This window comes from Citrus clementina, unplaced genomic scaffold (assembly GCF_000493195.1).
Source record: "Citrus clementina cultivar Clemenules unplaced genomic scaffold, Citrus_clementina_v1.0 scaffold_5, whole genome shotgun sequence".
In the NCBI taxonomy this organism is placed as follows: Eukaryota; Viridiplantae; Streptophyta; class Magnoliopsida; order Sapindales; family Rutaceae; genus Citrus; species Citrus x clementina.
Window position 1 is genome coordinate 37,579,070 of NW_006262201.1, and position 101,913 is coordinate 37,680,982.

Here is a 101,913-nt window from a genome sequence, read left to right on the forward strand (position 1 = left end):
AATGATTTTTTCCAAAATGTATATAGATTGCTTTTCTTTATTTTTAAGTCACATGCTTTTTACATTTTGACAGTTAAATAACTTACAATTGAATGTTATGGAAGGAATTTGGTTATTTTAAAAGAAGTTACTGAGTTGGATACCTATTTGATATAAATAGAAAACTTTATCTTTATTTGTGAAAACATAAAACGCTGCGGACCTCTATGCTATCGCCTCTTTTTGTAAATGATTTTCTTACGTGGAAATCTACTATTGGCTGCTGTCAATTCGGCGTGAGAGTGGAAGAAATTGACGCCAGAGTCGGCTGCTTATTATTCGTAAAAAAAAATCCGCCCTTTACTGCTTCGGGATTTTGTTCATTTTTAAAAAAATAAATAACATCAGGTTTTTATTTATTTGTGGATAATGAGATTTTTTTATTTTTTTTATTTTGTCCATCTTAACTGTCAGAGCACTGAGGCACGGATGAGAAATAGTGACAGATTAACTGTCATGTGACTTATAAAAAGATTTTTTATTTCACTTCTTTATAACATATTAGAAGACAAAAACTGCCATATGAGTTGTTGAAAATTAAAGTAAAATTGTAAAATCGAGCAAAGGTAAAAGCTATACATTAACTTTATTTCCTAATTTATTTTATAATGAAACATTATTCCTATTTTTTCCCCTAAATTGAGCCCATCCAAAGGATAACATTTTTTCAATTTTTTTAATTTTTTCATAATTTGATCATAATCAGCAATTCCACCGAGCTAGATTTTAAGGGTGTTTATGAAGTAACTGAAATTGTTTTTAATCTGATGTGCTTCCAAGTGAAATTGACAAAAGATTCATCAAAAAAAGAAAAAAATATCTGTAATTATATGCTTTTAGATCTAATTATCAACTAATAAAAGTTAACTTTTGGCTGGATGTCATTATTTTATAATTTACAGCCTAATACATAATTGTTGGCAAAAAATAATATTGTTTTATAGTGTTTCAGTGTGGTTTGTTGAGGATCATATACAAATTTTGCATTTAAAATTAATAATAAAAAGACGTTCGCATTACTAGAAAAACTTAAAATTATTTTACACTTGTGTATTCAATAAATAAAAAATATATAATTCTTGATTCAGATGGTCGTGTTTTGTTGAAAATAATAGCCTGTGTGAGATTCGGGAACAACTACCTTTTAATATGTATATTATAATTGACACCATCTTTCTTTCTAATATTGGGAAAAAAAATATTGATCATACATTTTTTTCATTTATGTACAATAAAAATAGTACAAATTTTGAAAAATTTTAATGAAATGCTTATATTCAAACTTCGGTTACAACTGTGAATTGTGATGGTTGTAGCACACATCCGTTTGTAAAGTATAGAAACCGAAATAGTATTTTAAAAAACAAAAATAAACAAACAAATTAAGGGTCATTTTGTTAATATTGTAGTTTTTAAAATAATTATTTTTAGCTGCGCTGTATAAATAATTAGTTGTGAAGAGAATCAATTAAATATTTAGTAAAATTTGTTATAAAAAGTGTTGTGAGTTTTAAAATCAATCGTATATGTTTGATAATCTTATTATTAAAATACTATAAGAGTGCAAATAACTGAAATGGACATGATATTTAATAAAACTTATTAACATGTTTTTATAAACATATATAAAAAAATTTTATTGTGTATACATAATAATTGATAACGAAATAAATATTTTATTCTATTAACTTTATTTTTTATTTTGTTATCTCAATATTATTGATAATTATAATAATTTGTGTAAATTTCTTGATATTATTTCCATAATTTTATATTTTTATAATATATGTGAAGATACATACATACATACATACATACATACATACATACATATATACATATGTGTGTGTGTGGAAATGTAACAAGTATGAAGCTAATTATTAAAGTCAGATTTTAAAAATTTAATCCTTCATTACTATTTAAAATTGACTATAGAATGAAGTGATTTTGTTAAAAGTGATTTTTTTAAAAAATTAATAAATACCTTTAATATTTTTAAATCTGTCAAAAATAATTCCAAATGAATCTTATCCCAAATTACGTGCATAGACCATATAAATTAAAGATTGTTATCATTTAACTCGTAGGTTTCATCTTTGGTACTAAATTGTTTTAAAACACTTATCAAAAAAAGAAAAAATTTGTTTTAAAACACAAAAATGGCAATGCGGTTTTTTAAAAAAAATAATATTTTAGAAATTTGTGAAATAAAGAGGAGTTTTGCTACTCTCGTGTCTATCTATATAATTAATTTAAGACCATCTGATCTGAATTTCTAAATGCATGGTTGTCAAACTCCTGAATTTATGAAATGGGTCTGGTGACGACGGTGTTTAATTATTTGCAAGATTGTATATATTTGATCATTGGCATTAAAAAATATGTGTGTCTGGATCTAGACCACGGCCGCATATTGCACATTTGGTCAATTTATTATCAATAAACATGTATTATGATTAGCAATTAATTATCTTATTACCAGAGGGCGGGCGATTTAAAATCTAAGCCAATTTGCAACTTATAAATTTAAATTGTTTCACTTTTCTTCTTGCATAGAATATTTTCGGTATGAGCTGATGTGGGTCTTAGAGATTATAGTAATTTAGGTAGACGACAGAGATGGATTTAATTTAAATTGATAGAAGTGAAGATTTTTTGTTAACATTGTAAAAATCTTTGTACTGAAATGAAGAATTTTGTAACATACTAAATAAATTGATTTTGGAAGTTTATTATATACACATTAATTTATGATTATGATGGGAAAGAAAGAGAGAATGAAATCGGGTGGTTCCTCCTCCCTTCTGCTTCTGACACTTTCTGTTTGTTTGCCTAGAAGAAAACGTTTCTTGGATCTCTCTTAATATCTCTATTGCATAGCACGTGCATGGCTGCATGCAAACAAGCATCTTCGGTGAAAACAAATCGCATGTAAAATCTGCCAACTTGATTCTATTTGATCTCCTTTTACTTAGCATTATTCAGCTGCCAGACAATTTATAGTACAGTCTATTGGAATCTGTACAGTTAAATTCCGATTGAGTCTCATCCAAGAGATGAAGAACAAAATAAGGGGAAATAAAAGGGTTAAAAAGTCTCTTATGAAAATATCTCAGTGGGTAAATAAATTATCAAGCCAAAAAAAAAAAAAAAAAAAAACTTGTGGTTGAGAAAATGATGATCACTAATTGACTTCGGTTTTTGTTCTAGACTTTAATAATTTCTTAGGGTTTAGGGTTGATAAGTGATAATGATAGATTTCCAATAGATTTTAAACACATTGGCTAATGGCTATAGAGAAAAGATAAAGATAAAGATAAAGACGAAGAAGAAATGAAAGTATGTGCGCACAATGCACACATAAATGTAAAATAATGTATATATGTTTTGAACAGCCAAAAACCAAACGCACCTTCAACAACTCGGCAGTATTATTTGTCCAAATTGAAAAAGCCACAAAAGGCAAGTAGAAACTGTAGATAACTTTTTAAGTGAAAGTGATAAGTTAATGATGTTACTCAAGTAGAAGAAGATGATCAAGAACAAGACATGCATCCTTTTCAGGCATCACAATCGAAATTAAACATCAAGTGGGATTCTCGATTATCTTTTGCTCCGTTTTGTGATTAGTAAAAATAACAGTTCTATAACCCTTTTTTTTTTCTTTATGATTAAAATAATACACGATAATCTCATGGAATCATTCTGACTTTAGGTTCAAGCATGTGTATAGTTTGAACCACTTCTAAAGTGTTCTCAAAGAAACAGAACTTTGTTACGAACTTTTTTAAGGGTTGGGTTATGCTTTAATTTGTATTTTTGTAAATTAATGATAATCAAAACAGCTTAAAATTTGAAACGTCTCTAAGAGACATTAATAATAGCTATGTAAAAATAATAATAATAATAATTAGTAGCAATTTATGAGTAGCAACCAAATAATTAGTAAGTACTTACCATTAAAAGTTTTAGCTGTAAAAGCGGAATGTACATTAAAGCAATTGAGAACTCATCATTAACTTCACAGTTCACACACTAGACGCTATAGGTTTAATTAATAATAAATCCATGATGGTTAGGGTTAAGTGCTTTTGGCTTAATGAAGGTAGAGATCAAGATGAATGACTTTGAACTGTGACACAAGCTAAGTATAATAATAATAATAATAATAATGAAGTTCAATACCAGTGAATGTAGACCAACAAAACGTGCATGTAGAATGACTAAAATTTAGAATCTATTATTAGAATATTGTCGTAGCTCAGCAAATTAATATGATTAATTAATCCTATCAAAATTTTCAACAATTCCTTCAAATTTTTATTATCATGAGTACTTGAAGTTCAGCAAAAAATAATAATAAATGATAATAAGTATCAATAATTTGTCAAATGCTGACTGCTTTTCTTTCTTTCGGGCACTATTATTATTTATTCATCGACCGGTAGTGTATAGTCAATGCCTAGCTAGCTACAGATAATATAAATGAGGAAGATATTTGGATGATAGGCCGGCTACTTTTGAGGGCAATTGTCGATTGAATTTTGTCAGTTGGCTGTAGATGGTCGACGGGTACGTGTGCAGTCATTAGTCAGAGCAATTATGTCTACGAGCCACACGAATTGTGTCGGTCGTTGAGTTGACGACATCTCTGTAATGCTGCCCCGCCACAGGAATTGCTGTCTTGTTAGTTGCCACTTGGCAGCATCAGCCATTTATCATCTAGGTTTCAAATGGGCTCAAATCCTTTGAAACCAGTGCCTTTTGGGTCTGAAGCCCAAAAATATTAGCCCAACAATTGCAACGGTCCAACCCTCCAACCGTAGAATTTTGGGCTATAAACAACTCATTAATCTTATCAAACCCATACTCTACGGAAATTACATTGAAAGATAAATACACTCTTACTGGCGCACCACAACCATAAGTGGCACACTGTAATATGCTATCAAGCTTATTAGCCAACAACCTATTGGGACAAATTTTATTGTTAAAAGCAATCCAAAAAATGGATCTCAAAAGATTGTCAACGTTATAGAAGAAAAAGAGTATATTTAAAAAACACACACACACATTTTTACCATTCCCATAGTGCCATGACCTTACCATTCGATTCTTTGATTGTGTTTGTAGAAGGCCATTAAAATGTAAACTGAACCAAATTTGATTTTCTCGTTTAAGGATTTGAAATTCTTCCATAATACTCTAAAAATATAGTATTCATTAATTGCAATAAGAAGTAAGGTGATAAATTACAATACATTATGATATAAGAATTTCATAATGCAATAAACGGGCCACACAATTCTTCTGCCACGCGAGTTACTCAATTGATAATGGAGCAAGCTCTTAAGTCCTAAGATTGACAGCACGAGCGCCGTCCATGTAAGATTAATATTCCTGCAAAAGTACTTCAAGATGAGACAGTTACTGAACATTGAAAGACATACAAAAGGAAAAAGGCGTTCATTTTTTTATATTAATTGAAATATAATTGAAAATGGAGTTTCTTGGACGGACGGGTGCCAATAGTTCAATTCAAAATTATAAGACCCATTTTCCCATTTCAAATAATGAATGTTTAATCTTTCACCACATTTTCTTCTATCAACCCTTCGTAATGTTGGAAATTATGAGTCTATATTGCTTCCTTGAAAGTTGAGTTTACATTATTTTCTTGACAGTCCAAAACATGAATAATAGCTGCCGGCATTATTTATGTCATTATTTACAAATACAGTGACTACTATTGTGATAGATAAAAATAAAAAAAAAATAAAGGAAAAAATATTTTTTTAAAAAAAGCCTCCCTACACATGAGTTAATTAGGCACGAGCAATTAATAGATTCCAAGAATAACCCGCTCTCTTAAACTTAGTTTCTTGTACGTGAGCCTTCTCTTATCAGACTTGTTATCACATTATAATTTTTTTATATAAATAAATCAAATTGTGCTCTCTCATTTAAGTAATATTGAATATTGATATTTTAAAATACCACCTCAAATCTCGAACACATAAGAATTCTCATCATTATTAGGAAAAGAATTAGCGCATCAGCGAGTTCGATTCGAACGGGTTTAAGTGTTGCGCCACTGACGGTGCTTTGAAATTGAAGTTGTCCCATTCGGTAACCCTATGAGCGCTGTGCTGCAAGTGCTACAACTTATAGGGTACCATAAATTAATAATTTTATTTTTTTGCGGAGTTTATACTGAATTCGGTGGTGACAAAGATGTATAGATAGTGGGGTGATGATGACAGCGATGCTCGAAAGAGAGAGGAGATGAGAGAGAGCAAAAATATTAATTGATCTTTTGCTAGGGTCGTTTTTGATTTAGTTAAATAAATCAAGAAGGTCAATCATCGTCACTCATTGCACGAGTTTAAAAATAAATTCAATGATAATATGAAACACTGTATTATGCAAATATTTTTATACAAACTCAATTGTATACAAACCAAGTAACTATTTGACACAAAGCAAATTATGATGATAGTAATGTCCGGCTCCGGCTCACAAAAAGAATTGTAATAGTAGCCCGGTTATTTAAATATAAATGTTAGGGGAGGTTTTTTTTTTTGCAATTTAATTACTTAAAATTTATATAAAAATCCACTCAATCCAATACTCAAATTCTATAATTTTTCAACATTGTTAACTGTTGAAATGATGATCCAAAGGACGCTGACAACAGTAGTAATCATACATCAGTTTCTAAAACGGTCACCACCGGCTACGTGGTTTCACTGACAAGCGAGAATGTGAACCAAATAAGACACACTGCTGATTAACAGTAACTTAAAGAACCCCACGTAATAATTTGATAAAACAAATAAGACACACTACTGATTTGATATAACATTTTTGGAACACTAAATTTAATAACTTCCTAAAAAAAAAGAAAAATTAAAACAAATTAACATCATCACATGCCGCGTGCTGTACACATGCTAATGATTAATGATTATATGCTTGCAAATCCAGCGTTAACCGTCCGATCAATCAGATCAATCGTCCGAAAGAACGTAGGGCTTACTATATCGTCAACTGGGCCCCGCACCGCACAGGCACACTCATTGACTTTCGTCTCGTGTTACCTCTTTCAAGGCCAGTCCAGCCCAGCCCAGCCCAGCCCATCCCATCTATGGTCCATCCACTCGACCCAAATTTAAAAGGGTTTCGTAAAGTACATGAACATATCCTGCAACGGCGACAGCTGATTGTTTCCCTGCAACTGAGAATTGAAGCTTATGTCCATGGCGGAATCCAAGTAATTATATGGAAAACCAAGGGTGTTTTCCCAGGGTTGCATTTTAGGCTCGCTCTGCACCTCGCACGTGAACTCCGGTGACACCACGTGCTCCGAGCAACTCGAGTCCGTGTTCAGCTTCGGCACCGAATCCGACGTGTCAAAATACATGTAATCATTCACTGTTCCCGTTCCCGTTCCCGTTACGGTCGACGCCGGATTCGGAAGCAGTGCTCCTCCTGACGTTGACGTGTCCATGCCACTTGGCATAACCACCGGTTTCTTCTCCTCCGTCTCCGTCTCCGTAAAATTCGGCCTCCGATTAGTGACCTGCTGTTGTTTCTCAATAGATCCCTTCTTGTTGTATATGCGACACAGCACCCAATCGTCCAGCTGGCAAAAATCAATAAGAACCATTAGATCACCCATTCACATGATGCATGATTTTTTGAATTCAAAATCAGGACCATTCAGTGTAGTCCGTCTTTCTTCATGTGAGAGTGACGTCACATGAAGCGATAACAAGGAATATTCGTTAAACGACAAAGACATTTGTTAATCAATTAGATAAAGATTAAATAATTTCACAAATCATAAATTTACCGACATAGACACATCTAATAATATACAACACACGGATGTTAAAACTCAAATTGAATCTCAAAATTCCATCTAATTATTGTTTCCTTAGGATTTAGGAATGTAATAATTGTGAGTTGGCCAGTCACTTTTCTGTCATCGTCACTGCCTGAAAGGTTATAATAAATGTGTATGATATGTGCTGTTCAATTAGACTCACAGCATCATCGCCATACGATTTTCTGTGTGGGGCCCATTCGATTAGTGAGAACCAGTTGATCTTTTGATTTTCCCTATCTGATTTAACAGTTTGACCTTCATGATTAGATAAAACATTAGCGTCACGATATTCCGGCCGCCAATTATGAAAATTGACAGGCAGGGTCAAAACTGTCATTTCTGACCGCACGTCCGGAGCAGTGCACCATGCAATGAAATGTCTATTTTATCCCTGACATAAAGGAGGATGAAGATGGTGTAAAATACCCTTAAGCTGTTCTTCTTACGAGCCGAGCGATCCACGTCAGCTAACCGATACTCGTGCATAATCCAGTTGGTTTTCTCTCCTTTAGGCGCTTTTCCGGCGTAAAAAACAAGAGCCTTCTTAATTCCAACGGGCTTCGGCTGGCCAATCGGCTTATCGGCTCCTGTTGCCTTCCAGTACCCGCTCCCCGCCGCCCGGTTCGGCCTTGAACCGTTTGGATACTTCCGATCCCTAGGCGTAAAAAAGTACCACTCCTTTTCCCCGTACAGGGCCAAATCTGAAATTTCCCGAATAAATATCATATTAAAAAATATAATTTAATTAAAGTTTGTACAAAAAAAAAAATTCAATCGTTGGGCGAAAAAAAATATTTTTGAATATACAAAATTTTCTGTAATTACCTGGGAGGTCCCAGGGATCAAATTTGTAAAGATCGATTTCGGCGATAATCGGAACGGCGATTGGCTGCGAAAGGCATTTACGGCACAAATAGTGCATAACGAGCTCCTCATCGGTCGGGTGGAACCTGAAACCTGGTGGTAACTGTAACTCAGCCGTCATTTTGACTTTTTTGCCCTTCTATTTCTTCTTCTTGTTGCTGATTGTACCCTCTCCGCTTAGTTCTTATCTCCAAACCTTCCTACCCTCTGAGAACTATGACGGCGCTTGAAACTTAGAACGCAAGTGTGAGCGGTGAATTTATAGGGAAAAACAGTGGACACGTGGCAAGAACGGCTGGTGGGGATTTCTAGAATACACGTGGGAGATAATGCTGATTTGGGCTGTATTGGGGAAGGTTGATGATAGCAGCCGGACACGTGTCGAACATGGAAGTGAAGTTGGTGCGTGTAGATAGCCACATGGGGTGATTTTGTCACTGCTTACGACATAAGTTTTGGACTGGTTTGTTTCGACACTGTCGGTTCCTAGAAAAAACTGCTCTCGGGATTCGCGTGGGGTCGGCGGGGTTTGTTTCAGCCTTTTCAGAAATTTGTTTTTTTTTTTTATTTCTTCCGTCAGTATTCTGGCCTGTAGTTTAACGGTTGATGAGGTGGACACGTCAGCCTACTCGTGCGGTGGTGAGTCTCAGTTCTGTGTATTGTGGCAGCTGGAGGGAAATGGGTGTGAGGGAAATCCTGTGTTTCTCGGTATTTTGTACCTACGGCTGAGGAAGGGAAAGTAATTTCCATTTCCCCAATAAGAATTTAATTTTTTAATAATTATATATTTGTTAGGTAAATACACTGATACTTACGTAGTACAATTTTTTTTAATATCACATTTAATTACCATTAATACCCAACATATAATACTAATATTCAATATCCTCAAACAAATAATTTATTTGCCTCTTACTTCTTTAAATTTTTTATATAAAATAAATTATTAAATATTATAAAAATAATAAGAATAAGTAATATATATTAATTGCAATAAAAAATTGTCAATCTTCTTTCATGTATAATTTTAGAGATTGAGGGATAGGTAAGTTTCAAATTAATTCTTTGGGTTCTTGCCTTTGCTACGATTCTAACAATGAGCGGATGAGCCAACTAAAACAGTGTGGTCTCAAACTATGACTTTTATGATTTAGCTGACGTATGCTTGGCTTCATCATTATCATTGGAGAGAAAGATTACAATACACTGTTTTTTAGCACTGCTCTCTCACACCACGCTTTACTAAAATCTTTTTTCTTTTAAATAATTTTCACCCCTGCTACAATATTTCTTGTGATATGTGTTATTGTAAAATAAATAAATTTTGAATTGCCCATCTCATGAATTGATTATTTTTAAATCATCTTTTTATTTTTTAAAAAATCTTGAATTATCCTTAGTTCTGTTCAAAGGATAAGAAAAAAAAAATGAGGGTGTAATCGATGGATTTTTTTTTTCTGTTCTCTTAATAAAAATGAAATAAATTGAGATTTTAAAAAATAAGGGAGTAATTTAAAAAAATTAATTTATAAGGTAATATGAAATTAACACATATAAATAGATCAATGCCTTTTTAGTCCTTTTTTTAACTTAAGTTCATATATTTTAAATAATATCTTAAAACACTTTTATAGTTGAATATATTACTTTTTGTCCTTATTTTTCTTTACTTTTACTATAATACCATAGTAATAATATTATTGACATTAATTAATTTATCTATAAAAATTAAATTAGCAAATTAACTAATAAATATCAATATGAAGGAACTAGTATTTTTTGTACTCGTGCAGTAATCTTGATAATAATTGCAAATTAATATAAGCCAATTTAAAACAATGTTTAATATCCTTGCAACATTTTATAAAATTATCAAATTATTCTTAAAAGAAAAATAATAACACAAAAATTTGTAAAAATTTTTATATTACTTTAAAAATTAGTTTGAAAAATTAACATTTTTTAAAAGAAGGCATGAATATTGTTGTAAAGGGATTATTATAAAAAAAATAAATAAAAAATAAGAATAGAGTGTAAAATATTTAATAACATAAACGTATTTTTTAAAACTCATGCACTACACAAATATTTAAGTCAAAATATAAATATTAAATAAGCATACTAAATTGTGTTCTTGGATTCATTAAAATCACCTAACTATTCTATGCGTGACCTTCAAAACTTTTTTTTTTTTTTTAAAAAAGAAAACAAAAACAAATAAAGAAACGTGCAGGAGAGTGACCGTCATTCAAAACTTTTTGGTTCGAACATTGAACGCTTTGTGTAAAATTTCAACAGCCTACGTGGAATAAGATAAGCATGAAGAAGAGACGCGGCAAGTGCCAAAACCGCCAAGTATTCGTTTCCCACTACTTCCACTTCCGACTTTCTCTAATTCCACGTCAATTAACGGCATGGATTTGTTAACATCCTCAAGTGGAACCATCGCAGCTTTTACTTTCGGTGGCCGTGCATGACACACGTCTGTTGCATGTCCCTATTAGTCAAAACAAACATTTAGCTCACCCAATCAGAGCCCGCCACGCATGGTTAGAATAGGCGCTACGTCACTGTGACCGTAGTGGAATTTCCCTCATTATGTTTGTGTCTACAAACGTGGGTAAAATTTAAGGGCAGGGGTGACCTAGACCTACAATCAATTGCGGGCGGGGGAGTGGACCCCGTTCCGGAGTCGTTACTATAATATTAAATGTATTATAAGTGTGTGACGTGGCGAGTCCTGATTTGTTGGACGAGTAAAGCTACGTGGGGATATCCCACTCATATATGATATGCGTGTGCCTTTCTACTATTATGATGCGGTTCTACTTCTTTCTTCCTCTTAGGTTGACAAATTTCAAATTTTTTTTTTCATTTGTATAGAAAAGTTGAAGCATGACATATAACAATTCTAAACAGCCTTTAACTAAGTGCTGTGTGATATTGGCATTTTTTTTAAATCCACTGTATTAAATATTTAGAGGTATGATTTATAAATTTGTGATGACAGGTACATGTACTAATCATTTATTAGTTCGTTGTTGATTAAATATAAGATCAATCCAAAATGAAATTATTTTGGTCGTGTGAGGTGGGATATGGGGCGTGTGAGGAAAGTTTCAAAAGAATGCAGAGTAAATAATTTAATTAACAATCGTTACTTCATTTGTTAAAACATAAGTGCTAAGGTTTTTCAATTGATTTTTAGTATTAATGTCCTAACTAATAATTTAATTAAGATATTGACTTAAATGACGTGACCGTTGCTACCAATACTAGTGGCTATTTGGTCAAACTAATATTCATTTATTACGGGCGGTTCAGAATAGTCCACGTATGACGATTGTGCCAAACAAAGTGTTTCATCTTTGCCAAATACATCCCAATTCTCTAATCAAAACATTTCATGTTTTAGCTAAACTTGCTTACGGTTTACTGGTTTTTAAGGTTTGGTTGAATGTTTTTTTTATGGAAATATGCTATTCTTTACACTCTTTCTTTACTCTGTTGAATGAATTATTCCTTTTTTAATAAATAAATTATTTAATATTTTTGGCAAAATCTTTAGTATCTTTAATTTGCATTATTCCAACAATTACATTAATTTCCAACTGCCTTTATTCCAAATCGTATTAATTATATTTGCTCTGATTAAATGCATTGTGACTGTCATTTAGGTCGACTAGGAAAAGAAAATGTGGCTAAAAGGCTGTAATCGAAAGGAAAAGTCAATGATTGAGAGGTGGCTTCTATGATGGCGGTGATATGATAGGTTCCACATTAGGTGAAAGTCTGGCAATGACTAATGACAATTCATTCGTGAAGAAAAGAAAACATGTGCCATTTTTGCAAATAAATCGGGTCCATGCATGGAAATCTTGAACATCTGCATTCCGTGTGAAAGCAATAAATTCTTTGTCACCCTTGATTTTTTTTTTAAAATGAAATAAGATTGCAAATAACATGAACATTATTTGGGTAAGACTTAGCGACGATTCTTTTTTTTTCTTCTTTCATTTTTCCTTTTTTTTTGGGTTAGTTTCCGTTATACTTTTCAAAATTTATATATATATATTTTTTGTGTCCGGCTATGTTGCCAGTGTTATACGGTACCATTTGTGACTTTTTACTATAAAATTCCATTGAGCCCTTATGTACTCTTTTTTATTTAGAATTTATACATAAGTATTAAAAAGATAAATTTACCCTTAAATTTGATTAAAATAATAAAATAATAAGCTTTCATTTATCCCCTGATGGCATACTTCAATTTAACATTAAAAGCATAAAACTATCAATTTACTCCCTAAAATTGTTAAATTTAACCATTAATAACATTGACTCAATAAAATATGATAGTAGCATTGTTAATTATAGAATAGATTACCTTAGTACCTTACTATTACGCCTATTATTGAAGAGATTTATTTTTTACATCCCTATTGTTTCTAAAATAAAGCTGATTCAAATTTTATGTGCATCACCAATAAAAATCACTCTTTAATCTCTTTTTTTAAAAAATAAAAAATAAATCAAAATCTCAATATAATAGAATAAATGTAAAATTCTCCCTTTTTATTTTTATTTCTCTCTCTCTCCCTCCCCCCGCTCCTTTCTCTATTCATCTTCTTTTTTAATTCACTTTTTTTCCCTTATCCTCTTTCACACATTTAACAACTCCACTATCACTTTTACATCCAATTTCGTCAACACCATTTTGAATCTACTGTTTATAAATGAAACTTAATTTCTACAAATCAAAGTCTTGGTCTTCATCAAAATACTCCAATTGAAACCCTAATAAGTAAAACCCACTCAAATTTACAACACATATCATCAAACCATGCCCATTGTCCAACACAACCCATGGCCGCATGCGGTCATGCTAAACAAACCCATGGCAGTACGTGGCCATTCCAGGCAAGCCCATGGCTGCACGCAGCCATACCAAGTATACGATGATCTAAGCAAATGAGTATTGATGATTTCAATGACTAGTTTGGTTTTAGGGTTTATTAGTGAATTCGGGAGGAATTTTGTTGATGATGATCAACAGAAGATGAACTATTGTGATTCCTCAAGAGAGGGAATGGTTTTTTTTAAGTACTAATTTAAGGGTATTTTTTGTCTTTTTATTAATATTAGTGTGTTATTATGATTAAAGTTGTTGTGGTTGTAAACAAAAGCTCCTTTAATACTTACAAAAAATAATAAATAAAAAAGAGTGTAGGGTGATAAATTGAATGTTGATAGTGTAGGCAAGTAGAAAGTATCATAATACTTTTAAGATCCATGTAACTTACATCAACCCAACACTTACTACCACTAACATAAAAACATAAACAATAAAAATCAAATGTGTATTTGTGATAGCAAGTATTGGGTTGATGTAAGTTACATGATTACATAACTTAACAACTAACTACTTTTAAATGGTTTACAAATAAGGGAGAGGGCATTGGAGCTCAATGAAATTTTACAGTAACAAAGTCACAAAATAAAAAAATTGTGGTATCGTTCAATGGTGGCAACATAGCCGGCTAGTTTTTTGGATATTTAATATGATGAAAAATTGTTTATTCATTAAATACAATAGAGTACAAACGTTTATATAAGCTGATAAAAAAATCGACTTTGAATTAAACTAACATTTTTAGATGTGATCTATTGGCCAAAATTATTTTTAGGATCAATTACATGATACGATGTTGAATTAGATTAATTTGTGATTAAAAAAATCATCAAAGATTATCCGCAATTAGGATTACTTTGAATAAAATCCGATGGCGTAAGGTTCACTGAACATGGACTATTAAAATTCTTAAGCATTAAATTAAAATCAAACGTAGACCACATAAAACATTCAAGATGGACAAGACTTTTAACCACTGTCTTGCTTCTAATGTCTGCAACATGTTTCTTCAACTTTACAGTTAGTGGGTTATCTCTAATAATTAACATTTTACTTCAAAGAGTTTAGCATAACATGATTTAATTAAAAAAAATGTGAAAAAGAAATAAAATATATATTCGCTAATACTTGCTTAACAAGGCTAGTGGGTTAGCATGACTTTGTTTCACAGTTTAATTAACATGACATTTTACTTTGTCCATGTTAAATGAACATTATAAAGAAATTTTCTCTTTCAACTATACCCACTTCACAATAGCTTTTAAGCCGCCATTTATTTTTGGGGGGTTATTACATTTTAATATTTGAAAAGTATTTTCCTTCTATTTTCTTCTTGTATGTGAAACAAAGAAAATGGCATTCAACACAGTGTGAGACCCAAAGGCGAATCATTGAGCTAAACAATAATTAAATGTTTAAATTAAAGGTTAAGATCCAAAGTCAAGAAAATAACGAGTTTTCAACGGGCTTTCAACTGATGGGATTGGGCTTAACACCATTATGCCACTATATAAAAGTGCTCTTCGCAAAAATACTTTCTTTCCAAGGTTTTATCTTAAAGAATCACCAAGCATTTACCAATTATTTTATCAAAAGCGCACGTTTGATTACGGGACAAGCTGTAGGATTTGTCAAAAGCACTTTCCAGTAGTCCAATACTATCAACTTCATATTCATTTGTATAAAGCTAGAACAAATATAGTGTGAAACATTCTAAATAATATTTATTTATTTATTTTCATCCCAAGTGTTTAGGTGACATTCATGAACTGAAAAATAGAATGATCTGATTTCTTTTCATCCCAAATATCCAAGCCATGTCCCAAACTCCCAATAGAGCTGCGGAGGCATAACAAAATCTTGAATATAATATTTTAATGTGTTGTGTTATAATATACTTTTTTGCACTGCTATGACTTTTCGATCACCCTAAATCACTGCCCTAATTACGGCCGTTCACTTGGGAGTTGAAACCAAACAACAAAATCCTGAAAGCTGCATACAAGTTCAATGGATCTTGAGATTGATCTTTTGAAAGCCACTCCGCGGACTGTCCTACTTGTCGTCTGAAATCCTACGCATGAACCGTCAGTCCGAAAAATGTGATTTCTTTTGGCCGGTTTAAAAATTTATTCATTTTTGTCGTTGCACGACAAATTCTTAGCCCCGCGTGCTCTTAACTGATTGTCAGTGCACGTTCCTCATTACAACTTGCATGTCGTTTTTCACTTTTTTACATTTTAAATTATTTAATCTTTGTCGGTTTGTGGGAGAGTAATCGAAGGTCCTCAACATTTACAAAGATGTGGTTATTAACTTCCGGTGCTAATTGATATAATATTAATATCTGATGCTGAAGTTCAATTGATTTTTGTCTGTGGTGAAGACAAAAATCGGACCTATTGCAGAAACTTGCGGCTGTTGCCCTAAAGGCGGCGCTGATTTTTAATTTTAATTAATTAATTTTAAGTTCACATTCTAGAGGAGGCACAAAACAAGAGCAAGTGGATGCTCTGTGGGCTGTTTTTTTGTATAGGGAAGTGTGGTTCCTTCTTGTGGAAGCTAACTTTAAAGATCAAATAATTTTCTTTGTTTAATGTGTTAAAGGTCTTAAGATGCATCATAAGAAAAGGTGGCTTGACTTGATTTTTCATGTCGTTTCTTAATTTCACTGGAAAAGTATGAATGGTCCAGCAGAGCCGCTGGCTCCAATTTGGTGGGCGACTAGACTCTTGTTTATGAATTGTCACGTAGCAAATTGTTTATTAAAGTTTTTAAGTATTTTTGTTAAGCTCAGGCAAAAGTTGGTCGAGAGTAATCAAGTTTGTAGTTCGATGGTTTCGTTGAGGGCAAGGAGACGGCCTTTACCTTTAGGACATACATTCATCTAATCTAAAAGATTTGATTTCATTTAATTTAATTAAATTCGCACGAAACCCCAATTAATGATATAGTAGATGACTCTAGTTGCATTATCACATTTTGGCTGGCTACCGGGTAGGGTTTGACTAACTATCACACAATTTATTGAAAGTGAGTCCAAGACATCGAGATTTATATGAAAAATAACATTTGAACACTAAGAAGTCATCACGAGAATAAAAATAAAAATATTATTTATAACAATTCGTCGTTCAGTAGCGCTACCAGCATGAATAATAATACATTTTTTATACTAGTCAAATTTCATTGCTCAATAAATTATGCAGTAGACTTTTAAATAACGCATCCTAAATACATAAGCGTACGTATTCCCCTGAAAACTAAACTCTGTGAGTTCTTTTCAAGGATGCTACCACACTGCAAAGTGCATACAGTAGTATAGAAAAACTTTTTACGAACCATCTGGTATTTGAAGACTACATTGGAACTCGATTAGTCCAGATTCGAGTCGAATAGGAACACTAGGGCAGCACCACATTGGGGTTCGACTAATTCATATTCAAGTCGGGTAGGACCACTAGGGTGGGAAAGCTCTCCCAACAAGCATTTAACGCAGCTGCATTCCCAAACCTCAAACTGAAGACTTTGGTTAAACTAGAACAACCCTTTACCAGCTGATTGCTTGCTGGTAAAAAAAAAAAAAATTCATTTTATAGAATCAACCCTTTTCTCAAATCCTTCACTTTTAGGAGGATTTAAATTATCAATTAAAGAATCAACAATCCTAATTAAAGCTTCAATACTATTACTGTTTATTTCCAGTATCAGCATATACAATTAGATTTTGAAATATCTAAACAATAAATCCACAAAGCCAAATAATTAATAAAATTAAAAATAACTAAAGCTTGCTAGTAATAGCATTATTATGATTCTTGGCTGGTGAAGCTTCAGTGCTGCAAATAGGGCAAATCTTCTTAATCTGAAGCCAATTGCTTATGCATTCAGAGTGATAAAGATGCTCACATGGAAGCAGCGCTACGATTGATTCTCCTTCTTCATACTCAACTTGACAAATCACACAGCGATCAATTCCCGATTTGGTCCCATCAGCAGGCGGGGACTTGCATGCATGCAAGCACGTCGATATTTGGTTCAACGACAATCCTCGTTTCTCTTGACCGATGAATTCCCCGAGCGCAATCAATTCCTCGTACGTTAATTCATCAACATCAAGTTCAAGTTCATCATCGTCGTCCATGATCTCATCGTCGTCGTCAGAGTAATTGCTATCTTGTCCCTCAAGGAACTGTAACCCTGCAGCCTCCAACGTATCAAAGCCATCGCATTCGAAATAATCGTAACTATTGGCACCGTTAACTTCACTCCCATCGTCGTCTTCGTTGCTGCTCTCACTTTCGATTGTTGCAAGCCTTTCTTGTTCTTGCAACGCCATTGCCATTGCAAAATCTGAGCTGACTTGATAGAGCTGAGTGAGAGGCGACGCCGGCGTCGGCCCCCTTGATGATCTTGATGCTTGACGTTTTCTTTGATCCTCGTTCTCCATTGAAATTAAGATGAAAGATGATGAGTAGAGTATTGATCGATGCGTCTCTTTTAAGCACCGTACAATTCTTGCCTGTTACTTGATCATATATGAGAAGAAATATGAAGGGATTAGGTTGAAGGTTTCTTTAAAGGAAAGTAACTTTTAGGGCAAGCAACAAAAACCCCAGATTCCTGCTGCAAAGTTTTTAAAACTCTTAAGGGCTTGTATAAACTTTTACGCATACAATGGAAGAACGTTCTTTGTAAGTTAAAGTATACCTTATCCAGGAATTTGAACTACAAAGATTTCTGCCTAGTGCCTAATCTTTGCCTCATCTGTAGGCAATACCCTCTCTTTATATAAGCAACTATGTATATGATAGTAAAAATGTTAAAAATTTCTCCCGATTAATTAAGTGCAATCAAAGGTAAAGAAATTACATATAGTTCTCTAATTGCGTAAAAATGAAACAATAATCAGGAAAATATTTATGACTTTTTTGGCTGGTGTTGCTCTCTAGAGTTTCTTTCTGGCGAGAGTCTAAAATTAAGCATGCTTAATTCCTACCAAACACGTTGTCGACAGAAGGCAACGTCAATGCCAAGCAATTGTGATAACCAGATTCCAACACTTAAAATTCCAAAAGCAATGAAGAAATATTGTTTCTGTCAAGTTAATAATTCACCATCTTCGACTCCGATAAGCGGCCCCTCTCTTGTTGCTCCTATCTTTCTTCACAAATTTTGAACTGTGAGCCACTTTGATCCCATGAATTGTGCCATTGTGAGTATGTTGCTTGATGGTATTTCTTCTATGACTATGTCCGTGTCTGTGCATTGAATCTCTGCTGATCCCTAGTCGAACATTGTGGCTTCTCGGCCGTAAAGACTTCCTTAAGTGAGTTCCTCTGTAATCAATCTCTCTGCTGCGAGAAGACAAGGACCTGTTTCTTGGTGAATCGTCAAATGAATAGCTTTCGACATCGTAATCATAATATGCATCTGCTTCACTTGTATCGAACTCGTGTTCAATGTTCCTTCTGTGTACTTGGTTTCTTCTTTTAAGTTTTATAAGCTTAACCCAGAAGAATGTGCAACAATACTCCCAAATGGAGAACCAGGAAACCAAGCATGCCCATAAGATTTTGCAGAGGCTGTGACCAATGCACCAACAAATTCCCAGCTTGTATAACAGATAGAAGAACAAGAGAACTGTCGCGTCATCAAAAGCAAACACAAACCGTATATGGCGATGCGAATTGTCAATTAAAAATGCCAAGTAGAAGCAACGAAAGATAGAACTGCACACTAATGTAACTCACCAATGTAAGATAGACCTAACACCATGGCCATCTTCAGCAGATTGGCAACACAAAAGTTTTCGATGTAGCAAATAAAATCCCATGTTGAGACGCAAACTGTGCTGAACAAAAATTCAAAGTAAAATGAAAATGGAGACAGATATAAACCCCAAAAAAATGAAAAAATAAAAATAACAAAGCAACCAAGTTCAATTAGCGAAATGTAAATTTACCTGCAGGACTTTCCGGAGAGAAAATCAAGTGGGGATCCAAAAAGGTCACTGATGACTTTAATGAATCCCGAAAAAAAAGAACTAATTATGTTACCCATTTGAATTCGCTTGACAGATACAGATTCAAGCAATTAATGCCGGAAAAGTTAAGGAGACTATATGCGGAATGCTGGAGATTCTGATCACTATTTTACGCTCCTGCAGTGGAAAAGAAGCACAAAATGAAATGCTCTGCCACTGATCAAGTTGTTGGATGATGTAAACAACATTTGATTTTCACATTCAAATTAACAACAGAGATTCAATTGTCACACACACACAGATTTGCCATCACAAACAATCCATTATTCATTGAATCATTGAGATGTTACTTGATTTATATCTAATATGAAACTGAAGTGAACCGAACCAAAGGGTATTCAGTTATCCAACAAAAACTAGTTTGGTTGATTAAAGTCCGTATAAACAATGTATGACTTTTAATTTACCAGATTAAAAGCGTGCTCGGACATTCCTCTTTACTCTGAGATAGGGAGAGAGAATTCGTAGCACTGATTCTACGTACCAGTCTCTCAATTAGATTTGGAGAAGAAACTCAATTAGATTTGGTGTCACTTCATTCGTTAACCGTCAATGATAACGTACAAGTCTCTCGCTTAACTGCCTCTCAAAGCTTTTACACTGCTAGATCAACGGCTATGATTTTATGTTTTTGGAATGCAGTAGCCAAGACTACTACGTTCATATTCATATAGAAAACAGACACTTTGATAGGGCAAGCACAGCTCGCTGGGAAAAATTGAAGCGATTTCTGTACATTAGTGTGGTTTAAGTTATATTTGGTAAAATGTTTTGCCGATGAGGATAGTTTTGGTATTATACATTACAATATTAGATAAAAAAAAAAATCTGATTTTCAAATGCTATTGCAAAAAGTTTTATTAGAGAATCCAATTTTCAAATACAGTAATCTTCTCTAAAATGCTTTACCCAATTTAGTTTCAGTTGTTTGACAACCCCAAACAAGCACTAGATATGTATATAGCAAGCACAAAAGATCAAAACCTCAATTGATAGAAACGCTTTCATCCATCCAGATAACCGCAAGCCCACGAACTTGGTCAATTCAGTTTGAAACTATTTCAGAGTACAATAATTTGAGAGCTATTAAACAACATTCTTCATAAACAAATAAAAGTCAAGTTCAAGTCTACGGTCTTCTAATTGAAAAATACTGGAGAGCGAACACAAGAGAAGGGGTGGCTTTCAGCACTGCAGTTATAGATCAATCCATCCTTCCCTTCAAGATTCTTTCCTTTATTTCAGTTGGTGTTCTGCAATATCAGTACACAACAATTAGTATATTCCAAAAGAAGACAAATTCAAACTTAGCCAGTGGCAGCAAACATTTCTCAGAGATCTCTAATATTTGAATGACACTATGTAGAATGCTTTGATCTCCTTTTGTGGATAGGTCTACAGCACTACGTAGTACATAAGAGTTTAATTTTCACGGCCAACTTCAGATGGGCAACATTCTAATATTTGAATGAGGCCCAACAATTCTCACAGATCTAAGTCGTATAGTCACCTCTACTAACTATACATGACCCATCAATGGAAACTAAGTTACACCATTTTGGGTCATTGCCTAGTATTTCCATCATTATCACTATCAACAAAGATAATTTTGCTTCCAGCAATGGAAATGTGTGGTATGAAGGATAACATAAAGCAATTTAATGAGCCTTACACAATGTAGACATGTCCTCCCCAACCACTCAAACAGTCACGGTCAACAGATGATAACAAAGCTTGAGATACAGTTTCAAACAACTCATCGGGTTCCTGGACAAAAATTAAATCAAAGAGTTATCAAGGCCTTACAGAATGAGAACACAATGTCCAATAATCAAGAAGGCGATTCAGGAATGCATAAAATCCCATGAAACAGCATCCTGATGTCCAATAACAGAGAAAAAAATCTTATGTTACAAACCATATCAGGCTTGAACATTGCCTCACAGGCACCATAAAGAGACTCTCCAGCAGTTCCAGCAACAACAAAATCTTTTGCAAGCTCCCTGCATCAGAACACATTATATAGAGAGATGATCTCAGTACCACATCAAAAAGTTTACACTGATTTTTTAAAAAATTAAGTCATTGTTGAAACTGAACTGCATTTTGGTTTAGGTTGCTCCAATTGCTTATAAAAACCACAGTTTTGAAAGTTAAAAAGAAACAAGAGTAAATACATCAGTAAGACAATTTCAATTCAATGATTGTGTCCTGAAAGTGATCGCGGACTAAAAACAAATGTAACTGATACTTGCATAAGGGGATAACTAAAAGATGACAACTAATGACATATGAAACTACTAAATTCATAAGTAAAACATATTATGATAATTTTTATTTGCTAATCTCGGGTGATTTGAAGATTTTTATCTTCCCCTCTTTGCCCACAACAGAAAAAGATTTGAGTTTATGCTGTCAAATCTATATAATGACAAGCAAATAACAGAGAAAACTTCTTTAAACAAAAGATAAAGAAAAGGGATCAATCAAGGGTAATAGGAACACTACTACGAACTGGCAATTCATTTGAGTCCAAAAATTCATAAACAAGTCAAAATCAAAGCTCTAGAGATGATATGTTGAACTCAACCAAAAGAATGAACACTAGTGCAACAAAGGTCCAAGAACCAGGATTGCAGAAAATAAAGTTCTTTGAAGCATAAAGTTCAGAATTTGATTCAATAGTGGCTATTTATGTAAGTACTATGGAGTAAATTCTAAAAACCATCAATGTCATGATGCAAGTCTTAGTCTTTCTACTGCTTCCATGCCACAGCGAGCAGAGTGGTCCACTTGCTATTTCAGTTAATAGGTTTGGCATTTAATTATTTCCTAGCAGGTTTCATCTTTTTCTAACATCTGTTTAGCAGAGTAGGGCAACAAGGGTATAAGTATGCACACAATTTCAGAGTCTCTAAGCAACAAATCCAACCAACAAGGATACAGTGTACAAATCCTAACTCATTTTAGCTAAGCTCAAAATTCCCATAAAACCTTGGGAGAGGCATTTTCATCGTCAACATACCATTATTCATCTTTCTTTTCCCTTAGGAAGATCTTTAAAAAAGGAAAACAAATTCCCAAAGCAGTCAAGAAAACAGTATTTCTTTGATGGAAAGTAAACAAGAAGAGATGTATAACCAACATACTTGGCTCCAATTGAGTCCATTGTGCAGATAAAGGGCTTGTCTTCATCACTCAATCCAGCAATAACAGGTTGACAGAAGTAAGGGCCAAACCTGAAAACATGAACAATCATTTTAAATAACTTCAAGATCAACTTCAGAGACCATTTACTCACACCAAACAATAATACAGGGTACATTTCATTATGTCTTTTTATAGAAAATATATGTGCAATTTGCAGCTGGAATTTCGGTAACTGATTAATCAGCAACACATAATCCGTGATATCATAAGTTTGGAGAGTGATACAAGAGTTCTAACAAAATAACTTACATTAATGCAAAGTTTCAGTATCTTTAATCTGTAAATAGTCTTTGGTCAGCATGTTTACAAGCTTAGTTACAGAAATTTCCAGAACTAATGGGAAACAAATATTACGCTAGAGTACTGTGGCCGAATCATGTTTTTGCACACTCAAGCAATAATAGCAGGGACGTCAATAGATAAGAGCTGTCAATTAGAAACCCATTAGTGTTTATATTTTCAAATAAGATGTGCAGGACAATGTAAAACGACAATATCCAAGATAACGATTTCTTTAAACAAGAAGTCGGTACTGCTGAACAAATCATTAATAAAATTGCATCTAAAAACATGTAAACCCCAAATGAACCCAGGTAATAAATTACTCATATGTAGTAACAAGTAACCAGGCGTCTTGTATAAAAGAAACCTTTTCTCATAAAGCAAAGCAGAGACTAAGCTAGCAAAAGTTTCAGGCTTCATGTCCCTTTCCTCTCGCAGCTGATACAATTTGTGACGAAACACCAGCCTTTGATACCTTCACATATAAAAACAGTAATAACATTTTGTTTAGTTAGAAAAGTTTAAAAAACAACAGTACATACTAGTTAGTTAAACATACAAGGTCTGGGAATCAGTGGCGAGTCCAGAGAGGCCGATAAAAAGGCGATCGTGAATTTTGGAAATTCGCTGAAAATCAGTGGCTATTGTCTGAAGCTGAACGCCGAGGCGCCGATCGCTGGCAATGGCAAAGCAGTTCTTTCCGACCATCGCAACGAGTGCGCTCCCATTGTACTCAGTGATCTGCAGCAGCAAATCAAAGGTAAAAACCCAAAAAAAAAAAACACAAATAAAATAAAATTAGGGTTTGGTCCCTTTGAGAACGGGAGAGAAATTGAATGATCGAAGACACCTACAGACATAATTATAGTTGTAGAGTGACTTGATGCGAGTTCAGTTCAGTTGGGAACAAAACGATTTAACAAAATTTTGAGACTGCCAACTTCTTTTATGACAAATGTTGATGGCTTGGAGTAGGGGTTAGCTCTTCCGTTTTGTTTTGTTTTTAAAATTTAAAAAAAAAAAAAAAATTGGCCGCAACAAGTGTTCATTTAGGCTTTTCGGGTTTTAGGTTTGGATTTGGGCTTGGGCTGGATCAATCTGTTATGGTTTCAATAAGAGTTCAAGCTATGAGCACCCTGTAAAAACCTCTTAAAACCGATTTTCTTCATTTATTCTATTAAAAATATTTAAAAGCAGGGATTAAACAGTTTTTTTATTTTTATTTTTTTAATGTTTGTTTTAAAGTGTGGCTTTAATTAGAAATTGGCTCTTTATATAATTTTAATAAAACTTAAAATTGAAAAACAAATACCTAAGAATGTATCTAGTAGCTTACATTACATTGGATTAAAATGATATTCTTAACGTAATCTATGTCTAGATGCAATTTCCGATTGCATTGCACTTCATTAAAAAGGTGGTTAATACAATCAAATGTTTATAAAATAAAACCATAAGTGTAGGACTTAGACTGTATTGTATTAAAATATTGTTCATATTTTAAATATAATCATTTGAATTTTTTATTAAATAAATTATAAGAAATTTATATTTATATTTATATTTATGTTTAAATAAAATTTAATTTAAATAATAATATAAAATAATAATGAACCTAAATATTCAATAAATAAATGATAATACATTATTTTACTTTCATTTCATAAAAGCATTTTAGTTATTTTTCTTTAAGTACATAAAAAATATTTAAATTTTATTTAATCAGTTATTATTTACTAAAATAGTAATTTGAAAATAAATTTAAATTAAACAATTATATTTGAAATTAATAAATAAAAATTAATAAATTATTTAATAATATATTATTTATAATATAATATAATTATATAATCTTATATTGTAATTATATTTTTACATAATAATATTAAATTATAATATATGATAATATGATTATACTATATTATAAATTTATAATTTTTATATTACAATATAATATTATTAATAATATTACATAATTTTGCAATCTAATAATAGTAGATTATTAAATCATTTTATATTATACAAATTAATATATAAAAATAAATATTTTATACTTAATTTTAAAAATTAATAATAAAACCTAAATATTAACAAACTTAAATAATTCAAGTTTAACAATAATATAAGATAATATTATTTTATATAATACAATCCATATTATATTAAATATAATATTACATTACAACTTACTGCAATACACCCTAATACAATATACCATAATATAATGCAACTAATATAGTATAATACAATGTAGTATGCTATATAGGCTTGGTAATGGGTCGGGTCAGGTTAGTACTGGGGCATGTCAAGCCCTAGCCTAACTCTATGACTAAAGCGAAGGGCCCTATCCCTTAAAAAGCCCGACTGTTATTAGGTTAGGATTGATCTAAGCTTGGCCCTTTTTTTATAGTTTCTTTAGAATATGACTCCTATTCTTCATTCTTCATTAATGATATTGTATTATTATTGTTCCATTTTTATGTTGATTTTGATTGTAAGATATTTAATAAAATATTTTTTACTCAACTTTAACAATAATACGACGTGTAACAATCCAACCAAATTAACAGATTAATCAAACTAACAATAACTAAATAAATTAAATATAAAAAACTAAACTAATACAAAATATGGACAAATATATTAACGTGCAGGGATGGCTGCAACACTCGTGAGCCCCCACTTAATTTGGGGCGAGTGTGAGCCCTTGAAACACTTTAAAATCCATTTTGGGGGATGAGCACAAGATCCAATTTTTTTTTGGGTTTGGGGATTTGGTCGAACCCCCAAACTTGACCCGAAAATAAATATAAAAAAATTAAATAAAGGAGAAATTTTTTACCTTGATAGACCATTTTCTTCATATATGTATTTATTATTTCATGTGTGGTGATTGCATATTACTTATTCTATATCTTAAAAATATATAATCCTTTCTTTAATTAATTGCCGATGCCAGGCTATGTAAATCGAGATAAGTATTATATATATTTGTGGAACTTAAAGGACTCGACATTTGCTTCAATGATCACTAGGTCGGAAAGCTCTGGTTTAACTTGCAAGAGCCCAACAGCACAACTGTTATTGTTATTGGTTTATGCATGTGAAAAAAAAAAAAAAAGAGATATCGTGAATGTTTTGACTTTCAAAAAACTAGTGGAGAAATTGTGTAATTTTTTAAAACAATTAAGTTTTAGGTACTCTCAAGTAGGGATGGCAAAAATCTCCACGGGGACGGGTAACCTCAGGGATTTTTCCCATTCGGGGAGGGTATGGGGATAATTTCATACCCAATTTCTTATTCGGGGAAGGGACGAGGAAATTTTTTTACCCAATTTCTTATTCGGGGAGGGGACGAGGATGAGGTGGAATCCCCATCCCCTACCCATTTCCCCATTTTAATTTTAATTTTTTAAAATTACTAGTAAATAAATTATAAATTTTGAATTATAAAATTATAAAAATTGGTAAAAATAACAAATATCAAAATATTTATATTATTAAACTTTTAGGCCCAATTAACTAATTAAAGTCCTAAATTTTTATTTAGGACATTAAAAAGACCGGATAGATTCTATTAGCCCAAAAAATTTATTTTTATTTTAATATTCATTAAATATTTTAAACTTAAATATATTTTTTTATTTATTTTTAGATGTTATAATTGCCCACAGCGAATCACAATTTTAATATCTAATCTAATTTATAAAGAAGTTTGTATGTAAAGGGAATAGTCCACATTTATAAAGTGCCCACGCCACCATTGAAAAAGTTAATTTTGAATCTAAATTCGATTTTATTTGTAACAATTTTGTATTATACTATTAATTTATTTATGATAGTTTGTAAAAGAAGTTTGTATCCCTTGCATGTTGCGTTACTTACTAATTAATGTATGTGACTTTTGTAATGGATATTAATGTAAGATATTTTTTGAACTTTACTTTTATTTGAATTTTTTATTTTAATATAATTAACTCAAATAAAAAAAATTATTAGTTATTCAGGGATTGGGGACCCTCGAGGATCCCCTATTATTATTCAGGGAGGGGATGAGGATTCTCTTAAGTAATTCTGAAAGGGATGAGGACATACGCAAAACATCGGGAATTGGTACGGGGAGATTGGTCCCCTCCCCTCCCCTCCCCATTGCCATCCATACTCTCAGGTGTACCCGTGTAACCGATATTTTAGTATGAAGTCTTTTCAAGTTTTAACAGTTTTCAGCCACACATTGCACTGTTAGAACCAAAAGTTGCAAACAAAAGTTAATTGAGATAATGAGTCTGCTATGTTATGGTGTGGCATTGAATTCTTGTATGTATACTTCTCAACATCATCTGAATACTCGTACGAAGAATCCTATAACATGCGTCAATGATGATGGTTCCTGAGAAGCTACTATAAGTTGTGTTGAAGGCTTAGTATAAGTTTGATCTGACTTATAAATTTGGAATAAGCATGTTTGATATTTAATTCTTTTGGTTATTTTGAGGTTGTTAAAATTGGAACATTTGTAATTTTATTTCAAATATGTATATTCAATTTTTTTTAAAGGAGCCAAATATTCATTATTATTATTATTATTATTTAAAATAAATAGGGTTCCAATCCCTGCCTAATATGGGCATTTTGGAGGACATTCTCGAGTAACCCCAATTAAATTTTTTTGGGTATGGGGCGGGGTCGGGGATTGCTTCCAGTTCGGATTCAAGTTCGTGTATCATGATCCCTGCTCGAAACCCGCCCTATTGCCATCATTACTAAGGCGTAGTTGTGATCAAGTATGTGCATTTTAGTAATTTTCAAAAGTTATATTTTTTATTTTTAAAATTTAATTTAAAAGTTAAGAGCCGGTTAGAACTTTTTAATAAGTCCTTAATCTTGTCTTGAATACAATCAAACTATCAAGCTCGACCCTTAACCCTTAAAATTCGAGTCAGGTCAATCAGATTATGGGTCAGGTCGGGTATGTTTGCCATGCCTAGTATCAAACCCACCCTAAAAAGAATTCAAGAGGATTGTAAAGAGGGTGTGAAACTGTCATTACTCCAATTCCATAAACAATTGACTCAGAAATATTTGGACTAGGATAAATCCAAACTCTGTGACCAGCTCTGAACAACACTGTAAAGACTAACATGTTTAGACTTGATGTTTCAATTGGAATTGTCCTCTCGACAATGTATGGCTCGAGAATTCTTGGAAGCTTGAGGAGATGCTAGTAAACATTTGTGAACATACTCTCACTTGTAGCACATTGGTAAGTAAATAAAGAGTGGTGTAAAATAAAAGAAAAACATGGGATTTTAATACATTATAATAATAAAAAATAAGATTTTAATTTTTTGTCTTTTAGTGTGTGTGTGTATTATCTAGGTAATTTTAAAAATTCCAACGTTAGCATTTGGGGATGATTTTATAAATAAAATCGTTTTAGGGTGAAAATGGAATTAAAGAAACATATTGATAATGACAAATGGATACAGCCATAATTAGAGATACGTATGCAGTCCAGTAGCGAAATAAATTTGGACTCTTCCTTGAAGTTGACGATCTTCTTTCTCTACTATTTTCTGTAAATCGGATTTTTCGTTTCCTTTTATTTATTTATTAACATGCATATTCAAGTCCACCTCCAAACACCTCTCTGACTATTCTCCTTCTCCAAAGAAATTAAGCCAATGCCATACCAAAATCAAAAGCAGTAATCAATACCGATCCCGATAATCTCAGATTCTTTTCCTTTTTCACGTATTTATAATCTATTACGTGCACTGCCTTTGATAAAATGCTATAATTAGTTATCAATATCATCACAACCCAGTTTCGTTTTCACACTTCGAAAATAAATCACTGTAGCTGCATATATACAAATATATATAGAAGAATAGAACCGAGTTGAGGTTTTCATTTTTCTCTTTAGTAAGAGAATATACATATGGGTCAGTACCAGTTGTTGTGCTTGTTTGGTTTGTTATTGACAACAATCGGCGGCTCTGATGGCGGCGGCGGCGGCAACAACGTAACATATGACGGCAGATCTTTAATCATCAACGGCCATCGTAAAATTCTCTTCTCCGGCTCTATTCATTATCCTCGCAGCACTCCTCAGGTATTTATTTTCCAACAAATATTTTCACGTTCAAATTAAAGTCAAGAAAATTAATCAGTTGGTGCACCGCTTTGTTCGACTTTGATGACTAGCTACCAATTATAATATTAATTGCCCCCATTTTTTTAATTTCTTTTCTTGTTTCTTACTCCACACGTAAACCAAGATTTGCCTAACAACCTTTTGGTCATAAGTCATGTTTGTTTTGCTATGCTACATGCATTTTGGCTTTTCTCAATAAAGTTATATGTACGTATAAAGCAGTTTTACCAGAGAAAGAATAAAAAAAAGAACTCAATGTATATTGAAAAACGTTTAAAATCATCATTTGATGACTTTGTGGCTGTAACTTAAACGCACTAGAACGTTTTTGACTTTCGTCTGTCAATATTTATTGAGACAAAAATGCAAGACAGACTCAACTTTTACCAATTTCGTTTCCGTTGGCATTTAGCGAACATGTACATTATCATTCTGCACAAAAATGAAAACGACTATGTTTTCATACTCTTTTTCAGATGTGGCCACGGTTAATAGCCAAAGCTAAAGAAGGAGGATTAGACGTGGTACAAACCTTAGTTTTCTGGAACCTCCATGAGCCACAACCAGGACAGGTTAAATATCAATCAACCCATAACTCCTTATTTTTCTCCGTAATGTAAATGCAATTAATTAAAAGTAATTTGCTAGTCCATGTTATTGGATTGCAGTTTGATTTTAGCGGAAGACGCGATTTGGTAAGGTTCATCAAGGAAGTTCAAGCTCAGGGCTTGTATGTTTGCCTCAGAATTGGACCCTTCATCGAGGGTGAATGGGGTTACGGGTATATGTCTGAACTTTTCGTAGCCCGTCGTGAATAGTGTTGAAACTGTAGACTAATCCAACAGTGCTACATATGGGCTACTTTGACTACTGAATCATTATTCATATGTAGTATCACAAATTTGAACTTAATGGAGTATAATAATGGTGCAGGGGTCTTCCGTTTTGGTTGCACGATGTTCCAGGAATTGTCTTTAGATCCGATAACGAACCATTTAAGGTAATGTCAACGTTCGTTTCTCCCGTCTTCTTTAGTTGCAATGAATGAACCTGCTACCTGAATACTTTTTCTGGCTCATTTGTTATTATTTGATGGCAGTTTCATATGAAAAGATACGCAACAATGATAGTAAACATGATGAAAGCAGCGCGCTTATATGCTTCACAAGGAGGGCCAATTATACTATCTCAGGTTCAATTTCATAAACATTTACGTATGAGCTTGTGAATTGTTCTATGAATTCATGCACATATCGATCTTTCAAATTGTAATTAAGAGTTGTTAAACATGTAGATTGAGAATGAATATGGAATGGTAGAACATTCATTTCTTGAGAAAGGACCCCCATATGTTCGTTGGGCAGCAAAATTGGCTGTGGATCTTCAAACGGGTGTGCCATGGGTGATGTGTAAGCAAGACGATGCTCCTGATCCTGTGGTTAGTCAATCTCTTCCTTTAGACTGCATATCGGCCGACAGATAAATTTTTAGACAATTCTTGTATTTGATTCTACAATTCAATTGATGCTTTGGCAGATCAATGCATGTAACGGCAGGCAGTGTGGAGAAACATTTGCAGGACCTAATTCACCAGATAAGCCAGCTATTTGGACTGAGAACTGGACAAGTTTGTATGTATTAATTGCTGGACAATTTTATTGGTCCCTACTGTACCTAATTGACGCCTCTGTTACTTTGTGAAGCTATCAAGTATATGGTGATGAAGCAAGAATAAGATCAGCTGAAGATATAGCATATCATGTTGCACTTTTCATCGCGAAAATGAAAGGAAGCTATGTGAATTACTACATGGTATGATAATTAATCTCCTCTTCATCCATTTTTAATTATCACCGTATTTGTATGTCCTGACAATTCTTTTATATAGTATCATGGAGGAACAAATTTTGGAAGAACAGCATCTGCATATGTTCTCACAGGTTATTATGATCAAGCTCCTCTCGATGAGTATGGTATGTGTCACTCCTTTTTTTTTATTAATAACATAATTGCGGAACTAATTTCCAAAATAAAAATCTTAATTATTCAGTTGGATTTATTCAGGTCTCCTTAGGCAACCAAAATGGGGTCATCTTAAGGAGCTACATTCTGCAGTAAAACTATGCTTAAAGCCTATGCTCTCTGGAGTACTTGTCTCCATGAACTTCAGTACACTACAAGAAGTAATGAAGCACCCGAAAAGGAACTCATAAATATGTTATTTTCTTAATTTCCTGGTGACGAATTCATTATTTTGATTTGCTCATAGGCGTTTATCTTCCAAGGAAGCTCAGAATGTGCTGCTTTTCTTGTGAACAAAGACAAGAGAAACAATGCAACAGTTTATTTTTCAAATTTGATGTATGAATTGCCTCCATTGTCAATCAGCATCCTACCGGATTGCAAAACTGTAGCCTTCAACACTGCAAAGGTATCATATATTCATATTATTGGAAAGTTAATGAAACTTATGTCTGAGTTGACCTGCTAAGTTTCGACAGGTGAGCACACAATATGGTACAAGATCGATGGAACAAAGACAAAAGTTAGATTCAGTTGAACAATGGGAGGAATATAAAGAAGCAATCCCCACTTATGATGAAACTTCATTAAGAGCAAACTTCTTGTTAGAGCAAATGAATACAACAAAGGATGCTTCCGATTACCTTTGGTACAATTTCAGGTAAACCAAAAGTAAAATATTTATGTAATTTACAAAAAAAAATAACTCTACTCGTTGCATTCGTTAAATTGCAGATTTAAGCATGATCCCTCTGACTCTGAATCAGTACTAAAGGTTTCTTCCCTTGGACATGTTTTGCATGCATTCATCAATGGAGAATTTGTCGGTAAGTTCTTTTTTTCAATCTTAAATTTATAGATGGAAAATTTGAATTGGTTTTGGTGTTCCTTAGGATCCGCACATGGAAAACACTCTGATAAAAGCTTTACTCTGGAGAAAATGGTTCATTTAATTAATGGGACAAATAATGTTTCGTTACTCAGCGTAATGGTTGGACTGCCGGTACGTACTTCTCAGTACTAACTTGTTCAGTTTGTTTAGCAAACGATTGACGAATTTCATTGGTTTATTAGTATGAATTATGTGATCATTGTGATTTTAAGTTAATTTACTTTCGACTAAATAAGGATTCAGGAGCTTATCTTGAGAGAAGGGTTGCCGGATTACGAAATGTGAGCATTCAAGGTGCAAAGGAGCTCAAAGATTTCAGCAGTTTTTCTTGGGGATATCAGGTTATTGTTTTGACATTTTGATAATCAAATGTGATCAAAATTTTATAAATTGCACAATAAGCTGCTTCTGTCTTTTTTCTCAAGAGCATTTCCAGCAGAAGAGTAGCACTTACTGAGAATCCATCTCCAAGTGTTTTTTTTTTTTTTTTCATAAATTCCTTTCTTCATTCTATTTACCATTGACGATATTCTTATATTTTACTGAACAATGAATTCATTTCCCAAAAGGTTGGATTATTAGGTGAGAAATTACAAATTTTCACAGATTACGGATCAAGAATAGTTCCATGGAGTAGGTATGGAAGCTCTACTCATCAACCTTTAACTTGGTACAAGGTATAGAAATTCAATTACACTGATTAATTTCGCTGATTTAGGTTTAGATCAAATGCTAATACGGTTAATAAACACTAACCTGCTGGTTTATGCAAATTTGCAGACCGTATTTGATGCACCCACAGGAAGTGATCCCGTTGCAATAAATCTTATTCCTATGGGAAAAGGTGAAGCTTGGGTTAACGGTCAGAGCATTGGCCGATACTGGGTATCATTTCTTACCCCACAAGGCACTCCTTCTCAATCATGGTAACTAATCTATGAGAAATATGTACATGAGCAATATTGTCATGTGGCTTTGTCTGATTCATTAACGGCGTTAACATACCTTACATTTTGTGATTTTCAATTATCGTTTTAGGTATCATATACCCCGATCATTCCTTAAACCTACTGGGAACCTCCTAGTTCTGCTAGAAGAAGAAAATGGATACCCTCCAGGGATATCAATAGACACTGTATCAGTCACAAAAATATGTGGTCATGTCTCCGATTCGCATCTGCCGCCGGTGATTTCATGGAGGAGTCAAAACCAGCGGACCCTGAAGACCCATAAGAAGATCCCTGGAAGAAGGCCTAAAGTTCAGATTCGTTGCCCTTCAGGAAGGAAGATTTCCACGATTTTATTTGCAAGCTATGGAAACCCTAATGGTAATTGTGATAATTATGCCATCGGAAGTTGCCACTCATCTAATTCTAGAGCCGTTGTAGAGAAGGTGAGATTCCTTCCTTTCCATTTTTATTTTTTAATTTTTTTTATGCTTATTGCCTGCAAGTTCTAAAATATGACTTGAGGCTAGACCAAGCTGTTTAAAATATAGCGAAATACTGCAATTTACTGTCAAATTTGTAATTTAAAATATGCATATGGTTGTGTTACTTTTAAATTTTTATACTGATATTTTCAGATTTAATATAATTTTTCAGGCTTGTTTAGGGAAGAGATCATGTACGGTCCCAGTTTGGACCGAGAAATTTTATGGCGATCCATGTCCAGGAATCCCTAAAGCTTTGTTGGTCGATGCACAATGCACATGAGAAGTAATTCCGTATATACCCCAGTTGCTTTCAGAATTCAACAAGTTAATTTAAATTTAATCAAATATATACAAAATCTTACTATTTTGTATGGATTTTGATATATATATATATATATATATATATATATAGGATCTTCGATTTCTATTAATGAATAATTTATTCAAGTCCCTTCATTGCGACAAGTTAAGCAAATCAGCGTCACCCATGAGTTGATATTTTAAAGCAGAAGCAAATGTTCGATTTCTCTGCTTAACATTCTTGCTGCTAAAACAAGCAGGTTTTATGGCGTGTTTCAAGATCTTGTCAGACAAAGCAATACAAAATTAGGGGAAAAAAATTACAGGATAATAAGAAGTCACACTCTCAAACAAAGATATTCAATACTTTGTGTCTCATATATATGATAAAATTGAAATCAAATTCAAACTTAGGGTCGAAATCTTTAAGTTAATTTACAGCTCGCTCATATTTATTAATAATGTAATCGAGCTGCTTATGATAAATAGCTCATTTTTCTGTTAAAAATGGAAAGTCAAAACCTCCCTAATTTGGTGCCTCAGTTAATAGGAATGGTGATTTTCAACTTTATAAGTTTTTCATAATACCTTCCCACTCCATGATGTCAAAGAATTAGAAAAGAAAAAAAATGATAGGTTTATGATCCGAATGAATCTTTTACTAAAAGTTTTAGCATTAGAAGATAATACGATATAGGGAAAAAAAAAAAAGAAGAAAAAGCCATTGATCTCCCTTTCAGAAAATAAAGAATTGCACGATTTTTTTAATTTTTATTTTGTAACAGAAGCAAGCACATCAACAAATTAAGGTGGTTTGTCTTCAACATGTTTTTGGTGGGTTAGCAACAAAGCAATAACGCGTCATGCTAGCTTTGCATTAAAGCAACCTATATATTCTATTTATTGGTAGGTTTTTGAGCAACATATAAATTTATATGTAGCTTTGGTATGTTTGCATAATTTTGTTTTATATAACTCAGTACTCTTTGTCTGTTGACATTTTTTTTTTTTTCATGTAACCACTATTAATATGATAGATTTTCCCTCCTTCACTTTCAGTGAATTAATTAGTATGATAGATAATTATTAACATAAATAAATAAATATACGTGAGAATTTGTTATTGATCATTGTGTAAAAGACGTGGTACTGGCTAGTACAAAGGAGGTACTAGTCTAGCTAACTATGACTTTCTCAATCAATCTAATGTGCTGATTAATGCATCAATTTATACTAACGTATACAAAATGGATTAGGATTTTCTCACGATCTGATCTCTTTTTGAGCAAAAATACATGTGAGTGATTGGTAGTTAATAAATAAAGAAAATGAAGAAGTTAAATCATACTCATACACTATCACTTAAAGACACGTGTCACAAGATCATTAAAAGTTCATGAGAATTCAGATTCGGAGAGAATCTTTATCCATACAAATTTCTATGCGAAACTTGAATTGGTAACATACTTTTGAAATCATTTAAAGAAAGATAATTAATATGCATGCAATAAAGGTAAAAAATCTTCATTTTATGGATAATAGCATTTAACACATATAAAGTGGTTTAAACTTACTCTCCCTGACTCTTTCTACATAAAGCCATGCATTATGTGTTTGACATCTATCATCAGCATCTGCTCATCTCAATTAGTCAATAGAGGCGAGAAGTAAAAAAAAAAAAAAAATACAGTCTATATCCTTGGTGTAGATGTTTGTAATTTGAAAATATACATATTTTCACTCTAATGTAGATGTTCTTATCCATTAATGGTAACTTGCTTAAAGCTGAAAACTGTATTTTACAAAATGCGGGTATAACCGAGTGGGAAAAATTTTATATAGATTCCCTAGAATATTACCAAACTGCCCATGTTTCTGAAAGCTTTTGACTGCCGTTACAGAAACTTAACTTAGAGAATCCAAAAGAGATACAAATGGAGAGTGAATCAGCGGTGTAGTATATATTTAAATACTAGTTGTTTATTTGCGTCTCTGCATTAGGATATATATATATATATATATATATATACATATAGATATTAATTATACTTCCATTTGTGGAAATTTTCCAGAGAGCGTGAGAGGGTGCAAGTAGTTAACTATATATAAAGATTCTCGTTGAAAAGGAAAACTATAGTAGTTGAAGTCTACGTGTTGAAGAACTATTAAGCTCGGAGATGTTGCGGTTGTTAAGTTGCTACTGGTGCTTCATATTATTTCTGGCAGTAATTGGCAGCGGCCGTGGACACCGGCATGAACATCATGATGATCGTGATCATCGGAATGTTACTTACGATGGAAGATCTTTAATCATCAATGGTCACCGCAAAATTCTCTTCTCCGGCTCCATTCATTATCCTCGTAGCACCCCCCAGGTATTAATTCTATCGCTGCATGCCGTTTCGTTATGAATGCAAAATAAGCTTTGATACATGGAAATGAGAGTGATGGCCATCTAAGTTGAAAAAGCTGAAAATGAACATAATACTAGCCAGATGATACATAATCATCCAAATCCCGTTGTTTTGGGTAGGTGAAATATCATATTGTTGTTGAGAGAATGATGATTTTGATGCTGTTCAAATATCTCATTTCTGGTATATGAATTTATTTTTCTATTTACAGCAGCCAAATTCATTCTAAATGAGCTGATGCTGCTCATCTTCTGCGCATTGAAACGCAATACAAATATGTTATGTAGTTTAATTGTTTCTTCAAATATTTATCTAGACTCTCTAGCAAGCAGTTGGTATTCTTAGAATTTTGAGTCCTGTTTATGATATATTTTAAAAAGTAATGTTTCATTTACATGATAAAGAACTCAACATCCATTGTAGAAGCACCCATTCCCCCCCCCCCCCCCCCCCACCCCAAAAAAAAAGACACAAAATAATATCATACTCACATGTGACATCTCAACAAACTCAAGCTGCCATGAAGATGAAGTAGTTCACAAGTTGTACACAAATCAGCAAAATTTGTTTACGCTGTTGAACATTTAAAACACACCACCCTAACAAACCTAATCCGTTTGTTATAATTTTGTTTTTTGTTTTTTCAGATGTGGCCGTCTTTGATAGCCAAAGCAAAAGAAGGAGGCTTAGACGTAATCCAGACGTACGTTTTTTGGAACCTCCATGAACCCCAAAAAGGACAGGTGATTTTTTTTTAATTAATTCAATATTATTTGTCTGTTGCAATTGACGATAAAATCATGCTTAATTTTTTTTTTTGAATTGCAGTATGACTTCAGTGGAAGAAACGACATCATTCGGTTCATTAAAGAAATACAATCCCAAGGCCTTTACGTTTGCCTCAGGATTGGTCCTTTCATTGAGAGCGAATGGACTTATGGGTAATTTCACCCTTTTTTAAATATCTTTTTTGTGTTCAAAATTTTATTTACTCAAAACTTACTTCACCGTATTCACTGGCGAAGCGACCGGGGGGGGGGGGGGGGGACCATAATGAAAACAAACGAAACATATTGAGGCCAAGACTTGAAAAATAAATCTAAAACTGGGGTCATAATGGAATAAATCTAACTTGTGGGAGGCCAAAGCATTAAAAAAAAATCATATTTTCATAGCTAACAAAATTTGTAACGGTGGACATAGTGCAGGGGTCTGCCAATTTGGTTGCATGATGTTGCAGGCATTGTCTTTCGATCTGATAATAAACCCTACAAGGTAATAATTATATAATTAACAGTAATACCTGCAAAGATTTGTGACAAAGATAGTAAACATGATGAAATCAGAAAAGCTCTATGCTTCACAAGGAGGTCCAATTATACTATCACAGGTACTAATTACTGATTAAGTTCCCAGTTAGGAAAAAAAAAATTGTGAAATATTATCTGCCAGTAATTATCATCAAAGTTGTAATTAAAAATCAAAATTGCATGCAGATAGAGAACGAGTACCAAACAATAGAACCAGCTTTCCATGAGAAAGGGCCTCCATATGTTCTTTGGGCTGCAAAAATGGCTGTGGATCTTCACACTGGTGTGCCCTGGGTTATGTGCAAGCAAGATGATGCTCCTGGTCCTGTGGTTCGTTTATTATTTGGTCTCCTTGACAATTTCTTCAAAATTGATTTTCTGTGATTTTGGAAGTGCTTTTTCAGATATCAGAAGCACTTTTTTCCAAGACAACATCTGCTTTTCTTTCACATCTTTTTTCTTATGATAAATTATGTATTGGAGGAGCTCACAACAGATAAATGCATGCAATGGGATGAGATGTGGAGAAACATTCAAAGGACCGAATTCACCTAATAAACCATCAATTTGGACAGAGGATTGGACAAGTTTGTATGTTTCTCATATTGCAATTAATTTATTTACTGTTTAATATTTAAGACTCTAGATTCTCTATTTCCATTGTAATTAACCCAACTAATTTCCCTTTTGATTTTTCTCTTTGAAGCTATCAAGTATGGGGAGGAAAGCCATACATAAGATCAGCACAAGATATCGCATTTCATGTTGCATTGTTCATTGCTAAAAATGGAAGCTACGTAAATTATTATATGGTATGATATCCTTCAACTCAATTCATTCTCATCAACCGATCATCATAGCATATTGTTTTTCTTTTTCCCCCTAATAATTTGATTTCATGCACAGTATCATGGAGGAACTAACTTCGGTAGAACGGCAGCGGCATTTATGATAACAGGTTACTATGATCAAGCTCCTCTTGATGAGTATGGTATGCATATTTTTCTCAAAATCAATCTTAGAATCACATGATTGTATTAGATGGGTTTTAACCTGCAATTAAAAGTTTTATTTGATAAGTTCAGGATTAGTTAGGGAACCAAAATGGGGCCACCTTAAAGAATTACATGCTGCAATAAAGTTATGCTCAAGGCCTTTGCTTACTGGAACACAAAATGTTATCCCTCTGGGTCAACTACAAGAAGTAAGAATCCTTCAATATGAACTCTCCAAGAATTTTCTTTCATAAATTTTGTATCTTTTAGTAAAATTAAGTTTTTGGTTTGTTCTTTTCAGGCCTACGTGTTTGAAGAAACTTCAGGAGTATGTGCTGCATTTCTAGTAAATAATGATGAGAGAAAAGCTGTAACAGTTCTCTTTCGGAACATCTCATATGAACTGCCTCGAAAATCAATTAGCATTTTACCAGATTGCAAGACTGTAGCTTTCAACACAGAAAGGGTTAGGCTCCAAGCCACATTAATTTCAACAGTAATAGAAGAACAAGATTGATACTCCTTTTAACTTGTACATTTTCAACTATAATGAAAACGGATATCCGACGATGTACTATTTGTTCACTTGCTTCTTGACCAGGTAAGCACGCAATACAATAAAAGATCAAAGACCTCAAACCTGAAGTTTGATTCAGATGAAAAATGGGAAGAATACAGAGAAGCTATCCCCAATTTCGACAATACTTTATTGAGAGCAGAAGGATTGTTAGATCAAATTAGTGCAGCAAAGGATGCATCTGATTATCTTTGGTATACTTTTAGGTATTCACAATTGAAGACTTGAAGTAGTTTATGCTAACTAAAAAACTGGCTGGAACTTACTTAGCAATATGATCAACTGACATAACATGCTTGCAATGTTTTGTGTAAAATCAGGTTTCATTATAACTCCTCTAATGCTCAAGCTCCACTAGATGTGCAATCCCATGGTCATATTTTGCACGCATTTGTCAATGGAGAATACACAGGTAAACTCCTATCTCTCAGAGAACTTTCAATATAACTTCTCGGCAAGGCTTTCCGGAAGAAAACCAGTTCACGATATCAAATATTTGTTTTGGTTTGGCCATTAAGAGTAGTACTTTTTATCCCTTGCATCGTCAAAATTTGAAATGCTTTAATGTTGACTTCACTTTTCTGGTCTCTAGGATCTGCTCATGGAAGTCATGACAATGTAAGTTTTACCCTGAGGAATACAGTTCATTTGAGACAAGGGACAAGTGATGGTGCCTTACTTAGTGTAACAGTTGGATTGCCCGTAGGTCCTACACCAATTCTCTTTTCTTCTCCTATAGTTTCATCCATCTAAATGAAGCTAACAAATTCACCAAGAATTTTCTGAGTGATTTTATTCTAATTTTAAGGATTCAGGAGCGTTTCTTGAGCGAAAGGTTGCCGGTGTGCATAGAGTGAGAGTTCAAGACAAATCTTTCACTAACTGTAGCTGGGGATATCAGGTCAGTACCCCTTAGCCACCAAATGTTAATTTCGTAAGCTAAGTGTTCTGCATTCACAATTTGTAATGTGTTCAGTTTGTTTGTTGTTTCACCCACATTTTTTGTTCTTTATATATGTGGTACAATTCACGATTCTTGTTCCAATCTACCAAATAGCCGGCATTCATAAAACTCACAACCCTTTTCTTCTATCAAATAAGAATTCTTGGTACTTATATTACTTTATATTTCGATGAAGGTTGGGTTAATAGGAGAGAAGTTACAAATATATTCCAATTTGGGATTGAATAAAGTACTATGGAGTAGCATTAGAAGCCCTACTCGTCAACTCACATGGTATAAGGTATCAAAACTAATTACTCTAATGCATGATTGAGTGAAAATCTCGTGGTTTCTGTGAAATAAACAGGAATTCAAATCTGAGTAGACATAAATGGAGTTCGAACGAACTTTTTGTTTTGATGCTGACTTGCAGACTACATTCAGAGCCCCAGCAGGAAATGATCCTATTGCATTGAATCTTCAATCTATGGGAAAGGGTGAGGCTTGGGTTAATGGCCAAAGCATAGGTCGCTATTGGGTCTCCTTCAAAACCTCTAAAGGGAATCCTTCACAGACACAGTATGCAGTAAACACAGTGACTTCGATCCACTTCTGTGCAGTAACTTAATTTCTAATGTGTTACAAATTCTTCACGCAGTAATTTTTTGTAATGTGTTGACTTATATATCATCGACTTTGCTTCAGTTTTGGTCGAAAATCTGGTAAACTGTTTAGTTTCATAATCCCTGAGCTATTGCGATTTTAAAAATTATTAGAAACATCCTCGGAAATTTATTGAAACCCCCTGTGCAAGAGGGCTTTTAGTGAATTTTAAACCACTAAGCTCTGCTTAATTAACCTTGACAATTGTTCACAAAAGATTATTAAAGCAACTAATACGTGCCTCTCATATTTCTCACATCACAGGAATCAAATCTGAACCATATATTACTTGTTGGCATGCCCCTGCTTTCAGGTACCACGTCCCTCGAGCTTTCTTGAAGCCCACTGGCAACCTATTAGTTCTGCTAGAAGAAGAAAACGGTAACCCTCTTGGCATTACTGTGGACACTATTGCAATTACAAAAGTATGTGGCCATGTCACCAATTCACATCTACCTCCGTTGAGTTCCTGGTTAAGACACCGACAAAGAGGAGATACAGATATAAAGAAGTTTGGCAAAAAGCCTACGGTTCAGCTCAGTTGTCCTTTGGGAAAGAAAATTTCCAAGATCGTATTCGCAAGCTTTGGAAACCCTGATGGTGATTGTGAAAGATACGCCGGCGGGAGCTGTCATTCATCTCATTCTCAAGGAGTTGTAGAAAGGGTAAGGATCTTTCTATGTCTCTCACTAATAAGTTGAAATCAGAACCATTACATCTCATTCTCCTTAACTGGATAAATGATAGCATGATGATTTTGTCTGTGTGACTAGTTCCAGTAAAATCTTTCCTAGAAGAAAATGAAACCACAATTCGCGGAGGTATTCTACAATGAATTGCTGAATACACATCTTTAGCCACAGGATTTAATAAATAGAGACTTAATGCAGGACTTAAAAGCTATGTTTCATGCATTTCAAATTAATACTTTACGCACGTATTGTATATTCACTTTAATATTGAATTGCATATTTTTATTGTGATAATATGCAGGCCTGTATAGGGAAGAGCAGGTGTTCTATTCCCCTTTTAAGTCGATATTTTGGGGGTGACCCGTGTCCAGGCATCCATAAAGCTCTGTTAGTTGATGCACAATGCAGATGATATTGAGCTATTATCTTACACCACTTCTAGTGCAGCATGAACGAACATTATCTCAACTTTTGATCTAAACTAGTATGCATTGTATTCATTTTTTGGTGCATCATCAATGAATAGTTATGATAATGGAAATCCCAGAACTTGTTCGATTGCTATTAGTGCGCAATTGTTGTCAGTTATTAGCAGAGAAATGCTGCTAGGCAGGAGAACCACCTCATAATGAATAATAAAGCACAATAAGGATTCAGTACTGAACTGAGTTTTTGCCGAATCAAGCATTGTTAGGTAAGAGAAATAAAAAAATAAAAATTCAAAATAAATCTTGATTATTAATTTAGTACCCAGAAAAAAAAAAGCTCAATCCACAAAGAACACTCATGATCAAATTGAGAATGTCAAATTTTGCAAAATAACAAAATTAAAAAAAATAAGGAATATAATAAAAGAATGAAAGAAAGTCAATAAATAGTCCAGACACCATTGTATCGATAACAACGGTAAAAAGTAAACCACTGATTGTGCACGCCCAGCTCTAAGAACAACATAATGTAATGCTTCTATTACAACAATGAGAAAGGGAAAAAAATAAAAAAGAAAACAAAATAAAAGAAAACACTTATAGTTGAAAAAAGAACATGCAATTAATTTGTTAAGGTAAAAAGAAGAAAGAAAAAGAGTATTCTTGATAATTTCAGCTCTATATCAATGAATCAAGCTTATTTAGGTGGCAAGACAGAAGGAAATGAGAAAGGAGATATTTTATCACAACAATTTGAAATTAAAGAAGGATACCCAAAAGGGCTGAGCATATATGCTGAAAAGCAACATAAGGAGCCATTTGGTTTGGGCATCACCCTGCAACCATTGCTTCAAACTCCGTGATCTTGAGAGACAGCATGGATAGAGGGCTAAAACTGATATATCCTGTCTTGGAAAAGGTTCAGTAACTCTAATTATGCTTTAGCTACCATTGCATGCTTATCTTTCCTTTGTCTTAGCAGATTTATTCTCTTCCATAGCACAAAAATCTGATGGTAGGATAGCTTTCTGTGAAGGTAATTCAGCAATGAAAAGCAGAGTTTGTGCCCAGCCAGCATATTTTCCATATTTACTCACAAAAGCCTCTGCAACACGGCTACAGAGCTTAGGTGTCAAACGGGCACCTGCAAGCTCGGGGAGGAGGTACCTTGTAGCAATCTTGCACAACCCCAAAATGAAGAATATTTCCACATCAGAATGACATGATTAGCCCCCCCCAAAAAAAAAAAGATGCAGACAGATAGTTCACTCAATGCTAATGCAAGCACAATATGTTACCATCTCATGGGAACCCAATCCAACAATACTAATTTAACAAAAATTAGGCAAACAAATCACTAAGATGTTAATACCTTCCAGACATGCGTATCAACAGGAATGGCATGATGCTGATCAAGAGAGAATAGAGCTATGCATGCTGCTACTTTAGGACCGACTCCAGGTAAAGTACAGAGAGCATCAATCGCCTCCTGGAGATCCAATTTACGAAGAGAAAGAAGCCATTCTGCTCCTCCGCCATGTTTTGATTGCAAAACATCTACAGTGCCAGTTATGTATTTAGCCCTGCTCACCCGCAGCATAGACAAAAATCATTTATCAAGTTTCTGCTTACTAGGTTAGATGTCACCTAAAAACAGGTGTGATATGGAATGTCAAAATTCCAAGAAAAATTAAGTTTTTCCAAACATTATTTACGCAGCAACCAAAAAAAAAAAAAAAGATCAGCACATTCATCACTCTGTCATCTTGCTATAGAAACATAAATATTCATCAGTTATACAGATTCTATACGCTAGCTTAACTGCTTAAAGGAGCGTCTAACACTGAATAGAAGTGAGGACTGAGGAGCAGACCTGTAACCAAAACCAGCATTTCTAAGCTCGACCTCTGAGACTAATGATAATCTTTCCAAAGACGGGAACTCATGAAACTCAAAACCCTCGACTTTACCCAAATGACTCCCCAAACTCGCCAAAAAGTCAACCATTTTAGTGATCCTCGCAATATTATTGTTCGAAGAACAGAGAAACTGAAGCAAGCACTCAACCGGGTCCTGCCTCAAAACCCGGGCACCCGCCAAATATTTGGCCAGCTCAGCAAAACGGCAATCAGAAGCCGAAAATCCCTCCCAGAGCTCACCCAGGGAAATACCCATGTTAAGAAAATCCAGGAGAGCCGATTTGGCGGCGGGTTCTGAGGGGGAAGTGTGGATGTGGTAGCAAACGTCGCCGTTTTGGAGGTGCTTGAGGGAGATGAGATGGGGCCCAACGGGGCCGGTGTATTGGAGAGGACCCGTTTGTTTCCAGCGGAAGGTTTGGCCGGTCGGGAAGGTGAGGGGTAGTGAGAGCTCTGATTGGGTGAGGTTGAGTGGGGTCCATTTTGAGGGTTTATTGGTGGTGAGAGTCTGCGGGTTTGGTGGAGTTGGCGGCGGCTGCGGCGTGAGTCTTGGCCTTTTCAGTGGGGAGGGGGAGTTCTTCAGTGACTGCATGATCAATTATTGGGTCCCTGATTCTTCTCTTTTTCAGTCCTCCCCCCTCCCGCATGGACATGGAGAGTGGGGGACGGGAGAGATGGCCGATTTTGTGTTTTTTGTTTTTGTTTTTGGTTTACTGATATTTATTGTTTAGTAATTTTAAATGTTGAAAAACTAATCTCATGCATAATAAATACTTGAAAGAAAATCATTAGTAGGAGAGACCTTTTTTTTTTTTTTCAAAGGCAGTAGAAAAATTCTTCGGTATTTTTCAGTTGTACTGAATTTTGATACATGAGATTTTGATAGACTTTAGTTATATTGCTGACATTATAATTTTTTTTTAATCAGTTTGAAAGATAAGCATAGTAATTTGCATATTATGTTATAATTCTTTGTCAAAAATCTATCACATAATTATCGAGTAAACTCACTTTATCTTGTAAATAGAATTTTAAAGATTAAGGTTGTGATTTAGAAACTATAATTGCTAAAGAGTAGACTACAGTAAAGCTAAATTATTAAGATGTTAATTTTTTTAATAGAGTTAAACGATAAACTTTGAAAATAAAAATGTTAAGAAAAGCATTACCATTCGTTTTTGCAATTAAAAACTATATATTTCACCAATCTTTTAAAATGTTTGAACTAAATTAAGAATAAGGTATATTGATTTTCTTTTTGGCAATGGATTGTTATTAATCCAGTGAATTAAGAATAAAATAGCAGTTTGATTTTCATGAGGGGTAAGAACATCCGTACCTCTCTGTTTTATCATGATTCCTCAAGAAAGCGTATAGTTTGTCCATTCGTGTCAACAGGTCCCTAATCCGGTAAATTCTATCAAATTGAGTGAAATAATAAGCAGAATTTTCATTAAGACATATTTATGAGATACTTATATTAATATCTCACCTGTGTGGCTGTGCATAACGAATTCTCCAAGAAGAAGAGCAAGGGGTAAAAGCACGAAATAGGGCAAATTTGAAAGAAAAAAAAAAAAAAAAAGGAAATGGGTCAGTTCAATACGCATTTGGAGTCGTGGACTCATTTGATACAAACGGAAAAGGTACCCACATTATTTGAAAAAATGTAAGAAATCAGGGGAAGTCATTTCCCCGACTGGCATATGTCGGTTATGTCCTATGGACCCTCATTCACGCCAAAACTGACATTTATCTTACACGCGCCAAGGAAACACAGAGACTGAGACGCACGCACCAACCGCGATCCATCTTGCGCGTGCAATATCGTATTTCCTCGCCCAAGATATATATATAATTAAATAAAAAAAGAGAAATTCAAAAAAAAAAAATCGCAAATTTCTAATTTCTCTGACTAAAAAGCGAAACGCCTACAACACGAACAAGGCCAAAGCAGCAGAGAGAGGGATAGCGATTAGCGAGCGAGTGCGAGCCCTATTCTCTCTCTTGAATTGCCCTCCATTTGATCCAATTTTCCCACCAATCAGAGACCCCACATTTCACTCTTTGCTTTTCCATTTCTTTCAATGCCAGCCTCCCCTTCCTTCCATTCAGGTAATTTCCCCCAATAATTCAAAATCCTCCTCCACTCCCTCTTCACAGTCTCTCACTCTCTCCAATTATTAATTCTTCTTTGTGATTGAGTTTTAATTTAGTTATTTCATTCTTTCAGATACTCGAAAATGGAAGAGGCGGAAGCGGGAGCCACGAAAGCAACTCAACAAGCTCGACGAAGACGACGTCGTAGAGGACGAAGACGAGGAACAAGACAACAACGAAACGGATAACCACAATAACAATTCTAACGCGGACCACCGCGACAACGGAGACGATTTCCAGCACGCAACGGCTCCGGATCCGGCCTCAAACGAGACCGAGGTCTTGATCGACGGTGGGACCCGCATATGCGAGTTTCCTACCGCGGTTCAGCGCGTGGTGAACCGGCCGCACGTCTCGGTGATGGATATTGTGGCCATTGAGGCGGCATATTTGGCCGGGGACGCCAGTGGGAGGAGTTCGGCGGTGGCGTTGGAGAATATTTCGTATGGGCAGCTGCAGGCGTTGTCCGCTGTGCCGGCCGATAGTGCGGTGTTGGATCCTGAGAGGAGCGATACATCGTGTGTGATTACTCCGCCACAAATTATGGAAGGAAAAGGTGTTGTTAAGCGGTTTGGAAGTAGAGTTCATGTACTTCCTATGCATTCAGGTTCTAATTCTATCCCAATTGTCTCTTTTTGAATTCAATTTTGTAGGGAGTGACTGATACTTGCTGCTTTATATGTTCAGTGACAGTGTAAGAATCAATACCTTTCAGCTTTACATTTGAAGGATACGAAAACTTGGCTAGCTTAAGGAATTTGGTTACTTTTGTTTTCATAATGAATTTGGTTGTGGGTGTTTCTCATTACTGTATGCTGGAATGGTCCAAGTCTCGTTGGCTACAGGGAGTGTTGACTGGTTATGGAAATCCAATCTTGCCGTTGTATGATACTTCTGCAGTGTTGTCACTATAACCAAGAGGATGCTAAATTTTTATGTTCCAGAAAATTTCTGGAACTACTTTTAGGATTATATGAGTATGGAAAGCCATTGTCCAGCTGTGACTACAAATGACCTCCAATCTCCTAATTTTGAGGTCAACATAACCAATATCTGAACAGGGTTAAGCATTTAAAGTTTGGATGGTTTTTGGATTACTTGGTATAAATTCATATGTAATGTTATGATTAAGTTTTGTCACCATTTGAATACCCCCAAAAAGATCTTGGTTGGCATTTTCTTGTGTAGATTTTTTTCAACACATATATGTATTAATATAAAATCATAATGATTTTTTCTTTTATTTTTAATTTTATTTGGTTTGTGTTATTCTTGCATGAGCAGATTGGTTTTCCCCAGACACAGTGCATCGACTTGAAAGACAAGTGGTACCACATTTCTTCTCTGGGAAATCTCCAGATCATACACCAGAGAAGTACATGGAATGTAGAAACCATATTGTGGCCAAATATATGGATAATCCAGAGAAAAGGCTTATCGTTTCTGATTGTCAGGGTTTGGTGGATGGTGTTAGCCCTGAAGATCTAACTCGAATTTTTCGATTCCTGAACCACTGGGGGATTATCAATTATTGTGCTGCTGTACAAAGTCCTGAGCCTTGGAATCGTGGGTCCTACTTGAGAGAGGATTCAAATGGTGAGGTTAGTGTTCCATCGGATGCCTTAAAGTCCATTGACAGTTTGATTAAATTTGACAAGCCTAAATGTAGCCTCAAGGTGGCTGATGTGTATTCATCATCTTGTGGTGGTGCTGATTTCTTTGACTTGGACAACACCATCCGAGAGCGTTTATCTGAAAACCATTGCAATTATTGTTCTCAGCCGATTCCTGCTGTGTACTATCAGTCACAAAAGGAGGTAGATGGCAGATTCTCTCCTCTTACTTTTGTTTATTTGTTTATTTGTTTATTCTTATCATCAGTTTATCTACCAGCATGAACATTGTATCTGCATAGAATTCTGAAACTGAAGAAATTTTTTCTGACTTGCAGTAGGTTTTTGATTCAAAATTGTGTAATCTTAAATGAAATTGTTCAAATTAAGTTTTTATCTGTAACGCCATAAAATTTATTATATGTTTACTTAAATGGTTTGAAAGTCACTCTCTTGGTTGCATTTTATTGAGGGGCCAAAGCCACTGCCTAACTTAAAGCTCGCAGGCTGCTTACAGTAACTTAGACCCAAATTGACTTTTATGAACTGTCTTTGTAAACCTTGGTTTTACAAAAATGTTGCTAGTCTTAATTACTATTCTGGTTTTACTCTAGCTGATAAGTATCTCATTTAACAGGTTGATGTACTTCTATGTCCTGAATGCTTCCATGAAGGAAGATTTGTTACTGGTCATTCAAGCCTAGATTATATTAGGGTTGATCCAGCAAGAGAATATGGTGATATTGATGGAGAGACTTGGAGTGATCAAGAAACATTTTTGCTGCTTGAGGGTATAGAAATGTATAATGATAATTGGAATGAAATTGCAGAGCATGTTGGTACCAAGTCAAAAGCACAATGTATCCTCCATTTCGTCCGTCTACCCATGGAGGATGGCATACTGGAAAATGTCGAAGTTCCCAACACTTCCAGGACATCTAATTCATCAAGTAGAGATGATCGTGGAGGATTGCATTCAACTGTAAATGGCGATCTGCCAGGTTTTCTTAAATGCTTGTATTTACACTTTTTCCAATCATTATGATGATGGTATAGATGTAACACATGTCTACATTCTGCTGCACTATCTCAGGAGCAGGCCTTCAAGAAGCTGATATGGAAAACCGCCTCCCATTTTCAAATTCTGGGAATCCAGTTATGGCCTTGGTGGGTGACTGTAGTGATTTCAATTATTGATGTTTGAGCTATATGATGCTTTATTGGTTTACTATCGAATTTGAGATCCTCTGTTGCATTTTATCTTGGTCTATGGGGTCTGCAGTGGTTTATGATTAGGATTCTGAAATTCTTTCTATTGACTTTACAATTCTCGAGTTGAATTTCCAAATATTATAGTTTTCTATTTCTGAATAAATTATTAGTTAAGAGCAAATGCCAAAGATTCATGTATGAGAAACTCACTGTTCTTTGTAATTGAGGTTTTAACTCACTGTTCTCACCTGATAGCTATTTTCACTTTAAACCTCGTGAATCAACTGTATGCCACCAGTTAACTGACTTAGGCAGTATATGTCCATTGGCTCAGATATTAAGTACATGTTCACCATTTTTCTGAATTATAATTGATTTGTATGCAAGTTCATTGAACAGTTGAAATCATAAGAGGATTTTTCTTGTGTGGTTTTTCTGAAATTAATCAGTGTTATATTTCTAGGTTGCCTTTTTAGCTTCTGCTGTCGGACCAAGAGTCGCTGCAGCTTGTGCCCATGCATCCTTGGCAGCATTGTCTAAACAAATGGAAGGTGCTGGACATGGTAATAGGTTAGTCTATTTCCTTCTCATTTTTGTCGTTAATGACAAAAATGGATATCTCCATTTGTGCTACATCCAGTGTGTCAGAATGATTTCTTAGGGATCTTTTCATTTCGGACTCATATGAGACAAAGCATATACAAATTTTCTCTAGTTGTCTTAATGACCGAGCTTGTCATTAAAAGGGATCATTTGTATTGTTCGCTCTTAGGTGCACAACATGACTTCTTCCAATTGTTAAGAAGTACTTGAATTGTTAAGAAGCACATGAAGAACAGAGGAAATTTTCAATTATTTTAGCTGGCAGGGAAGAATCTAGGCTTCTTGCATGTATTTATCTTTTAATTCTATGCACATTATTAACCACTCATTTCACCTCTGCAGGATGAACTCAGAGAATGTACATAATAGAGAAGGTATGTTGTAAGCCTGTAATCTTTAATTTTTCCATATTCCCTAAATTTTTTTCCTCTTTCCTGCATTTTGATTAATTTACTTTAATGCTTCTGTGATTAAACTTCAGAAGAGAACTCCGGAGTTCATGGTCCTTGGGGTCAAAATGGAGCTGAGGCTGCTCTATTATCTGCCGAAAAAGTTAAAGCTGCTGCTAAAGCTGGTCTTGCTGCTGCAGCAACAAAAGCAAAACTGTTTGCTGATCATGAAGAACGAGAAATTCAGAGGCTATCTGCTAATATCATAAATCATCAGGTAATATTTTTTTTTCCCTAGTTCAAGTCTTCAATTCTATTCAAATGAAAGTCAATTTTATTCTCCTAATTTTTATACTATTCTACCTTAGGGATTGTATGGGCTCTTTTACATGTATACATACATGTGTGCTGTGTGCATTACTTGTCTGTTAGTTATAGGTGATCATGTGTTAAACCTGATTTCTGTTGATCACTTGTGTTGATTTCTGATAGTGTAAATAGAACATATTCAGTCATGTCTCCTAAATTTGGAAAAAAATTTATTTATCTTTTTGAAATTCTGAACACATGGTTTTGAATAACATGTTTTAGCTGATTTTGTTCCATTAGACTGGCTTGGAGTCATAGACACAGCTAGGCAGCAAAATTTGTATGGAGCTTCTGCTGAAGTTTAGTTGCACCGAATATTTGAATTGTGCCCAAAAAAGTCATTTATCAAACCCAGTAACAGTCCTGTACAGAAAATTAGCTCACTGGGTTCCTTGTTTATTGCTTCAATATATTTCTGCAACAACATTGGATTTGCTGTCTCATAATTCTATTCAAGTAACTAGATTAACTGAACCAGTAAAGCAGGGTAAAATTTGTTCTACATTCTGTATATCTGGAAAACCCATGATGGCTTCGATGGAACACCCAAAAGATTAAGATCAAGTTTCTGACTTTCTGTCAAGTCAAGTTGTCTCTGTTGGCTTTTAGATGCAGCCATTTGACTTGTAATTGTTAAGGAAACTGGAGTTTTTAATAGAGTACTAAGACTAGATGCTGTTGCACTCCAGACCCTTGTTTTGATTGTCCCATAGGTCGACTGATATAGTTGCTCCGGATTTATTCGGACATATTTGAGTGATGACATGCCAGTTGGGTGGAATATGTGACAAATGTTCATTCATCTCGAACTAAGATTCTTTTTAATTGCTTCCTTTATTTGGAATATGATAAACTGCCGGTAATTGTTTCTCTTGATTCAATGGCATCTGTCCTGCGTGAATTCTTGCATAAGTGTTGAATTTTTCACTTGATGCATCAACTCTTGAGAAAAATTTCTGTTTCTAATGAAGTTTTAAGATCATCATTGAGAAAAAATTGAACTCTCTCTTACCATTTCACTGCTGCAACATTTATTTATCGACACAGTTGAAAAGATTGGAGCTGAAGCTGAAGCAGTTTGCAGAAGTGGAAACCTTGCTAATGAGAGAATGTGAACAAGTAGAGAAGGCAAGGCAGAGGTTTGCCACCGAGCGGACCCGCATAGTATCAACTCGGTTGGGACCTGGTGGAGTCCCTTCACAAATGAATCTACCTGTTGTTGCGCCTTCCATGGTTAACAATAACATTGGCAACAATCGGCCACAAGTGATGTCAGCCTCATCTTCGCAACCAAGCATTCCAGGTACAGCGCCAACCAACCAGCCCATCCCCACATGCAGTTTAGGCCCCAACAGATGTTTCCGTTGGGGCAGAGGATGCCTCTAACATCTTTACAAGCATCATCTTCAGCACCTTCGAATGTCATGTTTAACGCTCGAGGGGGTCCCCAACCTACTTTGAATCATCCGATGATCAGGTCTGCGTCGGGAACTAGTTCGGGTCTTGGTTAAAGCAGGTACTCAGACTCCTTTAATACAATTCAATAGGATCATTGCTTACTTTCTGGAATGAGCCAGGGAAGTGTTTTACTTTAGATCGGTATAGAAGTTTCTCTGGGTAGTTTGTAGGTCTTGTAACAGCACACGACTGAGGTGGTGTTTGGATCTGATAATGAATTCTTGCACCGGAAAATGAAATGTTAATTTTGTAAAATGGATTATTTTAGCGTAGAATGTCCAATAAATATGTCATTCTAACTTCTTATTACACTTCCTTTGCATGAGATGCATAAGATTAGTTATTGGGCCAAACAATGTCTTGAAACTAGGTAGTCACCCCCCCCCCCCCCCCCCCCCACAACAAAAAAAAAAGAAAAGAAAAGAAAAGAGAGAGACCTTCTAAACCCTAATTGAAATACCTGTAGTTTGTCCCATGATTTCAGTTGGTTGGCATGGCTGCGTGCGACCAAGGTTTAGTTTCGATGGCTTCGTGGCCGCCATGGGTTTGGATGCTTTTGAGTTCTTGAAATTTTCTTAATAATGCTATGCAACTGTAGTTGATAGTTGTTCAGAGTATTTAAATTTAGAATTCTGACTTCAAAATTGATTGGGTTATTGTAAAGAGAGAGTTAATTTTTTCATACTGAAATTAATATATACAAGTTATTTCCTATTATTTTCATGACAGCCAATAACCCTACTAACATAAAAAGTTTAAAGGAAAAGAAGTATAGATGATCATTTGCTTGATATTTTATTTTGAGAATATAAAATATATATTTATTATAATGAAAGATGTTTAAAAACATAAAAAGTATATGAATTATATCTTATTATTAATTTTTTCATTCATACTGAAACTTATATATATTTTTTAATTTAAATACTTAAATTTTTTTCTTTAATTTCATTTATATAATTTATTTAATTATAAAAAATATGAATAAAATTATATTTAAAAATAAAGATAATACTATGAGACTATAGTGTTGGGGTATTATTAGCTATTATGAAAATAAGATGAGATAAGTGATATATGTTGATTTGAGAAACGGAAAACTATAGTGCAATTGTGTTGTACTTGTTTGCAAAAGGAAATGAGGTACACTAAATGAAGGTGAATGAATGAATGGTAAGAAAGTGATTTATTAGATGAAAATGAATGAATAGTATGTAGTGAACCTTGATAATTTTAATTTTTTAAAAGTTAATTTAATTTATGTTAAAAGTACAGTTTTGTCCTCCAAAATACAAGTAAGCAGTGATGGTTTATGTAAGAATAAATATATTAAAAAAAAGAAGAAGAAAGATTTGACTTCTTTCAGTTAATTAACTGTTTGGAATTATACAAATACTATTTTACCCTTTTAATTATTAAAATAAATGGAAAGATAATAGGTTTTGGGGGTATCTTTGAGGTTTTAAAAATTAAAGAGATAATTTAAAAATAATCAATTCGCGAGATCTAAAACTTACCCTTTAATCAATAATAAATGTCATAACAGTGTCTCATGCTAGCGGTTAGTTAGATGACAATTTGGAGAAAGACATTGATCGGAATGAACACTTTTTCAACAATTAGCTGTTGTACGATTGTGTTAAGGTAAACCTTAGACATTGATCCGATGTTTTGAAAGGTAATACTCAACAAAGATATTCATATCTCTCTGTCTTAACTTACTATGTGAAGTGACAAATTGAAGGGCCTGCAAATGTAACGCCATCTAAAATGGCAATCGTTGTAAGATCTGCTCTATTATTCCTCACAATTAAATTGCCAATACCACTTTTGCTGTCACGAAATTTTGAGAATATGATATCCCTAAACGCAAAGTGATAAACATCACCGATTAAGTCTTCGAAATTTTGTACTCTCTATCAAAGTCGAATACACACAATACACCCATTGTTTATGGTACATAACATAAAGCAATAAATACCAAGATAAGATTTGCAACAAGGAACTGGTTGAGGCGGCTGAACATGAAAGGTTTCAACATTACTACAAAACGTTGATGCCTCACAAACATTGCTACAAACAGATATCACTAATTTTGATCTTCAAATTAATTGCGTCACCTTTGCTGCTAACTAAAACATTTTGGCATTATAAAAAAAAAAAGATTAAGTATTGATTTCATAATCCGATTGAGTATGACCCCACCTTCTCCATTTTTCAACTAGAAAACAGTATCATTATTACTCAACAGGTTTTTGGTTTTCTGCAAACACATAAGAGAAGAAGGTTGATTCCTAATTAGTGACAGAAATATATTAAGGGAAGTTGAAAAACATGAAGGGGAGATTTGTGTAGTGGATACTATGAATTGCTTGGCATAGTATATTTTATTATTTATGCAAATAAACAAACACATCAAGAGTGACGACAATAAAATTACGAGAAATTTTTAGTTGGGCAATGGAAGTGGCGTGGATAGATTAGTTTAAGGTTAAGTTGCAGGTTCAAAAATGATGATTGAGCTAAATTATTCGCCTTAAATCTCTCTCTCTTTCCCCTTCTAATCTTAATATTAGCCACGGGTGAGTTGCAATAGCTAGAAACTGCTGGCGGGTGAGATAACATTTAATATTAGTTCATTTACTTAGAAGGTATAAGACTTTTTCACCCATTTGTCATTTGCTTTTGCACCAAAAAAAAAAAAAATAATAAGAGGGATAATTTTAACTCCATTTGTATGTAAGTGGTAAAACTTTATTAGATTTGGACGAACATAAAGATGAATAAACGAAACATACATGCTCTGGTCAGCTTAAAGTTGTATCTTATATTTAGATGTAGAATGTATGCGGATCCTTATATTGTAAGATCCTTATATTGTAATCTTACCTATTAACGTACTCTTTACTTTGGCACACACTTCAATACGAGAATTTTAATTATTTTCACTATTATAATTAATTGTAACATAAGCTCAACTGAATAAATAAACTTACAAGTGAGAGCACCAATCTTTCTCTAATATGACTTTTTTTTTAATGCACACACGCTATTAAATCATATAGTTTGATAAAGTCAGTGTAGAGATATTATTAAACCACACGATTTTATAATGTATAGAATACTAACTTTATTATAATACACAGTTTAAAAACATGTCCGCACTAAAAAAAATAAAAAGTGGGCGCAATGCACAATAACATTACCCTCCTTTGCCTTGTGGTAATTAAGTTAATCCTGCTCATATTTATATATTACCAACCCCGAACTGGCCTAAATTCAAAACACTGAAGACCCTTCTTTGAAACTTAATTTTAACTCTGAAAAGTTTTTCGATACAAGATACAAGATTTAAATTAAAATTTTAATTATTTATTCTGGTAATGGAATATCAGCCAGATCCTCTCTGTAATGTACCCTGTCCAATTCTGTCGCATTGGGGTTACCAAGCCCGGTTTCCATGCGGGTTTGGGCAGCGGGATCGTCTTTTGTAGGATCAATAAATGTTACAACAGTGTCTTTTCTGAAAGTAAGATAGATGACCGCAATCATATAGACGGCCATCAAGGGAAACACTATGATTCCAATGAACACATTTCCGACTTTAGGAAGGCTGTTGTGAATTAGCCAATCGACGAAGCCTGTGCTGAGGTAATAGATGTTGATGCCGATGATTCCCAGCCCCAAAATCCATGATATCACAATGATCTGCAGTCAAATATGACATTAAATATCAATTATACAATGTTGTTTCATTATAATCTGACACGGTTTATATATATAGACGTAGCCCTGAATTTTCATGTGTAAAAATTAAACTGATGTCGGGTGAAATAATTTCTATCAAGGCCCAGCATGGCACGAGCCTTGCATCGAACCTGTGGCCATGATAGAGTTTGATAGGCGTCTGGTGGTTGACTCTAAGTAAACAATTCGAAAACAATAACCAATCTTACATAAATTGAGTTCTTATGGGGTCCCATCTTTGTGGCACTGCTACTGAATTTAAGAAGTGGGATCAGGGCAAATGGCAGCTCAAATGACAGTATCATCTGCAAACAAAATCCATACTACATCATGTGTTATATATACTACAATAATTTAACTAAGTAAGCTAATGTAGTAAATAATAAGATAATAATAATATTTCTAACCGATGCAATGATGATTAGTCTGCCTGCTCCTTGTGATCCACCAATAATGGAGACAACAAGACTTGGTGTAATGGCAATGCACCTTGTCATTAGGTTTCTCAGCCATTTTCTCATCTTCAGCTCCAAGAAACCCTAAAATTCACAAAACGCACGAGTAATTTAATCAAAGAACTCTCTCTCTCTCTCTCTCTCTCTCTCTCTCTCTCTCTCTCTCTCTCTCTCTCTCTCTCTCTATACACACACACACACAAAAAAAATGTTTGTTGTTATTTATCTAAAATACCTGCATGATATATTGGCCTGCATAAGTGCCTGTGATGGTGGAGCTCTGCCCTGAGGCCAGTAGAGCGATGGCGTAAACGATTTTGCTTGATTTACCCAACACATTCTGCAGAAGAAAATCATATGTTTTTCGTGAGGATTAACGCTTTCATCAACTGTTAGTTATATTCAAACTGATGTAACTTTGGACCTGCAGGAGGAAAGAAGCCGAGTTAAGTGTGATATCGCTGCATTGATGCTTGTTATCGTACGACAAATTTGCGGCTGAGCAAACAGTGCCTGAAACTGAGATAACTGCTACATTGATCAAAAATGCTACCAACAAGGCCAACCCGCTCTCTATAAGAAAAAATCGACATGCATCCTGTAAAAATTAAGAACAAAAAATAGCTAATTAATTAAGCACACCAAACAGATCATACATATCCTGCAGGCTGCTGAAACTTTATGTATACTTATTCTGTGTTGTTAATGTTACAACTAGCTTACATTTATGCCTCGGACAGAATTGGGCACTTTTCGAGAAAGCACAAGAGCTGAATGGAGAAAAAGATTATGCCTGCATGTTAAAAAACAGTTTTTAACTTATTGATAAAAGTGTTACGTTATATATATAGATATATAATGAGGTATATATTTGTGATGGATCATACGGCATGACGAGGGCACCCAAAAGGGCAATGGCATCGCCGGTAGCTCCTTGGCCGCTGAGCTTGGGGACAAACATCCCCTTGAGCACATCAGCTGCAGGGGGCTTTACATAACTCATTTCTCCAAAGAAACAAGCAGCCATTATGAATACAAGCACTGTTATCAGCATTTCCAGCTTCCTCACCTGCCCAATTCCTTCCATAATTAAAACAGATGTTCAACGTGTGCATGTATGGTGACGCACGAGATACGCACCTCTATATAATAAAATCATATAATATAGTAATATAATATAATATAGTGAGCTTCCGATAAGGAATTTATCATAATGTATTACATGATAAAATACACTATACTGAAACCTTGGTATTTTTTTATCTTCTAATTCATCATTGACTTTAATATGACCATAGATTCCTAATTAGAAAATTCTTCATCATCATCATCATCATTATCAAAGTTATAAACTTATTTAATTACATAATTGGGAGTCATGAGGCTAGTTTAATTTAATTTTTTTTACTTAAATTTTAACACAAATTATCATCCATTAATGATGAATCTCACGCTGTCAACACATTTACAATTGATTTGCATGATATCAATGGATGAGAATCTATGTCAAAGTTTAAAGTTAAAAATTTAAGTTAATATAATCCCCCTTTTATGCCACTTAATTAATGTTATGAGTATTCAATCTTTAAACGAATATCTATAAACCTTTTCATTTAATTTCAAACAAAATTGTGATTAACGAGCATGGTGGATACAACAAACATTTGAACTGAACTATTGATTTTAGTAAACAACAGAGAATTTCTCAAGTCGTCAAAAAAATATTTTTTATTAAACGCCTTGCCAAGAACAAAAAAAAATTCAATTGCACGAAAAAGATAAAATTTCCTCTAAATATTTTGAAACGTGTACAGATTTTAAGGCGCTGCATGTGGCGTAACGATTTTAAGAGGATGTGTCATGTGTGTAAAGAAAATTCCCAGAAAATAAAATAAAATAAGAGTCAAAGGAGAAGTGACGCATTTTGTGTAAATTGCAAATCGAAAATGTTGACATTTATTATTCTATTTTTACGAAAAGTTAACAAATTGAGTAAGTTTTGCATACAGACAATTCAATCTTCCAATTATTGTAGATATTAAAATAATGTCAATTGGAAAAATAATAACAAATAATAATACACAATATTTATTTTTATGAAATTAAATACATAATATTAAAAAAAAAAAACAAAAGAACCTGTCGAAAGGTGAGTAAGACCAAACTAAACATGCAAATGGAGACAAAAGCAATTGACGAATAACTCAACATCTGTGCTGAGAGTTCGAAAAACGTATATATAGATGATGACGAGTACTGGCTTTACACGGATCAGCTACATATATAATTATCTAAATAAAATATCCTTTTCACATAATTAAACTTTGATTATAGTTCTGTCATGAACTGAAACATATATTAAATTTGATACAAGATAACGTTACCCCATATTTCTGCAGGCCAAGAAGCAAGAGAGTGCTGCCACCCGTCAGAAGAACTCCAATCCATACTGGGATATTGAACAGTATATTCAGTGCAAAGGCTGTCCCAATTACTGAACCAATAAAACATCAAACATGAAAATTTTTGTTAAATTGTTGAAGGGGCATGCATGTACCGAAGCAAGATGTTCAAAAAGATGATTGAGAAAATGCCTTCTGGTATATCAGCAGCTATGACAGCAATTTCTGCAAGCAACCACAAGCAATACTTGACAATTATTGGGTACTCGGCTTTGCATAATTCAGATAGATGTTTCCCTGAGAGATTAAAGCAATCAGAAAAATATATGTATGTTAGTTAAAATAATAATAATTTTTATTTACCATTCTCAGATAGTATGTTAGTTTGGACTCACCCGTGCTAACACCAAGATTTGCTGCAAGGGACTGAATGATGAGAGCAAAGATCAGTCCGATGAGAACCACCCACAGCAGCTGAAAAGATTAAGCAACAAAATTACATTACAAAGTCACAGCTTAGAGTTAAGTTTTAATTTCTTTCTTGCATTCTTTTTTTTTTTTAATCTAAATTTTATTTTTGGTTGTAATTAAATACTAATTATACCTCATATCGGTGATTAGCACCAGCTTGCAAGTCAGTTTCCACTGTTACATTACACAAATAGCAATTCAAAGTCACCACACAAAGTACAGAAACAAAAACGCGAACAAACGAAAGAAAGAATTTGGCTTACGGTTGCCAGGATCAAGATAAGCCAATGAAACAAGAAAACCAGGGCCAACAAATGAGAGAAACCTCCTCCATCCAGGTTTCTGTTCACAAAAAAAAAAAGAAAAAATAGAAAAGAAGAATAAAATATTGAACTAAATTACAGAAACAAAACAAATATTTTCCAGCGGGGTAGAGAAATTAAAATTAAACCTTATGATTTGGGTCGTCTGGATGATGACCAAAGTCTTTGCTGGTATTGATATTGGGTGATGGGGTTCTTCCTTGCACATTCATAGCTGCTATGCGGTTGCTGCCGCTGCCCCACGACTGTGGAAGAGCGACGGCGTCAGTTGTCATCACCTGCTGCTGCTTGCTTCCCATGTCGTTGATAGTTTCAGATTGACACTTAGCTTGTGAGTTATAAGAGACTCAAGTGACTCTAGCTATTTATAGTGCTTTGGCCCGAAGCTGCCATTTGTTTGGCTCCATGACAGCTTACCAGTCCATCTCTTTCTCGTTTCGGAATCAGTGTCATTGCCACAGGTCGCAGTCTTTTGTCTTTTAAAAAAATAAAATAAATCAATAGTTTAATTAAAAAAAAAAAAGTAATGCTACATATCTTAAATTTTTTATCCTAAAAAGTTATCTCAAATGATGTGTCATTAATTGAGTGGTTGATGAGATAATACAATTAATTTACTTGGATTTTGTAAAAGATTATCAACCACTCAATTAATGACACATCATTTAGGATAACTTTTTGGGATAAAAAAATTGGGATGTGTAGCCCTACTCTTAAAAAAATATTGTAATATAAAATTACCAAAAACAAAGTTAGCAATTCCTGATGGGGTAATTTTTAAAAACCTCCCCTGAGGTTTGGGCTTGTTGCAAGTAGATGGCGAGAATTGATTTATTTGTAAAAAACCCCCTACCGTCAGTTAAGTTTAACATTGACCGTTAGTTGACCGTGCAAAGACAATATTACCCTTAACAATAGTTTGTAAACGAAAATAACTAAAAAAAAACCAAAATTATTGGTGCAAAAAGCACAAATCCTATTTTTTGACAATTTTATCCTTGTCAATTCTAAAAGTTTACAATATCATAGGTAAAGATTATGACTATTTCATTTTTAAATTTTTAATTTTATCTTTCTTGTAGAAATTTTAAGGAAATATCAATAATTTAAAGAGGATTTTTTAATTTTTTTAATTTTAATTTTTTATAAGAACTTTAAGAAAATATCAATAATTTAAAAAGTGTAAAATAGCTAATAATTTTGGTTTTTTTTTTAGTTATTTTCGTTTATAAACTATTGTTAAGGGTAATATTGTCTTTGCACGGTCAACTAACGGTCAATGTTAAACTTAACTGACGATAGGGGATTTTTTACAAATAAATCAATTCTCGCCATCTACTTGCAACAAGCCCAAACCTCAGGGGAGGTTTTTAAAAATTACCCTTCCTGATGTTTTATTCCACATTAAGTGGTTATCATCCACGTAATCAAACCACTTCATTCATGCAGCTTGTCTTTGTTAGGTAGAAATTAAAGATAGTGTCCTATTGGTGCATAGTTGCCTAAGTGGCTACAGATACTGTATGTGTAAAAGCTTTTCTGTTATATTAAAAAGTTAACTTATGATTCGCAAGATTGTCTAAATTTATATGTAATACGTAGAGTTTGTTCGTTAAAAATTTGAAGTTTCAAATTTTATTAATTTTATACATATTTTAAATTTATTTGTTTGTTTTCTTATAATTTATGTTTGATTTTTAAACATTTAAATCTAAATAGAAAAAATAAACTTTTATGTGAATTGAAAAATATTTGAATGAAATGTAAATATTATATCTCAAAAATGTATCTATTAAATACATTTATTCCATAAATTATAAAACCTAATCCTTTAATTCATTTTGACTTATAAAGACATAAATGCCAAATAAATATATTTAAAATATTTTTTATTTAGAGCCAGTTTAGTAATATTGTATCTTTTAAAATAATTATTGTTAGTTATATTGTGGAAATAACCAGTTATGAAGAGAATAGTTAAATATTTGATAAAATTTATTAAACATTTGGATATAATAATTGATAAATAGGAGCGGTTGTAATTGCTTTTGGGAGGCTCAAAAGTGGTTTTTAAAAGTTAAAAGCTAATTTTGATATTTGGTTGAATTTTTTACAAATCACTTTTGGCAAAATCATCCCATGTTGCAATTAATTTTGAAAAGCAAAGGAGTAGTTTTTCAAATTTTGATTTTGAAAATTAGTTTTATACATAATATAATTTCATATATATCCTCATATACATTATAGGGAAATTATCCACCGTCTATCTGTTTTTTCACCGTTTTTCAAAAATATACAAATCTTTTTCTTTCTTTCTTTTTTTTTTGCAGCGCTCCACCTAAAGTTAACATTTTTTTCATTGGTCCACTTTCGTTATAACACCGTTAGAACTTTGCTGACATCATAAAGGTAAAATTATCATTTCATAACGATACAGTGGTGGACAAGTGTAAAACAATATAACTTTAAGTGGAGTTCATTAAAAAAAAAAAGAATTGTGTATTTTTTACACAATACAAAAAAACAGGTGGTTGGTGGATAATTTATCTTTTACATTTGAAGGTAAAAAAGTCATTTACACAATATTCTGTTAGTTTTCTTAACGGTCTCCAAACAGAAGTGGACAAGTAAAAAAAATATAACTTCAGGTGGATTCAAGCAAAAAAAAAAAAATTGTGTATTTTTGAAAAAGTTGAAAAAAACGGGTGGACAGTGGATATTTTCCCTACATTATAAAAATCCAAACCATCTTTATTAATTACGAAATCAAATCATTCACTTTAAAGAGATAAACATTATTAAACATTGTATTCAATTTAGTTATTTACATTTTTATAACAGTTTTATAGTAAAATTTACCAAACACATACAATTGCTTTTAAAATTTACAACACCTTTAAAACTAAATTTTACGTACAATTGATTATTTTTATAGAACAGCTAATAATAATTATTTTAAAAGTTACAACATTACCAAACTGATCCTAAATAAATATTTTTATATTATCAATTTTATTTTTGATATTGGTATCTCAATATAATTGGCCGTAATAATAATACATTTAAATTTAAAGATTTTATTTCCTAATTAACAAGGATAATTTTAGATTTTGTAATTTATGTGAGGATATATTGGAATAATATTAAATATAAAACTGGTTCTTAAAATTAAATTTTGAAAAGCTACTCGTTCTTTATTTTTTAAAATCTATTGTAAGATGGGATGATTTTACTAAATATGATTTGTAAAAAATTCAACCAAGCACGAATATTAGCTTTTAACTTTTAAAATTCACTTTTGAGTCTCTCAAATGGGCCCTTATTAAAACAAACAAGATATCACTTATATTTAAATATTAAAAAAAATTGTCATTTGGACCTTTATATTCAAACCATTCAGATTTCAGAAAAAAAAAATTACTTTAATTTATTAAGGGTGAGGCTATTTGCACTGAAAAAGATTACTAAAAATACTCATTTTCTCAAAACACCCATTATTCAAATTTTTTTTAAAAATTAATTTTTACTCTAAACACTCTAATATTTCCAATATTACCCTAATTTTAATCACGCATGTCTTTTAATTTAATTAATTATTTACGGGTAAATAAAATGTTTTCAACACCAACTTCAATCAATATTCTTCCTAAGACATGCTTGTTGATGCACTTTAGATTGATCTTTTAATATGTGTAATAGATATAAAATAATGAGTATTCATAACTGCCATTGATGGAAAAACTAAATAAAAAAGTAGTTTTATATTATTGAAAATTAGATTCTTAATTTTTATTATCATCATCTTCATTGTCTGGCAAACCGCACATAAGAAGAAAAATCAAATCTTCTTCATTTTGTATAATATAGCTTTTAATTAGCAAAAGAAGAGCAATTATATAAAACGCTCTTGCAGTTTACGCAGGAGGTTGATAGAACTTTCACCAAACATTTATTTGGGAGATGTCATTGCTAGCCACATCCCAAGACAACAAGATTAAACGTATGATCTTAAATGTCATAACACATTCAAAAAAAGAAAAGAAAAGGAAATTGTTCCTTTTTTTTTTTTTAATTATGTCCATTTAAATAATTTCATTATATGTCCAAAGTAAAGTTTATAGTGCAAATAACCACACCCATTTATTAATTATCTTCACTCTTCAACCTAACTTTTTATTATATATTAATCATTATTACTCTTCTCTGTATAATTATAAATAAAGTCCTACTTCAAATAGAGAGAAACATAAATAGAAAAAGAAACAGAAAAGATAATAATAACAATAATTGTTTAATTGAGCTAAGATGCGAAATCTTAATTTGACCTCCAAAACCATTATTAGTTGGTGAAGCCAAAAGCCACTGATTTGGAAAGGATGTGATGTGGTGACAATTTTCGAGCACCAATTGATATATTTTACATTTTCATGGATTAAGAAACATGAAAAGTTACGTCAATCGAGTCACGGTGTTCTCCAATGTCCATGCCATGAAAATACTCTAATTATAATAAAAACACCCACTAAAATTTTATTTTATATTAAAAGAAACGTGACAAGATCCATGCCTCTGAGCCTCTCTTAGTATTACCATATATTTTACAGTTGGATGATCCACGCCTTGGCTCTGTCGCATTCTATCATTTGTCACCTTTTTTTCCCCCCTCTCTAATCTTTTAAAATCAAGCATCTCAACACTAATCAGCCGTCAAAAACTGTGGACAAATCGTGGGATAACCATCAATCAGTGCATATTATATAGTTCTATATTCCCCCCCCCCCCCCCCCCCCCCCCCCATGTCGTTAGTCCATTTGCTATCAAAATTAATTGCGCAGGGAGTGAAAAATTATAAGAAGCCCCTGAAATTTTTAACGTTTCAAATTTACTCATGGGGAAGAAAGAAAGAAGGGAGGAGCGAAAGGGGAAAAAAAATAAAATATATTATTTCATAATTAATTTGAGAACTATCAACATTTTTCTTATATGTTTTTTTAGGTTATTTTCATATTTTTGTTCACTGTGACATTTGACATATCAGAGCAAAAGTGAACTTTTAATGATCGACAACAGTCGACATGCCGTTTGAATTGGAGAACTAATCAACGGTCTGGGGGTGTAGTGTAGACTTACAATAAACTTGAATGCACGTCGAAATTTGTCAATAAATGAAGGGAATCCAATGATATTAACTTTTTCCCCCCCCCTCAATCATACCTAATTAACCATAAGTCCTTAATCAACAAATTTGACACAAATGCCCTGCATGAATTGGGAGTTTGGCACTTGTCATCATATTGCATTTTTTCTAAACGTTTTCCCTTTACATTATTATAAAAGAAATACCAGAAAATAGATAAAGAAAGAACATTCGAAGTGATTAAATAATAATAAAGGATGATAATGGACCATTAGAGTCAACTTGTCAATTTGAATCCACTGCTTGATTTCATGGAATGCTTGAATCATATTATAATTCATCTTTATTAAACTGAAATGGCAATTTATTGCCTGTCATTGGGCGGCTGTGTTAGCTAATACCCCAGGGAGGTTCTAACTTAGCTGCTACTTTCTATATATAACTGTCATGGAATTACGTATAATAATAAAAATCTTAGTTCAGACATAATTAATTATTCTTATTATTAATTTAGTTTTTTTAGTGTCCTTCAATTTTTGGAATAATTGCATGAATTTTGGCTGTAATGACTGTAAGTATGTAATAAAATATTCAGTGGAATCTCTCAGTTCACATTGTAAAGGCAGTATACAATAATAATATTTTGGGAGGGGTTTCGCATCAAAACTTCAATTTTTTTTTTTTTTTGAATACTGATCACGTATTAAATTACTATTTTACACATATATTTATAACTTTTATTACAGCAGATATTACACTCGCGACATATGACCCTCAGACGATTATTGTATTACACAAATATTTACAACTTCTATTAGTGATATTTACAATCAGATATATAATTAGCACTTAAATTATTACATTAATTTTATGAAGTACATACTCAAACATATGACCCTCACAGACGAGAGATGTCTCTACTCCACTCACATTTCGTAAGAGAGAAAAATTTACAAATTAATTCCACATAATTTTTTGCTTAATTGAGGAAGGTTGAATCTATGTATGGAGATTCGAACCACTATTCTCATAATCCTGCTTAACTTTGAAAGTAGTGGTTCACCGCTGGACCAAAGCCCGAGTGGCTATCAAAACTTAAATTAATCTCCACAAAGTTGTTGTTTTGATATGTGAAGTCCTTGATCTATCAAAGATTCTCACATTCCTCGGTGCTAATTTAAGAGAAAACCAAGATGCCGATGTATTTTAGTTTCATCGAATGATTCCAATATCTCTGGAGTTTTACCTTGCCAAGGGCATGCGCTGGGCGGGCTGCAATCATGTTGTCAGATTCTGCACAAAAAGTCCACGTTCACTAACTTTCATTTTATAGACAAATGACGTTTCTGAAATCTAAAATATCCAGTGAATCATCGACTGATCATTTCATCACACCACCATAATTTGGATAAGGAATACCAAATAATGATGATAATGATTAATATTTTGTATAAGCTCATAAGTCATGGTTTGACATAAAGAGTGTGAGAGTGACTATAAATTTGAACTGAAATTTAGAAATGATTTTGTTAACAACTATTATGTAACCTGACAATGCCTGCTGAGATTTCGCAATCGCCAAGTCGCTCATTCATTGCATTCCAATCTTTTTGGTCACAATCTTTTGTTCCATGGGCAATTCACACATTCCATAGAGAGTCATAGACGTATCAAAATGCGCAGAAAACAAATGGTGATGATTTGAGATATTCCATCAGCCACTTGGAAATTTGGTTGCCATATGCAGGAAAAGAGTTGACCTCATAGTTATCGGCTATCAGGCCATCCATTAATAATGAATAGTTTAGTCTGGTAACGGAAAATCAGTCAAATCCTCCCTATGATGTACAAGGTCCGATGCCCGATTTGGGTCAAGAGAAACACTAGGACTACGATGAACATATTTCCGACCTTGGGAAGATTGTTGTGAATTAGCCATCCAACAAAGCCTGAGCAGAGATAATATGGTTCCCAGACTCAGAAGCCATCACATAACAGTTATCTGCAGTATTTAATTACCAACATTCAAGTTATTTTCTATCAGCTGTTAACAATAGTCAAAACTCAAATATGGCTTTTGGAGAGACTTGAGTTATATGACTTACATAAATTGAGTTCTCAGGGGATCACATCTTTGTGCTACTGCTGCTGAATTTGAGAAGTGGGATTAAGGCAAATGGGTAGTTCAAATGACAGTATCATCTGCAAGCAATAACTATAAAATATAGCAATTATTGATTAACAGAATCATCTTTTAATCAAAGATCTAGAGATGCATAATGGTATCTATAGATGTTTCGACACACAATTATTAGCTGCAATGACCTTTCTTTCCTAACTCTTCACTTCAGTTCATCCTCACACTTTCTCCATGCAAATACTGTCCCTAGTTTACAAGTAAGCAAGTGACCAGCTCCCAACTCAAAGCACATTGCACAACTTATTACACTGTAACTGCATTGAATTATTTTCCTGCCCTTGAAAGGCCAGAGAAATTCAAATGACAATAAAACTGTTCGTACTATTACACACAAATTTGCTAAAACGGAGCAGGCTCATAGATTTGAAAGGTTGGGCCCTGGTTTCCTTCTAATTGACAAATATATAGAAAATAATTTGTTTCGGGTTGAATTTAAAAAGACTCGGCACTCTTTTACAGCAAACACAACAAGAACTATGTTGTTAGAACTTTGAACCATTGCAAAACTATGACCAGCTTTTACAGCATACAATTAACTTATGTGGTTATCTTATAGCAACCAAAATTGATACCTGAATAGTGGCGAGATGCACTGAACAAAAATGGCCGGTGCATGTCAACAAGCTAGTGTCAGGCAGTAAGCCAGTAACAACAAGATGAGTCTGGAAGTTGGAGTTGGCTAAACTGGGCAAGTTCAAATTAAAAACCATTCTGTAACAGCTACCCAGAAAGAACCTGTCACCAGGAATATCATCCAAGTAAAATTTCATTGAACTGTTTCTTAACTCCTAATTATTATTATTTTTTGGTTGAATCAGGTAAAATGGACCACAATCATTCTAAAGGCACTAAATGATTTTAAATACCACTGGGGCTTCTGACCACAAAGAAAGTAAAAATCTACTTGGGCTGGCATAAATAATTCCTCATCTTTAATAAAACACTTCATAGATAAAAGGCTTCTTTCTTTCTTTTTAACTCTATCGGTTTCATTAACCCCTTTTGCAGATTCATAGTATGTAAATTGATAAAAAAATTCTCCTAAAATGAACATGCAGCCTTGATATCAACAACCCATTAAATTTTTTTACTGTGACCAAAGGATTCGATCAGAATTACATAATCTTAAGCAACTAAAAACCATTGACTCTAATTAATAATTAGAAATTGAGAATCATTTTTCTTTTTTTTTTTTCTCTCTTAACGAGCAAGTATTAGGCCCTTCTGTTTAAAATAAGTGAAAAAAGTAAAATGGAAGCCCAATCCACAAGAACAGGAAAGTAAAAATAATCATCGCAGTAATAGTTACAATCACCGGCAGAGTGCCCAAATTTCCATCCTTGCAATTCCAGTGGCCTTCGGTTTTCATATGGAAGAACATCACCAGTTTCTCTAGATGTCAATTTCTCCACACTTTAGTAACTCTTTATGCTTCATAATTGGTTTTACCTTCATAACTTGCCTAAACCTATTCTCTATACCATCCCTTATTCTTTTACGCAGTCCATCATCCGGCAAACTAGGTTCCTCTGCCGCATTTAGGGCATCACAAACTAACTTGTATGTGTACTCTCTAGGTACTGAACCCCCATCAACCAACTCCGCCAGAAAATCCCTGGCCTCCAAAACCCTTCCAGCTTCACACAATGCATGTATAATTGGAGTATATGAACTCGAAGTGGGTACACTATGATTCAAATTTTGCATCTTCCTCATCATTTCAATAGCCTTATCAATCTCATTCACAACACTATAATACCTAATAAACGAGTTATAAGTAACCCGATTTGGAACACAACCCTTTTTATTCATATCATCAAAAAGTTCCAAGGCCCTCTCAATCCGATAGGTCTTGCAACAACCATCTATCAAACAGTTATACGCAACAACATCTGGAACAAAACCCTTAAACAACATTAACCGAAACAAGTGATTAGCTTCCCATATCCTCCTTCTAATGGCCTTTCTACACCCGGTTTGCATACCATACTTACAATAAGAACTAATCAATATAGTATAAGTATATACATCCGGGGGACACCTAAACCCCGGTAACTCCATCTGTTCCAACAAAAATCTTGCCTTGTTAAAGTTCCCAACTCGACAAAGAGCATTAATAACAACATTGTAAGCGTAAACATCAGGTCTGCAACGAAACTGCTTCATCCGATAAAATGTAGCCAATGCCTCGTTAACCAGCCCTTCTTCACCTAGGACTTTTATCAAACAGGTAACAGTAGAGGTAGTAACAAGCTCGCCATTTCCTCTCCTTGACATTTCCTTGAGAAAATCCCAAAGACCCTTTACGTTATTTCCTCTGGCGAATACAATACCCATTTCTTTACAAGTCACCTCATTATGAAAAAAGTGGAAAAACCTTTCGACCCAGTGATAAAACTCTGTGGCTTTGTTGATTCCTAGAGTGACCTTTTGAGGGTTTCTATAGGCGGCAGGGCCAAGAACAAGCACATTATTGGCGATATTGTCAGCTTCTTTTTTGAGGATTCGTTGTTTCAAAGGAGTGCGGTGGCGAAAACCGGTTTGGCGGCCGATGGAGCGAGGGGACTGAAAGAAGAATCTTGGGATTGATTTGAGTACGTCAGCGACTGATTCAATGGTGAATGGGTTTTGGGTTTTGGTTGTTGAAGCGGCGAGTTTGGCATCAAATGGGACGTTTTTGAGGATAAGCGGAAGTACTTGCTGCACTAGGCAAGTGTGGTTGGAGTTTAGAGGTTTCGAGACGATCATGTTCGTTGCGGTTGATAATTAATTATCCTCGCAAATGCTTCAGAAATGCCACTGCAAAACTGATTTATACTCGAAGCTAGTTCCGATTTCTCCTCACTGATATTTGCATGAATTTCTGGGCGGCTGTTATTTGTTACGTGAAGTAAAGGCCACTTTACATGTGATGAAGTTCTGCGCGCTTTTTGCCGTCTTTGAACTTTGAAGCGAGAAGAAAAGGCGTGGGCATTTGATGGACCGAGTTTTGGGCTTTCTGGCATTGGACCTACCTAATTCAATCTCCAGCATTCAACATTTTATGGGCCACATTTTCTACTCTTTTAGCTTGAAATTTTCAGCCGAATACAAGCAACGCCTCCCTCCATACTTGCATCTACTGGACTCAAATCTATGCTATAATAATGAGGGAAAAGTCCACTACACTTATCGCCTAGGCTTACTATGTTCTTATACGAAATGGAAGATCAGTGAATAATAAAATTTTAGGAATAGAGTGACAATATAATTGTCATATCAATTATGATACAAACATTAATTATTGTTTTCAATTGAACTCTTAAGGAAATAGTTTTTTTGGTTTGCCTCTTTTCATACAAGTAAGAGGAATCAATGTTCTCTCACATTAAATTTTAATTTAAGTTTGTGCATGGGAATATGGAGAAGTTGGGGTGTGTGAAATCCAAACTAAAAAAAAAATGCGGATTGAATATATTTTGTAAGTTACCTAAATTTTATTAAATGTAAGATCAAAACTTTGCGAAAAAAAATAAATGGGAGTTTCATATGAAATTGAGCCAGCATAGACATTGAAATCCTTTTTCAATATCATCTCAAACTTCTAAAATTACAATAATATACTTAATATAGATTGGGAAAAAGAAAAATCCTCCCTTACAATAATTATAAGACATCACATCATGAGCTTTGAAGATTTTAGACGAGAAGAGCTAATCACGGGCCACCGTCTTGGGCTCGTGATCCAATTCTAAAGAGAACTCTCCTAGAAATTGTCCATTAACAAACCAAATATATATATATATATATATATTACATTTAAAAAACATTTCGGAGGGCGCAAATAAATTTCCCTCCAGAACGAGCAGCAGCGCTTATACTATACAGTGAGATCCGTTTAAAAGAGTCCGAACCCGGCCCACTCCGCATCAACAACCGGTCGGGGCGAAGACTTATACGACGAAAAAGACGACGAAGCAGGTGAGGCAGTGAAGGGCGAAAGGGTCTTTCGGCTAGACACCGACCACCTGGCTAATGTTTCAAGGTCAGAAGAGTATCCGGGTTCGGATTCTGGTCTGGGTAGGAGTACCCTTTTTTTGCTTGCCTTTTGTCTCAGCAGAGGAGCAGGAAAACATCCGGGCGAGACACAATCGGGTCGGAGAGGTTTCTCAAACCGCCAACGCTCGGACCGGGTTCGCGGGGTGGACCGGAACGACTGGCTTCGAGGCTCCACTGGTGGAAAGAAATGAAGCGCGGCTGGTGGGGGTCTAAGCTTTTGCAGTGGAGCAGGTGAGGAACGGGTGTGATTATCAAATTCAACAGCTGGTGACAGCGGTGGCTCCGGCGTAAGTTTCTTCAGAGGTTGCTGTTGTTGGATCTTGGGCACGCCGGGTCGAATCTCCCACTTGAATGGGACGGCACCGGGTTTTCTACAAGAGTCATCGATAGTCATGTTTGTTTATAACTGAAAATAACTAATAAAAGCAGACCCCAAGTGATAGGGGTAAACGTAAAACCAAAACGGGGTTCGCTTGTGTTGCGTTGCTTTGCTTTGCTCTTATATAGTAAGAAATGGGGCGTTCCTGGCGAGATTAAAGGCATGAAGTGGGGCCAATATGGAAAATGAGATAATCTGCATGTTCCTTCTTTGACTTTTGTACTGAGAAAGAAAGAACTTTTTTTCAATCATGCTTTATGCAGTATCAAGAAAGTGGAAAGCAAAACGTTCTTGTGAAAAATTCAAACGTTAATTAGGGAAATAAGGGACTTTGTTTTTCGAATTTTAAATTGTTTGTATCAGAAAATCTAGATGCAGACAGAATTGAACTAACTATCTACGAGCGGATAATGCTACTGACTCAGCCTTTTTTCTAATTAAGCTCATTTTCCGCAAGGCCTTTGGGTCACATTCCTAATTTCTTCTGAAATAAAACTTCGGCAAAGTAAATGATAATCGGGAAACTTCATTTCAAGTTTGTTTCCGAGGAGAAGTTAAAAGTGATTACTAAATTTAACTATTTTGTTTTTTGCCACAGCCACACGGTTGCTCTAGACAATAGTACCGTAGAGAGCCTAAATTTAATAAGCCATAACTCGTATTTTATCCTATGAGTTTGAGTGAGTGTTAGGCAGTAAATTAATAATGATGCCTTTTACTGTGTTACAGCCATGATTATATGTCCTATGATGCTTTGAGTTTGACCAGGCCTGCTACAACGGTAGGATGACCGCTTATAATGGGTAACACTAATAATGTAAAACGTGAAAGAAATTTTAAATTTTCAAATAGATTGTAATCATCATTTTTGGCTATTATTATGGTGACAAAACGAGAACCAGAAACAGTCATTTGTCTGGAACTCCTATTTCAATTCCACCACTATACTATTCGCATCAGCAAGTCAATAAGACAGCAAAGTTCCTATACCTTCTAGTGGTAGCTTTTCTACAGATGAGACCAGAAAATATGAAGACAATTTTCTGAGCCTCATCATGTTCACATGCCTCCTATATCCGGCAGTCAAGAACAATATAAAATCAGAAACCATTAAGAAAAAAGAAGTGAAGACAAATCTGGGAAACAAAAAAAAAAAAAAAAAGGAAGGAAATGGACTCTGAGTCGGCTACTCACCGGTAAATCCCAAATAACAGATTAAGATGTGTTTCAGAAGATACAATTACGAGCTCACATTCATCATACCAAGCAAATGGAATCTGCTTTTTGCTAAGATGAGAGATCTCTGTTACTGGTTAAATTTAAAACTGGAACAATTCTTTTCTACAAGATTCTGCAGTCTGCAATCCCTATCTAGATGCCTAACAATCATATTGAAACTCTTCTGGCATGTTACATACAGCTCGTATCACATTGCTGGCCACATCCAATAGCTGCAAGTACTCATCTGCACCATCAACAAGACACTGCAACCACCAAGCAAAAATATAAGAATTGTGCATAATAGAGCAGAAGATATTACCAGAGAGGAGAGAGAAAGTTGAACATGAAATCATCAATTGTCGCATGCTGGAAAAACAAAAACTTTCCAAGTAAGAAAGACGAATTTCTAAGATTATTCGACGCGTAATTGTTTTTCAGAATTGCTCGAAATAAAACATGCTCTGGAGTCTAGATTGCTCCACAAGAAAATCATCTATCATCATAAACAGCATTTCAATTTCTGTTACTAGTGCTAATCTCAGAAAATAACTTGAAGCAGTATAAAAGCAGTTAGTAACCTTATCTACTTTAGCCAAGCATTTGCATATTCGAGCCTGCTGCTCATCAGATATATCTTCTGTTTCAACAACCACATCAAATAACTGGAACAAATTTTATATCAGTAGTGAATATATTATATATAAACATTGACGAGAGTGCTGAACCATCAATACAAATAGCAAAAGAGTAACCTGAGAAAGAAGCAGAGAGGCTGGATATCCCTCTGCAATGATGTTGTTAACTTCCTTATTTGCTAAATCAAAGTCACCACTTCTGCACACCGCGAAAAGCCCCTCCACTACCTCCGGTGGGATAACCTGGTAATAAGAATATTGAAATTCAGGACGAGTCTGGATATTCCCAGACAAGATAAAACGTCACCAGAAAAAAGGAAGGGAAAACAAAAAGCCGAAACGTTGAAACTTTGTCCAGGAGCTGATTTACAACTTTTTTTCTTTTTTTAAAATATGCCAATTATGCTAACATCATCCAACATCAAGCAACACCAACCATAGGAAGAACAAATACTTGGAGATCTAAGATGCAAACTCCAATCACAACCCTAAAAAAGTGCCACTGCATTTTCTAAAAGTCTTCAGGCTTGAGTTTCAAAGCTCATCTGGACTTAAAGGTTTGGAATATGTTGAACAACCAAAGATCGAGAAGGTTGGTTAAAATTTATTACAGGCCTTAGAACTTATAATAAAAAGGACTTGCAAGACTTTCCGGCAGATACATATAGAAAGTGAACGATGTATCAAAGGATTAACACAAAACACAACTTACACCAGACACACTAATTAGGTCCTTGGAAGTTATTGATGATCCAAATAATCGAGCAGCTCCCTGCAGCATTTCACCAAATGATAGGGCATAAGCTTCATCATTAGACATTGGCTATAAAGCAAGATAGTGACATGAAGAAAAAGAAAACATAGTGCAGAAAGTTAGAGCACTAAAGCTTCTGAATCCCTCCTATGCCCTATCGACCATGACCAAAATCAATGCAACAGCCTTTCCAAACTTAATTGAAGTAAAGATAAATTTCATAATTTGGTGTTTTATTCAATTTTTCGGTTTAAAATACCAGTATATGAACAGTAACTTTTGTATTTGAACAATAACTTTTGGTTAACTTATACTTTTTGAGAATCGAATTGTCAAAAGCAACTATAACATATACAGTCGTGAAGAAAGAATCATAGTTCATGAGGAAAAATAGCAGACCATTTCTCACCTGCAAGTATGTAATAGCCCTGCGGAGATCACCATGTGATATAGAACTTAAGGTTGATAAAGCCTACAATGATATATCATGTGCAAGCATGTTAAAAACTAATACGTTTACAAGAATCCAACAACATGCAAACTATTGTTTATAAGACAGGCCATAAGTGAATTGATCCACACCTCTGCATCTAGATTGAGTCCTTCTTCATTACAAATGTGCAATACACGGCTACTCATAACTTCCTCAGAAAGTGGCTTGAACCTGAACTTTGCACATCTTGAAGCAAGAGGCTCTATTATCCTACCAAAAGAAAGAAAGAAGAGAGCATGTAGTTCATTAAACAAGGATTACTCTTAAAATACTTCATTATAAAGATATGATAAACCTATATTTCCTTCTGAAAGTTGATTTTATGAGAACCAACTTTCAATCAACAGATCACAGAACCACCTAGATATGAGAACATGTTGAAGCTCTCACCTAAAATCTAAAATCTTCTATTTGATCAAACCACAGATTTTGTTACGCATAAACTTCAACAAAAGGAAATTGTTACCGAAAAGTGAAAACCAATACAAGCATAAGAGATGGTCATCTAATTGGACAGTTTAAGAAGAAAACATCTAAACATAATTATAAACTAATACAATGTGCTGTAATAAATCATCTAGTTGGACTGCATCTAAATAAATTTACCAACATCTCAGATAGAATATGTAAGAGATAGTCCAAAACCTTCCAAAAATTTTAATGTTGAAGCGTATATGATCCTAATATATTCCTTGTCAAAAGAAATTTGATCCAATAAGGAAAAAAACATAAAAAACAAAAGAAAGCTAAACAGAGCAGAGAAGGTGAACCTGCTTATGTAATTGCATATAAAGAAGAATCTTGTGACTTTGGAGTAAGTTTCCATAGTACGTCTCAGAGCATTCTGTAAGTTATAATAATTATTGGGCATTCACAATAATTCCACAGGAGAAAGCTTAATAAAACCAATAGAACTGAAACAAACATGCCTGAGCATCTTCAGTCATGGAATCTGCTTCATCTAAAATAATAATCTTATATGGGGGACAAGGGTAACCCCTGAAGTGTTGAAGAAAAAAAATCAGCTGACACGTAATTAGGAAACGGAACGGAAAAGAATACAAGACAGGAATATATATACCCTCGTCGCTGACCAGAGCCTACAGCCACGGCAGCAAAAGTTTTAATTTTGGTACGAACAACATTAATCCCACGGTCATCACTTGCATTCAGCTCTAGCACTCTGGACTTGTAAAGTTCAGGCCTACAACAGTGTGATTAAATTAGAGAAACAAATAGAAATAATGGCCTAAGCATTCTTTCAAATGAAATCAAATAATGAAGAGTAACACTAAATGTACAGTATCAATTATACCAACTAATTGGCACAATACAATTGGTGATGTAAAATGAAAAATATCAATGTCATTGCCGCATCATCTCTTCTTTTATTGATTTTACGATTGCCACATAATCTATTCTAATCTCTTTTTATTAATTTTATGACACATCAGTTTGTATAACTAGTTTGCACCCAAAGCGAAAATAACTGAAAGAGTATTTAGAATAAATAAATAGGTGAATAACAAATATTACAAGAAGAGTACCCGAAAAGCTGGTGGGCGATGGCGAGGGCAGTGGTGGTTTTTCCGGTGCCAGGTGGGCCGTAAAATAACATGTGTGGGCACTTCAGCAGAACAAAAAATTATTAAAAAAATAACATTAACAGCTAGGGTTTTTAAACTTTTTTAATTCAACATATAATCATAAGATCAATAATTAGAATGAGAAACTTGAAATTGAAAGTGGAAGTGTTACATTGGCTGTCTCGAGAGTGTTTGTGAGGACGCGCACGACCTCTTCCTGGTGAGCCACATCTTTGACTTGCTTTGGTCGACTGCAAAATTGATATACAACAGAAAACAAAAACACGAAAATTAACTTTGAAAAATGTTAAGCAGAGGTGACAGTATTGGATCGCAAGAGACTGAGATTGTACTATTTTTCAACCCATGGTTGTGAGCTCTGCAATACTGGCGCCATTTTTCTTTTTACTTCGTCCTCGCTTTTTTCTGGACTGGACTGGGTAGTGGAGAATTTCTGCGTAAAGTTAGGGCTTTTGTTTTTCCCGCTTTTGTGAATTTTTCCGAAATTCGCTCTCATTCGCAATTTTATATTGACGCGCACAGCAACAGTAAATTATTTTAACACGTGTGTGACTCCACGAATCGCAGCGTTTAGTTTAAAAAGTAGTTTTCAAATTGGCTTTCACTCTATATATAATGGATAATAATGTTAATTATTAAATTTTATTTAGATAAAAATAAAAATTAATTAATTATGTAGGAATATTTTAGAAAATATTTTTAATGATATTATTTAAACTTTTTTAAATTAAATAAAAAATTTTAAAAATAGCTCAATAACATGATGACTTAATGATTGAAAACTTTCATTAAGTTGAAAAAATAAATAAACTTAATAACTTAACTAATTGAAATTAAGTCAATTAAGGCATTAAATCAAAAAAATAAACAGCCCCTTAGTTTGAATACTAAATAAATCTAAATATATGAATATGAAAGATATGTTTATTTTTTATTTTTTGTCTGAATCTCTGATAATTAGTATTAAGTTGTGTTTTTTTTTCAACTAAAAAAATTTGCAAACTAGAATTTTTAAATTTGTGCCCTCGCAAAATTTTAAAGTTAAATAAATAATAAACATTTCAATGAACATAAATAAGACAGTATTTTATCATAGCATATATTATGTTTAGTAAATATAAGCATTTAAAATTCTAAATTAGAACATGTTAATCAATTCATTGTAGTTTATGATGTATTATTGTATGAAAAATATTTATATAAAATTTGTAAAAAATAAATAATGCTAATTTGAAAAATATAAAAAAGCTAAAATAAATATTCTCTACTACTATGTAATCGTAAGTTTTAGAGATGAATAATAATAGTAAGTCTTATTTGGTTAAAGATGAGAATAAATTAATTAGATAGGAATATTTTAGGAAATATCCTTTAATGGTGTCGTGAAGACTTTTTATATTAAGTAAAAAGAAAAAAAAATTGGTTTAATAACTTAATGACTTAACTGAATGAAATTGAGTCGTTAAATCATTGAGGTAAAAAAACAACTTTTCTCTTACAATGTAATGGGTTATCGAATTTATTTATGTTGATTTTCCTTATTTAAAAAAAAATCACATTGATAATATAATTTGCATAAACGCTTAGTAGTTATCAATTTATCATATAATTTACATTGGATTATCTTTAGAATTTGAGTATTTTTTTAATAAATAAATTCACGTAAGGCATGTTTGGTGTGGGATATAGGATAGGATAGAATAGAATTAGATAAAATATAATACTATGTTATGTTGATGTAGATTAAGATTGAAATAAATAATAATGTATTTTATTTGGTGTGCTATTTGTTAGTCGCTAATATAATTTATATATTAATTTAATTAAAATTAGTCGCTAATATAATTTATATATTAATTTAATTAAAATTATCTTACTAATATTATATATATATATATTAATTTAATGAAAATAAATTTAAAATTATCTAAAATTAATTCTTATAGCACAATTTAGAAAGTAAGTTACTCCCTACAAACTCATATTTTTATAGTTGAGGCTCTAAAATTTTGCATGAGATGTTAAATGCAGCTAAAAATAAAAAATTATAAAGTAATATAACGTATAATCTAAATTAAATCAATTTATCAATAATTTTGAGCATTGGAAAATTTGACAAAACTTTTCCTTAAATTTGTTGTATTAACTTGGTCATATAACTTCTAAATAAGAGATTAAACAATAATATCATGAGCAAACATGATAAGATAATTGGTTCATGAATATAAAAATATATTATTTAATAATATAAAATATGATTTTCTTTTTACATATCTTGTATTAGGATAAATATTTTAGCTGTAGTTTTCTTATCCCAAGGTCCTGTTGGGATAAATATTTTAATTATTCACTTTAGTAATTCGTGGGTCCAGGATTGCTTATCCTAATCCAACTTTTGCCATCAAACATAGACCGGTAATCCTAACCTAACCCAAATCTAATCCCATCACATTTAACCGCCACCAAACACACACACCACGTAATGTATGATTACAGTGGTGTAAGCGGAGCTGCCCACACTGTATAACGCTCAAATGATAAAAAGTGCGAACTTAGCGTGGGCGTTAACTCACTGATCACGAGGAAGCTAACGCAACTGCCTGTCATGCACACTTGATGAACAACATATACCATTCGCCAGAAAGAAAGAAAACAAAATTTGGAATGCCAAGGCTACCCTTTTTCGTGGCGTCCTTCGACTGGTTAAAACATAAAACTTTTAGTAACCGCCTGTAAATTTAGAGAAGCACCAACATGTGGCGCCTCCGGCAATGGTCTTGCGGTTATCATTACGTGTTCAGCAATAGCGGCCCAGATTTATCCGTACAAAACCAACCGTCAGGATCTCTATTCCTTTCAAACTAACACGTTTGCGCGGCTTTTTGGCACTCTAATAAAATTCCCTCTCTCTCTCTCTCTCCTACTCTCTCATGCGCTCTCGAAAATCTAATACCCTCCAAGAATCTTGAATTTCCATAAAAGGAAAAAACCCTACATCTCAAAGTAAGAAGCAATTAACGTTGCATTATCATTTCATTTTCAGTTTTGTTTAATTTTTATACTTTCTGGAATTTTTCCCCCGATTCTTGCCGGGAATCTCGGTTCAGGCTGGGGTTTGGTCCGAAATGTCGACCAGAAATCGTCGCCCCCCGGTTTCGTCGTCATCATCAACGGCCCGGAGGCCGCCATCGGACTCTGAAAGCCACGTCAAGAAAATCGCCATAATGAAGCCGCAATTGGCCAAGAAGCGTCCGGCTCTCTCTGATATGACCAACCAGAGAGATGGGTCTCAAGCCGTTTCCCGGGTTGTCGGCACCCAGTCGAAGCCCATTGTGCGTGTTTTCTTGAATTTGCTTTGAGCACTTCTTGTTAGTTTTATTTTGTGTGTATTTCTAATTTTGGGTTATTAACCAACGTTAATACTATTTCTTTTTTGATAGTTACTGTTTGCTTGTAATGTAACGGGTGATGTTAATGGCTGTTTCTAATATTTCTACTCTTTCTCAAGAATTGTTTGTAACAGCCTATTTGCTGAATGCGGAAATTTTTTATTTTATTTAATTTTGTCTATAAAATAAATTTTAGTTATCAAGAAACAGAGCCAAGTGTGATTATGCATACATAAGTGGTGGTTTTAAATCGTTGAGAACTGTATAAATGTTTTTCCTAAGTATAAAATTAATGGTCATTACTGTTATTTTGTACATTCCATTACTTGTTTTAATATCAATTATGGCTACCGTATTCTCAAAGATCAACTGAACTATTTTCTGCATTACTAACATCTGTGTTTATAAGCCTACCTATTGATGATATGATTTATTTACTGTTAGTGGATATTAAATATTGGAAATTTAGTTTGTAGTCGTTAAATTTGATCAGGGTTAGATATTTCTCTGTTAAACATTTCGTCCGTAACTGCAAAACTTTGCATGTTTTGGCAATTTATTTACGATTTGACTGTTGTCAGGTCACTAGGACTTTGCTGTTTCATGATTGTGTCAATCTTGTATTAAACAACTGAGTTAAGTTTTTGGTGCATGTACCTAGTTTATAGGATTTGATAACAACATACGTTTCTGGGATCATTACATTATGTTTGAGTTTTATAGATCGAAATGTGTTTTGGAAATGATGTCCATCCAGTTCTGGGAGGACTAGATTTCAGTCTGATGGCCAGATGCCCCTAAATAATCGTACAAAATTCAATTTGATCATTCACATATTATTGAACCAACCATAATTACTTTCAGATTTGGGTATAACTTGTTCTAATCCACGAATCAAAATTGACTGTGTTTTTATATTTTAAAGGTGCCATGTTCAGCTAAAATTGCCAAGAAAAAGGAATCTTCAGCTCACTCTCATGATAAAGGACTTTCTGGGAACACTTTGCCTGCTTCCTTGAGTGTGAAAATAGGTGTTATTGCCAAGGATGCATTTTCTACTAGAAGTGATCATCCTATCATTAGAGCTATTCCTGCTCCAAGCAGCAATATCTCCAGCCTTCCTGCTTCCAGTAGTGCAATTATGGTACCCAGATGCAAGAATATTTCTCTGAGCACATCAGTCAGTGGTTCCGTTTCTTTGGATGAGACAATGTCTACCTGCGACTCTCTGAAGAGTCCAGAATTTGTATACATAGATAAAGAGGATTCTTCGGCAGTTAAATCTATTGAGAGGAGGACATGCAGCTCTCTCAACATTTCAGATTGTGCACAAGGAAAAGGTTTCTCATTTTTGAGGGACATATATGCTCAATCTAATTTAATCATTCTTCTATTGTTCAATTCATATGTCATATGTAGTTTGGCCAGTGTTGGCCATTGTTTTTTACCGTTCCATAAACTGAAGACTGCAGATCAATGAATTTCACTCTCCTGGGTTTCTGCTCCATGGATTTCAGGGAAGACTTGCAAGAGAGACATACTCGTAGAGATGGAAATGGTTGATGATTTTGTTGATATCGATGACAATATCAAGGACCCCCAGTTTTGTGCAACCATTGCCTGTGACATTTACAAGAACTTGCGCGCATCTGAGGTTTGGCATCCTTTTTTCAAATTTATATAGAACATTCCATTTGGCTTTTTCTTTGTTAACTTTCCTGCTATCTCTGATGCATACATTTAATAGAAGTATTACAATCATTGTCATGTCAATTTAATGTTCCTGGTTTGATCAATTCACTGTTTATACACAATGTTAATTAAACTTTGGAATTTCTTTCCAATACTATACCTTATTAACAAAGAATCTTCAGATGTTCGATTTTAAGTATCATATGACTTCAACCATGTGGTCCATGTCTCTATGCACTACAGTATTTCTATAGATCCTTCCATACTTGTGAAGAAGAAAGTGGTTTATTTATATATTTTTATGGCAACTCCAACATAGATAAGTATTTGTGTGGGATATATGGTTTGAGGGGTTCATTCTTTGTTAGTTTTGACTATTGCTTATCCATTGATACAACTAAACCTCCATTCTCAAGTGAGATTTGTGAGATTTATGTTCGGAAGTGTATTCGTGTAAATGTTCCTGCTTTTTCTTCATTTGATATGCCGAATCTTCAGGATTTTCAAGCTAAGAAAAGGCCTTCCTTGGACTTCATGGAGAGGGTCCAGAAAGACATTAATCCAGGCATGCGTGCAATACTCATTGATTGGCTAGTGGAGGTAAATTATGGTTCTTGATGTTATTGCCAGGGCATTTTTGTGATTCTCATCCCTGTCTACCCTACCATTTTAGGGCTGCATTTACCTTATGACAGCCAATTATTATTTGATAACTGGGGCTGTGTTGGATTTTAAAAGTTCATTCTCAATATTATCAAACATTCATCTCATTTTCTAAGAGTTCAGTTGTTGATCTTTCTTTTGGGTGATTGGTGATTTTAACTTCTTGTAACTGTAGGTTTCTGAAGAATACAGGCTTGTCCCTGAAACTCTATTTTTGGCAGTCAACTACATAGATCGTTATCTTTCTGGCAATGTGATAATCAGGCAACAGTTGCAACTGCTTGGTGTGGCTTGCATGATGATTTCAGCGTAAGAAATTTTTTACATTTGCTTCTGTCTTCTGAGCAATCTATGTGCGTTTGTGTATGCATGTGTATGAATGTGCACTAGGATAGGACTATGGATAATAAATGGAAAAGTGATTATGTTGTCAGCAAGTATGAGGAGATATGTCCGCCTCAGGTGGAAGAGCTTTGCTACATTACAGATAACACGTACAATAAAAAGGAGGTTGGGTTCTATTTTCATCTGCAATTTTGAATTCTTATTTAAATTGCTTTATTTTTCCCAAATTTCGAAGCACTGAGCAATTTAGTTTCTGCAGGTTCTCCAAATGGAATCTGCTGTATTGAATTACTTGAAGTTTGAAATGACAGCCCCAACAGCTAAATGTTTTTTGATGTAATGCTTCTCTTCTCATTGAAATACCAAGTACTTTCCTTGCATGCTCCTTTTGGTATTGACTTGCAATTTATTACAAATGTTAGGCGTTTTATTCGTGCTGCTCAAAGAAGTAACAAGGTATGTTTGTGTTGGAATGTATGATTTTTGCATTTTGCTACCTTTTGCTTTTCTTTTCATTTAATTTTGTCATGATAATATACAAAACATCATAATGATATAGTTTCAGTCGTGCTTACTACTGATCATTCCAAAGGTCAATGTTTTCTTTCTTCTGTTTAAGATGTTCAGGCACTGAACTTTGTTGTTCAAACGTTGTTGTTATTAAAACCGTCATAGCATTCAGTGGTAGCACATACTATCTTTTGTAGGCCCCATCAATGCAGTTCGAGTGCTTGGCCAACTACATTTTGGAGTTATCGCTTCTGGACTACAAAATGCTCTGTTATTCCCCATCACTTATAGCTGCTTCTGCTACTTTCTTGGCCAATTTTATACTGTACCCTTTGAAAAAACCTTGGGTATGTGAGAAAATGCCATTTTCCTTGTTGCTGAGATGTTTCCAATTTTTTTCATTATTCTTCAATGACATAGTTTAATTTTGTATTTCTTCTGATACAGAACTCTACCTTGGGGCATTATACATTCTACCAACCCTCTGATTTGTGTGACTGTGTTAAGGCACTACATCGTCTCTTCTGTGATGGCGGTCTCTCTAATTTGTCTGCAATCAGGGAGAAGTACAGTCAGCATAAGGTGAGAAGAACCTCTCTTTCGTCTGGAATAAGATGTACCTGCCCATTGGACATTTCAAAGCAATTTTAGAAGGCACAGACCTTTTGTCAGCACTCGAATACTTTGCTAGTAAATATACACCAATATTTAGAAACACATTGCATAACAAAAACATTTGTTATTATTTTACTTAGCTTTTAATGTCAGGTGATTTTCTTTTAATCATGGCAGTAGTATAAGGTAACTTAAGAAAACTGGGATAGGAAATCTTACTAATGTGCTTCGCTGGACTTGCATTGAATAATAATGTTCTATGACACAGTCCATTTTGAGTAAGTGAAACGGACTTGATTATATTTGCTCCATCTTGTCATCTCAAAATAAATATGGCGTCAGACATCCTGAAACATAGTAGGAAAATTTTATGAACAACTACTTTTATGGACTTGTTTTCAATAAGCATATTGATTTACAAAATTCCATTTGATATCTGAGTGGAAAATTTTTGAAATTTATGTAAATTTCTGCTTAAGTGCTTATAATTCTATTGATGCCAACTGGTGTGCTTTCTATCTGCAACAGTATAAATATGTGGCAAAAAAACACTGCTCTAGTTCAATACTTCCCGAGATTTTTGAAGACCCGAGTTAGTAGGCGTGTGCATTACCATTTCATCATGCTGTTGCATATGCTCTTGCGGATCGGCTGGAAGTTATATTTCTTCTTCTTTTTCCCCCTTCCCTTCTCTAAATGATGTAGAGCTTAGAACCCCTTTCTCAACTCTCTATATTTTGTGGCAGAGTCATACTTTTATACAGTGAGTTTTGACTTTTGACCTCTGTTCTGTAACTTTTGCCTTAGCTGTTCCTTGTCAGGTGGCTTCTCAGGCCATACCACGATTTGTTAGACAAAATGAACCAAGACAGAGTAATTTTTGTACATTGCATCTTCAAATATATCGTATATAAAAATGCTAAATACACATGCTTTTTCTACATGCTGTTGCACTGGTGCCCATGGATATGAATCTCGGTATCATCTTCGTGGTTTTGTTATTATTTATTAGCAATTGTAATTACTGTTGTATATAATTATATATACAACAGTAAGTGAATATTTAATAATAAAAATAGTAAGTGATGGATGTAGAATCCCTGAATCAGCGATAGAGCTTTCGTTGAGCACTCAATATTTAATAATAATTCGGAATTTAAAATTTGTTCGTATTGCATGCAATATAAAAGAGTCAAAAACAGGCCCGGTGACCGTTTGAAATTTGAATTCAAACCATCAAACGTAACCTGACAGCCTGTGACTTTCCAACCAATGACAGACCAATTTAAATTTCTCGGGACCAAACCGAAGCCACAAAATACCTATTACTGGCCCGGTTTAGTGGCACCTTTCATTTGACTTTGAGGGACCCCAAAAACCCGACTCGGAAACCCTTAAATAAATGACAAGTACAGTGGGCCCCACAAGACGCTCCCTAACGTTTACATTCTGGAGCAGGATCAACGGTCAGGATCTCTCGAGAATTCAAATCACCTCCTTCCCCGCCTCAAAAGCGCCATTAAAATATAAATATTAAATCTCTCTCTCTTCCTCTTTCTATTTTCTCTCACCTGCAAAAATCTTTCAAAATCTTTCAAAAACTCTCAGCAAAAGACTCTCTGTCTCCCGTCTCTGTCTCCCGTCTCGTTCTCTTTCTCTTTTTATCAAGTAAAATAATACACATGTTCTTCCACTAATTCACTTTCTTGTTCTTGTTAGAAGAACAAAAGACAGAGGCATTAATTCTTTCCACTAAAAACAGTGAACTGGGTTTGATCGAGAAAGAGAATGTCGACGCAGAACCGGCGTTCATCGTTTTCCTCGTCGACGACGTCGTCGTTGGCAAAGCGGCACGCGTCGTCTTCGGATAATTTCGCCAAGTACACGGCGGTTCCACCGCATTTGGCCAAGAAGCGAGCTCCACTCAGTAACGTCACCAATCAAAAGAATGTGACTCAAAGTGGCTCAAAAAGCTTGCTTTCATCGTCTGTTTTGGTGGGTAATTGTTATTTTCTTCAGTATTTTGTTTAGTTTAAGAGAAAACGAAGGGAAAGACGAGAAAATAAGATGCTTTGTTAACGACTTTTTTTTTTAAATTAATTTTTAGATAAATTATATCTGGAGTTTTTTTACTGTTCCTTTTTTTAAAAAAATTATAAATAAATTCGTAGCACTTTGATCTGAACGTGTTTGCTTGGTGAGAAAATAGAAAGAAAAGAAAATAAATAAGAACAACGTATTTATGTACCGTGTGAGTAACGCTCAAAATGGAAAAGAAAAGATGTCTTTCCTAAACAATTTAAGCATATGATTACAGAGATCAAATCCGATCTTTTTACGAATAGTTTTGACACAGAATCATAGAGAATCAAGGGATTGTTACTTAATTTTGTAAAAATTATCCTCACCTACAGAGATTAAATCACATGATTATAGGGACAACTAGCAGGCTCATGCATTAGAGAAAAAAAAGAAAGCCTAAAGGAAAAATTTGGGAAACGAGTAATTTTCCAATGCTGCTATTCAATTATCCAAATTAGGATTTCTGGTAATTGAGGATGAAAAAGAATAGCCTGAATTAAACAGACATTCTATTTCCTGTTTTGGTAAGGAGTGCTATTATGTTAGCATTAATTTATCGTCTTTATTTCTCTGGTTGTTTAGCAATTGTTATTGTAATAGGCCTTCTTCTATCTGTTCTTGCTTCTACCATTCTTATCACACAATACATTCACTTGTCAAGAAATTTCATTTGCTGTTGAATTTGAAAGTCATTATGCTTCTCTTTGAGGCCTTCATTAACAAAATTTCATGTCTGAAGGTTCCTTGCTCGACTAAACTTGCCAAGGCCAAGAAGGCACCTGCAGCCAACAATGCTAACACAAGCATTTCTGGGAACTTCTTACCAGCATCCTCAAATGGGAAAACCAGCACAACTGTTCCTGTTCCTTGTAAGGTTACATCTTTGCCTAGAAGTGATGAAAATGTCAAAACAAGCGCCCCCAGCATTGCTGCTGCTGTTTCTGTTTCTTGCAGCATGGATGTTTCTCCTAGTAAATCGGATGCAAATTCAGTTTCTATGGATGAGTCAATGTCTGTTTGTGATTCTTTCAAGAGCCCTGAAGTTGAATATTTGGATAACAATGATGTTCCACCACTTGATTCCATTGATAGGAAAACTTTCAGAAACCTCTACATTTCAGACCATACAGAAAGAACAGGTACTTTACATTGACTCCGGCCATTAAACATTGAGTCCTTTTATCTTAATAATTTAAATTCAGGACTTCAAACATTCAAAATTACAGTTTATTTATTTTCTTGTAGAGAATGTTTGCAGCAGAGATATATTGGCAGATATGGATACAGATGATAGAGTTGTTAATGTTGATGACAACTACATGGATCCGCAGCTTTGTGCAACCTTTGCTTGTGATATCTATAAGCACTTGCGTGCATCCGAGGTTTTCCATCTTCATCCACATTCAGTTGCATACCTTTGATGGGAAATATTTGTATTTTTAACTTTCCTTCTTATTTGAGATGAAGCTACACTCCTTTGAAAAATTAAGAACAAATTATTTGATTATCCCACTATTGCAATGATTTTGTAACATCCCATAACATTGTTGTGGCAAAGTTTAACCTTTTCTTTCCGTCATTTCTTTACTAGTCTCTAAATGGTTAGTCTTTTTTATGAAATTATTGTGTTGTGAATGATTTCAAAGCCTAACTCTTTCTTCTTCTTATCTGTCCTTCAGGTGAAGAAAAGGCCTTCAACAGACTTCATGGAGATAATTCAGAAAGACATAAATGCCAGCATGCGTGCAATACTGATTGATTGGCTTGTGGAGGTAACTTATTTCCTTTTAGTGTTACAAATTTAGAATTTCCTTTGCGGGCTTTGGTAAATAGGAAATTTGACAATTACTTTCTCAGAGCTAGAAGGGAACTTATTTCCTTTTATACAAATTTTTTTTTTAAGAACCATCATCCTTAATTTTCTAAACTTGTGAAGGCTAATTTCTATATTTCACTGTAGGTGGCTGAAGAGTACAGACTCGTACCTGATACGTTATATTTGACTGTAAACTACATTGATAGATATCTTTCAGGAAATCCCATGAGTAGGCAACGCCTGCAGCTTCTTGGTGTTGCCTGCATGATGATTGCTGCGTAAGAAAACATATGCCCTCCATTTCCTTTCCTTCTTGCTTATGATATCTTAAATTTTTTTATAAAACATTCACCTCAGTGGAAGTAGTATTGACAAGAAAATGATCAACTTACAGAAAGTACGAAGAGATTTGTGCACCTCAAGTGGAGGAATTTTGCTTCATAACCGACAACACATATTTCAAGGAGGAGGTATCGCTTCTGTCTTTCAATTTCTGATCTCTGCATTTTCTTATGGCCTCCCACTATTGTTGCTATTCTGCCTAGCCTGCATTATGATTCAGCATTCGTGATTCTCCAGGTTTTGGAGATGGAATCTTCCATCTTAAATTACTTAAAATTTGAAATGACAGCACCAACTGCTAAATGTTTCTTAAGGTGAAAAAACTTTGTCATTTATTTGATATTTGTTACTTATTCACTGGGCTCTGTGTTTGAAATTTGATCAAATGAAATGGCATGCAGGCGATTTGTACGTGCTGCTCAAGGGATAAATGAGGTATCTGTCTGAAGCTGATTTCTCATAATGTCGTACAATTTTTTTGATGCATAGTGTTCCCGTTTCTATAAAATTTTCCAACTAAAGTTGTCATGTAATCAATAATTCAATATTAGGATTGATAGGACATAGGAGGATGAAATAAATAGCAGACAAAAATTGGCCATAACATTGTAACTTTAATCAATAATTGTGCCACCATCTCAATTGCATAATGAAATAGGTTTTGTGCATAACTGTTTATCAGAAAGGCTACTCTCCACTTTTAAAGCCTGTTCTAACTATTTGCATTTTGCAGGTTCCATCAATGCAGTTGGAATGCTTAGCAAACTACGTCACCGAATTATCTCTTCTGGACTACAGTATGCTCTGTCATGCTCCATCACTTATAGCTGCTTCTGCAATATTCTTGGCAAAATACATACTTCTTCCTGCAAAGAGACCTTGGGTATGTATCAATCAATAATCACAAACATTAGCCAGCTTTTTTTTTTCAGCTGCTGATTATTATTAAACCATCTTTTCCTAAAATTTCAATAGTAACTTAGCTTGATCATCTAATTGTTTTGGTTACAGAATTCTACATTGCAGCATTACACACTTTACCAGCCTTCAGACTTAATGGAGTGTGTTAAAGATCTGCATCGCCTATACTGTAACAGCCAAAGTTCTACTTTACCTGCCATAAGGGAAAAGTACAGTTTGCATAAGGTAATATATAGTACTCAGTTTCATGGAAATATGTGCTAAATTCTGCTTGATATTGTGATTCGAGTTTTTGATGTTCGATTGTTTGCACCTTAGTACAAATGTGTTGCCAAGAAGTACTGCCCTCCATCAATACCTCCAGAGTTCTTCCTCAACCAGGCGTAGTAGACATATGCTGGCAATGAATGTCACCAATGTCCCGTTGGATGGATTTCAAGTCACCATCCTGCTAGCAGCCGCGATGTCCTGTCCTGTCCCAAGAGATCATAAATTTCCCTCTTTGTAATAATTTTTTCTTTTAATCTAAATGTTAACGTAGAGTACAACGTAGATTAAAAGATTTTGTCCATCATATATTTCTAATGAAAATCTGAATGTTTTCAAATTTGTTTTCTCCTGTAGTCCGAGTTTCCCTTGATATCTTTATGCTGCGAGTCTGTGACTTTCGTCTTCTTCTTTAGATCTTCACTTTAGGCTCTCAGAGTAATCGACAACCCATCCAAATCGGGGTCTTCTTCATGGTGAAAATTAAATTGATGGGATGCCCCCTCTATGTCATTTTTAAGTTGCATTATTAATTGCTTGTTTGATTATATATAATAATTAAAGTTTATTTTTTTTATCTCCTCCAGTATGGGTAGTCTTAAGAGGCCAACTATAATAGTTATTTATAATTTGATCTCCTCCAGTATGTTTGGGCCAAGTGTCAGTAAGTCAGTTAAAAATCTTTTCACCCTTTTTTATATTAAAAAAACACAGGCAAATGCTATGTTACAATTAATGTAAGATACATACTCAACAACAACCACACAAATTACGTAGGTCCATCATTTGTGTGGTTGTTGTTGAGTGTATATGTTACATTAATTGTAACGTAAGAATTCCCAAAAACACATGGTTTTTCTATCGATCAATGTCTCCCTCGCGGGTCCATATAGTTCGGGTTGTTTATGAGATATTTTATCTCTCTATTTAATCCACATTATATTAAGATTACAACTTACATATTTTCTAATAATAATAATCTACAGGTAGATCCGTCGATACAGAAAAGGCTAAAAAAATAAAATAAAGGTCCTTAGATACGTTGCATACACATATTTTACAAGCTGATGTCTAAGGCTCTAAGCATTTCATCTCCTTTATTTTTAACCATCTCTCCAGTACACCGACGAGTAACAACAGTCGCCAATGCCTTGCAACGAGTGACTACTACACACCACATTGAACCTTATCGGGCTCCAAGGCTGCACCACGATCGCGTTGGTTCGGCATTTCATTGAGCCAGTGACAATCTTCAAATGCGCATTGCTCATTCTTGACCTCCTCCACGTCAACTGGCCTTATAAACCTGGGTCCCCATGCAGGGGTCCCATCCTCAAATGAATTCTGAGTTAATCTCTTCAAATCCGAGCCGTCCAGTTTGATCTTGAATATCTCTCCATATGGCTGATATTGATGTGGGGTTGATATTGGCTCCGCCGATATGCCTCCATAGTCTGATGTAAACACTATACTCTTCCCATCCGGACTAAAATACGGGTGGTTAGCCCGCCCAGCCGACCCGCTTTGAATCAACTTCCTTAACCCGGTTCCATTCGGGTGGATCAAATACATCTCAAAGCTTCCCGAACCCGGGTTATACCGATCCGATGCAAACGCAATCCACTCCCCATCCGGTGACCAGTTACACATTGTATCGCTCCATGGACCCTCTGTTAATCGATGCAACCCGTATCCCTCTCCTCCCTCTGCATCCATTATATATAAATTCTTATAACCCGTCCGAGTCGAACGAAATACGATCCATTTACCATCGGGTGAAACCGAAGGAAACGCATTGTTCTTGCCATTGGTGGTCAACCTTCTAACGGCGCTAACTCCGTCAACATCATCAACGTTGATAGAGATTATATCGACCTCCGAGCTTTCACTAGCAAATTCGGGTCCGCCGCTGGTATACACCACCGCTTCACGAACTGGGTCCCATACGGTTGAGAAAGCGTTTTTAAAGTAAACCTGTCTCCGGTTCGAACCGTCCGAGTTCACCACATAAACACCCGGGAACTCGACGAACGCGATTCGGTCACCATTAGGCGAGAAAGACGGAAACGAACCGTCGAATCTAAACAGTGAGATGTCGGGCAGTGGACTTTTGATATTCTCGAGTAACAGTTGGGTGTTTCCATCTTCTCTTGTACTCCCACCTCTACACTTGTGGTACCCAACTCGGGATGAGTCAGGCGAGATGAACGGGTTCAGGTGGTGAGTTTTGGGCGACACGAAACGAGTCAACTCAATAAACTTGTTTTTGACCAGGTCAAATAGCTCAATATGGCGATAACTCGAGGTGGGTCTTCGAGTCGCCACTGCTATGAATTTATTATTACCTGGTGAAGTGGCTGGAGTGAACGCGTGGAGTCCAGGTGGTGTGACTCGTTGAATCGACACTGACTCGGTCGAAACCAGTCCAGTTTTGGGCAGAATCACTTTGTACACACTGATCCAGTCATCTTCTTCGCTTTTTCTGTGGAAAAACAGTGTTGACTCGTCGACCCAACACGGCCATCCGCCGTTTTCAACTATCTTGACCCGCTGAGTCCCATCCCGAGTCAGGAAAATATAAATATCAGTACTCAGCATCTCCACTTCGCCATCCCAGCCTTTATTTCCATATGAAGCCACAGCAGTGTACTTCCCAGAAGGAGAAACCGCAGGGCTGAAATCGGCAACTCCATATGGGGTCAGCCTCCGAGTCAAACCGGTCTTTAACTCGGTCGAGTAAACAGCAGCCCAACTCGTACGTGGCGTACCCGGGTTCTCATGAGTTGACACGTAGATTAAATACTCACCGCTCAGACTCGGCTTGTCTTTCATCGAAATTACACCACCGTTAACCTCGTTTAAATCCAGCAGAGGTACCTGCACACGGGTGGAAACTTCAGCTCCGTGCTGCTCGAGGGCAGTTCTCGATCTGGTGTTTCGCCGAGTATCGTAATAAACAGCATCGTAGTATATGTTGGATGTTCCGTTTCGTTCGGTGACGTAGATGAGCTGCAGAGGAGGTGGGTCCCGTGAGTCCTGAGGTCCCGGAGATTGAATGAGGGTTTGATTGCGCAGAAGAAAGGAGAGGAAGGAGGAAGACGGTGAGGGGAAGTGACCGTTGAAATTCACTGATTCACCATCAGTGATTTTAATCTCGTTTGCGGTCGTCGGCCGGTCCGAAATTGGGAGGGTATAAATGTCGAAGGCATAATCCGATCGGCCAAGTGTTGTGAAGATGATGCTGCTTCTGCTAGAAGAATCTTCGTCCGCCGTAGCACGGAAGACGGCTGAAAGCAAATAAAGAAGCGAACAGAAAATTGTTTGGAGTTTCATCGTTTGGTTTCTTTAGTTCAGTGACTGGAGCTTGTGGCTTGTGTCTCTGAGAGAAATTTGTTGGTTCTATTTTTTATGGGGGCGATTAGTTTAAAATTTGTGTTGTAAGAGATGACGTCGTCGGATGATTTTTTGGGTCATTGCTTAATAAATTTTTATTGGGCCACACGTGGCGACACTGAAATAAGTTCGAGAGTGTTTCGAGATATGCCTGTCAATTTTTATCCAAATCCCACATTGCGTTAACCAGAGGGAGGCTTGTCCTCGTCCTTTGACTTTTAATTTTTTAGTGGTACCATTGATATCCGGCTAATTTTTAAAAATCTCCCTTGAGATTTGAATTTGTTGCAAGTAGATGGTGAGAATTAATTTATTTGTAAAAAATCTCCTATTATCAGTTAATTTTAACATTGACCGTTAGTTGACCATGCAAAGACAATATTACCCTTAACAATAGTTTGTAAACGAAAATAGCTAAAAAAAAAACTAAAATTATTGGTGCAAAAAGCACAAACCCTATTTTTTGACAATTTTATTATTGTCAATTCTAAAAATTTACAATATCATAGGTAAAGATTATGACTATTTCATTTTTAAATTTTTAATTTTATCTTTCTTGTAGGAATTTTAAGGAAATATCAATAATTTAAAGAGGGTTTTTTAATTTTTTAATTTTAACTTTTTTATAGGAACTTTAAGAAAATATTAATAATTTAAAAAGGATAAAATAGCTAATAATTTTGATTTTTTTTTTAGTTATTTTTGTTTATAAACTATTGTTAAGGGTAATATTGTCTTTGCACGGTCAACTAACGGTCAATGTTAAACTTAACTGACGGTAGGGGGTTTTTTATAAATAAATCAATTCTGGCCATCTACTTGCAACAAGCCCAAACCTCAAGGGAGGTTTTTAAAAATTACCCATTGATATCCCTCTAAATATCTCTCAACACATCTTTTCTTTATTAACTTCATTAAAATATTTAAAAATATTATAAAATTCTTTTAACACCCTTTTAATGACAAAAATACTCTTAATTTAAATTTATTAGTATAGACCCCATTGTTTAATTTTTGATCCCTTTATTGTGGATAAAATTTAATTTTTGATCCCTTGTTTAATTTATTAGTATAAAATTATCTAATACTATCATTAACTAGCTAGATCAGTTGTTTCTTATGTGGTAACTTCAAACACCAAATCCTTAAAAGCACTTATATTAGTTTCGTATGGTGTTGCCAGGCCTTCTGCACACGGTTCATAATACTTGATCCAACCATTCGCAATAAGATGAATAGGTGAAGCTGGAAGCATGAACACCTGCAGAAAAAAGCCATAGAAAAATTAGTCCAATAATAAAGATGTTGCAGCATAATTTGAATTTCGAAAGTTTTACATATCTATGTGAAATGACTTCTATTAACAAATCTAATAGTAATGATTTTATGTGAAGAGCGTGATAATGAAACAAATTTAAGAGGAATGAATGATTTTATGTCAATGATAATAGCAATGATTCTATTAACAAATCCAATAGCAATAAGGAATTTTTAAGGGGAAAAATTATTTGATTTTGAGTGGGAGTTTAATTAGAAATTGTCTTATTATGTAATTTTAATAAAGATTAAAATTGTAAAATAATTAAAGGGGTGTTAAGAGGTATTTAGAAGGGTGTCAATAGTCCCACTCTTAATTTTTAATTGGCCTCGGGCTCACCTAGACACAGGACTACAGTTTGGTTGGCTAGAACATGAAGGAGCATCCAATGACAAAATTAATATATTAATTGATGATGATAAGAAAAATATGTCATAATTTGACATAGGTGTTATTTGAGATTTGACGGTAACATAGCCAATTTTGGTTTAATATTCGAGTAACAAAAAAGTCATGATCCTGTCCTTCTAGCCTTAAACTTAGCCATCATCCGCCCATCACTTGAGTAAAATATCCTTATGCAACCATCACGGATTCATGATGATATTGTTTGGTTATTAACAAGAATGAGCGAGTAATTGTGTAAAAAGCTTAAATATTATTGATTCATTTGTGCAAATTTATACACATCTAGAGAGCAAATAAAAAGAAATAAGTAAGGTGATCCTAAATTAAAGGAATTTGATAATAGAAAATAGTAAGGCTTGATAGAGAGTTGATTGATGCTATGATGAAGATGATTGCTCTCAATCAATGATTTTAGTAGAAGTGGATGAGATTCTTTCCTAATATGCCCTCGTAAGATGGAGGTTCCACTGGAGATGCCAATCTTGGACCGCAGCATAGAGGCGTTGCTTTCTTTGATAGTGGTTTTATGAGTTCAACAAGTTGATCATAAAGTAGATGCATGGGAAATTCGAAAAGCACCCGCTTGCTATTTTATCTCAAACAAAGTGGTAGTTAAGAGCTGGGTGCTTCGTGTGTGAGTGAAAGACTGGGTTGGCACAAAGATAAGTGACACCAAGGTTGTCGCACGCACTTCACCATAAGGGTTGAGGTAAGAGATGCAAAATTCAAACATCGAGTTTAAAATCCAGGCAGTTTCAACAATGGCAAAGGCAATGGCATGATACTTAGCTTCATATACAGACGGACAATGGAGCATTGCTTCCTGGAACACCAAGAGATAGGATTTGAGCCAAGCAGCATGACAAAAGCCAGGATTGAGATAAGGTCGTCTCTATTCCCAGCCCAGTCAGCATATGAGAAAACTGTAAGATAAAAAGACTGACGATATTTCGGAAAGATTTTAATTAACTTTTCTCTTGATTTTTCTCTTAATTAATAATTTAATATTAATAAATTAAACTAATATCTATGGGCTTGATTTTAATTTGCAAGCCCATCTCTTTCAATTTGAATTTAAAAATCTAGAGTGTCATAATTTAAGTATAATTATGTATTATGGACTTCACTATAAATTAGTGGGGGTTTGAGAAAAATTTATTAGAAATTTTAAACAAACTAAATTAATTATTAATTTTTTTTTTTTTTTACCAGTGGTGACTTAAATAATTAAGTCCCCACTGTCCTATGGTAAATCCAAATCCGCCCCTTAAGAAGACGGTTGCTCTTAATCAATGATTTGATAGAGGTGGATGAGATTCTTTCATAACAATTATCATTTGGCCACCTTTACCTCAGCTACAACATTATTGACGTCTATAGTGGAAAGATTATTGATCCCCTGATTGTTGATCAATTGATCATCGTTCAGCTTATCCTGTACCATCCGGTCGATCACAATTTCTCTGTGATTAGTGAAAATTTGTTACTATATAAGCACTTCTCTGGCCTAAGGGCATTTTCCGGTGATTCCAAATCGTCGCCTTGAAACCCATCGGTTTCTGCACCACATGCCTCCACCTCACACTCTCTGTCCAAATTCTTTGCACGTGTGACTATGCGATATATTTGGACCGTGCCATTCTCCTAATTGGGTTCTTGATTATACTTGGATACCCATACAATCTTTCGACCTACATTCAACGTTGGATTTGATCCATCCGAAATTTTTGTCACGCCACCATACCAATTTCAGCCTCCTTTGAACATTTTATTTTTGTTTAACTTGTATCACCGATCCGCTTTCAATTTTTGGGAAACGATTGTAGAAATGAATGAATTAAATGGTAACATCATTGAATTTGGAACTGCTGACCTCGCAATTAACTATGGAATAATGCTAATAATAACAACAACAAAGTACACTTGGTTTTATTGCACTTAAAATCTTCTAACCTTTCAGAACTATGAGAATTAGAAACCATAATTTACCATTCAGTGAGCAGAACAATTGAGAAAAATTAAAAATTTCATTAATAATACATCTCTCGCTTACAATATGAGCATTATTTTTATTCATATTCTGTCACTGGTTATATGGCTGATTAATAAGTACACATCCAGATAAACACACCGCTCCGCGCCGCCCCCTTCCCCCACAAGTCACTAATGACTTAATAACCATTTTCTTTACTACTCGTGTATGTGGAGGGGTTTGAATTTCCATATGCAACGACAGTCCACTCACGTAATTATGGAGATGGTAATTAATAATTGTATCAGCTTATTAATGGAGATGGGTAATTAATAATTTTATCAGCTGATTGCCTCTATAGCATTTTCTTTTTAACATTTGACAGCCAGCGGCAACTTCAAGTGGATGGGTCGTTTGCTGTGACACTAAAAACAGACACTGAATATGGAAACTTAGTGGCCAAGACAAAGACTCGGTCAATGAAAAATATATAGCCATCTGCTTCACTTGTCCCTCGTCCTCTCACTTTCTCAAAAGCAGAAACAACAACACCAAGTTTTCCTAATTGCTGATCATTTCGCTAGTCTGCTTCTTGCGATGAGTTTCTTGAGACCGTCTGCATTGCATCAGTTTCTGATCACATGCCTTTCAGTTAGATGGATGCCATGCGAGAGCTGGGCCTTTCTCCGATGGCCGGGTCTCGATGGCTCCTTGAAAATACTAATTGGGTTGCTTTTGTGGTCAACGTTTTCTGAGATTCGCTTCATACCCTCTTCTTCAATGTACCCAACTCTTCGTATTGGTGATCGAATCATTGTCGAAAAGGTCAGCATTCCTCTGAATCATTTTGTTCTTTAATTCTGTTCTTTAATTATTTTAGGTGGAGTGATTTTCTGACTGTTATCTTTAAAACGCTAGTAATTGACTTCATTTCTGTTTCGGTTGGCGTTTAGTTCGACAATTTTGCTTCAAATACTGCCTAATTGGCATTAGTGTGTCCACTATTTTCTTGCAAACTTGTTATCCGATTCTTGATAACTTATAGTTTGTATGACTTCCCGATCTTTTTTGGAGAAGAAAATGTATTCTCATCCTTATGATTGTCGTGGTCCAGGAATATTTGTCATTTGGTTTAGTCATTTTTTATCTTCCCTGAACATGTTCACATATAATAAGGATGCTGCATTTTCACTTTTTTTTTCTTTTCTTTTACGCTTATAGAGTGGAGACCTCTCGATAGTTCTTCTTATAAACTTTCTGAAATTCAGAAAGGCATGCTACGAATTTTAATTTTTGACTCGCAGCTAAATCTATTCTTCTACACAGTTTGTGGTTTGCCATTCTTTGCGTAGTAGGAGCTTGTTTTGGTTGGCCTTAATAGCTAGTGACTGAGGTTTCAATTCTAGTACTCTTGATTAGAAAGATTCAACTTAGAGATGTTATACTCAGGGGTAGATTTCCTCTATAGTGCTGCTTCTTGCAAGTACCCAAAGCTTCCTAGTGGATGGACTTGATAAGTAAGCATTGTTACTCGTTGCTCTCATACATCCTAAGTAGCGGTGCATGTCTGATTTGATTTTCTTTCCTAAGAGGAAATTCCAATCTAATATAGCCAATTCAGCTTTTGAATCTTGGAAGTTTCCCTATCCACAAGGGGAAGCAATATCTCTCGTTCATGAGCTGTTGCTAGCAGTTCAGTTCTGCAGATAAAACGAGTCTTCCTATGGACTGCCTTTTTTATTTTATTTCATCATATCCCCAAAGAATACAAAATATATATTTCACTTTTCCATCTCTCTGAGTAGTGAGTTTGCTTTAGATGTCGTAAAATTTAATTCTTGGCACAGTTGTTGCAAGACATGGCAAAAACAGCAGTCACACTCAACTTTAGACTAGCAAAGCAAGAGCATTTTGTGTAAGCTCCTTATAATTTAGAGAGTGTGTACGGTCGTTCTATCATTAAGTGACTGGCCAGGAAGTAGTGGTTTCCCTTGAAGAGAATACAGAAAGTGGTTATGATCTTCGCATTTACATTCCTGGTTAGCGGTTTTTGACAATTAATTATCTGATCCATTGGATGTGTTTTCAAGTTTTGATGAGCATCGTGATTGTATTTCTATGTCAAAATTCGACTGCATCTGTAGGTTGAGTTCTTTCTTTTGTTTGGTGTCATATCTATTGAAACCTGTCCTGAATGCGACGAGCTTTTGTCACACAGCATTATAGTTTTTGTGAGAATAAGGGTTGCCATGGATTTCTTTTGAGGAAACCATTTGTGATTGTTTTGAGTATTCATGTCAAGTGTGCATGTCAGTAACTAAAAACAACTCTGAAGGGCCAACAACATTTGATTATCACTTGCTTCTGTTCTTCTGCAAAATGCTGAAAAGATGATCTGGTTTTATAGATGTTCAACTGCAGAGTCGATGGATTTTATTTTATTTTAGTGTTTGTTTTTTAAACAACACGGGCGTTTTCAATCTAAGATTCTGTCTAGATTTACTGTCATCGTTTCTTTTTCTGTTGGTAAAATCTTCCTTTCTAGTTTTGATTAACACAATGTTTATAACTTCTTCAGGCCTCCTATTACTTCAGAAATCCTTCTATACATGATATCGTAACATTTCGAGCTCCATTTCAGGTTTGCTGATGCAGTATAGAATTTTCCTAAATGTTCATACTTAATGGTTAGTCCGACTACTAAAGTACTATTATCTTATTTTTCTTTTTATAGTACCCTGGGTTAGGGGAAGAAGACGTTTTCATTAAAAGAATCGTTGCAAAAGCTGGAGACTTGGTTCAGGTTACAACTATTTCTTTCACCCCTTCATTAACTGATATGGGAATAAAATTTTGAATTTCAGACATTCCATTAAGTTGATTCCTGTTTGATCAAATTGAGTTATTTTACTATCACTTAAACTTCATAATTATTTCCTGGCTATGCACTTCAAATTTGAAAACAAACAAAGCGTGTTCCAATTACTATAGTTAACTTCATTATTATTTCCCGGCTACACACTTCAATTTGAAAACAAATAAAGCCTGTTCCAATTACTATAGTTTTCTGCCCCATCAGGTAGCTACATTCATGCTGAGGCTTTTCATTACAGGTTCGTGATGGATCGCTCTATGTCAATGGAATTGCTCAGAATGAAGATTTCATAGCAGAGCATCCAAAATACACATCTGACTTAACTGTATGTTACCCAATCTGTTATGTTCTTGTGTTTCTATTTCACTGTGCTACTTTTCAGCACTTGGCTATGCCAGCAGACCTTCTCTTGAGCTGCTTAAAGTAACTGCAAAATGGCAATAACTTGAACCTTCTCACTGCATGAGGTTAAAAAACAAAAATAGCATGAAGTAGCCCAGTGGACTCCATGCTGTTGACATCTGTGGGCTTCATGATTCCCAATTGCTAGCATTTGGGTTTATCATGTGCCTCAGATGGTATACCAATTTGCTTGGTCTGCCCATTCTTTATTTTTCTTATCTCAGAGGGCTGTGAACCATGCTTATTCTATCTTCTTTCTGATTTGCAGTATGTGCCTGTAGGCTATGTTTATGTGTTGGGGGACAACCGCAATAACAGCTTTGACTCCCATGTTTGGTAGTATTCTCTAGCTTTCCTCATTTTTTGGATTTACTTTTTACTTTTGTATTTTCTTGAGATCAATCCTTAGGAGTAACATTTTTTAGTTTACCTGTATATCTCTTTTAATTTATCAAAATTTTAAAGTAGTGTCCTTTCCTAAGGGAGTTTCGCAGAATATAACAATGTGCTTCATTTCTTTCTTTTCTCATCTTAGCTTAGAATCCGTAGGTGCTTTATACTTTCAAAATTTTCAATATATTTTCCCTCTTTCATGCCCCCTTTCTTATTTTTCAAATGTTGATTGATAATATTAATAGGGGACCTCTGCCGGTAAAAAATATTGCTGGAAGATACCTTACACGCTGCTACAGACCATCAGACAGCTGACCCCAAAAGGAACAGGATGAGATAGTGACTGATCAAATTCCTTCCCATATTGGTTATATATTCATACAGCAGGTTATCAGGATGGGATGGTGCTGCTAATTCATGGTTCTAACACGCTTCTCTGTAACGATTCATGTGCTCCTTGTTTGCTCCTTGTTTTATATGTTTACATAGAGAATGGTATTACAATTGAATGTGCTGTAAATAGATTTCCACGAACAGCTGAGATATGTCTAGTTTTGCGTCCATTTCCCCAAAAAGGACTCAACCATGAATTTTTTTTTTTCTTTTGTGATATGACAATAAGCAGCCTGTATGACTTTATCTTTAGGCATAATACTTTATGGAAATTGCTTTCAGTTAGACTTAAATTCATTGCACTTGTTCAAATTGTTGAGAGAGATTTTTCTGTAAACCCAAGCCCAAAATTTGTGCATACAAGCATGAAGTATCTGCATGAACTGATAAATAGGTGAGTGGAGTGGAGGGGAGTGGAGTTGGCTTGTGGGTTTGGCATTGATTGCTGACAAATGGCAAGCTTGGCAAATGGAAATAACTCATTAAGTGTTCCAATATCTTTGAAGATTCATAGTGGTGTCATCTCAATGAATTTTCAGTTGGGTACAAAAGTTTGGCCTAAACTTTTTAGAAGGTAAGCTTGCAGTTGTATTGGATCCTACTTTTTTCCGGTAAGAAACTCCAATTGGATTTCCATTCACCCAATGGCCAGAAAGCAACCTCTCCACTTTTGGGAAATTATTTATTGAGTCAAGGTTGGCATCCCCGAATATGAAAGGCAGGAGGTGTGTGGAAGGCGCGCTTAAGGACTTAATTATAAATAAATAAAAGAGAGCAATAAACATCCTTATACATGGGTTTGATCATCATTACGCTATTGAAATTGTTTGTAAATTGTGTACGATTGTTAGGTAAGTTTTTTTTTCTGGGAAAATTATCTTAATATCTGTTTATGGTGCATTACTGTTTTAGTGTCATATGTATGGGGTGAAACAGTGTGTATCTTTTACTATCTTCAGGGCCTACCTACCACAACGAAGCATCAAGTTAGCCGGAGGCAGAGGCAGTGTTCCCTTACTTATTATTTACCCACTACAACTGAAGCCCATAGCATGTGCAAGTTCAAATAATGGTTCTTCATCTCCATTTTCTTTTGGGTGGTCGTGTTGTTGACGATGAAGAGTGACACATAAAATTTAAAATAGTTTTTAGAAAACCATTCACTTTTGAATTTCCACAGTTTTCTTCTTTATTAATTCATACTTTTGAAACTCTGTTATACCGAATAACATTCATCATTTGTCCTTTGGCAGCAGATTCAACCTGTTGCGGACTCTCGTGTGTTGTAATGTCATGACACATGTAGTTGACTTTGGAGAATGGAGATAGTAAATCCCGGGCGTGATGGCTCTCGTTAAGTCGATGAATTTGACATGAAAGCTCTCCCTCTCACCCCTCTCCTCCACTTTCATTAACGTTAATGACTCTTCCATGCAGCGAATCGCCGCGTGAACAGCAAGCGCCGTTGCTGTAACTGTAAGGGTAGTCTTGTAAATAGCCAACGTCACACGCCCATCTTGTCAACATTCCCATTCCCTTTCAACGACAGCGCAACCAACCGAATTCAACAAGTTGATATGGTAATGAATCAGTGTGAGTGAGAGGGAGAAAATAAAACTTTAAAAAAAAAAAAGCAAAACTAAAATTAAATTTAAATTTTCAAGTGATGCGGAAACAAGGGTAATAAAATATATTTGTGAAGACGGCCACAGCTGACCGCCGAATCATAAAATCCTCCAAAATTCTACAGTGGGACCTATCACGCAGTGTCGTTGATTGTCCAACAGCCGTCGACTGTGGTGTGTTGGGCTGTGATCAAGTGTGGCTGTGTCGGCTTGCATGTAATTATTGATTGTTGATTTATAAGACAACCAATAAAACGAGAGCATGTGCCGTGCCCCCACTTTCGGTTAAAAACTTCACATTCTTAATTGTGCCTTGAAGGTTTTCTTTTTCTTTTTCTTTTTTAAATTTTACCAAATATATATACACACAATCTAGTTAGGGTAAAATGAGGATGCTTATAAATAAAAAAATATATATAAATTTTAATATACTTATAAACGAAAAAATATATAATTTTCAATGAATTAAAATCTGTGTCGTTTGTTTTTTAATAACAAGATATATATATATATATATATATTGATCTATGTATGTATGTATGTATACCCTCCTTACACTGATAGAGATTAGAATTGATGTAATTCAAGTTATAATCTATGTAGGGTTTCCAAAATTATTACTATAAAATAGGCATTGAAGAATTACAGATGTATGCGCGTGTGTATATATATATATATATATATGTGTGTGTGTGTGTGTGTGTGTGGACGATAACTAGCAACGATTGTATTGTAACCACTCTCATTATCTCATACAAATAATGAAGCTAACTAATTATTAGTTTTCTTTAAGTGACTTGTTTATTACAAATATAATATAAGATTTGGTGCATCGAAG

At 34.4% G+C, this 101,913-nt stretch overlaps 15 protein-coding genes and 1 long non-coding RNA gene across 19 annotated transcripts; 6 read left to right on the top strand and 10 right to left on the bottom strand.

Annotated features, from left to right (window-relative positions):
* Positions 1-6,658: 6,658 nt before the first annotated feature.
* LOC18042380 (NAC domain-containing protein 2) lies at positions 6,659-9,035 on the bottom strand. Its single transcript, XM_006434177.2, has 3 exons — positions 8,756-9,035; positions 8,357-8,631; positions 6,659-7,684 (listed from the first exon to the last, which is right to left on the bottom strand). Exons 1-3 carry the CDS (start codon positions 8,913-8,915, stop codon positions 7,211-7,213), a joined length of 909 nt encoding a protein of 302 aa, XP_006434240.1. The 5' UTR covers positions 8,916-9,035; the 3' UTR covers positions 6,659-7,210.
* An 8,455-nt stretch (positions 9,036-17,490) lies between these two features.
* Positions 17,491-18,221, bottom strand: LOC18042877 (E3 ubiquitin ligase BIG BROTHER-related). The gene has a single exon (XM_024183845.1). It carries the CDS (start codon positions 18,154-18,156, stop codon positions 17,491-17,493), a length of 666 nt encoding a protein of 221 aa, XP_024039613.1. The 5' UTR covers positions 18,157-18,221.
* A 2,492-nt stretch (positions 18,222-20,713) lies between these two features.
* On the bottom strand, positions 20,714-24,232 carry LOC18042879 (proteasome subunit beta type-3-A). Its single transcript, XM_006434181.2, has 7 exons — positions 24,099-24,232; positions 23,804-23,985; positions 23,612-23,719; positions 22,902-22,991; positions 21,671-21,755; positions 21,425-21,519; positions 20,714-21,005 (listed from the first exon to the last, which is right to left on the bottom strand). Exons 1-7 carry the CDS (start codon positions 24,102-24,104, stop codon positions 20,957-20,959), a joined length of 615 nt encoding a protein of 204 aa, XP_006434244.1. The 5' UTR covers positions 24,105-24,232; the 3' UTR covers positions 20,714-20,956.
* Positions 24,233-28,874: 4,642 nt separating this feature from the next.
* LOC18041898 (beta-galactosidase 16) lies at positions 28,875-34,047 on the top strand. Its single transcript, XM_006434183.2, has 19 exons — positions 28,875-29,359; positions 29,878-29,973; positions 30,070-30,182; positions 30,335-30,401; positions 30,501-30,593; positions 30,696-30,839; positions 30,938-31,032; positions 31,105-31,213; positions 31,290-31,374; positions 31,466-31,584; positions 31,671-31,832; positions 31,903-32,084; positions 32,159-32,250; positions 32,317-32,426; positions 32,552-32,656; positions 32,885-32,992; positions 33,096-33,241; positions 33,354-33,708; positions 33,920-34,047. Exons 1-19 carry the CDS (start codon positions 29,186-29,188, stop codon positions 34,028-34,030), a joined length of 2,466 nt encoding a protein of 821 aa, XP_006434246.1. The 5' UTR covers positions 28,875-29,185; the 3' UTR covers positions 34,031-34,047.
* Positions 34,048-36,176: 2,129 nt separating this feature from the next.
* LOC18040199 (beta-galactosidase 16) lies at positions 36,177-42,102 on the top strand. The gene is given in 19 exon segments (XM_024184219.1): positions 36,177-36,425; positions 37,112-37,207; positions 37,293-37,405; positions 37,673-37,742; positions 37,744-37,854; positions 37,961-38,104; positions 38,271-38,365; positions 38,481-38,586; positions 38,681-38,765; positions 38,860-38,978; positions 39,071-39,235; positions 39,371-39,552; positions 39,667-39,758; positions 39,939-40,048; positions 40,155-40,247; positions 40,486-40,590; positions 40,723-40,868; positions 41,266-41,617; positions 41,946-42,102. Coding segments are annotated over 19 exon segments (2,493 nt in total). The 5' UTR covers positions 36,177-36,227; the 3' UTR covers positions 42,057-42,102.
* A 630-nt stretch (positions 42,103-42,732) lies between these two features.
* Positions 42,733-44,698, bottom strand: LOC18040200 (N-glycosylase/DNA lyase OGG1). Its single transcript, XM_006434185.2, has 3 exons — positions 43,946-44,698; positions 43,445-43,655; positions 42,733-43,250 (listed from the first exon to the last, which is right to left on the bottom strand). Exons 1-3 carry the CDS (start codon positions 44,578-44,580, stop codon positions 43,032-43,034), a joined length of 1,065 nt encoding a protein of 354 aa, XP_006434248.1. The 5' UTR covers positions 44,581-44,698; the 3' UTR covers positions 42,733-43,031.
* A 1,177-nt stretch (positions 44,699-45,875) lies between these two features.
* Positions 45,876-52,103, top strand: LOC18040408 (SWI/SNF complex subunit SWI3C). The gene is given in 10 exon segments (XM_006434187.2): positions 45,876-46,103; positions 46,222-46,755; positions 47,433-47,965; positions 48,399-48,762; positions 48,855-48,928; positions 49,437-49,543; positions 49,919-49,950; positions 50,058-50,242; positions 51,382-51,634; positions 51,637-52,103. Coding segments are annotated over 10 exon segments (2,319 nt in total). The 5' UTR covers positions 45,876-46,075; the 3' UTR covers positions 51,846-52,103.
* Positions 52,104-54,955: 2,852 nt separating this feature from the next.
* Positions 54,956-59,506, bottom strand: LOC18040409 (metal transporter Nramp5). Its single transcript, XM_024184482.1, has 13 exons — positions 59,319-59,506; positions 59,131-59,209; positions 59,001-59,041; positions 58,788-58,870; positions 58,544-58,731; positions 58,379-58,488; positions 56,882-57,063; positions 56,718-56,787; positions 56,419-56,592; positions 56,230-56,334; positions 55,947-56,078; positions 55,749-55,862; positions 54,956-55,500 (listed from the first exon to the last, which is right to left on the bottom strand). Exons 1-13 carry the CDS (start codon positions 59,487-59,489, stop codon positions 55,165-55,167), a joined length of 1,785 nt encoding a protein of 594 aa, XP_024040250.1. The 5' UTR covers positions 59,490-59,506; the 3' UTR covers positions 54,956-55,164.
* Positions 59,507-65,320: 5,814 nt separating this feature from the next.
* LOC112097692 lies at positions 65,321-67,747 on the bottom strand. Its single transcript, XR_002905187.1, has 4 exons — positions 67,100-67,747; positions 66,433-66,529; positions 65,876-66,329; positions 65,321-65,620 (listed from the first exon to the last, which is right to left on the bottom strand). It is a non-coding gene; the product is annotated as an uncharacterized LOC112097692 (long non-coding RNA).
* On the bottom strand, positions 67,748-69,427 carry LOC18041716 (pentatricopeptide repeat-containing protein At1g77405). Its single transcript, XM_006434190.2, has one exon. The coding sequence runs from the start codon at positions 69,273-69,275 to the stop codon at positions 67,920-67,922; it is 1,356 nt and encodes a 451-aa protein (XP_006434253.1). The 5' UTR covers positions 69,276-69,427; the 3' UTR covers positions 67,748-67,919.
* A 647-nt stretch (positions 69,428-70,074) lies between these two features.
* On the bottom strand, positions 70,075-71,175 carry LOC18041717. The gene has a single exon (XM_006434191.2). It carries the CDS (start codon positions 70,957-70,959, stop codon positions 70,405-70,407), a length of 555 nt encoding a protein of 184 aa, XP_006434254.1. The 5' UTR covers positions 70,960-71,175; the 3' UTR covers positions 70,075-70,404.
* Positions 71,176-72,122: 947 nt separating this feature from the next.
* Positions 72,123-76,142, bottom strand: LOC18041718 (replication factor C subunit 4). 3 transcript variants are annotated; one of them, XM_006434193.2, is made up of 12 exons: positions 75,987-76,142; positions 75,806-75,884; positions 75,595-75,674; positions 75,129-75,251; positions 74,977-75,046; positions 74,818-74,891; positions 74,137-74,257; positions 73,964-74,026; positions 73,513-73,572; positions 72,918-73,043; positions 72,744-72,827; positions 72,123-72,428 (listed from the first exon to the last, which is right to left on the bottom strand). In XM_006434193.2, the coding sequence occupies exons 1-12, from the start codon at positions 76,028-76,030 to the stop codon at positions 72,324-72,326; spliced, it is 1,029 nt and encodes a 342-aa protein (XP_006434256.2). In that variant the 5' UTR covers positions 76,031-76,142; the 3' UTR covers positions 72,123-72,323. The 3 variants fall into 3 exon arrangements, with proteins under 3 accessions (XP_006434256.2, XP_024040682.1, XP_024040683.1); XM_024184914.1 differs by lacking the exon at positions 73,513-73,572; XM_024184915.1 differs by lacking the exon at positions 72,744-72,827.
* A 2,268-nt stretch (positions 76,143-78,410) lies between these two features.
* LOC18040777 (cyclin-A1-4) lies at positions 78,411-83,791 on the top strand. Its single transcript, XM_006434194.2, has 11 exons — positions 78,411-78,986; positions 79,969-80,383; positions 80,561-80,697; positions 81,234-81,335; positions 81,574-81,707; positions 81,833-81,908; positions 82,003-82,079; positions 82,166-82,199; positions 82,451-82,600; positions 82,701-82,835; positions 83,397-83,791. Exons 1-11 carry the CDS (start codon positions 78,780-78,782, stop codon positions 83,463-83,465), a joined length of 1,536 nt encoding a protein of 511 aa, XP_006434257.2. The 5' UTR covers positions 78,411-78,779; the 3' UTR covers positions 83,466-83,791.
* A 636-nt stretch (positions 83,792-84,427) lies between these two features.
* On the top strand, positions 84,428-88,597 carry LOC18041778 (cyclin-A1-1). Its single transcript, XM_006434195.2, has 11 exons — positions 84,428-84,863; positions 85,690-86,089; positions 86,196-86,332; positions 86,630-86,722; positions 86,911-87,044; positions 87,161-87,236; positions 87,346-87,422; positions 87,510-87,543; positions 87,842-87,991; positions 88,120-88,254; positions 88,348-88,597. Exons 1-11 carry the CDS (start codon positions 84,657-84,659, stop codon positions 88,414-88,416), a joined length of 1,512 nt encoding a protein of 503 aa, XP_006434258.1. The 5' UTR covers positions 84,428-84,656; the 3' UTR covers positions 88,417-88,597.
* Positions 88,598-89,218: 621 nt separating this feature from the next.
* Positions 89,219-91,782, bottom strand: LOC18041779. Its single transcript, XM_006434196.2, has one exon. It carries the CDS (start codon positions 91,627-91,629, stop codon positions 89,464-89,466), a length of 2,166 nt encoding a protein of 721 aa, XP_006434259.1. The 5' UTR covers positions 91,630-91,782; the 3' UTR covers positions 89,219-89,463.
* A 3,982-nt stretch (positions 91,783-95,764) lies between these two features.
* Positions 95,765-99,728, top strand: LOC18041577 (thylakoidal processing peptidase 1, chloroplastic). 2 transcript variants are annotated; one of them, XM_006434197.2, is made up of 6 exons: positions 95,771-96,212; positions 97,966-98,028; positions 98,122-98,190; positions 98,501-98,587; positions 98,933-99,000; positions 99,303-99,725. In XM_006434197.2, the coding sequence occupies exons 1-6, from the start codon at positions 95,985-95,987 to the stop codon at positions 99,370-99,372; spliced, it is 585 nt and encodes a 194-aa protein (XP_006434260.1). In that variant the 5' UTR covers positions 95,771-95,984; the 3' UTR covers positions 99,373-99,725. The 2 variants fall into 2 exon arrangements, with proteins under 2 accessions (XP_024040112.1, XP_006434260.1); XM_024184344.1 differs by lacking the exon at positions 98,933-99,000 and having other exon boundaries at positions 95,765-96,212; positions 99,303-99,728.
* The last annotated feature ends 2,185 nt before the right edge of the window (positions 99,729-101,913 follow it).

Coding starts and splice junctions, on each gene's coding strand:
- LOC18042380 (XM_006434177.2), bottom strand. CDS start 8,915: ATGACGGCTGAGTTACAGTTACCACCAGGTTTCAGGTTCCACCCGACC. Junction 8,632..8,755: donor TGATCCCTGGGACCTCCCAG/GTAATTACAGAA, acceptor GGGAAATTTCAG/ATTTGGCCCTGTACGGGGAA. Junction 7,685..8,356: donor GTAAGAAGAACAGCTTAAGG/GTATTTTACACC, acceptor GATTTTTGCCAG/CTGGACGATTGGGTGCTGTG.
- LOC18042877 (XM_024183845.1), bottom strand. CDS start 18,156: ATGGAGAACGAGGATCAAAGAAAACGTCAAGCATCAAGATCATCAAGG.
- LOC18042879 (XM_006434181.2), bottom strand. Junction 23,720..23,803: donor GCCACTGATTCCCAGACCTT/GTATGTTTAACT, acceptor TTATATGTGAAG/GTATCAAAGGCTGGTGTTTC. Junction 21,006..21,424: donor GGAGGACATGTCTACATTGT/GTAAGGCTCATT, acceptor CTGATATTGCAG/AACACCAACTGAAATAAAGG.
- LOC18041898 (XM_006434183.2), top strand. CDS start 29,186: ATGGGTCAGTACCAGTTGTTGTGCTTGTTTGGTTTGTTATTGACAACA. Junction 30,402..30,500: donor CCGATAACGAACCATTTAAG/GTAATGTCAACG, acceptor ATTTGATGGCAG/TTTCATATGAAAAGATACGC. Junction 32,085..32,158: donor TACCTTTGGTACAATTTCAG/GTAAACCAAAAG, acceptor GTTAAATTGCAG/ATTTAAGCATGATCCCTCTG.
- LOC18040200 (XM_006434185.2), bottom strand. CDS start 44,580: ATGCAGTCACTGAAGAACTCCCCCTCCCCACTGAAAAGGCCAAGACTC. Junction 43,656..43,945: donor AATGCTGGTTTTGGTTACAG/GTCTGCTCCTCA, acceptor GCGGGTGAGCAG/GGCTAAATACATAACTGGCA. Junction 43,251..43,444: donor TTGATACGCATGTCTGGAAG/GTATTAACATCT, acceptor GGGTTGTGCAAG/ATTGCTACAAGGTACCTCCT.
- LOC18040409 (XM_024184482.1), bottom strand. CDS start 59,489: ATGGGAAGCAAGCAGCAGCAGGTGATGACAACTGACGCCGTCGCTCTT. Junction 56,593..56,717: donor ATTCTGTCCGAGGCATAAAT/GTAAGCTAGTTG, acceptor TAATTTTTACAG/GATGCATGTCGATTTTTTCT. Junction 55,863..55,946: donor GACTAATCATCATTGCATCG/GTTAGAAATATT, acceptor CACATGATGTAG/TATGGATTTTGTTTGCAGAT.
- LOC18041716 (XM_006434190.2), bottom strand. CDS start 69,275: ATGATCGTCTCGAAACCTCTAAACTCCAACCACACTTGCCTAGTGCAG.
- LOC18041717 (XM_006434191.2), bottom strand. CDS start 70,959: ATGACTATCGATGACTCTTGTAGAAAACCCGGTGCCGTCCCATTCAAG.
- LOC18041718 (XM_006434193.2), bottom strand. CDS start 76,030: ATGGCGCCAGTATTGCAGAGCTCACAACCATGGGTTGAAAAATA. Junction 73,573..73,963: donor GGGCTATTACATACTTGCAG/GTGAGAAATGGT, acceptor GAAATGCTGCAG/GGAGCTGCTCGATTATTTGG. Junction 73,044..73,512: donor ACCTAATTAGTGTGTCTGGT/GTAAGTTGTGTT, acceptor TCTTATTACCAG/GTTATCCCACCGGAGGTAGT.
- LOC18040777 (XM_006434194.2), top strand. CDS start 78,780: ATGTCGACCAGAAATCGTCGCCCCCCGGTTTCGTCGTCATCATCAACG. Junction 80,698..81,233: donor AGAACTTGCGCGCATCTGAG/GTTTGGCATCCT, acceptor CCGAATCTTCAG/GATTTTCAAGCTAAGAAAAG. Junction 82,836..83,396: donor AGAAGTACAGTCAGCATAAG/GTGAGAAGAACC, acceptor TATCTGCAACAG/TATAAATATGTGGCAAAAAA.
- LOC18041778 (XM_006434195.2), top strand. CDS start 84,657: ATGTCGACGCAGAACCGGCGTTCATCGTTTTCCTCGTCGACGACGTCG. Junction 84,864..85,689: donor TGCTTTCATCGTCTGTTTTG/GTGGGTAATTGT, acceptor TCATGTCTGAAG/GTTCCTTGCTCGACTAAACT. Junction 87,045..87,160: donor GCCTGCATGATGATTGCTGC/GTAAGAAAACAT, acceptor ATCAACTTACAG/AAAGTACGAAGAGATTTGTG.
- LOC18041779 (XM_006434196.2), bottom strand. CDS start 91,629: ATGAAACTCCAAACAATTTTCTGTTCGCTTCTTTATTTGCTTTCAGCC.
- LOC18041577 (XM_006434197.2), top strand. CDS start 95,985: ATGAGTTTCTTGAGACCGTCTGCATTGCATCAGTTTCTGATCACATGC. Junction 98,588..98,932: donor AATACACATCTGACTTAACT/GTATGTTACCCA, acceptor TCTGATTTGCAG/TATGTGCCTGTAGGCTATGT. Junction 99,001..99,302: donor AGCTTTGACTCCCATGTTTG/GTAGTATTCTCT, acceptor TAATATTAATAG/GGGACCTCTGCCGGTAAAAA.